The sequence below is a fragment of the Harpia harpyja genome, chromosome 20 (genome assembly GCF_026419915.1).
Source record: "Harpia harpyja isolate bHarHar1 chromosome 20, bHarHar1 primary haplotype, whole genome shotgun sequence".
In the NCBI taxonomy this organism is placed as follows: domain Eukaryota; kingdom Metazoa; phylum Chordata; class Aves; order Accipitriformes; family Accipitridae; genus Harpia; species Harpia harpyja.
In genome coordinates this window covers 11808976-11950242 of record NC_068959.1, presented here as the reverse complement: position 1 = coordinate 11950242, position 141267 = coordinate 11808976, and the positions used below count along the sequence as shown (strand labels likewise).

Below are 141267 nucleotides of genomic sequence, written 5' to 3'. Positions count from 1 at the left end.
CACGCATGCACACACCCCCTCATACACACCTATCCACCCCAACACACGTCCCCACCCCTGCGCCCACCACTCCCAGCACAGGTGCCGTGGGGCTGGGCCACCTCGTTGCCGGCTGTCCCCCGTCCCTTAGGCTGGGGAAGCCTTTGTCTGTCCCCCCTCCAGCACTGGACGCTCCCCCGTTTCCCACAGAAACCAGAGCATTGCTGGGGAAGGAAGCTGCTGGAGCAGCAGTGCGGGGGGATGTGGAGCCTTGGGTGCGGGCATGCTTATTCTCCTCAAATATACGTATAAAGAGACAAGCATACGCATACATATATTTGTATTCATGCATAGACATATATACATGTACAGACATACCTACACATAAGTATTAATGTGTATACATGTATATGTATATATATTTATAATGTAAACATATTTGAGAGCCGTTCCCATCATGTTTTATGTGTAAGGAAAAAAATGTAGTAGTTCTGCAGCCCATGCAAAGTTCATTTTCCCAACAGAGAACACCCCCAGAAGCTGGGGCTGCCCAGCAACTGGCAGTGGAGTAGTGGGAGCTCTCTTTTTTTCCCCCTTGGTAGTGCATCAGCACTTCCCAAAAGTTTTCTTTTCCCTGTGGGCGACCGCCTTCCATCAAGACACTCGGGTGTTTCTTACTCAGGGCTTCCAGTCAGCGTTGATTCCACTTCCCCTGCCTCCCCGTGATGCATCTCTGGCTCCACCAGCTCCCAGCCACTCGCTGCCCCCAGCCACTGCTGCCCCCCCAGCACCTCCTCCCGCTTCGGCCCTTTTCCCCCAGCCCTTTCCCAGCAATTCCTCTTCCCCCCCCACGCTGTCGGCCCCAGCTGCACTGCTCCTTCCTCACCCCTTTCATCAGCTTTGTGTTTTCACTTCACTTCTTCAGCTGCTCCTTTCGGAGGACACCTCTCCATCCACCCCCTCACACCAGGGCTCCTCTCCACCATCCTGCCCCATCAGCCTCGTGGACTGCCTGCCTACCATCACTCCTTCTTAAATTTTCCATCTTCTCCCCCACCAGTGTCCCCCAGTCTTTTACCAGCTCAGACCTTCTTCTAAACCCATCTGGCCGAGAGCTCTAGGGCTTTCCAGGCACCCAGGGGTGGCAGGGAGGAGGGGACGTGGGGAAGGGTACGGGCGGGTGAGTGCCAGCTCCAGCTCACCCACTTATCACAGGATTGTCTCTGCTCTGCTGAGCAGTGGGGTTTTTGCCAGAACTGCAGCCTCAAAGCGAATCTGTTTTTTCAACACATTCCTTAAAAATAAACATGGGATTGCACTTTTCATTCCATTTATTTATTGTTGTTCTTTCAACAGTGGGTTGGAAACAGATTGTGAGAGAAACACTCATACACTTCAGTGCTGGGAAATGACTCCGCTCAACCACACCATCACCCACTCTGTTACTGGGACTCCGCAGCCATCCACAGCGGATCGCTGGGTGTGAATCACGGGGCCCACCGGTCAGGCGGGTGACACACGACCCTCCGCACCTCGAGCGCCTGGGAGGTGAGCAGGGAGCACAGGCCACACCGCAGGCAGCAGCGGACCTGCCTGTCCTCCTCTGATGTGCTCCGAGCCAGCTCCTCACGAGACGTGATATCACTGCGACACCATGCCATGGCCAAGCTCTGGTGACCTTGCACATCATCTGTCAAACACCAAACTATACAGATTTTTCTAAGGAGCCAAACGGCAGGAATTATCAATGATCAATTGCTCGTCAGCTTTTTGCAGCAGAAACCAGTATAGCAGATGGCCACAAGACAGGACTTGATTCGTCACCTTTTCCTAGAGAAGATTTCATCCTTTGGATATGGACCTCAGACGCTGACCTTTCTGTAAGTCTATGTCCAGGAATCCCTTGACTTTACTCCTTTGGAGTGTGATGCAGAAGTGATTTAAGGCACCACTGGGCAGGAGCACAGAAGAGACAAGGACTCTGCTCAGCCTAAGCGGAGAAGCGCTGCAGGGTTAGGGGCTGGGAACATCCTTCTCCCAGGGGGCTTGATCAGGACATTGAGCTCCTCCAACTAGCCCAAAGCCTTGTGCGTTCCAGGAGCAGGAGCGTGGGTTGAGAGGCTTCACTCGAACGCTTTAATGGAAAGCAGTATTTTTAATGGTGCTGTGCCACCAGTGCCTCGTTAGTGGGAACAGCCAGCCTTGGCTCACAGACACAGGTATCCCTGTGCCACTGACAGTCTTTTCTCTTGTTGTCCCAAACTCTTCTCAGTGTCCCACATGGAAAACAAAGCTAAAAGACTGAGATTTTTTTCCTCCAGTTTGGCAACCTCAATTTTTGCCAAGTTTAAAGAAATTGCCATGTCTGACATCTGCATCGCTAAGTGAGAATGTGCTCTCAATGACAACCACCTTCCCAGTTGTGATGTTCACCAGCATCATACGAACATTAAATATGGGCCAGACACTGTGGACCTTGGCTGCTCTGAGACAGTGCAGGGAAGACATCCAGCTGAGGCCTTTGCGCAAAGGGAATTTGCCTCCGCAACAATGATAATTGCTCTTCGATGGACTTATGTAATTATGAGACTTTTGAATCTGGTCTTGTTTACACCCAGTGCAAATCAGGAAGAAAAAAATTCATCACATGTGGCAGTGTGTACTTAACCACTTATAATCCTGGACTAGCTATTTCCTTGCTTTACTCTATTTTTGTTTTCTTTTCTTAAATAAACCTGCCATAAGAATGAAAGAAAGGAAAATACAAAACAGGGCTGAAATGGCTTTTAGGAGCTCACTCTGACCTGAATGACTTTCTTAAGGGTTAGATTTCCTGTCTTAACAAAAGCCAGGAAATACAAAATTAACCCCTTCCTCCAAAACAATCTGCGTTTGCACTTGGGCCACAATGTCATTGTAAGGGTAATAATAGAAACAAGAGCATGAAGTGTGGGGGTGGGAGGTGATGCTTTGATTTGAGCAGATGGGACCCACTGCCGGCATTTGGCCCCCTTTTCGCCCTGGGCTTTAACAGTTCCCACGTTGCTCTGCCAAAATATGTACAAGTTCATAACAACATGAGAGCCCCATGAGTGTGAGCCCTCACTCATGTCATTAGGGACTTCTTGGGAAAATTACTTCATGGCAATTTCATCATGTCGCAGCTGAGCGTCTTGTCTTTGTCTCAGCGGGACCGGAGACCTGGCTGGCTTTCTCCAGAGGCTGCGGGTCTCCCAGTGCAACCTGGTTGATGTTTATCTCAGAGGGTAATAGAGGGCCGCAGACAGCTTCTGCCTTGAGTGACACTGATGCCAATTTGTTAGCAACTTGGTGACAAGTGTAGATAACCACTGGCCTGGAACTGGCCCATTGCACAAACCGGTTACCCAGTCATACTGGTTATTCAGGCATTTTAATTAGTCATTCATGGCCAAAATCTGTCCTGAACCGTTCCAGCGAAGCTAGAATTACAGCACCATTGGACCTGACCTAAGCCTGGGTCTCACTGCCCTCACTGCAAGTTTTGTCTGAATAAAGATATGAAGGATCAAGCCTCAACGCTTGAGACACAGAACAAAAATGCATGTGGGAACATCTGGAAATGGTGCTGGATGCATTTCTTCAGCATGTGTAACATTTTCTCCGAATTCAGTTTCACAACCCAGCGTTTCCTTTTGTAAATATTTGGACAGGTTTTACAGAGACACAGATTCACAAGAAACAGGAAGAAAAAGAAAGGAAAGATGGGGGGGGAGAGAGAGAGAGAAAGAAAAAGAAAGAAAGAAGGAGGGAAGGAAGGAAAGAAGGAAAAAAGAAAAAGAAAATAAAGAAAAGAAAGTAGACAAAGAAAAGGATTCAGCGATGAAACGTTACAATAAACAGAACATAAACAATATAGAATTACTGATGACGCATACTACAATGAAAACATTACTTTTTATGCATTTAAATCCTGAGATTTAACCCTTTTGCCAGGGTTTAGCTGAGCTCAGACTGCCTCAGATTCTTCAAGTTGGAGTTGATGAGGTGGGGTAATGGGGAGGCAGAAGGTTTAGTCCCAACAGCATGAAAACCAGCTCTGGGCTGGGGTCTCACTCCCAGAGGGACAGGCTGGAAAACCTGGTACAGCCTTATTTCTGTGTGCCACATCCAATGTGTAACTATTTCTTGCTGAGTGGAAAATAGTTGGCGGAGCAGCTCGGGTATTTCGACTGAGGACACATCCTGGATACAGAGGTACACTGAGGAATAAGGAAAGCCCCTTTCTCCCAGCCCTGCCTAAGGAATTCTCAGCTCACCGTTCGCCTGCCCGCCCCGGACTGCTCGCTGCCTCCGGCTCCCAGGGCTCTGGGCAGAGGTGGGGGGACAGCAGGCGCTGGCAGCAGTGGGTGCCTTTCCTGCACACGTGTGGACCGTAATGGTCACTCCCTGGACTCCAGGCTCCTCACCACAAGCCTTTCTCTGCTGTATTTTAAATGCAGGGCCATGAGCTCCCCATCGCTTCGTGATGCCGCGGGCAGCATGCCACGCTCTGCCAGCTCCAAGAAGCGACAGCCCCCGGAGCCAGCCCCGCGCTGCAGCTGGGGGCTTGCCTTCAACTCTGCATCTGCTGCTCGGTTACACGACCCAAGGCGCCCAGACAGCACGCCTGGCACCATATGACCCCATACATGTGTGTGTGCCTGTCACAGGGCCCGACACACGGCATCTCATGGCCTGAAACGCAAGACACTTGCGAAGTCTGCAGCGTGGACAGTCCCCTGTCATAATTTTGCAAGTGGCTCCATGTCTGCTTGAGCAGCTAATGCAAGTCAGGAGTTCTGCTTTCTCTTCCAGTGACTCACCGAGCTGCCTCGGGCAAGTTGCTTAGTGCTGCGTTTTAACATGATTATAGGCATTAGACAGCCAGTCTGGGATACCATGGATTTGATATTCAAAATCATTAAATACCTGCCTCCAATGGAAAATCTCTGGGAATTAGTGGCACTGATACAGTTCACAGCACTGGGATCAGCTTAGTAGGGCAAATGGTTTAGGCAATTTAATCTTACATTTAATTGCCTCTATTAATCTGCTATGAATCATGCCATGCACTAGGCATAAGGGTATTTATTCAATAAAATCACTGTATTTGTAAAGTTCTCATATTTCAAGATGAAAGGTATTAGATATATAATAAAATATACTTATGGGAAATTATTCTTCCTACTGCTCGAATGTGTATTTTCTCAATAACATCCTCTAATGGCTAGTATGGTAAGGCAAGGCTTCCGTGGGAGGAGGGTGAACTTGAATAGAAAACAAATGACGTACCTTGCACCAAGAAGGAGGGAGAGGCGTGCTCTCCTATCCAGAAACATGAGAGCTGGGTTTATTGCTAGTCATGTGATGTCAGTGTTTTGTGGGCGCAGTGACTATGTATGAGCTTCATATTCCCAGAACCATCCGCTCTCATAAAGATTGAGATAAGAGCTGCTGAGGCACTGCCATTTGTATGTTGTTCTTCTGTTCTCCTTATCTTTAAAGGGAGATGAAGGCTTCATAAACGTACATGGCATACAGTAACCAACAGAAGGGCAGAGGGGCTGATTTTGAGCCTGGAATTACTCTGGCTTGTGCCTATTAGGATGGAGCAGAGCTGGAAGGGATACAGCTGGAATCTGACATCTTTTTACCTGTCCCGGAGGCAGCACAAACCTGTTCTCCATTAGCTATAGCGACATCTCTTCCCACCAGCTTGTAGGTGCAAGGGACTGTAAAGCCAGTGCAACCAGCTACAGTGGGAAAGAATTTTGTGCTCAGAGTCCCCGCACATACTAACTCCTCCCAACTCAAGAATAACTTTGGGTGGATGTAGGCAGCTTGGACTTCTCTAGGACTGTCAGGGCTGAAAGCTGCAGAGACGATAGAGAGGTACTTCTGCGTCCTCCTGAAGTCCCGTGCTAAGTGCAGGAATTAAGGACCCAGAAGGCAGGCTCTCCCGGTGTACTCACGCTGCTCATCTGCACCATTCTTACCATCCTCCAGGTCTAAATGAGTCTCACCGTCTAATGGCATTGAAAGGGGTTATTTGCTGAGGGGACAGAAGGGGAGGATGTAACAGCAAAAGCAATTGTAAACTGTCTGACATAATGTGAGGTTTCTGTTATCAAAAGCCACGATTCCCACATTCTTGGCCTATGGAGTAACTCAGTGTGGAGACCCAAGAGTGACACTTCATAAGAGGATGTACTAAAATAAAGAAACTTGTAAGGGAAACAAAGCACAAAGAAATTCCAGTGGATATTGCATTGCACATGCTCCATCTGAGTCCCTTTGTTATTCATGCATCTTTTTCTGTGCTTTCTTAGTATAAGCTTCCAAGGCATTTATAGCCAATCTTTGTATTTCATTTGTAACTGTTAAAAAATACCCCCATATTAGTAAATACAGAACTGCTTATTCATTTTCTGCTATGCAGTTTGTTAAAATATTTGCAATATGACATGATTCTCTCATGTGATAGAGTGAGGTGATGTTTGTGTGCAATAGCGGTTAGTGAAAACACAGTATTAGTCATAGGAGAGAATAACACTTGACTGTTTTGAATATGAAAACCTTTAGGCTGTGGAAAAAGCCAAACTTTGGCCCACTGTGTTGTTTTCAGAAGTATATGAGACCATACGGGGCAGAGTGACTCACGGTGTAGTGTCCTCTGAACGTCACCTTGAGTGGGACAGGGCACAATATCCAGGAGAGGGATCTAACGACCCACTTCTTTGTCCATGAAATGCCTTGTCATGGCCACCCGTGACTTGCTCGCGTTGCTCATGCCCCATTTGACTCAATAAAATTCAGTGTTGAGCTGATCTCATTGCCTTGCTGTGAAACCTTCAGGTGAGTCTAGCAAGCGTTTGTGCTGTCCTCCGAAGTGTTGGACAAACTGTTTCTTGATGGGGATGAATGCGGAGTGAAGTCATACAGCAGCATTGGCTCAAACGAATTTGCCCAAACATGGGATGTTTCTCCCGGGGGTGGCCACACGTGTGGCCAGACGCCCTGTGGCTCTTGGAGCCCATCACAAGCTGTGATTTCACCTCGGCTGCCACACAAAATGCTGAGCTCTGTTTAGATAGAGGCCCAGCCAAAGGGACGCTCGCATGAATACACTTCTTAGAGAGTTTTTTTTTACAGCTGCTGTAGTGTAAAAAACTCCCTTCCCAATAAAGGGAGAAGGCATCCCATTAAAGCAGCAGGCTGAGGGGAGCCCTAAAATGGAAGGGGTCGAAAACTGGGGGAGACTTTCCTTAGAACGTGGCAGCTCCTGGATGGCACGAGCAGCCAGACAGCCCCACGATGGTCACAGTTTCGCGTGGACGGGGACCCTGCTGAGCCCTGACTCGGGGCAGCAGGCGGGAGCCCCCGGGTCTGGTGAGGGGCTGCACTGGCAGCGATAGGGGGAAGACAGAGATGCTCTCTGATTTTAAAACTGATCTGATTACCACAAGGTTATGCTGAGAAGCACAGTGTTTCAGACAGAAAGTGGGGACAAGAGTCCAGGTGTTTTCCCAAGGCCTGCCATGAAGATTTCTTTATGTTCTTATATATCTTATGGCCATCTCTGAGAACAGACAGCTCTCGCGTGTAATCAGGTAAATCAATAATTAACCCCACCCCCCAGTTAATTGATTGAGCCAGTCACAACCATAATCAGGCTTCTGAGAAAACAAATTAGAATTTAATAACTAAATAAAAGAAGGGACTTCTTTTAAACAAGCAAAAATAAGATCATTATACTTGAACACAGCCCCTCACTTGAACACCCAGAATTTCGAAAACATAAAATGTGAGCCAAGGGCTGAATTTCGCAGTTTGGGCTCTGATCAATTTAATAATTCAAGGTATTTTTTCCTCTCTTTTTCATCGCTGTCTGGTTCAGGTTTAGTTCACATGCCAGGTCCACCGGTGGGATATGTCACATCAATCAGCAATCACTTTGCTTTCCTTACTGCTTTTTTTTTTTCTCGAAAAAGAGGAACAAGAAGTGAAATTAGCTAAAGGAATCGGGCACATTCTCAAATGGTAAATACAAGAGGAGCATGAATCATCCTCTTATAGAAATGACGAGAAAGAATGGAAAAGGTAGCGGTTTGGGAGAAGCAAGTTATGTTCTACATGGCTGATTCAGCTCTCTGGACTCAAAATGAATCATCAGAATATTTAAATCATATTACCAGTATTAACACACACAAAACCCCCAAGCTCAGGAAGCCTTTGTTATGAAACAAATTTGATAATGGGTGACAAAAGAACAAAGAGACAGCTTCTAAAAACCCTGTACCTGCTCAGCTCTGCTGCATGTCCCAGCCTGCAGAACCCTCAGAGAATTGGAGTTTGCTGCAATTGCAATTGCAATGCCCTAGCCACAGCAGAGCACTGCAGAGCCTCACAACCCCAAATCCTTCAGAAACCAAAAGGCAGACTCTCCTTTACCTTCTAGAGCTTTTACACTTCAGCAGTGACATGAAGTTTTTAAAGCAAAGGAATTACCCACTGAAGAGTACACGTCAAAGCGCTCATTACTCCTGAGTAGCATACCCTTAGCTGGTGATACAGACATCGTGCTGGAGACCTGAGTAGGAGGTTTGACACTGGAAGCACGACTTCTCTTATCTAATTGTACCTGAGCCCAAGTTACAGCGTTAATGAAGCTGTAACACATCAGATTTCAGGCAGACTCTAGGTGGAGATAACAGAAAGGTTAAAGGATGGATTTTAAGTCCCCTTATTTTCCTTCCACCATTCTGTCTCAGCTTAGCTCAGCTGGGACAAAAAAGTGACCCATGTATCCAGGGATGTTTTCCTTCATATAGGAAAGGCAGTCAGCTCTAGGATATAGCACAGCAGAGACAGCAAAGCAAACCACAAAACTCTTTTACATAATGAGTTGCAAAGGTTTTGTAGTGAAGTATCTTGTTCCTATAAAGTACATCTGTATATTCCATACAAGCTTTGTCACATTAAGAACTCTCAATACCAAAAGAAATGTGTCTGTTCAATAGCTGGAATCCTCACAGGGATCAAAATGAGGTAGAAATCCATCTCCAACTAATTTTTTGGTGTGTTTTTTAGTCTAAATATTTTAGCTTCCTTCTCAAGTCTCCAATTTAGTCTTTCAGCCCTAAGGAATGAAAGCTTTCATTCTCCACTAGCAAGCAAGAATCATAATGAAGATTAGCCAAAATCCTGACAAGCTATTTTTAACAAAAGCTTTTTAATGAAAGAATGTATATTCCTGAAGTAAACATGGACAGGAAAGGCAGAAAGGGAGAGTGACAGGCAGGGAGACAAACGCTTCTTTGCAAAGAAGCCTTTGAAACATCTGGAACGTTGCAGCGAAAGGTTATTTACCAGGAACGTCAGCCAGTCCCAGCACAGATGGTTCCCATTAGTGTAAGATCAAGAGACCAGCAAGGCTAAAAATACGTGTTTGCTTTTTTAGAAACTGGACTTTGTTTTCTGTACTTTAAAAATAATAATCATTCTTACGCAATTTCTGTAACTTAGAAATATTTTCTTGGAATATTGTTTGGCATGCTGGTTGGGTTGCAGGCTCTGTGCCATTGCTATTACTCACAACCTTTCCCCCTGAGGACTTCGTGATGTATCTTTTACTTAGAAATAGAAGGATGGCACGTTATGCTGAAACCGATGACTTTTGTTTATAAAGTGTCAGTGACAAAATATCTGAATTACTGCTGTGGGTCAGTCTCTTGCCCAGGGTAAATGTGTGCAGCTCCCCTGGACTCCATCAGAGTACTGTACAAAGCCATCAGGGGACTGCGGGGACCACAGAGCCATTTCCCCAGCACCAGACCAGCAGCATGTACCATGCCAAGCAGTGCACCTGGGGAAGGTTGGGAGTGGAGTGCTTGTAGTCTTCCCAATAAATCTATTTGGAAATAGTGGATTACCATCAATGGAAAAACATTGATTTACACCAGGCAGGAGTCTGGCTCAGGGAGAAGGAGAGCAGGCAACTATGTGAACAGATCGTCGCCTCTGTAACTCTAAGTGGAGAAGAGAGGTTCTGATTTCTACTGGCATTGCTTACGAGGCACATGGTCATCTACCCAGAAATACACCAGCCTTGGAGGCATTTGGGACTTAAGAAAAGCAGATCTAGCATTACCCATCATAACACATTTTATGTTGAAAGCCCTGATGGTCAGCCAGCAGTCTCCAGCTTTGTCCAGAGCACAGGGAGAGAAAAATGTCATTCCATAGGGAAAGGTTCAAAGGTTCTCATTGACACCTAGGGTTTTGCAGCTTCAGTTCAGACTTTGAAACCAAGTCTGTCTTCTCCTTGTTAGGGTAAAGGTGGCACCTGTCATCTCTGAACCTAATGCATGGTATGGCGAGAAGTGTGGCTCAGGGGTGGGTGGTAGAGGTACCGTGAGCCACAATAATAATGTGAGAAGTACAAGCGGAGAAATGTTGCCTCAACTGCACCTATTTGAAGGTCCTATGCACGTTCCTCACTGCTGACTTAGCTCTGCTATTGAGGGCATGCAGCTTACTGAAGAAATGTGTTCATGGTCTGCAAAGCAAGTGGAGGTGGACTCCGGGTGGCCTCCAGGTCCACTCCTCGCCCTCCTCTCTCCCCCTCATACCTCTGTGCTGAATGACCCACTAGTATGTGGAATTGAGGTGCCTGAATCTATAGGCAATGGAGATGGAAAAGCCCAAGCAACACTGCAGTCCCCTAAGCTATGAACAGCAGTAATGCATGATTTTGGGTTTGATCACAATCCTTTCTCTCTGTAGAAGCTCAAAGTGGGCACATCTGGGACAACAATAGCTGCTATGAGTTTCCTAACTGCTGACTTCCCCCTGGGGTGGAAATGGAACGAAAATCATTCCAGCCAACCATGTTACTTCTTAAAGAAAACTTCAGTATTTACTGTCACAGAGGGAAACCTCACTGAATAGATGGGTTTGATTTCCTTCTACACACTTTTCTTTTCTTGTCAATGTATTGCCCTTCCAATGGTAAAATACGTTTCTGCTTTGCTTTCTCAGCATGGGTTTAGCCATGGGAAGGGAAGGGAAGGGAAGGGGAAATGTGATTGTGATCTAATGAACAAGTCTTAACTAAAAGATTTGAGCTCTCAGTGGAAATACTGAAGAAAATTGTTCACATCTTTCCTATGGACCCCAACTGAAAAACAGATTTTGGAAGAATGCATTTGATAAAATGGTTCCCGCTGTCATTGGTCTTCCAGTGGTAACCAATCCTAAACAGAAAAAAGCAACAGGAGTGAGTTCAGCTTACTGGAACTGGCTACTAAAGCCAGCATTTTTGGTTGGGAAAGAGAATTTGGGAGGGTGCCTAGGCATGCAGCACCAGCAGAGCTTGACTACCAGCCCTGGCTTGCCAGCGGTACTGTGTCCTGTCCACGACTGGCAGCAGACCCCGGACACCTCGACTGTGACCTGATGGCTCAGAAACTTTCTCCAATAAGCCAGCAACTTTCAGAGTCTGCACACTGTGGGCAGCTCACAAAGCATCACCTGCCAATGGCATTTTTGTCTGAGTTAGAGTATCGTCAGGGTCCCGGACAAACACATGAGCCAATAAAACAGTCATTGCCCCAAAGACCTTGACATTTAAGCCAGGGTATTTAAGCAAGGTAGTGTGACAATCAGCAAGAAAGCTAATCAGATGATTAGATGAGTGCACTCTGTCAGTTAGTTTTGAATAATTTCCTTTTTTTCGTTTGTTTTTTACAGTCAGTACTGACAGAAGAAATAATGTTTCAAAGGGGAAATACGTGATCAGTATTTCTCTCATTGAAACTTTAATATGTGGAAGATGATTTGTCAGAGAGGCTAGCTGCTAGGGGAAATGCTGTTCAGATCTATGTGCTCCTCCTGGACAGGTGATCTACAAAAATGAGTTTGTGGGTCTTTATTAGTCTTTTTTTCTGAGCAGGATAGTAGAAAAAGCACCTGCCAGTGTCCTTCTGTCAGTGAAGAAACCTAGTTCCAGTAGGCTGCAATGAAAGCAGGGAACTCTCTTGTCGCCCTAAGAAAAACCAGAGGCAGCCTTAGCAGGCAGAGCAGGGGAAATCTGCCACTGCCCACGCTGAACCTCCTGCACAGAGAAAGCATTTGAGCGTGTAGGGATGATTTACGGCACCTCTCAACAGCATCAAATTCACCACAGGAGAAAAACAGAAGCAGATGCAAAAAACCTGAAAGTCAGAGCTAGCAGCAGAGTGGTGCAGAATGAGTAAATAACACCCCCCCAAAGTATTCAGTGACAATTCCAAGTCCTCTCATACACAGAGCTACTTCTTTTTGAATGCAACACTAACCATTTCTTGAAATAACATCAGCCCTCCTCCCTCAGCCCCCATCCAGGGCTATGCACCGTTCAGCAGGACTGTCAGCTTGGCAAGTGGGTGACCTTCTGTGTAATGTATAATTCAAGTATCCAATACACAAATGATGGCAGCAGAGTCAGAGAACATGCAAATTATGTCCCACATCCTGCTGTTAGTCATCCTCTTGGGGGAACTCACCCCTACAAAGCCAGTATCCCAGAACACACTGTATGTTTGCTAATCCTCACTTTCTAAATGTTTCAACAGCAGCAGAAATCTCACAGCTCTTCTCTTGAAAATCACTGTAACCTAAAACTGTGGAGTAAAATACTTGGTTCTTTCCCTAAAAATAGCAAATGAATTATCTGTATTTCATTTTACTGCTGCATAACAATTAGAGGTATTACTTTAAAATACATTACACAGAATCTTTCATCAAAGGGGATCAAAACACTTTGCATATTAATTAAATCTCAAAATAAGACTCTGCGCTAAGCTTTATTATATGAGATAGTGAGTTTTAGGGATTCGTATGGGTGAGAGGAAATGAGGACACCTTGTGATTTACTGCCTGTGACTTGCTACATAACCTTGTAGAAGACCTTCAGATTCTCTGTGCCTTGGTTTCTCTGTCTGTAGGAGAAAGATATATTTAACTTTGTTTTCAAAGGCTGAAAAAAAATCCTCTGGCAAAAGTGATGCCTGATAGTTTATGTAGCAATTACAGTGCCAGGGTGTTATACGTAGGTAGAGAGAGAGATGAGCTGACAGACGTATCCAGTGGAGTCCTAAAGCTGCTCTGTCTGCCAGGCAATTTCCCACTGCGGGAAAGGGCTACCTTAGAGGTGCCACCAGCACTCCTTCCCCCTTCCTCTTTCAAATGCTCCTGAAAGCAGAAGAGGGCTCTGCCCCAGGCCACCTAAGCAGCACTCATTATCACAGCCCGGAGCATCTCACAGGCTTGGGAACCTGCCACTTTCACTGTGACTTTCTAAGATATCATCCACTGTTTCTATTTAACAGTTCAGTGCAGTCTAAGGATGAGATCGTCAAGGTTTTCAGGGGCTATCAACAGGAATTAGGTAACAAAGCTCCTTTAAAATTTCACTTGAGAGTGATCTACTAATCCAGGCTTCTACCAGCACTGCCCTGCTAGTGCTCTATCCACTCGAGAAATGTTCTTCCCTTCCAGGAGAGACTGGAGGGGCAAGTCCTGCTTGTTCCTTAGTGTAGCTAGGACAAAGCAATTCATGGGGAATGGATCTAGAATCAATCTCTGTCATTAATGTCATGAAAAGTCATCCCATTTTACAACACTGATTAACAGTGGCTTATGAAAAAAAGAATGTCTTGAACAAAGGTTATTTTCATTTGTACATTATTTAAACAAGTGAAGTAGAATGATAAATGCGCTTATGACTAAACCTGAACAGCTCGATGTCACGAGACCAATGATAAAATTATGAAAATCAGCAACAGAAAATCAGCCCGAGAGTGAGAGAGGATGGGCCAAGCAGCATTTGTTGCTTTGTTATCAACTATGTGAAGAATAAACCAAAACAAACATTCAGTCCAACCTCAGGTGAGTACATGATTAGACTGGAGTGCACAGAAGTATATTCTCATCCCAAATTAGGGCAAATACCAACTTCTGTTTGCTTTTTAGCACATGAAGAAATATTTTTGATACCTGAGTGCACTGAGATGTGTTGAATTTTGTTTGCTCTCACACACCAGGGTTATAGGTCCATGTGTTGGGGGGAGGTCTGTCCTGCTACTGCCTAAAGCCTATTTATCTTGTTTAATGACTTACTGGAATTAAACTTGGTGTCCCCTGCAACAGCAAAGAAGGTATTCCTGTAGGCATGCCAGTGCACTGAGGTGCTTTTTGTTCTTCTCTTAGAAACCAGAATGGCCCATATAGCACCTGGGAGGAAAGGGAATGCAGCTAGTCCCATTTTACTGGGGAGAAACGGAGCCAGTGGAAGCTGAATGACTGTGGAGGAGAGCAGCGGTCTGGGGTGAGACCAGGCTTTTTGCAACCAAACCAGTGCTCCCCCACAGGGCTGCCCTTCCTCTTTTCTACCTGAAGCAGCATGGCATTGCCAGCAACAAGGCCAACAGAAAAGCCACAAATGTCGCTGTGGCCTTGCTTCAGTTACGTTTGACAATTGGCAGAAAGCCACTTCCCCAGACAACGGTTGTGCACAGTTTGGGGCAGGCGCTTTCTGCAGTCTTCATGAAGAATCCCTTGGTAACGTGCTCTTGCAGAATCCCAGTCCCTACTGGAAACAAAGGAGATATATTCAGTGACCCCATCTATTACTAGCATGATGTGACAGGGACCTCTCCCCTCTTGTCTCATCCTCATGCAAACAAGGCACAACATGACGGGCAAAACTAAAAGCCTTCAGGCTTCTGGGTTGCCACTGCCACCACTGTCAGCACTTGACAGAGCTGTTCTGAGATTTGGCTTGCTAATGTCTGAGGAGTTGAGATGAGAACGATTATGGAAATCAGAGACAAAAGTCTGGGACAAATGCTCCTGGATTGCTTCTTATGGTGCATGTTCTCATCTACAGTCCTTTGTAATTGCAAAAAATGGTGCCTTGCAGATACCTTGAAGAGACTGGAGACAGACATATGCACCTCATCATCAGGAAGTCTGTCTTGATAGTCAGCCAAGATCCAAGGGGAGCATGCATTATTTATTATTATCATCATCGCCGCCACTAACCTAATTTCCCTAGAGATTTGACTCCAGTATAAATGCATGAAGCCATATCCTGGGGTTGTTATGCCATTTTTGTTAACCATACTGCCATACAAACCCCCCTCAGTCTTCTCTGGGAACTTTCTGCATAAGGAATGGGTTACACATTAACTAAAGTCCTCTGGACACTGCTCTGTCTTTCTTATTGTAAGCTGCACTTGAAAGCCATATGATAGGAAAGCAAGAAACTGAACGTACTGTGAAATGTCTGTGGAGACTGACTGACTACCTGGCTCCCCGCAGACATCAACTTTACTGGAGAAAAACAGAACAGCAGAAAATCAATAGCAACAAGCAAAAATTGTTTATTGTGCCAACACTGAATTACGAACCCTGAGCTTTTTGCATATTGCATGTGCAGGAACACGATGTCAACACCACTGTGCTGCAACAGGAAGCAAAAGATAAGACTTGGTGAACCATCAGCTCTTCCTGAGCACTGGCCCGTCACTATGTTTTTGTTTATGTTATGCTTTATGAAGTAGAGGTTACCAATACAAACAATCTTTTTGGCAACTTCAGCCTTTTCACAAACTGTTTTAAACTATTGCCAATACATCTTTTATTTCTAAATACTTGCCTAATTTTTAGCAAGAGGCATGTATATAAATGCTACACCATCTGCGGTTTGTAGTGTACAGTCACAATGTAGAAGTTCTGTCCCTTGACTAGATGACAAAGAGAAATAGATCAGAAAATGAAAAATGATGTGCTAGTCATAACGAGTAGGCATTTCAGAATATATTTGGGGAGAAGTTATTTGTCCTAAAGATTTGTACGCCTTCTTTATAATTGTCAGATGACTATGCAAATATTAGCAGTGACACGACAACAAACGACATTAGCCCACATATGGAAATGGAGCAAAATCTAAATTTATGAACTCTTCATTTTCATTATTCATCTAAGCCTAATCACAAACACTGGGAAATATCATTGTAAAATCCAGTGAGTTCTTGTTTTTTCTTTTTTTCTGAACCGAAAATCAGGGGGCTGTTTCCTTATTCTGACAGCATACTGAATTTAGCACACACCGCTCATGGTATTCTCTCATCCATGGCAGCTGAACTGAAACGTCTGAGTTTCTGGGGCACTGATGCTTGACAGCACAGAGAGCGATGCCCCATTAGGAGCATGGCGAGATCCTCTGCACTGCTCACTGAAAGGAAAAGAAGCCGGCACAATGGAGCCACTGATTAAGGAGAACAATCATGGAGGATTTCCTATTATGCCAAGCTTCAGAGGGAAACAGTAAGCAACGTAAAGGAAATGAGTGCATTTGCTCAAAATGAAAAGGTCAGCCAGCCACAAATTTTTGGCTTTGATATACACGTAACATTTTAACTCCCTTTTTAATCACAAATTATAGCTTCCCAAGGTCTTCAGGAAGTTGACAGAGAGATTGTAAGGTTATTGGGTGGTGTGAGAACGGAACTAACTATGATTTACAAACTTGTCATTGCAGCACATCCACTTTTGTGTAATGAAGAACAAAGCAACCACCCTAACACCATCCCTTTTGCATCTTCATCATACAGTTTTAAATAACAGCTCCTGTCAGTATCAGAAAGATTCAGACACCCCACGACCCCCCCCCAAATACCCTGCAAAGCTAGCTTAACAGAATACAACATGGATGGGCAAAAGCTGGTACTCTCCTGTGAATTGCAGACTATGTTGCAACTCTACACAGATTCTGCCGGATGCTCATTCACACTGACATCACTCGAAGTTAAATAGCAGTGACTGTAAATACAGCAATATCTTTGATACAAAATATTGTTGCATTGGAAAAAAAAAAATGTACAGGACTCCTGGGCTCCATTCACAATACCTCTATTGCTTCCCTATCACAACTTAATCTCCCCCAACCTTAATTCCATTGTTTATAAAATAGAAATAATAGCATTTAGCTTTCTGTCACGGGCCATCGTGAGAACTGGTGAATCTTCACTGAGTGTCTGAAAGATCACCAAATTAGTGTTGCCCGAACAAAAGGACTATTTCTACTAATGCAGTAGTACCACTGGGATTCATATTTTAGTTATGTCTCAGCCTCCTCAGTTTTCACACAGATCTGAAAAACAACTGTAAACTATTTGTGTTGGGTGAAAACAGATGCTGAACATGTTACAATGCAGGTGTAAAGGCAGTTTTGTGTTGTTTTAGCTAGGGAAGCACACAGCACACAAAGAGTGAAACCATGGCACTACTGAAGTTAATGGGAATACTCATCGCATGTAATACAAAACAGCTCCTTGTACAGCACCTATTGTATCTCACAGAACCTCACTGAGACATAACTAAAATACAAAATCAAAAAGAATTCCAAATACTACCTCAGGAGTAGACTGGTAGGACAAAATTTCAGTCTGTGGTACTTGAATATATAATGAAAAATCCATTAGTGACTCACTTTTTCTAAGGATAGAAGGCAGCATACCTTATGAGTCAGCTTTCTGCTGAGAAAAAAGTCCTACCTTCAATGGACCGGGAGATATACCATTGAAAAGCGTGTAATTATCAGCCATTACAATGTGGGACAGAGTAGAGAACAGGCGATGAAAAGAGCAAAAATATATGAAGGACTTAGCTCATGGAGGAACTCTCAGCATCATAAGGCTGACCTTTAAACTCAGTGAGAAATTAGAGTTGAATCAATTCATCACCTGTCTGGGAAGTTTACTGCAGACTTCTCTGGAAGTCAAAGCACACATTAACTCTGTAGCTGCAATACTAACAAGAGTTGGGTTAAAATAGGTAGGACTATTCATGTCAGTGACATGGAGAGTGGGACTGAGTGCACCCTCAGCAAGTTTGCCGACGACACCAAGCTGTGTGGTGCAGTTGACATGCTGGAGGGACGGGATGCCATCCAGAGGGACCTTGTCAGGCTTGAGAGGTGGGCCCCTGTGAACCTCATGAAGTTCAACAAGGCCAAGTGCAAGGTCCCACACACGGGTCAGTGCAATCCTAAGCACAGGCTGGGCAACGAGTGGATTGAGAGCAGCCCTGCGGAGAAGGACTTGGGGTGGTTGACAAGAAGCTCAATATGGCCCTGCAATGTGCGCTTGCAGCCCAGAAAGCCAACCGTATCCTGGGCTGCAACAAAAGAAGTGTAACCAGCAGGTCAAGGGGGGGCGATTCTCCCCCTCTGCTCTGCTCTTGTGAGACCCCACCTGGAGTACTGCATTCAGCTCTGTGGCCCCCAACATAAGAAGGACAGGGACCTGTTGGAGTGAGTCCAGAGGCGGGCCACAAAGATAATCGGGGGCTGGAGCACCTCTCCTATGAAGACAGGCTAAGAGAGTTGGGATTGTTTAGCCTGGAGGAGAGAAGGCTTTGGGGAGACCTTATAGCAGCCTTCCAGTACCTGAAGGGGGCCTAGGAAAGATGGGGAGTGACTCTTTACCAGGGAGTGTAGTGACAGGATGAGGGGTAATGGTTTTAAACTGAAAGAGGGTAGATTTAGATTAGATGTAAGGACGAAATTCTTTACTGTGAAGGTGATGAGGCACTGGAACAGGTTGCCCAGGGAAGCTGTGGATGCCCCATCCCTGGCAGTGTTGCAGGCCAGGTTGGATGGGGCTTTGAGCAACCTGCTCTAGTGGAAGGTGTCCCTGCCCACGGCAGGGGGGTTGGAACTAGATGAGCTTTAAGGTCCCTTCCAACCCAAACCATTCTATGATTCTATGACTGGTTGCCACAGATAGATGTCTGAAACAATTGGAAAAGGAAAAAATGAGACAAAGGTAAATAAACTAAATGTACTGAGAATTATAAAATTAGGATGACTGTAATGGATGAGAAAAATTTTGTATAGTGCTTCAGTCAGATAATATCTACAGATAAATGAAAACAATCATATATAAGAAGAAACATGCTGAATACTGAGAAAAAGTGATACGGGCTCTGAAACGATTTGAGGAAAGTTACTTGCATCTGTCTGAACAGAATTACATAGAGTAAATAAAGGGTGTCTCTCTTCTGTGAGCTCTGGGCTAGCAAGGTAGATTTTTCTTTTCATCTCTCATTTCAGCTCCTAAGTCTTTAGTCTAGCAAAACTCCCACTGGAGTCAATTATATCTTCCTTCTGACTTTAAACAACATATCTAATGCAAGACAAATCTTTTCTAGTTTGTAGACTTCATACCTTTTGGATCTCTGCAGTCATCTGCAGTAGTCACGCTATGCTATATCTGCTAGCAATATACACACACATGAGTCACAGCACCCTAGAAATAAGACAGCTAAGGAGGTCAACACTTTGGAGGTTGGCATTCTTCTCTCTCATATTAGTTTTACACTAGATTAATTAATTCCATTGTCTTCAGTAAACTTTAGCATGATTTTTGTGGGGGTGAGTCAGAGAATTTGGCCCTCTACCTGGAATAATATTATCTGTGGCTTTGGATAGACACAATTCAGCTGCACTGCTTTTTCACGCTTCCACTCCTCCTCATTGCTCTTGCCTAGGATATGCTGCCTACACGAGGCCATTAGGAGAGGGCATGCAGAGTTAGGCCACTTAGCAGCAGGACTTTTTCTCATGCTTTGGATAAGCTAAATGAGTTTATTAGCTACGTCACTGATGACCCATAAATCTTACTAAAACTGATTGACTCCCAGGGAGAGAACACTGAAATTCACTACTTCCCCCTTATCTGGCTCCCCCTCAGAATTTACTGTCAGTGGCAAGAGGCTCAATCACTTTCGCAATTGACAGCAAAAGGCAACAGCAAACTTTCTCCAGGCATTGCTGCTGGGAAGAAATCTTCAGTTCCAGGGGTTTCACATTCAGATTTACTACCTGTTTTGACTTATTGCCCTCTCTGGGGGAACAACATCTATCTTACCCCATTTCCTTGCCCTGCCTCAAAGACAGAGGGGACATGGGAACGCAACATCACTTACGTGAACTTTACATGGCCTCATTGGTACAACAGGACGCAACAGAAGAGGTTCCTCATTTACATAAAGCTCCAATCATGAGTCATCTCTATCTTCTACAGCTCCAACTTGTCACTCTGACGAGTCTCCGGACGGCAAGTGAACGTACTGTACCATTCGTCAGTCATATGCTCACAAACGTCGGCCTGGCATTTCAGTGCCTGCAGTGGGGAAATAGAAAAATGTAAAATGTGCACATAAAATTTCCCTGCAGTGTGGGAAAGTCATGTGTCTAGCTTTTTGTGCGGTGGAAGGGATCTATTCATTAATTGTTAACCCACATTATCACAAGCCAACATCTCAACTTTAAGCCTTTGCTAGCTATAGTTGATGTCCATCAGTCGTCCATCAAATCTCTGTCTTCCTGGAGAAAAGTCTTATATATTAATTAACATAATGACTGACACCATTTCCCATGCAGAAAACTAGGGCCAGAGGGTTTCCTGCTCAGAACTGCTTAGAAAATTGGCTGCAGAGCTGAGAAGAGAATTGAGTGATGTTGTCCTGTACAATAAATCAGTGGTTACCCAATCGAGAACATCTTTCTCCATGTCAGCACAAAAGGCCAACACATCTACAACAGCGGGACTAGCTATATGTCTGCTGTAACTCCCCTGAAGATAAGAATGGCTTTCAATCTTTTTAAGCTTTTAAGTTTTAGGCTTAAGGAGTTAATCTCTCTGGATACCCTATGTTCTCTGTGGAATGAGGTTACTGCTCTGAATTGCCTCTGGAGGAAACCTTTCTCTGCACTTAGGCTTGAGAGGGAATCTAGGAAAATTAGTTTCATTAGGCTAATGTTAGCCTTTGCGAATGCCCTTGTAATGAAGTTTTCATCTTCCTGACGCTATTCACACTACTGTCACTAGCAAAAAACATCCACTGATATGGAAAAAGGGCAGCAGGGAAATTCCATTGAAATAAGTAGAATCGGAAACTTCTCTCTTTTTTTGCATAGGGTTGTTCCCATGATGATTTCAGGGAAGAGAGTGCATGAGTAAGAAGATGAGGAAGGAGCAGGGAAACACCAAATACTTTGAGTGTACACCCTCAAAGACTGGATAAAATTTGAAAATAGTTACCGTAGAATGGAAACATTTAGGAGAGAGAATGGAAGAAAGTGAAACACAAATGATGAGAGACTCATGTTTCAGTGCTGGAAAAATCATGATGAACAGGACAGTCATCTTTGTTTATGTGTTTGTTATACCCATACTATGAAGCCAAGCAAAAAGGAAGAGGCTAAATACTGTACTGCTGAACCCAACCTAATATGCCAAGGGTTATTACCTTGGGCTCAATGCTGTGACAACCAAAACCTGTATATAGATTTCAGAGTCAGCACAGGCCAAAGAATTGCCCTCAACAATATCATATTGGCAACCAATATTGCAGAATGATAAAATATGAATTTCATGAGAACAGAATATGGATGTTTTCTAGGTCTTCTTACTCATAGAATCTCATCAAATGCCTGTAGATTGCACGTCAGGCAATCACAATCTGCCCATGTTTCTGACATATTCCCTTTAGTAGCCTCTGACACCAGAGATGAAAGGGTACAGACATCTTACTTTACACCATAGGATGCAGCAGAGCCAAACTACATTAACATATGGCAGCTAAGATTAATGTTTGGAAGTAGCCCAGTCTCTGAGTCAGACTGATCCTTTCCGTTCATAAACTTTAAAGTGCCAGGAAAAAAGTAAAAAGGTCCAATTAAAATAAACCTCGGCAAACTGCACTGCAGGCTTATCATCACAGCATGAGGAGGGCACTATTTTGCTCTTTCTTCTGTGAGAAGCTTGAGCAAGAAACCATGAAGTGGCCTCGTAGGAGACAGGATGAAAAGAGTCTTCTTTGGCAAGGCTGAAGTCTGGAGACTGCTAGGCCTGGATTCCTCTGAAGGCAGGGGGAGTTTTCTGTAAGTGTTTACCTGTTGCTTTGTTCAAGTCACTTTGGTTTAGTGATTTCTGATTATGCACACTGTCATTTGAAAGGGAACTTTCACTTGAGCTTTGTTTCTGATGAATCAGCTCCCCAGATACATCTCCTCTTAGCTTCTGCCATAGGCTGAAGCTTCTTATGCTCACCAATAAGTTCCTGCACAAGTCTGCCTACATATCTGCTCTCATTTCTTCCCAGTTCCCTTAAGCTGGGCATTCACTTCTCAAGCAGTTTTTCTCTTCATTCTTCCATATCTTTCCATGCTCCTTTGCGTGCTCTGTGTATTTACAGCATTCTCTCTCTCCATCTCCATCTCATATATGCTAGAGCCAGCACTTTGAGATAATCACTGGTTTGGAGTCTCTGGCCAAATGGCAGATTGCTGAAGTCAGCAACAAGGACAGATGCTAGATCGGATCGCAAGTCATGTGAAGTTGACCACCCAAAACTAATCCCACTCCAAATCAGAGGCCAGATACTGAAAAATCATACCCTAACAATGACACTTCAGAAATGCTGAGTCCACGGGCTCCAGGTGAAACCAACACAAAGCCAGAGATAACGACCTCTGGCTTCATTCGTTAGAGGGTTAATAAAACCTCTTTATAAAAGATTTTCTCTAGCCACGCCCTGACTTCTGCAACAGATTCTTTAGCACTGAGAAAGCCTCCCCAATCCACTGACCACCATAGGACTGCCAAGCAACCAAAAGAGAATAATGAAAACAAAAGTGTCATTTGCAGAAGAGGCAGCCTGCTAGCAAATCACAGAAGCAGCAATTAAAAATCCATATCCTCACTATGAAAAAGATGAAAAAAGAGTATGTAACTCTTGTCTGAAATGTCCCACTGGGCTTACTCAGCTCCCTGAATACTACACAGTATCTAGAGGAAACCACTGAGAAAGCTGATAAGGCAGCACAGATGAGCATGCCAAAAGTAAGTCGGTGAAGTGCTATTCACCATCTCACGCACACGGCCGGTTCCAATGGGTCAAACGATGGGTGAGAACCTTCTAAGCTGCAGTAGCATGACTGGCTGCCCACAGAGTGCTGCAGTAGGATTTGGCAAGTCTTCCAACAAAGCTTCCAGCGCCTTCTTTGAAACATTCCTCCTTGTCAAGGTTTTGGTTTGATCAACTTGTTTACTGCCTGAGGGTTTTTGTGATGGCCCACTGCTATTGAATCCTCACATAGTCATTCTCTTGAAAAATGCTGGTTTCCATGTATTGCTGGCCACGGGATAGCATGCCCTCCTGCTAGACAGAGACCTGAGCACAGCCTGACCTTGCATTTGGATGGCTGAGCTGACTTCCACAGCTCATACCTAGGAAGAAGCCACCCATTCTGAGAAGGTCATTCTTGACGCAGCAAACCAGGCACTTAGCATCCCCAGTCCCTGCTGAGCTTTCGCACTGATTCCCCACTGAGAGCATGCCAGTGCAAGGTCTCTGGGAGAGATCCAAAATAGCACTCAGGCACCGAAGTGCAACTTATGCAGACTGCTGGCGCCTGTGCTCCTGAGAGCAACCCAGGAAAGCTCTGCCTCCCCTCCTCAGCTACGTCAGATGCTGTAAGTGCCTACAGTTTCTGGTGAAAGCTTCTTTAGGCGCCAAAAGGTCTGGTGCCTTTTTGTGCCCAGCAGCCCTGCTACTCTGGGTGAGCCGAATTCTGTCAGCTACTTCTTCTCTAAGTCCATCCAGAAATCAGGTGGGGCATTTTGGCCAGTAAGGTCTTAAGGACCTAATTTCCTAGGCACGCTGTGACTGAGTAGGACTCAAAGTACACAGCAGAAGGGAACTCTCAGGAGTGCTTATGTGCCTACAGGTATGTAACATTAGTAAGTCACAAACCCCTTCACCAGTATCCCAGTCCCAGTATCGCCACTGTTTCCCAGCTAAGAGCCCAAACCAGGCACCCTATTCCAACAGAAGAAATTTTACACTCCTGGTTACAGCATGGCTCAGCTTTCAGAAGCTGGGCAGAGCACATTTTCCTCTCTTCCCCTGAACACCCTAAAGTTTCTCACAGCACTCCCTGTTTAAAGGTCCAGAACTGGCTTCCAGGACAGTGCTTTTCAGTGCTTGGTGAGTATTTAAAGTAGAGGGGGTAGCTCATCTCCCAGGCGTATTTTCACTGAGACTAATTCAGGTGTCCATGCCAAATGTGTTACTTAAACCCATAAGCAAACACTTTTTGGTCCCGTATCAGAGTTTCACAATGAGATATTCAGACGTTCCCTTCTCTTAAGTATTTCCTACCGGCTGATGTAGGCATCTCGCCACTCAGTGTACTAGCGAAGTGCACTTCAAGTCCTTAGGTTCATAACTATTCTTCTCCAGTGTACAGGGAATTTAGGCATTTAACTCACTACAGAGCATTCCCCCTTTGAGAATCAGGTGCTAATACTCAACTCTTCTTTGCTGCTAATCCCAAATCTCTTTGAGATTTGGCCCTCTGTTTTAGTGTTCAAAGTCCTCTATTACAGGACTTTGCTCTAGTTAACTGTTAACTTGCATCTCCCTTTGGCCATGACCTGTCATGTGTTTGCAGTCTCCTGAACTACACTAAACGCTAATCAGACACTAGGGATGCTGTGAAAGCATAAGGTAAGCCTGTGACAGGAGCTGAAACTTCTTTGTGGAGTTCATTTCCACAGTGGAAAAAGAAACCAAGTACAAAAATGTTCTGCTCACTATGACTTTCCCATAGTAAATTCCTGGCATCCAAAAGTAAAGCAAACAAGCAAACAAAGAGAAATCGTATTAAAAACAGGGTAAATTTTCTAGGGACTTTAAGAGCGGTAGATTCCCCTTAGCATTGCCCAACAACGTGCTTGCCCACTGTCACGGGACAAAGAAGAGGCCACACAGCTACACAGACCCCCTTCTCCATACTCAAATATATACACAGCAGCTGTAGCCAGCCCTGTGATCTATCAAATAAACAGATTATTTCTTCTGCATATTGAGCAGGAGGAAGCAAGGTGGTTGTTAGGTCTTCTTAAGAAAAAAGCTCAGATACTCAATAAAGAAGGACTTTACATAGTAAGTTGAGCAGATACTAATTTATTCTACTGTCCGTTTAAAGTCCAGTCTTACAGTAATAGATGGACAGCATAACATATGTGATAATGATAAACACATACTACACTGCAACCAGACTTAAAGCTTGCTTTTTTGTTCCCTGCTACTTGGAAAGTCCTGTCAACATGTAGCTTACTAAAATCCTAAGAGGAAGGGCTGAGCTTTCATTACTGATTATACTTAGCACAGCACTTGCATTTGAATTCTTCACCTACAGGCGCATCCTGTTCCTTCAGAAAGATTTCCTCACATGCTGTTATTTATATTTTTAAATGCTTTATAACATTTTCTCTTCATTCTCTAAAATGTTTTTTTCCTTTTCCTGAACGGCAGTGGCGTTTAATGCTTCATGCAGTCAGCGACACACCCTGCAGAATACAACACATAATCAAGTAAACACACCCTGCAAAGCAATGCACTCACTTCAATCCCCAACCCACCCTGACACAAGTGCTACAAGGGTATCCTGTGAATAAATGCACAAGGGTAGAACGTCCTGGTGAGTACCCTGCCACACAACATCCCAAACAAAAAGCTATAGTTCAGCTGGGAGCAAACTCACTTCAGCAGCAGAAGGGCCGTACGTGAATAAGCACTGCACCTTCCTTAACAGTCACTGCACATTCCCAATCGATGAACGAAACCTAATTGACCTAAACGATGACTGTATGTACCCAGCTTTACCTTTAGCAAACAATGCTGCTCATGACCCAGTCACAGCCCTTACAATACATTCCCAGTGCAAGAGCTGTAGCACAAGCCAGAGGCTAACATAAAACCCAGCCGTGTGTAAGGAATCACAAACAAAATAAAAGAGGAATCATACCTGAGTGTTACAGGATGTTATACTATCCAAAACCATGCTGAACAGGTAGGGATCAAGGTTACACTTTTCTTGGAAAGAGGAAATTTTGAGATTACAAAACAGAGATAATCAAAATTATGAAGGATTAATATAAACTCTATCAGTGTGAAGTTAAAACTAAAAGAAAAGCATATCATCTAGAAATTAAGAATATTCAGAAAACCTGGAGACAAAACATTTTACCTGCATGAACAAATTTATGGAATAAACATCCAGGAGGATCATTCAAATAAAGCACTTTTTGGCCACTTTTTTTAATAGGAAGGAGGTACCGGTTTTATTGCTGTGAGGCATTAGTTAGGAATGCAGATAGAGTCATCCATGATCTGATTTATCTCTAAGAAAGTGAACTGGAATGAGGAAAATACTCTTTTTTTGCAAGAAGAATTATGAACACAGCATTAGGAATGAAGGGATTTGTTTGCTAATTTTAGAGCTGAAGCTGATCTTATTCTGTAGTCTTAGGTGAGTCAAAATTATCCCTCTGCTTCAGTTTCTTCATTGATACTGAAAAAATTTACTTACTGATTTCAGAGTAGCAGTTTGGCTCAATTAATGTTCCTAATGTAATTTGAAGATAAACAATAGATAGTTTTAGAGCTACTGTTGTCAGGAAAATGTTAGTTTATTTCTCATGTGAAACAGTTAACTTTTAAATCAGTTGTCACTATCAGTTTACTCATTCCAGTTCTAATGATGTGACAACCACCTCGAATAAACCCGTGCTTTTAGTTCCCATTCTAATACACAACATGATCTAAGCAGCCAGCAGCCGCACCCAGCTGGACTGCAGACAAATTCCTGTTCTTATCTCAGGCTCACTAGAAGCCTTATGTAATTAAACAATATTGTGACGAGGGTCTTATCTCAGGGCATTAACTTCTTCTTCCCTTGGCAAGGTTGTAAGTGAGCTGGACCCAACTGGAAAGCTGTCCTGGCACTGCTCTGAGCCCATTACTTTCTTCAGTTTGACCTTTTAGTTGCAAATAAAATCTTCGCAATGTGAGCTCTCACTGTGTTGTGTTCTTGGGCCTCGAGCCTGCAAAAGGAACGACTCTTCAAGGCCACCTCAAGATTTGTCTACTGTACAAGTGAAGTGCTTTTGTAACCACTTCGGTGCTCTCTTGGCTCCTGAGAGAGTTGATGCCTTTGCACAAGGCAGTTAATAATAGCTAATGATATCGGGGCCTTGCCAGGAGCCTAGACGAGCACTTGGTTGTGTAACTCTAACTTGATAGGCACTGTTTTGTTTTGTTTTGTTTTTTTCCGCTACAGATAGTACCCGCTGGCTATGCCTATGTAATTGGTTTGACCTCATGAGAGATGAGAATTGTCTCATTAATTTCAGTGGGTTGTTCAGTTTTGGAGCACAATGCAAAGTGCAGCAGGATTTCGTGGCTGATCAGTTAGCAATCTGCTGAATATGCTTGCACAATGCGGTTGGATAATTTAGATGTCTGAGATAAAAAAAAACAATTAGGTATTTTTATCTATTCCCTGGGGGCTTCTGAGGGTTTCTGCCTTGGTATCTCATCCTCAGGATTCCTCCAGTTTAGTTTTGAATATTCCCAGCATGAATTATTATCTCTTCCTTTGAAAGGCTATGGCATTGATTAACAGCTCTGACTCTTTGGTAGTTTTTCTCTGCTTGTTTCAATCTGAATTTCTTTTTTTATTCAGGTATGGGCCTAGTTTCTGGGTGAAAGGAACAAATGGAAATATCTGGATCTCTTAAACACAGAGATTATGACAGCAGGAGGAAGAGGAAGAAATCTGCAGAATCAATTAGAAAAGCAGTATATTGCACACAGCATACTTGGATTGCTGTCATTTCCCTTTTTCTCTTGCCCTGCTTTAAGGCTTAAAAGGCAAGAGTAGCGGTATTTTGTTCCTGCACTGGAACCTAACATGCACCGTATGTGAGTGACAGCACTTCTGAATGTAGCAGTGGTCACGCTACCTGCAGCAGAAAGTCCCTGACTGATGCTATTAGCTGGTGACATAATTCAGGGAAGGACCCAGGGTGGTGTATGGAGCAGTGCAGGATTAGCCATGTGCATTGCATTAAACCTGGCAGGGATGCAGTCAGACAAATGCATTCAGGCAAAATGGCAAGAATGGGGAAACGTCTTGCCTAAAGAACGGGGAGTTTTTTCTTATTTTAATTCCTTGGCCTCCAATAAAGCTGCAGAAAGATTTTCAAGAGCAAGTGAAAGAGCCATGCTGTCACCAAAGGATTTCATCCTCTACCAGGGAGGGCTGCGTGGGGGTGCACATCTCAACGGTGCAGGGGTGCTCCTCCTTCCTTTACGGTCACGTTGAAGCGTGAGACTTTTCCCAGTCTGTCACCGTGGCTTGACTCTGTCTCCAGGCAGAGAAAGGACTACGCTGCACTCACAAACATAAGCTGTTACTATTGCGATGCTGAGAACGCAAGAGATGCCCGACAAAACCTAAAACACGGCACCTGCGCGAGCCGCCACGCTCCGGCCCGCAGGCCTGGGCAGTCCCGCTGGATCGGCTGACGCTGCCCGTGTCTGCGGGCAGCTCACGAGTGCGGTGGAGGAGCCGGGAGACTCCCAACGCACCTTGCTAAGGTGGGCAGCGACCGCAGCCAGCCAGCCGCACAGGGCTGAGCCCGCTCTGCCGGGCAGGATGACCTCTGGGCAGCCCCCGAGGCCAGCAGCTCTGTGGCTGTGGGGCAGCAGCTGCTGCCAGGGCCTGGACAGGTGCCGAGAAGGCCCGCGGGGCACCGACAGGGCCCTTGGGGTGCTGCGGGCACCGAGAGGGTCCGCTGAGGGGGCCGCCGGGGCACGGGAGTGCTGGCGGGGGCCGTGGGGGGCTGAGGAGACCACCACGGGGTGCTGGCAGGGCACGCCGGCGGGCATCGGGGAGGGGGGGGCCTGCAGAGCTGGGGGGGTGGGCCCTCACGGCTGCGGGGTGCCGAGGGGACCCCGGAGGCCACGGGGGTGCCGTGGGGAGTTCAGCGGGCCCCGGGGTGCTGCCGAGGCGGCGGGCTGGGCCGCGGCAGGGCAGGCGAGGCTCGCGGGGTGCGGCGGAGCGGGGTGGGGGGGTAGCCGCAGCCCTCGGCCCCGCCGGCCCGGAGGCCGCCGGTCCCGCCGCTGCCCGTAACCCGGCGGCGGAAGCGGCGGCCGGCTCCAGCCGCCCAATGGGCTGGTGCTGCGCGGCGGCGGGGCCCGTCACTTCCTGGCCCTGCAGCCGGCGGCAGCGAGGCGAGAGCCGGGGCCGGGGCCGGGGGCGGCGGGGCCCGCAGCCTGCCCGGCGCCCGCCACCAACATGCCCTTTGACTTCAGGAGGTGAGTGCGGCCGGGCGAAGCGCCCGCCCCCGCCCGCGGGGCCCGGCCTCGCCCGCCCCCTCGGCGGGGCCGCCCGCTCCCCGCCCGGCTTCCCCCGGCCTGGCCGCCCCCGGCCGGGGCAGTGCAGCGCTGGGCGGCGGTGGGCGCCCTCCCGCCCGGCAGCCCCCGCTTGCCTGAGGCCGCCCCGTAACAGCGAGGCGAGGGCCGGGCCTGTGACCGGCTGCGGGCGAGGTGAAGCCCGAGGGAGGAGGGATGGATGGATTGGGATGGATGGATTGGATGGAAGAAGTAGGTCTGAGCAGGCAAGGGACGTGGGAAACTGGGAGGCTCTGCCCAGCGAGCGGGTGTTGTTCTATAACGCTGTTGTGCAAAGCGAAAAGGAGGTGTGTGGAGTTTCGAGCTCCCCGGGCAGGAGAGCCCCCCGGCGGGGCCCCGGGGGCTGAGGCTGCGGGTGTTGCGCAGGCCCCCGCAGCCGGTGTCGGGGTGAAGGCGCTGGGCCCCTTCACCTCCCACAGGTCCCAGAGCAGCTTTAGGAGGTCACTCGTAACGGTGAGGCTGCGTGTGAGTAAGGGCGCACGCCATGGCTCTGATGGCTGGGGAACAATGTCGGTGCCTCCACCTTTGGTTTTGGCGTTTTGAGCAGGTGTGGGCTGTGGGATTTGGCCTTGCTGCGGGGCTACTGCATCCTGTGGGCCATAGCAGTCAGTTTCAGATACCAAAGCAGAAGCGAGAAAGACCTCTTTGACTCAAACGGAGCTGAAATAGCAACTGTGGATTCATTTTCTTTTTAAGCCCTTCCGGAACCAAAGATTTGTAACTTTCCAAACTCATAGATGCCATGGGGAAGACGCACAGATGAGTTTTCTCATGTAGGTTTTACTAGAGCATTAATATTACAATAAAAAGGAATATGTGTTTGGGAATTGAGAGATACAGTTGTTGCTTGATGCTTCTCATCATGAGAAGCCATCATGAACCATACATTTGCACCCCTTTGGGATGACAGGGGGAAGTGGTGATATTGCAGTTTTTTAGTTCTCCCAAGCAAAAGTTGTGTATTGTATTTTTGCTGTAATTCTAAATCAGGCCTCTCATTTATACAGGCTAACAGGATCTTGTATGTGATCCATGGGGCACTATTGAACATGGAGGCAGTTGCTTCTGAATGAAAACTTGCTGAAGCTGGAAACAGCATCTGCTGGATCATGTGGGATCCGGGGCCCAGAGCCTCGTTTCTGCTTTTGCGTAAAATTTGATAGAAAAATTCTTCTCAGCTTTGGAGACATTCTGCCAGCTGCAAATCCCATTGCCGTCTATTTTCAGACTTGTACAATACCTGAACAATAAGGGATCCTGGGTTGTGGCTGTCACTTTGTAGTAGCAGATAAAGAAAATGTTATTTCAGATGTCTTTGAAAATGTAATTTTTGTTGGGTCTCAGAATGTGCATGTGGAAACACTGGCTCACCAGGAGTAATCATCTTAAGAAGAAGCACTAGTGCTTCACTTTGGAATGGAACAAAGACATTAAGTAAAGGCTGAGTTGCGGAGTTTGTGTTCATGAGTTACAAAAACATAGAGGCATCAGTTCAGATCTGCGTTTTAAAGATTCACAATTGCAAATAACTTCTTTGTCATTCAGATTGGAGGATTAGAAATAGACACTTCTAAGCACCTGAAATAATGTAAGCTTACTGAAGTTCAGCTTTTCTGCAAAGATGAATTTTTAACAGACTGCCATTGATAGCAAGAAATTTATATTTAAAGGTACAGAGAAACTATTGTCACGCGCAACAAACCACTTTCCTGTTTTAGAAGCATGAACAGATTTCAGGACCAAAATTTTTGCAAAGGTTAGAGACTATCTTTTAGCTGTTGTGGTTTTTGTTCATTGTGCAGTCAGTGGAACAAAATCTGCTGAGGTTGGAAAATTTTACTGTCGTAGGTAAAGCATGATGCATACGTTAAAAAAAATGTACAGTTACTTCCTGACAGCTATAGAACATACAATACAATGCTCTTAGAGAAATAAGGTTACCACCTGTAGCAAGTTTCTGAATGAAGAGGTGACATTTTTCATCATGTAAAATGCAAGGTTTTTTCTTTCAGAGTTTTCAACTGGATGTTCTCTTTGGCAGGTACAGTTTGGCACCCTGTCTTTAGCACACACTTTAAAGTGGTTGTTATGCCTATGTATGATTAGAGGGTTGGATTGTTAAGAAGCTTTTAAAGTTGCCCCTACATATCTTCTAGAGTCCAAAATTCAGAGGTTCCAAGTGGAAAGGCCTTGTGTTCTTCTGGAGGCCACAGATTTCACTGGTCTGTGCTGCTAATGCATCTGAATCTGCTAGGGCATTTGGGAAAGCAAGTTCTTTTTTTGTTGTATCCTCCCCTCACTTAGAGCTTTTATTTTTTATATTCTAGAGTGGTAGGACATTGACAGCTAACATCAGTTGTAGAGAGGGCCATAGTAGACCAGCTAGAAGTTTGGGACTCGATCTCTGTTTCCACACAAAATAGGTTCTTCTAGGAGGAATAGGTTGCCACAGTCTCATCTGGAGAAGACAGAGACACAAATGACAAGTAATGAAACAGCCCATGACCAAAAAAGGTCCCTTTTCTTCAACAACTAGAAGTCAAAGAAAGCATTCCTGTCCATGTGTTCCTATCTCCTAGACTTATGGGTTCATATTTGGCCAGACTGAAGAACCCAAAGTGCTTGAACATGTTTCTTGGAAGTTGTCTCCATGGGTGAGAGTCTGAGGCACATTGGTTGGTATCAGATATAGCAGTAGCTTGTTTTGTTACTTGTACTTTTTTGTACTGTACTTATTTTTTCTTTTTCTGTAGGACTTCTGTTATCTTGGCTTATTAATAGTTCCCTTTGTTAATATAAAATGCATTTAATTTATAAATAAAATAATATTTTCACAGTAAAGTAATTTCAAGTGAATAATAATTATTCTGTCCCAAGTATCTCTAGGGTTTTAATAATACTTAGTGCTTGCCTAATGCTTTTCATTTTTCAAAGCATTTCATTCGCACTAATCTCTACAGTCCTGCTGTGATATTGGTAAGGAACCAAGTTTTCAGCTTCCAGATTGGAGCCTTCAGTACAGGTCTGTTCAGTGCATGTCACAAGACACCAGCCCTCCTACAGAACTACTAAATCAGTTTGTATTTCCGGAAGGCCTGGTTCTTTCTTATTTTTTAAAACCTATTTAGCTGCAAGAGAGAGAGAGATATTTTTCCTTGTTGCCTCTACTCCTGGTTTGTTAGAACTTGTGTCAGCAACACAGCTTCATACCTATTTGATTGGGGATTTTGAGTTATATTGCTGGAGCTGAAAGGGTATTTCCCCCTTAGGCCTTTAAGACCCAGTGTCACCTGTGTACTTACAGCATCTGTGGATGGTTGAAATCATAATTAGATTAAACTGTAAGCCTGGGTCATCTTGAATGGTGATTGTGGGCCAGAAGGTTTCTCACATGTTGTGTGATCCAGTTAGCAGGGAGGCTTAGCTTCAGCAGTGAACATCAGTGCTGGACTTCAGACTGCTCTGGTGTTGAGAATTACAGAAGTAAAAATGAAGTGACTCCTGTGCACTGGGCATGGACATGGTAGAGAGAAACATTGCTGCAAGTTTTCTTGAATCTGTTGGCTTTTCTTGGCATCTCCCTATTTGCATGAAAGAGCTGCTGATGGGTTTGTAGCAGATACTGAAACTTCTGAACTATTTTGGTAGCTTTAACCGATTAGATAGAAAACCTAAAATAGACCACTCGGAAATCAAGTTTTTGTTCTAATTGTGGGCAATTCTCAGTTGTGCCCTGGCCACATTTTTTGCATAGAATGGCAAATATCTGTGAATCCTTATTTTTATATTTAACTGAGAAATTCAGAATTTATTTCCCACAATTAATCATGGTGATGTTTTCATTAGGGTTTGGGGGGGGTGTTGTGTTTGATTTTTTTGTTGGTTTTTTTACAGCTTGATAACCTGAATGAAGTAACAGTGTGTTATACCTGGATTTTGGAGGTCATGGGAAAGGAACCAGGCTTAGAAGGGATTTAGATTTAAATGCTGATTTAGAGTTGAAGTTCTTTGCGGCAAAGGCTGTTATTCCATCTGCACAGTACAACGGGCCCCCACAGTCAGCTGTTCTTTGGCACATCTGTGATAAGTGATACTTTTTATGTGGGTATTCTGGTTCAGATATAAACAACATTTTTGCTGTTTTGGGACACAGACAGGTCTTTGCTTCGGTTCCCATATGTCTTTTTTAAATGAAATTGTCCAGTCTTAACCAAAGCTGACATACTTCCAACCTTATTGCCTTTAGGAGAGGCAGTATGTTTGGTTTTAATTTAGACCTGAGACTTGCGATGGCTAATAGGCAAACTGATGCTTAAGACATCTGACCTGGTGCAGTTGCAAAACCGGTGATACAGACTGCTTCAGCAACATCAGGGAGGTCTGTTTGTTGGCCTTTGATTCCCAACCAGATTAGCAAGGGCAAACCAGTAGATTGTAGGCGATTTGGAGGCTAAGGAGAAAAATCTTTTCTGAACTAAGCAACCCCTTGGACAACGATTTCTCATTCACTTTTGAGCCTAAAGAAAATAGCTTTATTTTAGTCTTCAGGCTTAAGAAGAGAAGGAACAAAGCTGTCTCTTGTAATCCTACCTACCTTTTTTCTTTCAATAGGTTTGTGAGGGTCATGACTTAGATTTTTTTTCTGTAACTCCTCAAATCTCACTTAAACTTGCATGGGACTTGTTCGGCCTGTGTTTGAACATTTGCCAATTGTTAAGGAGAAATGGTGACTACATGATGTTTTGGCACTGCCTAGTAAATATCAAATGTTAGTGGAAATGTACATGTTTGCTTAGGAGTTTTAATTTGGAGTCTCAACTAGCTCTGCATTTCTTATTGGTCGTGGTGCTCTGTACTCCATCCACCTGCTTGTTCCCTCCCAGCATGTTGTTTAACTGCATTAACACACTTTAGTTCATTTGGCAAAATTACTTGCTGAACTTACTTTAACAAATGAGCTCACGGTGCCTCTCCTATAGAAAGTACATGGTGGTGATAGCAGCAGGTAGGTGTGTTCTTGGCTGAAACAGTGCAGGGAGGACAAGAGAGAAGAATAAACAGCTAAGGCTGGCTCACACGGCTACTCCTGATGAGATGAGTTTTGCCTACTAGTTTGTGCGTAGCAATGGCATATCAAAAAGGTTTGCGTGTGCCCTGTACTAAGCTGTGCATGGTGACGCTCACTTCCACAGCCATTGACATTGCCACTTGTACAATAATGCTGCTCAAAATCTTAAATTCCGTATGTGATTGAGCTGGTAGCCATCCCTTCCTAAATTAATGTCTACATTTATAACTAGTGGCTGTAACATTGTTCTGTGTTGGTTAGATAGTTGCCTCTCTACTCTTGGCAGGGACCTGCACTTTTTCTCTCTAGCTACTGAAGCGATAGCTGACCACTTCATAGCACCTGGTAACTCTGCAAGCGTATTTTCATCTTGAACTGCAGCCATGTCTGGCAAGCATGTTGCACTTCACATTGTGCAATGTCGCTGGTAAACAAGCCTTCCAAGTGGTATTGCTGCCACCTTACGTAATCACCAAAGTTGATTTTGGTGCCAGGCAGTGCCATGACTAACTTTGTTTCAACAATAGCCCTTTGAGGGCACCTGAGAAATTATTCTGCAGTCAGAGCAGTCAGATGGGCAAGCAGAGTTGTATAGACAGAGTCTATTGATGTTTATGCCACAAATAACTGATTATACATAGCATGCATGTGTGTAAATATTCCTTCCTAAGTCTCCTTAATGCGTTATTTCTCTTAAAATATAGTTGGAGTAGAAAACTTTTCCTGAGTAAGTACAGAAGTATTAAGGTCTGGCTTTGTAGGAGAGTTTTGTATTGTTCCTTCTGAACTTTAACTGTCCTCCTTTGTTCCCTTGTTGATGACACAGATGCTTTCTTCATGCCATCATAGTTCATTGCTGTGAAAATGACTGAATCACACTGTAAACAGAGTTGAAGCAATACCACCAGCATGGACTGAGAAGCTGTGGAGGTTGTTGAGCTTGTATTTTGAAGTGTGCATGTGTATTTTTTAGGCATGTAATTCGAATGGTGGAGGTGGTGAGAAAAGAACAGTCTTGCAATGAACAAAGACATAGTGGAATCATCTGGGTTTTTGTCTTCTATCCAAGCACAAGCCCTGAAGTGTTGTCTGGGTATTCCTGTATGGAGCCAGCTGCCCCCAAAATGGAAAACTTGTTCTGCCAAAAAATTAACCACAATCTTGCCACGATCTACAAAACCTTCCTTATACTGAAATGTTTGAGTATTTTAGTAGTAATCACAGCAGATACACACAAGTAAAGACTGCAGTAAGTCAGACAGTGCGATTTGCTGCATTTGAATTGTGCGTGTTTGGATGTTTGCTTTTTTGTTTGGTTGGTTTTTAAGGATGTTTCCAAATGAGATGTATCTAGTTTAATCCAGAGAAGCCAGAAAGATTGGCATTTAATAGAAGAGCCTTCAAAACTCTATGCTAATATGGGCAGGCATGTAACACTGCTAACAGGATTTCGGGCAGTCATGGTTGCTTAGTATTTATTTAACAGTCATATCCTAAGGAGGATCACTTGGCTTCCTTATTGCTGTCCATCTCTGTAGGCCACTGGGTGCTGTGAATAAAGCGAGGTTGGAGAGCCCACTAAAACACCAGTGCAGCCAGTAATGTAAATATGACTTTGTGTTTTCTGGTAAAGGTGAAGTCTCAGAGCCTCAGTCAGATTCCACGTCACTCTAAATCAAATGTGACCCTACTGAACTGAAATCTGAATCTGGCTGCTGCATTATAACAAGTTATATCTGGACTAACAAACACGGGTAAACCTGGTCCCCAGCTACAAGTTGCAGCTCTATCCTGGGTCTGTATCAGTCACGTTTTTCTAGTGGGGTAGCATCAATATGGATGTTTCTTAGAAACGGAGTCAAAACCAGGAACTTCACTTGGAAGCCAGATGATGCATATGAGTTGTACTTGCTTGTAGGTAATACAGTTATATGCAACTAAAAAATAGGACTGAGTTGTAGAAGCATAGACAGAAATTCTTATCTCTTTAAACTGGTATATAAATAGGAGAACCTGCGCTGGTCACTGCAGGTTTATTGATATTCTTAGGTTAGATACTGAAAAAGTACAATATATTTGAATCCCTGCTGGATGCTGTGGGAAAGGGTATGTTTTTTTGCCACTAAATCTTGTGTATTAAGAACGGCTTTTGTCCTATAGAAATTGCTCTGGAGGAGAAGGCAGACTTGGTGTTGTATGTGTATACAGCAATGAATGCTATTGTCTACTCTCTCAAGTCAGGGTTCTGCTATTCTTAACTCTTGTCAGCTTCAGGCAAGTAGCAATCCCATTCTGAGTCTCAGTTACTGATTGTTTCAAGGGGACCTTACTTTGCTCACTCACTTGACAGAGCAGTGCCTGAACAATTTTTCCTTGGAGTGGTTTTCTTGGCCTGGTCCAGCGTGAGATGGTGAGCCTAGCAGACATCTAGGAGTTTCCCTTATTGATATGGAGAAATCTGTCGTGCAGTAAGGTATGGATTGGCCTGTGTGCTTTTGAGGGAAGCTTTATGAAGATGGAGCAATTTTCTTCACACATTCCCCCCCCATTTTTTTTTCTTCCCCAGATGTTACATTTGTTCATGCTGTTTTGTACAAATCTGATGTGTGCTGTCCTAGTGCAGCTGTACTTAAACCTTTCAGAAAGCAGCTTCCACAAACAAAATTTGCACAGTTCTGATACTAAATGAATCTTACCAGATCTTGTTTCAAGGTGTTCAGCAGTACAAGGCAGCAATGGAGTCTTAATATTTTGTGATTCCTAGAAGCTATGGGAAAGACTATGGTACAACTCTTTTTTTCCATAGCAGTGACCTGGTTATGCTCTGAGTTTTATGTAGGTAATTTCTTGGAAATCACAGTACAACTTTGAATTTTGTTCAGTGTCTGCTAGAGATTAGGACTTTGTGTCTGTGGGGAGGGCTGATGAGCTGGTTACTGCGGCCAGTAGCACTGGCAATACTGGGAACCAGCAGCTGTGGGCAGTGAGATGGAGCTGGAGGAACATGGCAGGAGGTAGAGGAATCTGAGCTGGCAGGTCTCGAGTTGGGAAAGAGAGAGGTGTTCAGGACTGGGTGCCTCACAAAAGAGGGAACAGGTGAGGGATGGCAGTGAAGGAAGTGTCTGGGGGATGTGATGGTGGGAGGCGGTGGGATGTGCTGGAGAGCTGCAGGAGCAAGAATCTCTGAGCTTAAGGGGGATGAAGCCTCCAGGACAGGAAGGGTTACAGTCTACTTATGACGTTCAACTATCTGAACAATTTACTTAGTTTGGGGAGCAGCCATATATGTTTAATCCTGTTCCCCAATCTCTCTGCCTCCATTCTCTCTGTTCTCCAGAATACAGAGAAGGGCTGGATCCCTTTAAATACCAGTCCCCTTACTTGAACATTTTTTCTTCATGACACTTTTCTCCTGTTTTGATGAAGCAGAGTATAGTTTTCTCACTTTATTAAAAATACATTTCTCTTCCATCCTTCATTTTGACACCTGCTTTCACTGCCTAAAAGGAAATAAAATGCTTGCTGGCAAGACTCCACCATTGAGTATTTGAGATTATAAATACCTTCCTCCTCCTAATTACCTTTGAAATATGTTTGAGCCTAACATTTATTTTGAAAAAAATGTGATGTACCGCTTCCTCTCTTCCATTCTTTAGTGCCACCTAAAATAGTTTGCACTTTTGGCGTATTTCAGCAATAGCAATTGCTCTGCATTCCTGGGCAATAGAGAATGAGCTTCTTATGCACTGAAACAATAAGAGCACAAAATTTAGAACATAGTTGACAAAAAGGTGTTATGCGAGACAGCACAATGGAGTCGGGGAGGCTGGCAGAAGGGAGAAAACAGAACTAGCTCCTTGGAAAGAAACCAATTGAAACAGGAGCAGAATGTATTCATTTTTTGTGCCCTCTTTCTGCAAGTGTTGTGGGGATTCATAGTCTTTTGTCCTAGAAATAAATGGGTTTGGGTTTTTTTTTCCTGTACAAAGTCTGTACCTGCTAAGTAACTAGCAGACCAGATGACATAATGCTGCAGAGGCTGATGCCTCCAACGTTCTCTCAGCCCCTTTCCCTAAATGTCCAGTTACCCAAAGGCTGGATTATGTAATTAATGACAGTCCTCCTGGCTAACCTTGTTTTCTTGTTCTCAGTACTCCTCCTTGTTTCAGAAACTTCCTCTGTTAGTTTCATTATGTTCTTGGAACTAGAATTAAGAGGGAGGAGCTGGCTGGCAAGGAAGCCTATTCCTACATTTCACTCCTGGGCTTAAAAGTGTGGAGAGTCAGCAGGTCAAAAAAAAATACTATGTGGAGGATCATGCTTTCAAAACTGGTGTGATGTTGTGAGTGAAAAGTCACTCATACAGAATTTGAAAATTGCAGTCTTCACCTGCTTGCAGTATAGATAAACTAGTTTAAAACTACATTAGCCCTTCTACCTCCTTGTCCAATCCTTCACATATCAGAGCTTGCTTAAAGTAGTTCAGGATTAAACAGTTCCCAATGCAATTTTGAAGCCTTGAGAGTTTGTCCATTAAAGCTCAGCTTCTGCAGTATGTGTGTTAATATCCTATTGTGTGTAAATGAGGACTAGCTGATTACTTAATGATGTTTGTATATTATCTGCTGTTACGCAGGTGTTAATCTTATAAAATGTGTTAATAACTGCTTGGTATTTACAAGTATCGGCTTATTAGTCCTGCTTTGAATCTGTATTTGCATCTTGAACTGACATTCAGGGCCAAGCTTTGGTATTTGTATATTCAGTGTTTACTTTCTGTGTGAAACTGAGATTAACAGGATCACTAATTTTACTTTTCACATGCTTCCAAGTTTGTGTCCCAATTCACGAAACCATTCCTGATCAAGATTGTTCGTAAATATGCACTCTAGGCACAACCCTGTTACTGAACCAAGGCTTAGCTCTTGCAGTGCACATCCAGTTTGTTTTCATAAGCCCATCTTCTGCAGCTTTCATTGTACAGATCTTCAAAAAAGTTGGAACTTTGATCAGTAATACTTCATATATTTGCAGAGTTTTTCATCTGTAGATTTCAACGTGCTTGCTGAAAGGTGAGCAAATGTTACCAGGTGCTGCTCTGCAAAATGAAGAAGATGAAGAAGAAAGATTTAATTGACTGGAACAGAAATTAGGCAGTGAGTCAGTGTTGGAAGCGGAACAGAATTCAGGTCTGCTGGCTCCCACTGCTGCATCCCATCCACGGGATCGCAGCATGGCTGTCCCAGAAGCTGGCCTGAGCTGCTCTCTGCACATTATGTTCTCATCTGCCAGCAGACAGGAAACATAGAAATTTAATTTAAACAAAGAATTAACAATCGCAAAATGAAGTGCTCAGAGTCAGTAGTTCCTGTTTTCTTCCACTGCTGATGACTTCCTGCTATTGGTTTTCCACTCTGTAAAACAGGGCAATAGATTCCACCTACTTTGTTGGAAGAAGAGTTATTACTTGTTATCTGTGCTAGATTGTGTAGGAGCTGAGTGTTCTTGCAGAGTTGTCGAGTACATGCTTGCCTTTGGATGGGAAGAAAAGAGCATGATCTAAAGAAAGGATATCAGAATGAAATCTCGAACTAATATTTCTCCATAAAAATAGAAAAATCAGTGCTTCCTATACATGTATAAAGGAAGGCATTAGAATAAGGCACTTCTACTTGCTTTGGACTGTTTCAGAGTGAATTTACTGGTGTGTAGAAATTCTTCTTTCTTTGATAGATCTGTGAAACAAAATTCTGGATTTTTGTCCAGCACAGGTACAGTGAGGACCATAAGGAATTGAAAATGCATAGGGAGTTGGAAGTCACTGCTGTTGTAAAGTAAGAGAGGTTTTACTTAAAAAGACATGCTGTTCTTGATGTTTCCCCAATTAAAAACAAAACAAAATAATGCAAGAGAATTTATTCTGACAGAATTTCTACGCTGTAAATGTTGTCATTTGATTTTAATGCTCTTTCTAGTGTCCCTGAGAGAAAGAGACCCGCCTGTGTTCTGACATTACCTTGGAGGCAACATGGCCGTTCAGATAGCTTCCCTCTCTCTGTAATTCAGAGGTCTCTAGCCCTCTTACTTAGGGGTTGCATCTTCTCTCAAGCCCATGCTTTCCTAGTTTAGGGACTTGCTCCAAACTGCTAGTCAGACCCGATCTGACTTTTTTTGGTAGCAGCTTTCAAGCACATGGGGTACATAATCCAGCCCACAAAATTGCTGAGTAGTCTCCTGTGTCACCTGCCCAGCCGTCTGCTCATTCCTCTCCTCTCTCCCAGTGGAGTCTGATGATGTCCAACCCCCCCCAGGGTCACTAGGCAGAGGGGAGTGTTGCCCCACTTGTTACTTTATCACCATTGTCCCAGATACTACCTGTTCTCCAGGGCCATCTTCTTTTCTGTTTTGATTATTTCAAATATTCTGTCGTTAGGCACATGGAATGGGGTAACTGGTCTTTCAGGCCATCTCTGCATTCCCTAGGAGTCAGCCTGCTGTTACATGGTTGAATAAAATCAATTTAACAAAAAAAGAGGTTTATCTTTTTCTCTCTGGTCCTGACCACAGTAGTTCTAGGTATGGTTTTAACAACTGTGAACAATAAAAGTCCCCCCCCCAACAACTTCAAACAGGTGCCTGGGATTTTATTTTTATTTTTTAAGTAGATGATCTTTTGTTAATCAAAAGAGCACTATGTGGGCAAACCTGACTCAGCTGTACTGTTTGTTCTACCTTTATGTTTCCCTCAGCTTGAAGAGTCACATTGAAAACTAAATTGGTGTTTTTAGATTTATCCATTATACAAAAGTAACAGCTTTGCTTTTAAAGATCTTACTGCAAGTGTCTGATGTGCTTTGTAGGAAGGAACAAAGCCAGAAAGGTACACTCTGTGTTAGAGGTACCTGTCTGTGTTTGGTGGAGTGAGGATGTGTGTATAAGCCTGCTTGTTTTTATTTAGAGTTAAATGGCCCCTGAAGAGGTTAAAAGCTACCTACAGCTGAGTGCCTGATGGCTTGTGCTGTTCAGTTGGTGTGGTTGACCTGCTCCTGCTGCCCAGCATTCAAAGGCTGTTAAGGCAGCTTTGTTGACAAAGCAGGGATGAATTGTCCCAAAGTCATTATTTGAGAGCAGTGACCCAAGGAAACAGAGGAACAGTTGCGGCCTGTTAAACAACTTTTTTTTTTTTAAGCTCTTAGGTAAGGGATTTGATTTTTTGGTTTAAAATCTTTTGTTCTTCTAGTAGCATTGGAGTATTCTATATGCCTTCCTAGTTTCTCTTAGTTGTTCTAGCACCTTGTAATATTTTTTTTTTTTAAATGTCTGTTTCAATTGAAGAAGCAGTGAGAGATAAAGTCCTGGGGCAGCAATTTCTTCCCTTCTTAGTCTAGTAGCTACAGCCTGAGAATCTGTTTTACCTCATATTTGTGTTGTGGAGTATGGGGAGGCGGATGGGGAGTGCCAGTTACTGGGTGTTTCAGTGGGTGCTCGCTATAAGCCAGCTCTTTTGCTGAGTTGCTTCATGAAACCTCTAAAACAACTCAGTGAACACAGACCCCACGCTATCTTGAGCTGTTGGGGAGGCAGGTTTTCTCTTATGCACTTTGTACTTCTGATTCTTAAGCTTTGGTTAGATGATGGACATCTCTTTGCCTGAGCAGTCAGCAGATCACAAAGATATAAATGCTCCTTGACATAAACCAGCATGCCTTTGGTGGGAAGGTATCTCTAGAAATACCACTGGGTACTAAAGGAAGGGCGTTTCCCTTTTGCCATTAGTCTCCAGCCTGAATGATCTTGCTCTGTGACAACAGTCTCTCCATAGCTTCCTTTTGATTCCATGAATTCACATAAAAAAAGGCCACAATGGATATCTTCTTTTTTTTCTTTCCCCTTCTGCCTCCAACCTATGCCGATTTTGGAGGGCAGAAGGAAGCTTCTGAGACAGACATGGTGATTAAATTCTGATCTTCCCTTTGTAACACCAACCTCCACTAAAGTTTTCCTGGAGAGAGAAAGTGGAGTCTATTTGTGCCCAGTGATCTTTGAATGTCAGATGGACTTAATCCAACTTGTATTTATCGTGACTGAGTTTCTTCCTGCTTCCAGTGTCCTCCTTATAAATGATAAAGCGTTTTATGCTAAGTGAATTGCTGGATTCTCAACTATTAAGTGGTATCTCTGCTAAGAGCTTTAATAGCAGCAGGTATTGAATGAATCATAGTCTGTAAATGTAAACTCTTTTGCTGTCTCTAGGGACGCTTCTTCCAGAGGTGGTAGCAGCAGTAATACGAGGAGAGAAAGTTGTGCGGTAGCCCATACTGCGGACTGGCTGAAAACTCTTCAGAGCCATCGTTCCAGGTCATTTCATGTGCACTTAAACATGTTTCCTGAAGTGGGGTTGAGGTTGCTCATTCTCCTCTCCCCACTTCACACCCACCTTGGTTTCCTGAACTGCTAATGCACCTCTTCTGTCGTGAAATGACAAACTTAAAAATAGATGCAGTTATACAAATCTTGTGGGAAGAGCTGGTTGCCTGTCTCTGCATCAGATCTATAGCTCCTCTGGGGAACCAAATAAAGGTGACTGAACCAACCATCTCTGCTCTCTGAATCATATGTCTGTAATACAACAATATAACAGAAATGTTCGAGGAGGCAGATAGGAAATGGTAAGAGGAAGAACAGAAGTGTGTAGAGTGACAGATCCCAAGGTTATGTCCTTGTCTCCAGGGAAAATTAATCCTTCTCAAAGTTAAGGATGATTCCTCTCTTTAATGGCAGCTGAATAGAAATTCTTAGTTGGCTGGATTCACTGATGTCTACATGAAGTAATTAGAGTCTGGTGTTACTCGGAGGGATGTGGCCTAAAAATGAGTTTATTTAGAATGTCTAAATGGTAGATGGTTTCAAAGAAGAGAAGACACTAGATGTTTTCTAACCTGTTATCAGGCAGAGCTGCCTCAAGATGACTCTTATTGAAGATTAAATGGATGCTGGCGTAGGCTTGACTGTCCAAGGTTGTGTTTGGCAGCTGCCTTGCTCTTTGTGTACCTTCCACAGTACGTGTAGTTTTCATCAAAAGCAGTCTGGGATTGTTGTTTTGAATGAATGTACAGTCCTACAAATGCACCGTGCAGCAGTTTTTCTATCCACCTGAAAAAGAAACCCAGTAAAATTAACGAATAGAGTGCTTTATATTCTTTCGACAAAAAGCACCTTTTTTTTTTTTTTTTAAGAGTGAGTTTCTTAAAACTTAATGTGTCTACTCTGCATGGGATACCTCTGTGTCATTATATTTCTTGAATGCAGCAAGTACAGTGTGTAACGGTAGAAATTCTTTCTTCCACGTTGTAAGTCCATTTACTGGTGGGTACGTAATGAACGGACTTTGTAAGGAACAGGCAAGCTCTTTGTTATGTTAGTCAGGAATTGGTGGATATGGAGAAATACTGACATCATGCCTTCTCAGATTCTTAATGTTTGAGGCCTGCAGCCGTACTCTGATCTACTTTTCATTGGTTTGCAAGAAGGACTTGACAAATGGGAAAAACCAGCAGCAATATTGCACTGGAATGTATACTCCAGTTTGCTACTTGCTGTTAAACTGAGTAGGGGCATTACCAGCACATGAGCAGAAGCAGAAGGGGAAACAAGCTTTGAAAACTGCTTTAACCGGCTTGTATTGCCCTGTGCAGTGGCAAGGAAACATTTCTTGCATGAAATAGTTCTTAAAAGGCCAGCCTAATCTTGTTTCACTTTGTGGAGCAGAGAGATTTGCCTACAAATTCAGTGTTAGCTGGCATGCCAGGTTTTAGAGCTTGCTTTCTTGGTGTATAAAAGGGTCAGTGGTTTTAGTGTGACTCAGTCGTGTTTTTGAAAAGGTTCTAAAAAGAGATTTATTCCTGCTTTCTGACTTACGCAGCTATCTTGGGAGTGAATTAACCTGTACTGCAGATACGTAAATATTGTGTGAGAAGAGGGAATCTCAATGGAAATCTGAGTGTTACAGGCCATATCAATGCCCCACAGCCTCCCACTGAAGTGCCAGCTGCCACTGAAGACAGGGTTTATTATTTCTGTGCTCCTTCGTGCTGCTATTTAAACTTGAGCCCTTGACCAAGGGCTTTTGTTGATCTAGGAAGCCATCTCAGCTTGGGAAGGTGTATTACTCTTCATTTCTTCAGATAACCAACCTGTCCCTCTGTCTATGTCATAGGTGCCTTGCCTTTCTCTTTTGCAATCTGCAGACCCTCTGTTTCTTAGAGCAGTCGTGTTTCTTATCAAGAAGGAAGCAGTCAGGGATGGAGTTTTTGCTGACCCTAAAAGCCCTTTGGGACAATTCAGGGTGTGGGGCTTCACCAGTTGGCTTTTTCTTATCTGGGTTTTCCCCGGCATCTTGGAAACCCTAGGGACATCTCTCCCACACCCTTTTTCTTCTCTTTGAGAGACGTTATGGTATCTGATAGATTATGATGGATATGTTGCTCCCTACTCAAAATGAATGAGCACTTGTCCAGCACTGGGTCTCCAACATGCAGTGTGTTGGAGTACAAACACTTGCTCCACAGTTCTTCAAATTTCTTATTGCAGTAACAACATAATCTTTATAGTATTTTCAAAGTTAACTTTTTGTATCTGTACTCAATAATTCCCCCTTTGTCTAGTTTAGTTAAATCTGCTATAGAATTGTCATTTGTTTGGTTAACTTAATAGTGACGTTATGTTTCTGCTGTTAAATGTGTTGTTCTTGCAAGTCACTTCAAGTTATTTGTTAATGAAGCAAATTGGTTCAGCAGCACCAGACCATCTCTTTTTTCAGAGAGATCTCAAAGCTACTGATGTGTAATAAAATTAAGGTAGTTCGCTGTGCACTGGACTCATTATTGAGACTGAGTAATGTCACCAGGAATTGGTGATCTCAACTTCAATTGTGGTATCTGCTGAAAAATAGATGCCACTTCTAAAACATGGTTAATATGGGAGGTGGAGAATCAAGCGTTGTTTCAACACCCACATTCTTCTGTGTGAATCACAGCCATGGACCCTTGCTGCTAAGACAAGATGACATGATGTATTTACGCCACCATTGACCTGCTAAAGGTGGAATGTCAGCCATTATACTGATTTTTTATTTTCTTTTTTAATCTTTGACATCAGAAGTGTCATTTGCTGTAATGAATGATCATGTCCTCTAAACACCATCCCCTTTCAGTACGTGCTACAGAAGTACCTATGATAGAGCCAGCGCGCTTCAAAAAGAAGACTAATGTTTAAATATTCAGTTCTTCTGGGGAAAAACATAATCTGCCTGAAGAACAAAAATGTTTTTCCTCTGTCTGTGAGCATTAAAGCTAAATTTCTGAATCATCTGAGGAGTGGAAAGGGATGAAAATTAATCTGTTCACTGCTGACTTAAGGTGCCTGAATTCTGTTCTGTGACCAAGCACCACATGTGAATGTGTTGCACTTTTGCTTGGCTACTTGATTAACTGGAATCCAAAATACAGTCCGAGAGCTGCAAAACAATCTTTCCCTTGCCCCTTAGTTAAATCAGTAAAAACAGACCTTGCAGAAGGGTACATGAAAACATCCCACTGCTGCTCACTCCAGAATTGTGTTTCAGTGCTCCACAGACAGTGCTTAAAGCATCTGCTGTCTCTTTGCAGTGACTCCACGCAGTGAGTCAGTAGTATAGGGAGATTTATAAGCTGTGCTCTGAATGTCTGCCCTAGGTGACACAGCCAGTGCATTGCTCCTTTGTTTGTGCCAGGGAGGGCTGGCCACTCGAGGACTGCAACAAATGCTGTAAACTGAAGGAGGAATTAGTGTTTTTCCTTTTCTGGTATGAACTCCTTTAGGTATCAGAGTTTCCCTTTGCTACGATACATTCAAATTTAACCACCATCTAGTTAGTTCTACTTACAAGTAGTATTTTTTTTTATTGCCTCAAGTTCATTGCTTCTTGCTCATTAAAAGTTAACAGCATCTTACGGAGATGCTACTATAGTATTTTATTGAGGCTCTTTTCAGACTCCAAAGATGTCAGAGAGGATTTTTCTGTTTGGAGGGGTGGTAATCTTCAGTGAAATAATGTATTTATTACTTCATTTCCTGAAATATTTCAGATCCAGACTTGAAACAGTTCAGGTGTATATAAAGCACACCCTGGCAGGAAGCCCTGCTCATAGCAGCTCCTGCTGAGGGGGTGAGCTCATCCCTGTTCTCAGGGCAGGCACTTGAAGTATCTCCTCTAGAAAAAACCAGTGTATAGGTAGACATCTTCTGCCCTCCCTGTCACCCATCTTGTGCTGTCAATCAAATAGATTTGAAAGGAAAGTCAGGGATCACCCCAGGGCTGACAACGTCAGCTTGCTTCTTTCTTTTGGGTTTGACCTACCATTGGCTCTGCATAGCCAGCCTTGGACATGATTTTTTTTTTGTGGCTGTCCCACTCAGATGAGCACTAATGCATCTGGCTCTGGCTTTTTAAACATTTTGATGCTTTCTGTGGTTCTAGGAGGTCCTGAAAAGTGAACGTGAAGAGCATATACTTCTGTCTGAAGAAAAAAATTTTGAATAACAACAGCCCATATCAGTCTAGATATAGCTTTTGAAGTCCTTCTAATACTTACTGGCACTTGAAATCTGTCATCCTTTTGTTTGGCTCCATTGAGGTGCACCCATCTGCAATTTTACCTCACCGTCCACTTGTGCAACTGCAATGAGATGAGACACGTAATTTCTGTATTTCTGAGAGGACTGTTGCACACCTGTCCATCAGACAGCTGGAGTTCTGCCTCAGACCTGTCTTAATCATGCTAAGGTTTGCGAATTCTCTGTTTTAACCTATTTAGGAATGATCCTTGTGCTGCTCTTCTTTACAGTGCTGTTTTACCAGTTTGTTGACATTCCCGTCAGGAAGCTGAGAAAGTTTTTTGTGAAGTCCTTTCAGTATTGGATAGAGAAGAAAGTATTGTAGCATTCCCTCATGTTAGTTATGAATGTTGGTTCCTGCGAAATTCTGACATTGCCAAACAGCCTTTTTTTTATTTCTTTGTTTGCATCTATGCTTTCCATTGAAAGAAGAGACAATAGATACACTAGATGTGTCAGGAAATTCCTTTGTTATACTGATGACAGCCTAGTTCTATCTTTAGCCTTGTGTTCTGGTATTGCAAGGTCCAGCCTTCCCTTTATGAGGATACATACGACCTGGAGGAAGAACTTTCCTAGCAGAAAGTTTGTTGTTTCCACTCTGCAACTATGTCAGCTGATTAACTCAAAGATATTACTTCACCTTACAAGTCTCGCCTTTCTGAGCAAAGGAAGAAAGCTGCCAAAAGCTATATATAAACAATGTGCTGGCTGTCCTGTGGAAACTGTACGTATGTATACTTTGTAAGTGTCAAGTAATGTATCCCTGCATGAAAGCGGGGTAAAGTGCTGCACAGTACTGCAGGTTAAGAGAGTTCACTTAGAAGTTACTCTGAGGCGGTCAACATGCTGTAAATCTACACCCTGGTTTCTCATGGTTGTTTAGGATATGACTACAAGACTATCAAAGTGGATATTCACAGTGTAGTACAGTGTGTCTCGCTGCATTATAAGCTGGCTGGTATAACCTTTCTGAACATCCAGTCTTCCTCCAGTGTTAGTAATGTCTTCCACTGCTTTGAATGTGCCAGTATCAGAAATCTGTAAGGCAGCTTTTGCAATATACGAGCACGAGGTTCTTCTCTGTTCCCAGGGTACAAATACTCTTCCAAGTGACCAATGCCTCAGGAACCTGGAGGCTTATTGGAATTTTTACTGCAGGTGCTTGCAGGAACATCTGACCTGAAGGCAAGTAAAACCTGTTCCCCTTTACCATGCATACAACTCCATGGCCTCCTCCCTCATACATTACAAATCATCTGTGGTGTCTAATCCTCGTTCTTTTCTCTTCCCAGGACAGTGTAAGGGATCCCCTGAAATGGCTTTAAGCTCTGTGACACAGGCAAGAAGCCGGTGGCAAAAGGAGAAGAGTTTGCCTAATGGAGTCTAGAAGTGAATCAGATTTTTAACCCTTAGGTCTGATAGGAGCTATGGCTTTCACAAATCTCTGATTTCTTGGGGCTTAGGCTCTCCTGTTACAGTAACTCTTGTCAACTTCATGGATTTGTTTGAGAAGTTTGCTTGATTTACTTATTTATTATAATTATATGTAATTATTAAGGCCTTCTTTGGGGTTCCATCCCCTACTCACTGCTGGAATTTCATCTCTCTGGTGTCTCACAAACATACTTTTCAAGCTGTCGTTGAATCCTATGCATTTTGTATCTTCTTCTAACTTGGAGTTTAAATCGGAGTTAACAAGATAGCTCTGTTCCCTGGCCATGCCAGCATCTCCATAATTCTCTTCAAAATTCAATGTCTTGCTCTCCTTTTGGGCTTCCCACTTGCCCTTCTCTGAATGCATAAACCCAACTGCTGTTTTCACCATCCGGGATCAGACTAAATAAATTGTACTTTCTCAAGCTGTGGCCAGTATCAGATGCTTTATGGGAAGATGCCTCATACCCTGAAGAGTATTGTTCCTTTGTCAAAGTATAAACCTTCCTAATCCAGAGCCTGTCTTTTCCAAGCAAATGAATGTTTTGCCAGGATACTTGCACATAACCAGTCCTTTCTGTTTTGGTCTGGCAGTCTCTTGGACTTACTGGTATCACGTGTCAGTAAGGAAAGTCTATGCAGCAGTGTTTGTCTCTTATACCAAACTTGTCCTTTTCCATTCCCTTGCTGTTAATGTTAATTGTTGTGATCATTTCAGCATCCTCCTGCAACCTTAAATACACCTTCCTTGCTTGCCTTGCTTCCTTTCTGCTGCTTGAGTCAGGTGCTGGATATAACCCTTGAAGCTTCTGCGTTCATCCATAAGATCTCTAGCTGAGCTTTCCTCCTTCCTTCCTTACCATCCAGTCTGCTCTCGCTGCCTCTTTTGCATACATTGTCCACTCTTGATTCTGTGTTATTCCGTAGTGTCTGTCCTTATCTAAAAATGTGTTAATTCTACAAAACAAAGCCATTCAGTTCTCCTGGTTTGTACTGTACTCTTCTTGTATGTGCCTGTAGACTGTAAGTTCAAGGGTGGGACACTGTTTGCCTAATGTTCTTTGCCTAGCAAGCTGTGTACGCTCACTCTGCTCATACATTAAGTGATCCTTGAAGTGCGTTAAGGGCCTCATGTGACAACTGTTGCAAATGTGCCGTACTGTGCTTGCAGGGAGGCTTGAGCCTGTAAGTATAGACCCAAGAGTTCTCAAAACTCCAGGTAAATCAGATCCAGAGACTTGCTTAAAGCCCTTTTTAGATGTGTGTCATGGTAGTAGAAGACAGAGGGAATGGAACATTGTGGTAGCAGAGATGGGAAGCAGAATAGCACAGAGGGGGTGGACTGCCTTTTAAGCACTTAAAGCCAGGCAATTAATGTGGCTGGGAGCCATTGATTGCTTTCTGTAGTGTCTTTGCCTAATCCTAGCTTACTTATGTCATGTAAAACTTAATTTGTGGGGTTTGGGTGTTACTTATGTGATTAAAATGGCAGTCTGAGAGGAGAGAACCCTGCCATGACATCAACTTTCCACTGAGTTATTTAAAAAGCTAGATTTTTTTTTTTAACCCTGTGATGGGTCATCATTTTAAGACTAGTAAATATTTCTCATTGTAAGAACAAACTTCCTTTTATAGTATCCACATGCTGCTGGTTTTACTGAATCCGGCATAGAGCTATTTCCTATTTCTAATTGTTTACTCACACTCAGCAGCTCTTGCATGTTCATGTGCACGTGCTCTTCCCCCCCCCCAGCTTTTTTAGCCTTGTTGATCTATTATTGTGACTTTGGCGAGACGACGCCAGCTTTCAGCGTTTAATGGGCTGTGAGCAGGAATGATCAGCTACTTCCTCTGGCTGTGAGACCATGATGTCATCAGCTACTCCGCGTTGCTTTACCATCCACTGCTGCTGTTGCTTTGGTGTATGTGGAAAGAATGTAAACAGCACTTTCCAGATGTTCTCAGGGCAGCTGGAGAGCCATAAATGGACTGTTTGGTTCAGGAATATTACTAATCTATTTAGGAGATTGCAGTGAAGAGGGTCATAAAAACATACAGCTCCATGTGTATCCTGTGCAGCATGCTCTGTCAAGTGATTGCAGTGGGTTGTTGGAATGTTTAAGTGATTACATACCTTGTTCAGGACTTGAGCTGGGCAGGTGAACTGTCTTTATACCTGCTTTCCTTCCCTCTCTTACCCTTCCTTCCTCCAGCTTTAACTCCTGAATGAAACACAGCAGCACCAATGTCCTCCTAATCTCGTGCAAGGCAAATGCTGTTTTGTTCACCCAGAGTGCCTGCAAGTTGTAAGTGATCTCAACAGATGAAGAGTGAAGAAAGATGATCTAGTTTTTAAACTCTCAGTGTAATATTTGCTGTATTAGGACCTACTGAATAAACATAGGGGTGTTTCATCTCGGTGCAGTATAGAATAGGAATTTGGAAGCCGGTGTCTCTCATGCCTCTCCAGGGCTGGAAAAAGCATCAAATCTCACCCACTTGTGCTATATCCAAAAAAAGTCTATTTTGGGGGAGAACCAGTCACTTCCTTCTTTAGGGTGTGTGTGTGTTTTTAACGCATTAATTAATTTTTATTGAGTGGTGGAGAAACTGATGTCAGAGCTGCATTGCGACTGGATGTGCAGTAACACAAGGTTGTAGGAAATAATACGGCTAACATCATAAGCACAGTGAAAGTTTAACCATGGAGAGTTTAAAATAGCAAAGCTGAGCCATATAGATATTAAAAGATATGACTGAATCAAAACAACAGTCTAATATTAAACTGGATTTTGCTGGGGGAGTGGCAAACTTCTTGGGTTAATTTCTGTTATGTATCCAGTGTCCAAGGATAGGTTTCTTGCCTCAACACCTTGATTTCTGACTTTGGTATTGTCAATTTCTTGGCTGTTGCAGGATATCAACTACAAGGAGCAATATAGGTTGTGTCTCGCTGTTTTTTTGCCAGGCCTCTTTATTCAGGAGTCTGTAGAGTATCCTTTTCCTTTTACGGTGGTCTATAAACTTGTCCAGAATGACTTCTTCCCTGGCACCTCTCACAGTTCAGATTGCACAGATCCATGACAGCAAGGCAAGAGGGAGGTGGAGAGAACTGCTTTGGAAATTGGAGCCAGGGAGGAGCTCAGTTACATAATTGTACAAAAGAAAAAGGATTTTTTGTTTTGTTTTGTTTTTCCTTCTCATATCCTCCTGCAAACTGAAAAAATGTTGTTGGAAAGCTGGATGGAAAAACTTTCACATCATTCATCCCTGTGGGGACGTGAAATGTATTGAAATGTTCCACCTGTTTTATGGCTGATGCTTTTCCTCTTTCAGGTTTGACATCTACAGGAAGGTGCCAAAAGACCTTACACAGCCAACCTACACAGGGGCTATTAGTAAGTAACACTTCTTTTTGATGTCCTTGCATACCCCTGGTCTAAAATTAAAGATAGTTTGGCTTTTCTGTCTCCGGGGTATTTTTTTAAAGGGATATTAAACACTGGAAAGGGTATCCTTTGTTGCTGAGACAGCTCATTTTGCCCAATCTGCAGTCATACTAAACAGTGGAGTAGTTTGCATGGATTCAGAATCTCAACAACAAAAAGTAGTAAAGATATATTGTCATGAAAGGGAGCTTCTAAAAGCTAGCACTGAAATACCCACTCTGCTAGCTACTGAGGTAGCTAGAGAGCTTTTTGCTAGTGTCTTCCCATGAAGAGAAGCTGTAAGTCTGCTCCAAACACTGGTGGGGAGGATGACTGCAGATTATTTTACCTCTCTCTGGTAGGCATCCCCTCAGTCAGTGTGAAAAACAACTGGTAACAGTTGGATTCACAGTTAGCGTACCCAGACGTGTGTTTGCTGAAGAGACTTGAGGAACCAAACTAGTGCAAACAGGGAATCCAGGTTCTGCATCAGTAAGGAGCAGTGTGGGTGGCAATATGCAGTGGCCAGTGGTGGAGATGATTTGGGAAACATGTATTTCTCTCACAACGCACTCAGGGGATTCATCTGATGTTGTAGGTGGGACTAGTGAGCAGAGATCTTATTTTGTTGTTATTTGTCATGCTTTTAAAGAAGAAAATTTGCTTGGTCAGAAACCACCGATAGTGGTCCACTCTCACTCCTGTGTATCAATACATAGACTTTGGCTGATATAAATCTCTTGCCTTGGGCCCCTTTTCCTTCCTTCCTCTTCCTGAGGGAGGCTGTAGGCTGAGTAATGCAATTTCACACAATTACATGCAGTGAGCGCACTGTGCAGAGTGGTAAACATTGATCAGGTTGATCCTGCCAGGCCTGTAATTAGGTGCCTAACACAGCTTTCCTGTTCCATTGAACAGTGACTTCCTTTGATCATGTAGCTGTGCTCCATTCATCCATTCTTGTAGATGGGTCAGTAGCCTTGAATGTCATTGCTGACGTGAGTGATGTCATATCCCTTGGTGACAGCAGGCATCAAATAAAACTGAGTCAGTAGCAGTGAATCAATGGACACAAAGGAAAGCCCTTTGTGAGCTAAAGAAACTCCTCACTCCTTACTGTGAGGATGGTCGAAGACTGGAACAGGTTGCCCAGGGTGGTGTGGAGTCTCCATCCTTGGAGATACTTAAACCAACTAGACCTGGCCCTGAGCAACCTGCTTTAGCTGACTCTGCTTTGGGCAGGGGAGTTGGACAGGATGATCTCCAGAGAGGTCCCTGCCAGCCTCAACTATCCTGTGCTTCTGTGAAAGATAGCACATTACTCTAAATATTTACTTTCAGAGAGTCCTTGTCCTCTGTGTTCTCCTGACCACTGAATTAGTTGTATGTTGACTCCCTTTTAGGTTTGCTGAAACTGTGAACAAAGGGCTTGAATAAAACTGTTTGCTAATTTAGAGGCGTATGAGATTTAGTGTTTTGAAAGAACACTTTGAACTTGTTAGTGATCCTGCCTTCTCTCCTGTTTTGGAAACTAAGAGTTCCCACACTATAACTGGGCTCCCTTTGAGAATTTGTCTTGTTATGAATCACCTGCAAAAGAGTATGTTTTAGAAACAAAAAAAACCATCAAAGGCCATCCAGTGTTAGGCTTTCTGATCTGCAGTAAACAGCTCAAGTGATAAGTCTGTTGTGGGAAGGCTTGAAGGCTGTGACTCTTACTTAAAATTATTAGCTGACTTATTTCTCTCTATTGTTATTTCAGCTTCTCAGGCTTTGATTTTCTTCTCTAACTGGTTCTCCTTCTTTTTGTCAGAGTGTTTTTAGACAGGCTGATATAAGCTTTTGAACCACACAGGCAGCCAGCAAACTGTGGTGGCTTTGCATGTGAGGATCTTGTGTGCAGCTTTCCTAATGGGCTTTCTGTTTGACCAAGCCTGTGACTTGTAATTTGAAAGCCAGTAATCTTGTGTGTTGTGGGAGGCCATGAATGAGACCAGCCCATTGCCATGCCAGTTTGAAGCCTGGGAAGGTTGCATGATTTCGTGATAAATGCTTTAGGGAAGTCAGCTTGTAATAACATTGGGGGCTTGAGGGTAGGGGAAGGTTCTGCCTCTCAAAAAATCTTTTAGGGTCTAGTAAATATGTGAAACGACTGTGGCTGCAACTGTATTTTGGCTTTCTTTAAGTCCTCCAGGTTTTACAGAGCAGATATAAGATAGCCCATAGTAGCCAACTATTAATTTAGGCCCTTCCCACATGATTTCTGCTGAAACTTTAGCTTAGTATCACTTCTAGTGCTGAAGGCTTTCTGGAATATGAATGGAGTTACTGCAGGTTTTGTATGTTTGCTTTTGGTTTGTCAAAAGGCCTTTTTTTGAAAAGTTTGAGGTTTATTAGGGAAGAAGGCATAGATCAGATTACAGAAGAAAAGAGGTGGAAAATACCAGCTCTGCTTCTGACCACCAGGGCTGAAGTGGCCAACTCTTCTAGGGAAGAAGCAGCTCAGGGAGAGTAAGTGTTAGGGTATTTTGGTGGAGAAGAGCAGGTGATCTTGAATGCAAGCAACTTCAGAAGCCAACTGGAGGGTTATTAAGGCTTTCTATTGTGTATGGTTTTGTCATTTCAAAAGTTGCAGTGAACACAGCATACAAGATATTTCAGATCCATGTAGCAATCCTTCCAGCTACTAAAAATTAGTAGGAATGAAGGAACCAAGAGCAGTCCACTGCAGTTTACTGGAGTGAGGTTTGTATAGAACAATGCACTCACTACTGTGGGATTCTCTGAAAAGTATGCAGAAGTTTCTCGTTCCTTTTTCTCAATAAAAATCTCTTCTTTCAGGCAGCATTGTGATCCCTGTGCCACTCAGCCAGTCACGCCATTGTTGTCCCTCTTCCACCAGATGCTTGTGCCAGTCTTTGCAGGCCTTCCCATCCCTGTGTAGCGTGTCTGTGATGCCAGCACACGGCCATTCTAACAGACCTGACTAACGTGGTGACAACTTGGCCATGTTTGGGTATGTAAGCAGCAGCAGCACATGCCCTGGCTGGCTGACAGTTGGCATCTGGCTGGACAGGAGCAGCCTGACTTCTTGAAAGAGGGGCCTGCAACTCGGACAGCTGCTGTAGCAATCCTGCTATTTAACAGTCAATGTGGATGCATAGTTTGCATGCACATGTTGTATGCACACATGGTAATGTTATCCAGAAATACTCTATGCTGTTTGGAGGCTGGAGTTTTAAATACACATCAGGAAATATCAAAGTTATGATTCACATGGCATTTGTAACAAGACCCGTTCCTTGCACTTCATAGCAGTTTGCTCCATTGAATAATAAATGCTATTAATTTTATGCCTTAATATAGACATGGACCCACGTTCTCAGTCTGCATGATGTGTTATACACTTTGCGTTTCTTTCATTTCTTGTGGGGTGGAGAGGAAGAGTCAGGAATGTACATAGATGGGGTATGTATCAGAAGGGATATGTACAAAAACGTTAGGTTGTCAAAGCTAGTGTAGGGAAAAAAAAACTTGGCAGAATTTCCCATCCTTTTGGGATTACCAATTAGCCAACAGCAGTGTGTTTCAGTATGTCTAACACCAGCAACCTTTGATATATTGATTGTGTTAATCATATGAGAGTTTTAAGAAACTTGTCTTAGATGGTCCTTCGAGCTCTGTGGGAACATCACAGTGCATGAATTGTCTGATCCTAGCCTTTAATCTACTTTTCCAAATGTAATAAAGTTGTCAAATGTGGGTGGCAGGAACTGCACATTTGCATGGAAGCAAGTAAAGGCCTTCACTATGAAATAAGTAGCTGAAGCACTGTGTGCGTAAATTCTTACACTGGGAACATCGTATATGCCTGCAGCTCTACGCTAAGGAGAGGAGCTCACGTTCTGCGTCTGAAAAAACATTGGCTCTAGAGACAGTTTAACACATAAGACTTTCACATAAGTCTCATGCCAAAGACACTCTCCTGCCCTGAAAATGTCTGTGTCCAAGAAGAGTTTAACACAAGAGTGGCCATACTAGCTAGGTCAGTGCAAATGTCTGTGTAGCCTAGCATCCTCTTGCCAGGAGTGGTCAGCAGCAGATACCTGAGAAAGAGCACGAGGACAGGTTAAACGCTTTGCCAGGCTTTGGTCAGTTGGCAGTTCTGGACTTCCTGAGCTAGAGGTGGTTCCTTTGTGCTTAGTAGTCCTCAATGGATTTCTTCTTCAGGGCATGGATGATTCCTTTTTGAAATCTTACAGGCTTTTTTAAAATATCCTCAACATCCGTAGTCAAGAATTTTCAGAATTTTGTTAGGTGTTACGTAAAGAAAAACCTTGTCTTGTTTTTAACCTCCCCCTTCCCTCCCATTCCTGTACTGGAAAAGACAGTGAGTGGTTGTTCCCCATTCATTTCTTTAAAGCTGCTCATGTTTTTATATACCCCTCTCATGTCCACCTTCAGTAATCTCTTTTACACATTGAAAACTGACTGTGGAGTTTGAATACTGGCAAAAGCATTGAGGAGCTTTGAAAGTCAGTCCCTGCCAGGTGTTTCAGGGCATTCTTGCAGGACTCTTTAGATACAGGTTACTGGAATTTTACTGTACTGTATTTGGTGAGTATTGTCACAAGCCTTCACTGCAAGAGCTGAATTGGAAGATGGACTTGAGAGAGTGAATACTTTGTATACTGGAAAAGGAGAAGATAATTTGATGATGTAAATGGCAGAGAAGAAAGTTAAAAAATTGGAAGAGAGAGAAAGCTCTGGAAGAGAATTTACAGTTAGTAGTACCAGGCTTGCATAGACGTACTGGAGAGCAGAGAGGTCTAGCTGATGCTGTGGAAAGCCTTTACAGGACGATAACAAGCAGAGAGGAATATGGGAAGCAATTAAAGAAGAAAGGGTTGTGTCTGTCAAAGGCTCTCCCCTGCATACTGCCAAAGATCAGAGATCTTGTGTCCCTGCTGTTTGGTGATTAAGAAACACTGGATCAACTAGTCTTGTGCTTAGGTTACTTTTTTGTGCTTTTACGTAGGTGTATGTGTTCTTATAAGAATTTGCTGCTGTGCTTTAAGTAGACCATTCTCCTCCTCTTCACTGCATGGTGCACCATGCCAATGGCTTAGCTGAGTTACAGTAGTGTTTTCTTCTGTGTCTTGACAGCGAAGACTTGGAAGCAACCATGTAACCATCTGAGCTTTCTCTTTAGAAATGAATACCCCCTCTTGCTTCCCATTTTCCTACTGGTTTTTGACTTTGTTTTTCCCTTTTCTCTCTTTCTTCATCCCAGCTAATGGATTTTTTGGCATCTCTTTTAGTCCCTTGTACTTTTCAGAGGGTCAATAAATTAATCCACCCTTGAAAAGACGCTGATGAGGAAGGGGAAGCAACGCATTTCTCTTTCCTCAGAACTATAAACTGACTAACCTGAAGAATGAGGCACAAGGGTGTTTAGGTCACTCAAGGGTCTGTCTTGGTATTTGCCTTAAGTACCTCCTCTTTCCTTCCCTGGCCTCTCACATTCTCTACCAAGGGAGTTTGGACAGGCGCAATTGTATGATAAAATTGATCCCCAGCCAGTTGTTGCTTGAGCTTCCCAAAGGAATGGGTATTCAGGCTGTATAGGTCATGTGGAATAAAGTTGAGGAGCAGGGTTTTTCTTACGGATTTCTTAATCCTAATTAGTGGCTATGGTAAAGTGGTCATTTCCAAAGAGTGCTTCGTCACTGCAACTGCTGGGATTGAGGGGTGAGCCAGATTGTACTCCTGTTGTCACAGCCCTGGAACAGTATGCCATTTCCTGGTTTACTCTTTTGTATAGTGATTCATGGTGAACTTGGGTATTTTATTTAATACAAATAGACATTGCAGCCCTGTCTCCTTGAGTTGCCACATCCTTGTCTACTCCAATCATCCCTGCTCAATAAGATTTACAGCTGTCCTTCCTTCCAGCCCCTCCTGTGTGGGTCAATGACTCTGTCACTGCTGCATGAATGTCACTGTACAATCTTTGAATAGTTTCCTGATGAAGAGTAACCAGTAATATACCAGTTACTTTGGGTTCCCTCGTTTTAACTCTAGGTTGGTATTCTTAGAAAAGATATAGGACTTGTTGTCCAGGTACTTCGCAATTCCCTTCAATGGGAATTTTCCCTCTCCGAAGAGTCAATATATCGGCAAATGGCAAAATTAGAGAAGTATCAGGCATTGGCTAGACTAGTCCATTATTGCCACATCTCTGCTGTACCAGCTCTGTCTAGTGGATAGTGCATGCTGTGAGATGACTTACACATAGCCTTAGAACTTGACAAAGAACCAAAATGTCTCCTAATCCACAGAACACTGTGTAGCTGACTGTATGCTTTTGAAGCAAGGAGATGCTGGTTCTTTTTCCTTTCAGGAGGTTTTAGTAGTAATAAAATGACATTTGGAGCAAGGGCTCCAAAGAAGTCATATTGTCAAGCAGCTTTGTCAAGAAGGAGGGAGAGCTGGCAGACCAACATTGTGTGCTGAAGATGGAGAATGCAGGAGCCATGGGGAGATGGAAATCATGATAGGAAAGGTGGCCCAAGAATTACAATACCCAGCAAGATGTTGGGCATTGGTGTGCCATTGAAGTCTGTGCTCTGATGGCCTCGGCTGGGTCACTGTCTCTAAAGAGTGTTAGTTCTCAGGTGTGTCTGGGTGGCATATCCATGGTGGGAATAATATGCCTGCGTGAAAACAGTTTTTGTCTTTGTTAGAGATATGAAACTAACCTTTTCCCTTCCTTGCCTCTTTTCCAGTCTCTGTCTGCTGCTGTCTCTTCATACTGTTTCTCTTCCTGTCTGAGCTCACCGGATTCATAGCCACTGAAATGTAAGTAAAAATTGTGTTTTCCTTTGTTTGAATGTATGCGCATATGTGATTCTTTACAGCTTTACTCTGTTACCTTGGAAAAATGTGCCTGTAATTTCACTAGATCAATGTGATTCTTTACAGCTTTACTCTGTTACCTTGGAAAAATGTGCCTGTAATTTCACTAGATCACTTAGTTGTCTAATGGTTTTTGGATTCCTTTTGGTTGAGCCCAAATTCTCAGATTCATTCAGCTTTTTAATTTACTAAAGTATGCTAGGCAAACTTGGTTCTAAAATATTTCTGATAGAGAAAACTGTTCCAGACCTGCTTGATCTTTTATTAGCTGAATACTGGATTACTCTGTTGAGCACAGTGAATATTTTTCATATGACCACAGATCACATCAAAAGCTTCTGACCCTTTTCAGTTCTCTGGTGATCAGGTGTAAGGTAGCATGAATGCTATGATGATCAATGCCATTGAGTTGCAGTGTCCCTCTTCCTCCTTAGGCTGTTGATTTCTTGCCCTCATCTGAGATTTGTTTCCCTTCTCCTCCTGAATAAGCACTTTCCTCTGTACTTGTTTGATTCAAAGTGATTCTCAAAAACTAGTATATTTTTCATCAGTGATGCCGTATGTTTAAATGTGTGGTGCCTACTGGTTGCATTCATGTGGTCTGTGCTCTGAGACTGTGGGGACCCATTGCAGATATGGTGGGCTCTGACAAGACATTTTCTTTTCCCCTCGCTTCCCTGTGGATAAAACGGGTATCACATTCTGCCAGTCTTCACTAGATGTTTTTAGAGATGCTTTTTGGAAAAATGAATTGCATAAAATTCAAATTATTATTAGCTTAATGTTAGTAATACCCTTTTTTTTTTAATGTCAGAGCTAAATCTCTGATACAGGCAGATAGCTTTACTCATGCACGAGTTTTATCTTCTTTCTTTTTGCCTGTTGAGCCTTACTTGGAAACTTAGTTGACAGGTTTTGTGCCTGAAGACAAGTTGTCCCAGGTAACCTCTTTGGGACCTTGCTTTGAGCAAAATGGAAATAATTTCCGCTTTAAAAATTTGCTCACAGAACAAGTATTTTAGTTAATCAGATTTTTTTTTTTCCCCCCTCTTTCCATGCTCCTCCTGCCTTGAAGTAAACTTTTCTTAGTAACTCTTAACACGGGTACCTTTGTTTTGGGTTCTAGGAAACATTCTCCATCATCCTGCTGATGCGGCAGTGAGCTCACTGGACTGTGATGCACAGTTCCTGGATAGTTAGGAAGGGTGGAACTTCTGTCAGACTTACATGATGGTCCAGATAGCAACAGATGTCACTGCTGAGCAAAAAAAGCTCTGAAACGCGTTGGACTTGTGTGCCGTATTTAGATTGACCATGCTTTACGTGGCTTCTGATAACCATGTTTTTCATTGTTTTTGTGCAGCTCTGACTTGGGTCAAGAATATAATTTCAAGAATAATTTTAACCTTGAGTAATGTTTAACCTTAAGACAGTAGTATAATCTAGCTCTAGCTAATTTTTTATGCCCATTGCACATTTACTTCAGAGATGGTATCTTATGTTTCTTACTCACTGTTTCTTTGAATTCAGTTCCAGGCATTTGCTTTTAAAATACTAGGGTCACCTCATCAACCTGCTTCTCGCAGGAGCTGAGTTTTCTTGGTTTTATTGTTTTAAAAAATAGAGAAAAGCTAGACAAATCACTTCAAGTAAAATAGTACTTTTTCTTGCTCTCCTCTTAGATCTCGTTCTCTCCTCTGGTTTGTTTTTTTTTTAGTTGATGCTTTACCAGAGAAATTACTAATATTTACGTAATTTTGATCCAATTATTTGAGTGCACATGCCTTTATGTAGTGGTAGTTTCCTGACTAGAGATTTCTTTTTGAACAGCAAAATTGTTTGATTCTCTGAGGCCTCTTCATGCTTTTTTCTTAACAAGACGATGCATTTTCCGCAAAGATATTAGAGGTGCTACAAGTTCCTGCATGCTCAGCTGGCACGTTTCTCATTAAAATGTCAGAGAGATGGTAAACTGCCTTTCCCAGCAGGAACTGCGTGGGGCGGAGGTGTTTGTAAGCAATAAAGCAGTAAAATTTTAGAGAGGATGTCATGGAAGAGACTGAGACACGTGAATGCAGGAAACTGATTCGTCATGGACCGTCCAACACAATAGCTCGCAGAATATGAAAAACTCCTTCTGATGCGTTATAGGTCATCAGAATCTCTCTTGCTGGGAACAGATCACCCACAGCATTTGTGAATAGGCTCCCCCTGTAACAGCGGAAATGCTTCAGAAAGTCACATAACAAAGTGCTTCCCAGTTCAGCAACTTCTAAAGTAGAAGTAAACTCTTCTTTTTCCATTTCTTACTCATTGCTTTCTCTTCTGGGAAACCAGTTCCTTAAAGGTGTTCAAAGATGTTGCGAACCTCTTGTGCTTCCCTTTCAAGCGTGTATTACTGGCAGTGGGTTGGAGGCAGAATAGTCTCATCGTTTGGAATAAAGGTGCAGAAGTGTCGAGCTCTACATGGTCTGGAACAAACGGTGTGAGAACTCTGTGCCACCATTTAAACCGGGTGGTAGCAAATAACTGCTGAGATAGTATCTCACAAAGATATTTTGAGCTTTGTTTGCCCATGAATCAAACACTTTTGAAGATAAGGAAGATTCCTTATGTGCAAACTGTTTAATTCCCATCAGCTTCTATTGCAAGTTTCGAGTTTCTTTTGTATTAAGAGTCTCCTACAACAGATATCTCTCCCAGCTTGAAGTTTCCTGGTGTTAGCCAGGATCTGAATGATTAACTAGTGTGTGCGCTTATGTGGGGTGAGCTTTCCTGCTTTGTCAGTGCCAGCTATACTATGAGACTGCATCAGTCTTTCTCCTCATGTCATATTTCCCTTAAAGCAGTCATGCTTGACAAAGCTGGATTGCATGGGGATAGCTGCACATTTTTGGTGGCAAGGTGAAATCAAGAGCACTTGGCCTGGTGCCTTACATCAGAGACATACCAGGTTCGCTGATGTGGACTCATGCTTAACTCATAGCCCTATTATGCCAAGTAATTGTACATGGTGTGTGTGCATTGACAGCCTGCTTCAGGGCAAGTCAGCAGCAACGTCAACAGCAGTGGTACCCACAGGATTAACTGTCTAACTCTCACCAGTGGGAGGTTTCTTTGGTATCTGCATCTAAAGTGAGAGGTTGGTGTGGTTGGTTGAACTCAGGCTGCAGCATGAGAAAATAAGGTCTGCTCCACGCCATGCTAACCCCTAATACTTGCTAGCTTCTACCCACTGTTGGACTTTCTTCTACATTCATATGGCTGTAGCAACTTAAAATTCCTGGTATTACTAGAAATCTCAGTTTGGTCACTCTTGCCCAACGTCAAAGCTGTTTTTCCTTGACCAGCCCATTGTCTTAGCATTTATAATCTCAACTGCTAAAGACTTGTCTGGGTGGCAGAAAGCCAAGAAATTACACCCTCATCTTGAGGATAACAGTCATAACACTAAAACCAAAGAGATTACCGATGTGGGGAAGACAGCATGCATCACAGTAGCTATGTCATAACTCGTGTGGGTATTTCTAATGAGCACTAAGATTGCATCTGTGCACAGGAGCTTACTTCAGTTAGGAAGCCGAACTAAGACACTGTGCGCATTACGGCGGACATGCAGGAAGTTCATGTGGCATAGGTAACGCACTATAAATGCACATCCTATTTTGCTGCTGACTAGCTTCCTGTGTAGATGAGCCCTGAGTAGGGTAGAAAACTCTTAGTTTCTCATCTTCTAGATTTATTGCGTGACCCTAACAGGCAGAGTGCCCCTGAGCAGCCATGAAAGAAGTCAAAGCTTGGTTCTTAGGTGGGGCTACATCCTTTTCAGGAAAAGCACTGTGAAGGGCTGGTGAGGGAAGAAGTTTTTCTTTCTTTGCTTAGCCACAAGCCATCATTGCAGTTAAAGGGAGAGTGAGTTTAACTCTGGAAATCAAGGATCTTCATGTTTTTGGTTTTGTTTTTTTTTTTGTCTGTCCAGACTGAGAGTGACTGAAGACTTAGTCCAAAACAAGAACCTAGATTAACCTCCTCAATTCTGTAAAAGACAGATAAAGAAAAGGAGGTCCCTGCTCCACATTTGAACCTCTGCAAAATTGACAGTATCAAACATGGCTGTCCCACTGAGCAAATGACTCAAACGGCTGAAGAAATGAAGCTAAAGTGTTAAACGTGCCTGGTATTTCCTGGGCAGGATCAGTAGTAGGTTGAGAGTTGAGAGTAGATTGAGGGCTAGAAATTGCTTGGCATACCTTCAGCAGCCTTCCTCATTCATTGTGCTGTTATGTTGCAAGTCAAGAACGTAGAAATCACCTATCTCTTTTCTAATTAACTCAGATCAGCACTAGAAGTTAATAGCTGGCAAGGTGATAATCTTGCAGTTTTATCACCATAATTAGGTCATGAATTATGTTCTGTAGGATCAATAAGAGTTTTCCAAGTATTCCATCATTAAGGAGGAAAGGTGTAATTAACTAATCTAGTCTGTCTTGCATTGGCAGCCAGGGGAAGGGGTAGGAGAGTATGAATGTGATAGCTGCAGTGTGAATGTAGCTGCTCAACAATAATTCATCTGCCACAGCACATTGTAGAAAGCAACAGACGATTCCTGGCAGTGTTTTCTTTTTCTTTCCTTTTTTTTTTTTTTTTTTTTTAATGTAGTAACAGGGAAAGAACAGGCTGAAGTAACAAGTTTGCCACTTGGAAGGCTGTGCACCCCTGCAAGGCAATTAATCACTTAAAATATCTGTAATAAAAATATTGCCTTTGCCTAAAAGCATAAATCATGAGCAATGTCCAAATCATTTGTTCATTTAAGGTGATTGGATCATTCACTGGGGACACCTGCTTGCTTTAATCTGTATGAAAAATACCTTGTCCAGTCTATGAATATCACACAGCCCAACTCCTATGCCAGGGCTACATCACATGCAGAACAACTTAACTGTTCATGTAGGCTGTCAGGTACCCCGAATGTGGAAGGAAGCAAAACACCAGGAGCTTCTGAGGCCAACATTGCTTGTTTGCACTGGATTCATTTTCATGCTCAAGACTGATCCTGCAGTGAAGCAGAATTGCTATCATACCTGCCTTCAGAGGTTTTTTTGTCCCTTAGCTGTCCAAGGTATGTGGAATGTGTCTTGTGGCTCTTGGCCCATGAAAATTTCTCATAACAACCTGCAGGGTCAAGCTGCACCTGCTGTAAGCAGCAGAGTGTGATCCTGGTGCAACAACAGTTCCTTCTGCTGGAAACTGTAACCTCAGAGCATAAGCCATCTGCACCAGGAGCACAGTGCTACAATTCGTAAGTTCTGACACTAACCTGGAGATGCAACTCCAACTCCACCAGCTCATCCAGTTGACGCAGATGAAATGCTGGAGCAAACTAGACCAGCATAGGGAATATAGCCTAGGGGTCAGAGGGGAATGGGAGTTGTAAGCCTGCTCTTGCCATGGACTGACATTGAGACAAGACACTTTTCTGCAGAAGGATGTAATACTTAGCTGCCTACCTCTCAGGGGTGCTAAGAAGCTTAATTAATGTTTGCGTAGTAACTTGGAGATTACCTAATAAAAGGTGTTATATATTTGTGAAGTGTTGTTATGCCGTTTGTCCTAACGTACGTGTGTGGGTTAGCAGGAAGCGGAAGGTCGTGTCATGATGTCATTTGCAATTTCTGACTCAAATCTACGTTGACGTCTTTTGAACCCTTCTCCTTCTTCCTGCCTCCTGGAGAACTGTAATTCCTTCCTTTGTAGGACAGTGTGTTTTCTGTGCTTCACAGCTGAGCCAAGACCTAATCTGGGACAAAGACCTTCTCAACGAAGAACTGATTGAGATTCAGGGCATAGAAGGAAGATTACAAATGGCAGAGCAATAGACATATGCACAATTTATTACACAGTGGAGAATTTGCTGACCTGCTTGTTGTTTCTTCGCACAAATTGAGAAGATGATGGGTTGTTTGTCCTGTGTTGGGTCTTCTCTGGTCTGGCACAACTGAAAAGATGGTAGTGCAGGTATCTTGGCTTCAGATGGTTGTTTTTCTAGAAGGTGGTTGATTAGAGCTGAAATGGCAAGCAGAGCCAAGAGAGCTCTCCTGAGAAAGTCTTTTGAGAAGCTTTGGGTGCCCTCAAGAAAGAATAATTACTTTCCCTTTTAGGCTTAGGGTCCTGGAGACCAGAAAGTGAGTGCTTCCTGGGAGTTGGAGGACAAGGTAAAATGCAGCTTGCTGGAGTAAGTGGTTGTATTTTCTGTATGGCTGATGTCTGGGGAGGAGGGTGCCTGGTTGTTCGCTGTGAAAAAGGGAGAAAAAAAGCTAAAACTTGAAGCAGAGACTAGGACAAGAAGGACAGAGGACAAGGAAGATGTGTTTAGAGAGCACCCAGGCAGTGCGTGAAGCTGTGAAAGGTCGATGCAGTGTGTCTCATCTTGTATTCAAAGGGCCGCAGGCTCTTCAGCTGTTGAAGTGCTGAAGAGTCTAATGTTAGTGGCCAGGGCTGCTGGGTGGAAATAAGTTACTGGGGAAGTTTTGTTTCTGAGGAAACAAAGCTGTTGTGTCATAAATCTAAGTCCTAAAGCATGGGGAACGGGTCTGGCTTTCTTTGGGTAAAATCTTAAAGAAATGCTGAGCCCTCTTGCTGCTGTTTCCTGCTTTCATTCTCTCTCGCGTGCCATTTGCATGATCTGCAATCTTAGCCAAAGTCCCTCCAATTTTTTTCTGTGTAATGCTGCAAGTTTTGTAAGCAAATGGGATAAGCAACTGAGAAGCCCAGCAGCACCACTCAGGAATGTGAAGCATTTCGAAGTGGCTCTTTCTAGAAGTGAAGCAGATTCTTTCTGTGTGGATCATGGCTCCTGCTGCATGGAGAAACTTTCCTCCCTTTCCTTGAATCAGTAGTGGGAGGCCCCATGGGGGGAGAGGTCCACCTCTCACCTGTCCTATTGCCCTCATTGTACTTTCATAGCTCTGCACCTCACCCCTGCTTTATTGTGCCACTTTTATTCTAATAGTCTTTAACAGTAACCAGTAAAATACCAACTCCTATGTGCTTAGGGTCGTCAGAGGAGGTACGTGCCATTTTTGGAGTCCCAATACGACCCTATACACTGCCTCTCTAAACAGCTATAGAAGCAGCTGCATTTATAGTGTCCTTCTACCTGACCTCAGGTTTTATTTCCCTTGTGACCATCCCAGATTCACTGTTTAGCACTGTTACTCCTGGGACACTTTATGTTCCAGGAGAGACAGCTATAAATTAGAGCCAACTTCATTTCTTCCACTGGAGATGTTATCCCTTCAGGGAGAGTTGCTAGAGGTGGTAAATAGTGCTTTTCCCAACATCCCAGGATTGTCCGATTAAATAGTAGGAAAGCTGGGTGCAATTTGGCTTCTTGGCCCTGGGGGGGGAGGATAGCAAGGGAGGCGTGAGTGCCAGTTCTCTGCCAGCTCCATCCAGATGTAGGTGGTGGTGGTGGTTCACGGGGAGATCCTGGATGGAATAGCCTTGACCCTGGAAGTTTGCTTTACCTGTGAGGTTTCCAGAATGTATTTTGGGATTGAAATTCCTAGTTTGTTGAAAACGATGGCGTTGCTTCTCAGGTTTACCCCAACAAGCGTAGGCTGTGGTGTGTTGTCATTGTGCCCTTGGTTCCCCATAGTGAGAGGGAACCTCAGTAACAGAGCAGGTCAACACAAAGGGTGCGCTTTGGAGCCTCTGATAAGAAACCTTGCTGGGTTTGTTAGCTTGGGCCCTCTGCAAGAGCTGATGCTGCCAGGAGGAGGCAGTGGCCGGAGCTGGGAGGGAGAAGCAGGGTTCAGCAGGCAGGGTGCTCCATGAAAGGCGGCACTGCAGGTCCAAGGGAGGGGAAGGAAGGACAGACTGTCACAAGCTGTCAGATGTCTAAGGAGTGATAGATAGGGTTATGAAATTGGGAACATGAGTAGGAGAGGGGCAGGGGGCTACTAGGTAAAGAGGAGGAGGAGGAAGTGGCCGTGAGCCTTGCCCAAGGGACAGGTTGGGAACTGTTGGTCTAGTGACCAGAGTGCAGGACAGGAAACCAGTTTCCTTTATCTGTGACTAATAGCCTATGTGACATGGACAAACTGGCCTGCTTCTCTTTGCCTCAGTGATCCAGTCTGCAACTGAGTGACCTCACCACTTGCCTTCCTATGTAAGAGCTTCCATAGGGTCCCTCTGCACAGTTTATCCTTTGACTTCTGCCAGCAACCACTTCTCACTCGCTTATCACTGAAAGGCTTATGCGCCTTTGCTTACAGACCTCAACTGATGGCACGTTTTCTGACAGGTTTGGAATTGGAAATCAGCAAATACAAATATTGACCTTCCTAGAGCTTTCTTCCAAAGAGCTGGGATGTTCAGCTGCGCTGCTGAACTTGACGCTCTTCTTTCCCAGCCCTGGCGCGAATGCTCCTTTTTGCCAGTAACATCAAGTTGCCCGTGGCACTGGCTGGGCATGGCCCACATCTCAGATGGCAGAGAGCTGTGAAGAAGCCAGGGGCTGTTATGAAACAGGAGAATCTTGATGGGAGGACTTAGGGAGCACAAAAAGGTGCATTGCTTTGGGGGATTAATGCCTGTCCTGGCTGGAGCTGCTCCTCAAAACCTTATTTGGACATATGACTTAATCCCGATCACTACCCAATCTGCCAGTAATAAACACGTAGAAGATTTAATGCATTCCACCCGGGAGAAGAGGGCTCAGCCAAGAAGCTTTTAACTAGGTCACTGATGAGCAATCTTTCCCCTCCCTCTGTGTCATTTTTATTAATCACTTGAAAAATACGTTGAGTAATGATTGCAAGCAACTTGTCAAGCCAATTAAAGACAGAGAAAGGTAGGGCTGTGAAGCTGAAGACAAATGCTCTCCTGGTTTTAAATGAGTGTCTGTAAACCCCACTGACCTGTGAGTAATTACGTCCAAAAAAATTGGCAGCTGTGTGTTTCTCAGGTTGAAGGCTTGTTTCTTCTGAATCCACAGGGCAAACAGTTCATTATGGTCCAGAGATGTATCACCAGAGCAAAATCACTTTGAATCTGTCTTGTAGCTGCCCTTAGTCTGGTTTGTCTATTAGCATATAGAGTCTTCAGCAAGGGATTGTCAAAGGGTTTCACGTACTTTGAGCATTAAATAAAAATAATACAGAGCACTTACTAGGGAAGGTAGTTTATTTTATGTAGCTTGAGCATAAGTTCCCATACCTTTATAATCTGTCAAACTGGAAGACAAATTGTCGAATTTTCTTATTTGATGAGGCTGACTAGTGTTGGGCTTTGAGGGAGAAAGAGCTGCTAGGTAATCTTGCCATCTTCTCAGTTCAGTGTCGTGGGTTTCCTTGGAGTGGATTCTCTAGGACCATTCAGCTAATTCGGCTGTGCTTGTTTTGGGTTTTTTTGGTTTATATTTTACATGTCAGATGGATTGTATGTGCCAACAACAAATATTTATACTCTTGTATTCCTTTTACTCTATATCTGTATTTTGTCTTTGTGAAATATGTGCCAGCACTGTGAGTGCTATGAAACAACATCACTCTTCGGGAGACTGTTGCATAGTGTGTTAGATCCTGCTGTCCAGGATGTTTCTTCCCATCTGTTCCTGGCTCAAATCCTCTTCTGAATTTCAGTTGTTGCTTTTGGTTACCATTCATAGATTGAAATGAGATACTAAGGAGGGAGATACAAGTATGCCATGCTGCCTTCTCTTGCCACTGCTCTGTCAACTGGGTGGCAGTGACAAATGGCAATTAGTTACACAAATAAGCTTTCCTGTGGGATAGTTGAGAGCGGCCTTTCGCTAAAACTATGAAACAGATCAGAAAGCACATGCTTCCCTCTTTCCCAAAAGGAGTAACAGCCCAGGTATGCGGAGGGCTAGCACACTAGCCTGCCACCTCTTCAACATTACGCTCTTGTTTTGTATCACCTCTGGAAACTCAGGTTAGGGAAGGGGGCAGGAAGCATAAATCAGAGCAGGAGTTTTGTTTTCTGCTGGTGCAAGGGGCTTGTTTAAAGCCTCCTGCCCTTGCCAAGCAAGAAGTAAAATTAAATTGTGATTTGTCCCCATGCAGTTGTGGAGGGCTTTTCCTGCTCTCTGTCTTGTAACTCTGTTGCAGCTGTCACACAGTCAACTCCCTGCTTCAAAGTCTCCTTTTTTTCCCTTCCCATGCAAGCTGTTGGTTTTTTTCCTGTGGAAAGTAGCTGTGTGCCTGAACCCACCTGTGTTTTCTGTCCTCCAGAGTTAATGAGCTCTACGTGGATGACCCAGACAAAGATAGTGGAGGTAAAATAGAAGTGAATCTGAACATCAGTTTGCCAAACCTGCATTGTGAACGTGAGTACCCCTTTTCACTTAGCAGTTTTAGTTTGTGTTTTAACTAATACTTGAAACTGGCCCAAACTGGTACAGTGGCCCTTCTTCTGTAATAGGGTGGATGGAGATCAAGTAGCTGCAGCCTTTGCCAATACCCCATTGCTTTCTGTTCCAGACCAGGATACCTGTTTTCTTGGACCCTGTGCTCACTCTGCAGCCCGTGTTAGTGGCTGACCTCCCTTGCTGACGTCTTTCTAAATCTTGTTTCCTTTTTTCATAGCGACCTTTTTGTCTCTGGGAGCAAGAAGCCTCCCAGGTTTCATTTGTAACTCTGAATGCACCAGCTAGTTGTTGGCTTTTTACAAATCATCTGCCTTGTCCACCTGAAGTTTTTCTATTTATGTAATTGTGATTCCAGTCAGCTGGCAGGGTATGGGAGGTATATTTGTGTCAAACAGGCAGTCTGAAAAGTTTGGTTACAAAGTTCTTTCTGAAGAGCTGGTATAACAATTAATATTTGACAAATGACGTTACTAGCACAGTTTAGTCAAATGTCAGGAAAAAGACGTGGATTTTTTTCCCAGTAAAAGCAGTGCATGCTTTTCCTATGCAACCTTCCTGTTATTTCTTTTGATTTTTTTGTCTCCTCCCCTCCCACCCATGCAGTAGTTGGACTAGACATCCAAGATGAAATGGGAAGGCACGAAGTGGGTCATATTGACAACTCGATGAAGATACCTCTCAATAATGGGGATGGCTGCAGGTTTGAGGGCCATTTCAGCATCAACAAGGTGAGTAAGAATGACAGTGGGTGAGTGTGTGCTAGCTGGGGAAATGCTAGCAAGATCCATTTGTAAAATGCTCATAAAAATCTGTGTGTCGGTGTCTCTCCTGTAGAGTGTACGTTCATGTCCCTAATCAGTGGTGAGGTTAAGTCTTTCAGTGATGCAGAATGGTATGGGGAGAGGAGGCTGCGTAGTTAGACCCACAGAGAATGATCAGAGTTTTTCTTCATTCTCCAAAACAGGTAATTGAGATAACATTGCTTAACAGCAGAGAGTTGCTCCGTGTTGCGGCCAGTGCTGTCTCTTTCAGTGCAGCAGCCTAATGTTTAGGGGATGTATGAACTCCCTGCAAATGGCAAATGGCTTCTATGTTTACTCCTCACAACTTTTGCACCTCCAAAACGTGACTCACTGTGCAGAGGTCTTTGGCAATGTCTCTGTCCAAGTGCTCTTTTGTTCCGAGAGCTGCAGAATGACAGGAATGTTCTCTAGTAGAGGGTGCCAGTGTAACAGAGAAGCGGCTCCATGCTGAGATGTTTGGAATACATGCATGCAGCCTCTGTGTGTGCTTTGTCGGGATGCTCCACTTCTGTCTCAAAGAATGAAAATCCAGGCCTGGAGGAGGCTCCTCTCTGGGATGGGTGTGTTCAGAATTGAATAATCTTGCTATGTAATGCTGGAGATGACTAGCTGGGGTGGGGGAGGCAGTGGTGGGGCCCACTGATGTCCTAAGAAAGGCACACCCTTTATTCACGCCTCCTCATGTACCACAGGCTACAAAATCCTACTTCCTTCTTTTCCTCCCAGGTCATGTTAAATCGCATCTAAAAATAACAGGCAGAACCTCTTACTGATTCTACGGCATAGAAAGGATTAGGGACTTAAAAAGAGGACGTTTCTTTCCTCGCCTCTAAGCCACCAAGATTACTGGCAGCTGAAAGTCCACAAAACTGGGAAAGGGCTTCTTGAAAGATAGTTCTTGTTCTGTTAATTCCCAAAGCAGAGAGCTGAAATACTTGAGGTTTTGTCTGCTAGATGCAGTGTGTTCTCACCAAAGCAACTCAAAAGGGGGTTGCTGTATGTGGCGGTGAGGAGCTCCTTTCACAGCCTAATCTGTGAAAGGCCACTAATTGCATTGTCTCATATAGCGGTTGGGACTGCTGTCAGACGTAGGGGACCTGACCCAGGACTTCTTGCTCTGAAAGCCTGAACCTCTCTTGTATGAGCTGAAAGTCTTCAGTCCCTTGGCAGAAATTGTACAGGCTTCTGTATGAGCTGGTATCTGGAGTGGGACATGGCCAGGCTTTGAAACTTGACCAAGGGTTGCACTTGGGTGTTATTCTCAAACCCGAAGAGGGAGGACAAGGTAACAGTGAGATGATTGTGTGTACTACTTACTGCAGAGTTATGACACAGCTTGTGTCCACACCTGAAAGTGTTCCCAGGAGTGCACCGCTGTTCCTCAAGTCATTTAAATTAGCTTTCCTGAAAGCACATGGAACCGACATGTGGCCTCCCGTGGCCCTGCTGGTGAGGTGTCTCTGCAGAGAGCACAATGGGCACCAGTTGTATAACCATCCTCCCACTCTTGTCTTAGGCTGTGTCAGATTGCTCCTCAGTGTTGCTTAATTTCCCAACCTTTTCTGGATAGGAAAAAATTCTTGCACCCTCCATAACAGTGATTGAGCTGAATCTGCTGAAAGACTTCATGGAGTAGGGCTAGTGACCTGAAAACTGTGTGCATGCTAGAGTGATCCTGTCAGAAGGACACCAGTGCTCGTTTTCTGTCTTGGAACTGAATCCTTAGGTGAAATCTGTATTTTTCAGAACTTTGTATTTCCCTCTGTTTAAAAAATTAAACCCAGAAAATCCTGTACTTGGAAGGGCTATTGCCAGGGCTAGAAGCTGAAGATCTAGCTTAGTTTGTATGGGAAGCCCCATTGGTTTTGGTGGTCTTTTTTCTCTTTTTTATAAAACTTATTCTTACGCACAATCTTCTCAAACGCTCGTGACCAGTACTACAATAAGAGTATATCCACAGCTTTCTCGGGTTGTTCTGCAGCAGTGGGCCCATTTACAAATGCGAGATGTGGGAGTAAAACATTAAGCAACTGTTTGTTGACTGTCAGAGACATGAATCTTATTTTAATAGGGATGAAAGACATAGCCTTAAGTGTTAGGAATCCCTGAAGTTGGGAATGATCCACTCATCACCTTCTAGTCAGCAGCAGTAGCAATGTGAGGGTGCCAGACTCTTGGGCTGTGGAATGTAACCGATCTCTGCTCTGTATGCGGTATGGTGGTGTTGGTCAAGTGCAGGAAGGTATTTCAGAGCCTTTCTCTGACATGCCAGAGGTTGTCCACTGCTAAGTAGATACAGCCTGCCAGGCTGGATGGATCCAGGCATTTCTGCTTCATATCACAGAGCCTAGCAATGCCTTGAGGGATAAAATGTGAAATCCTGTCTTCCTTGTCTTGACTAATTTTAGGTCCCTGGTAACTTTCACGTGTCAACACACAGTGCCACTGCGCAGCCTCAGAATCCTGACATGACTCATGTCATCCACAAGCTCTCATTTGGGGACAAGTTACAGGTGAGTTCTCTTCCCTGAAAATTCCCTGGCTCTAGGGGAATGAATGCAATTAGAGTGACTTTAATATTAGACACTTTGGTTTTATGGAAGGGCCATGTGCAGTCTGGGGAGGACGTAAGAAAGGACTGCCTGGGTAAGCAAGCCCATCCCTTGCATTCATGTAATGTACACTCAGTTCGGAAGAGTTCGCAAACTCTTTACATGCCACCACTTCAGGAAGGAGCAGTGTTTGGTCATAGAGTAACTTTGCTGTTTTCATCTGAAATTGAAAGTGCTTTTGGAAAACTACATGGCTATCTTCCTGCAGGGAGTAGAAATGAGAATTCATGGCTTTGCAAAATCCTATGCAGTACTGTTTTTGGTATTAATAGAGCAAAGAAATCTTGACTGTCTTTGCAGAGGAGCAGTGAGTATACTAAGGGAAGATGTGTGCTCACTACTGTCTTTACCATGGCACCAGTCAAGTTCTTTTTAATTCACTTCACTGTACTTGTATAGCAGACACCTATTAGTCAAATTTGTTCTATGAAACACAAGTTAGAACTGCCGGTTCCCTGCTGGGAAGAAGCAGAATGTGTGCACTTGCCCAGTGGATAGAGTTTCACCAGGTGTTGCAAGTTATGTAATAATTCCTGATTTCTCAATAAGGACAGATTACAGCACTTCTCTAGCCTACTTCCAAGGAGCTAGCATCATAGGTGGGAGTTATATATGTGCACACCCAGTTTGCGACTCACCCTAAACGTTGCTTACCCATAGTCTCTCTGTAATCTTCCTTCCTCAGCACAGACGTCTCATTAGTCTGCTTCTTGTACACCCACTTCCAAAACCCTTTTTCATGCTAACAAGTCTAAGCGTTGCTTTGTAGTCTTCTGATTCTGCTCCCGGCTTCTTTTAGGAAATATCTTGTGTGGGAACGCTGAAATATTAGCATATAAATAAGCTTGGCTTAATGTCTGTAAAGCACACTGAGATTATGAAAAATATTAGGTAAGTGCTAGTGGGGAGTTCTGCAGTTTGCGTGGGAAATCAGTGCTCTAAGGTAGCGTTCCCATTGTTTTATCATGGAGTCTTTGAGTAATGGAGCTGAAGTGCGAATCAGCATGAATGAGATGAGAAGCCTGGACAGTTGGGGGCAAAGGAGCAAGCGTCTTCAGTTCTGGTGGTAAGAAACCTGTCTAGCAAACATGTAGTTGGCTCCTGATTTGGACAAGTTCTGATTAGTATTTTCAAAGTTCAAAATAATTACTCATCATCTCCATACACAAGAGTGGAGCATGTAGGTGCTGCTGATCCTGTAGGCAAACACGAGTTCAGCAGCACAAATTAAAGAAGGATATGTTCACTAAACAGGTGCTACCAAGACTCAGCAAGCAGTGTAGAGAGCCAGCCAAGTATGGAGAGCTTTAAATCTATCTAGAAATACCTTTGAATATTTTGGGTTGTCTCTACCTGCTTTGATGTAATATATACTCATATTTCTTAAAGAGGGTGAGGAGCTTCTCATTCATGTCATGTGTTGGGAGTAAGTTTTTTGTAGATTGTTACCACCTCTGCCAGAATGGTCCACTAAGGTACATGCTGTGTTCTCCAGAAAAAACAGTCTGTTTGAAATAGAGATTTAAATCTCATCTGATATTGAATGACCTTCAGTTCCGCAACAGTAGTTCACGCACAATAGTGGCAGACTTTTTGTAGTTTTTTCCCTCATGTAGATGAGACCAAAATTCAAACCAGTGAGGTTCTTGCATGTCAGGTAACCCAGTAAAGAAAGAGATGTGGAAAGTAGGAGATTATACATTTTTAATCATTGAACTCTCCTGAGTGCTAGATCATTATGTTGAATAATCCTAGTTTTAACCTTGTGAGAGGTTTTGTCTTTCCTTGATAGTTGCCAGGTTGGAAGTTATTTTAGCCTGCTGTTGGACTCTGCCTGAGTTATATGTCCAGTTATATGTCTTTGCACTTGTTTGTAGAGGTTAAAGCCTAGGGTGTTCAAAGCCCTGGCAAACATCTTTTTGAGGTCCATGTTGCAGGAGAATAAAGCATTGCCACTGTTAAACCACTGACTAGACTCCTGTGCCACTACTCCAAGCACTAGATTTGGTTGTGGTAGTAGTACAGGGCAGTCCTGAGAACATCTGGCTGAACAGGCTTGCTTAAGTTTTCTGTTGCAAAGCAATTTTGTTACTGTGGCCAAAAGCTTACTCCTTGTTGAAGTCTCTCCAGGTACTTAACAAGGTACAAACAAGTATGTTCCCCCAAGGAACACACCTGTGCACTTTGTAGAGCAGAGATTAATTAGCAGTCTACGGACAGCAAGTATTGTAATGGGAGTCCAGAATATTCCACAATGAAAATCATAGTAAAATATCAGACTGGGAGTTACAAACGCCATCCGTGTTGCAAAGACAAGAGAGGCAGATGCACCAAAGGACCTGATGGCACAGAAACAGGCAGTTGTGGAGATATCTGGTGGCTTTGTCTGAGTGGAAGCTCTGTAACTCGCAGCTTTGCAAACTCACTGTGTAGAGAGATGCAGAGCAGACTACTTTTACATATAAACAGAAGTGTGGATGCTGGGGAGCCAAGGACAAGAATGTAAGTCCAAATATACAGGTACCTCACAGGATAGATACAGTTGTTTGCTGAGTAACCGCTCAAATATTTACTAGTAGAGTGTTTGAAGTGGACCTTAAAGTCTGTGGCCCAGATATGCTACAAGAGACTGACTTCTCAGCTGTATCAAGAATGGAACATAATACCATAGCCCAGTCCGGGGGCTTCTCTTTCTTCGTACGCTTTTTACAATGAGTAAAGAATATGTACAGTCTGTAGTTTGGAAATGGTGGGTGTTATGTAAAATATTTGAAATGCTAGCAGACTGAAAGGCACTGTAGAAGGCTCAGCTGTTGCTTTTGCTCTGTGCTTGTTACCAGCACCTTGCCAGTTGAACTTGCTGATGATTTTGTCTCTCTAGAATTTCCTTTCTCAGGAGAGAAACAGGCTCCATTGCTGCTTCCTCGAAACAATCATCCACTCTGTAGCATTCAGAATAGGTAAACAGCCATTAGGATGAGAAAAAATACATCCACATGCTATCAGTTGTTGAGAGGGTCTGGGAAGAAGATTGCATTGCCCTGTTAATGAGGTGAAACTCTCACACCCATGACCAAATACTTCTTCCAAACTCTTCTTCCCTGTTGTCTGGCTTAAGGTCAGGAATTCTAGGTTGTGGACTTATTTGTCCTTTCTGTATGGCTTACTGTAAATTATGTGAATGATGCAACCTCTAATCTACAGCTGTTGCTGTGGGGTTTTCCCTGTCTAGAGAGTTCACAAATCAATTATTCTGTTGGTGAACATCAGACTCCAGATCATAGTATGTGGAAGGCATGGGATGGAAATCCTGTTATTCTGGGCAAACAGATACTTGCATGCCTGGGACCAGCTGCAGGAAAAGCTGTATGGATGGCAGTGCTGGCATGTGTCCTTTCCATCTCCGAGGGTATAATGTGCATGGTGTGAAAGCTGGGCTAATGAGTTAAAGCTGTGCAAGCCCAACTGTTCTGACATGAGCTACCTTTACAGGAGTAAACCTGTAGTTTTATCCTGTCGTTGAGTTTTAACCTATATATGACTCCCATTTATTTCCCTTTCAGCCTGATAAATGAATTTCACAGTTAACTATGCAAAGCTCTTGTGAAATTTCATTGTGAGATATTTCCTAACTGGCCTCTTCCAACTGCAACTCCTTTAGCTTTGGAGTGGTTTTGGAGTTTAATTTTGTAAGATGTTGTGAAATCAACTTTTTTACTTGGAACCAACCTCTCTGGTGATGGTCACTGAAAGATATTTCAAGTCATCTTTTACTGGGTTGAGGCTTTGTTTTCGGAAAGGTTGAATCAGGCTGATCTCCTTGTTACGGGATAGGATAGGGAAGCAAAGATCAAGAGTACCAAGTCAGAGCATAGTTTCTTCATAAGCCTTTTTGCTTTCCAGGTCCATAATGTTCACGGAGCATTCAATGCCTTGGAGGGAGCAGACAAACTCAGCTCAAATCGTATGTATTCTTGGTGATTACAGGTCTTAGCTGCTCTCTGCAGGAGGGAAAACGGGGCCATTCATGCAACACTGGTGTATCCAGAAGTCTTTAATTTGCCTCTTTAACCAAAATGATCCAGACATTGCTGACTGAAATCTCCATTTTCTCCAGTACCATAGAGAAGGCTTAGCCCAAAAAGTCCTTTGCAGCCCTTCTGCAACCTGGACATTGTCTCCAGCTCTGTTATGACCAACTCAGAATTATTGAGTTTTTTATCCATATCCTATTGCTATAGCTTCCTTTTGCTGCTGTCACCACCACCAGAACTTTTCTTTGTTCTTGTGTTGCAAGTTAGGTCTTACCTTAAGTTCTACTCTGTGGCTAGAAGGATAGACATTTTCATTGCCCTTCTTCATGACCAGCAACACAAAAAGAAATTTCCAGTGCATGCTACAATTCAGCATAGTTTTTCTCCTTCAAGTGTTCAGGCTCCCACAGGATATCAGTCTAGTCCAGTTCTTGGAACAAAATTTCTATGGCTGTTCCTGAAGCTAAACAGTTATGTTTTGTTTTCTTTTTCTCCAGGAGCCAAATGTCAGTGTGTTACACTTGGCTAAAGGATCCTGCAGAGAAATCATTTAGAATTCTGTTTTAGAACTGTTTCAGCAGACATGAAAAATGGCACAAGCCATTTAAATCATGAAAAAAACTAATTAATAATTGTTAAGCAGCTCTAGGATAAGGAAGAAGAGAAAGAAAGAAAGATGGGTACACAAGAAATGGTACTACACAGGTTGTGATGCCTCAGCTTTTTCTGTCAAAAGAAGCTCAGTGAGCTGCAGCTCTAACCTTAGCTGGTTCTTGATTTAACCAGGACAGCTTTTTATGGTGCTGATAAGTCTTATCACTTATAGTTGCAAGGAGTTAGGAAGGTTCAAGTGACCCAAACTCATGTCAGTAGGTTGTGGTACTACAGAAGTCTTAGAATGGTGGGCAGGTTCTGGCATCATCCAACTACCTTACAAAGTTTTGTACAAAGGACATAAATGTAGGATGTGAAATTGTCACTTTGTCACAGAACCTGAGATAAGGAGGAGGGAGACTTTTCTGTGACTTACTTGTTTTAGTTGAGTTTGCACATTTACTTTAAAATGTTGTGTAGGCTATGATTCCTTTCTCTGAATGCTAATGTATACTTTCCTTTCCTTTCTTGATCACAGCTCTTGCATCTCATGATTACATACTGAAGATAGTCCCAACGGTGTATGAAGACATGAGTGGCAAGCAGCGATACTCATACCAGTATACTGTAGCAAATAAGGTAAAGAAGCAGGTAGTTCTCAGAGAAGCTCCTCATTGCAGCCCAGTGGATGCATGGAGGATCTTCAGTCATCATTCCTCCTCCCTTTTGCTCCTCTGCTCTGCAGCCATGTACATTTGTTTGTAGGTGAGCAGTAGCCTCTGCTGGGGGAAGGAGGAACTGAAGCTCTTCAGAGTGGGGCTTCCTGTTGCTCCTGGTGCTGGTGTTTACCAGGGTTGGGATTGTGAGGGCTTGTCAGAGCAGGTGGTGGTATTGTTTTAATTCTAGAGATAGGTATTCTTACTCTGAACTTTATCATATGTCAGTTTAACTGATCTAAATTTCTATAAATTGTGTGGAAGTTTTTTACATGCTGCAGGAGCTCTTGTGATTTGTGTCAAGATGCATCTGGATGGAAACTGCAATCCAACTGAACATACAAAATGGCGCTTACCTGTGGTTTTATTAATAAAACAGTCTCAATTGCGATGGATGTATCAGACAAATAAGTTAGCAGAGTTTTTAGCTTTTTACAAGTGTTGATTTCAGATATTAAGCCATTGAACCTGCAGCAGCAAATATGTACTAGTTGACTATTTCACAATGCCTACTTTATGATATATTTATAATTCTTAAATTAATTTACATTAAGTGTGAAGATATTTGTATTTTAATAATACAATGTATTGAACTTTTTTTTAAAAAAAAAAAAAGACCCTATTTACTTTTTAAGGTAAAAAGCCTCTTTCAATTTAAAATGATTTGCCAGTCAGGTGCTAAAGGAAAGTCCAGAATCTCTTTATAATATCTAATTACTGCTAGTTTGCTATAACTGAGAATCAAGCACGCGCTCTCATGGACTAGTTCTTAGATTAACATTCCTGTCTAGTGACTTTTGGGCTTGCTTGTACAGTGTGTCCCAATGATTTGGATGTCTCCCTCTATTCAGATTACAATGTATTTGTTCTGCTTAATGTCACAACTGTTGTTCTGATAAGAGTCTTGCGATGCAAGTTCTGAAAGTAATTTGGCAAATAGACAGCAGGAGCTTTTGACACTTCTGTGAGCATGGTTGCAAATTGGGGCGCTCAGCCAAGACTGACTCATTAGGGCAGGATTGCTGGTGGGGAAAAGGGGAGAGGAAAGAAAAAATGAGGTCAGTTCTATCAAAACTGAAGTCCAGAGAAACAGTGCTGCCTTTGCGTTTTCTTCTCATTAAAAATAAAAATTCTCTTATCGGTGCTTTAGTCCTTGACTGCCATACTGATTGGTGGGAAACAGAAATTGGAAGCCATTGGAATCGTCTGGCACAGATTGACTAGTATGAAGAGGTGAATAGAGTCTTAAATGTGGACTGTCTGTCTCCTCTCCCCTTTTATCTTCCAGACCCTACGTTTCCTCACTTCCCCAGATAGCCACTGTCCCAAGATACGCTGCAGAAGTTTGGCAATAAGAGCCCTGAAAATATTATGACTAGGGGCTTCAGCCGCATTCTGCTTCTCTTGTCATCCATGGATAAACAACTACATAGAAGGAAATTTGGGATTTATATGAGATTAATGAAGGAAATAGATGCTGTTTCACTAGCTCCCTCTGAGCTCACAGAGAGTAAAATAATCTTTTTTGTATCATGCTCATGGGTGTCCTATTGCTTTTCCTTTCTTCAACTTTCTGAAGTATTTGAGGTTGTCTTTGCCTCTGCTCTGAAGAATTAAAACAGAAGAGGTCATCTGAGTTGGCAGGGATGTCATAGGGCTAAAGAAGGGAAGAGCAGCTGGGTAAAGAGGTAGTGTGTGCCATGCCGGTGCTGATGGCTCTCGCTGGATTGCTGAGTCCTCAGCCTGCTTTTCTTTGATTTTTCTTCAGTCTGTCAAGATAAATGTCCTGATCATTGAAAATAGATATATATTTCTACTGAAAGCACAGAGAAAATATTAGCTCAAAAAGATGTGACTTTTGATACTAAGTTGATGTTAGTATCTGTTCTACATCGGCATTGTGCAGTATGTCTTGTTGGGGTGTTGTCCTGTGCCTGATTGATTGCACTGTACCTGTTAGTAAAGAAATGGATTAAGGGAGATTATCACTGGCAATCTGAAGATGTCTCTCCCGAACCAGCCTGGAATATTTTTTGAACCTTTGCCAATATTTTTCTGGATACAGTTTCCTTTTGGCTTTCAGCATGATTTTTAAACATGGTTTAAACATGGCTTTATGTGATTCATACTGAGTGGGCAAAGCATTCACATTGTTGGTCCCAATGCGAAGGGCGCCTTACAGACGGGAGCTGCTGCTTGCTATTCTGAGTGTGTGGACAAGAAGGCATTTTCAGGTTCTTGCAAACTAAATTCTGTTTGATGAATATCCCAGTATACGATTTACGTACTGACAGTACAGAAACTTCACCTGCAACCACCTAGAGACTGCTTGTATTTCAGTAGAGCAGATCTAAGCTAGAGAAATCAATGACACCCTTTCTATTTACTTCTGTAATTTTGAATGAAGGTGAGAGTAAGCACCATTACTCTCTGTTCCCAGCTATATCATTATCAGACTGTAAAGAACTTATTTTCCTATTTGATAAGGATGGGGGCTGGGCAGTCACACAGGAATTAACTGTTTGCTTCTTTCAGTCTGATCATTAGTACAAAACAGTGGAGTAAGGGCCAGATCCACAGAAGCAGTTTTGTTGGAGACACTCTTACCTGGAATGAGATTGCTTACATTTTCTGCCATTTTCCCCCCACTTTCTTTTCTAGGAGTATGTAGCCTACAGTCACACTGGCCGCATTATCCCAGCTATCTGGTTTCGCTACGATTTGAGCCCCATCACAGTGAAATACACAGAGAGGCGACAGCCTTTGTACAGGTTTATCACATCGGTGAGTTACACTAAACCTCTAATTCTCCCTTTTTCTGCCTGCCTTTCGTTTCTGTTCTGAGCCTTTCTTGTCAAGAAGAATTGAATTTCTGCTTCAGAGCATTGTGACGTGATTGAAATAAAGCGGTACATCATCACAATTGTACTGAAGTATAAGTGAGGTAACTGGTAAGCCCTATGCTCTGACAATTTTATTTAATAGCTAGGCACAAGAAGAAAGAAAATTATCCTATTCCAGAAGTGCCAGGCTCTGTCTAGGCAGGATGGGCACTATTGCAACATGTCAGAAACTTGGAAGTAAAGCTAATGTGGTATGCAGTAATGCATGCTGCAATAAACCGTCTCTCTAAGGGTGAGCTCTAACTTGCAGAGAATGCAGGGCAGTTGTTTTACTCAGTACTGCTGCTTGGCTTAATACAAGTATGCCAGTTCCAGATATTTACTCCTCGGTAGAAGTGGAGAAGAGCTGCATTATCAGATTCCAGAGGTGTTTTCCTGACGTGTTATGTTTTGATCTATCCAAATAACATGCTGCAGTACTGATCTCAGCATCTGTAACAAAGCTGTACTGTCCAAACTGCTAGTTAGGCAAAGAGCTATTTAAAGATCTTCCAGAACTTTAAAAAATGTGTCCTGAGGGAGTTGGCTTAAAATTTAAGCTGCAGTCTGCTGTGCCAGTGAGGCATGGTAGAATGTGAAGTAGTTGATAAATTGGCTGGAATTAAGACCTTGGATTTTGATTTTTAAACTGTTTGAATATTTTAATTGGAAGTAACCTAAACAGTGTGGCTGTTTTGCACTTAAAGATTTTGATTTTGCAGCTTCTGATAAACACCAAGTTCCCTTCACTTAACTTTGGAAATTCATGTGATCTCTAGGATACACAAATACCAAGAGAAAGTGACTTCAAGCAAAATCCAAATGTCATGGTTTAAGACCTTCTCTTCTTAGCATGTCTGTTTGGTTTCAAAACGTAATCCTAAAAAAGGTCAAACATCAGCATTTTATGACTTGGCGTCTCATACTGCCTCTGCTTCTTTCCCTAACAATATGCTCTCATAGGTTTCTTACACATCTTGTTGGGGGTGAGGCTGTGGAAGTGTTTTTAACAGGAAACAGTGTTTGGAAATTATTGATAGCTGGCATTATTCTTTGTCATGTCCATTGGTAGCATTTACTGCTGATATGCCATTGTATGCATATAAATGGTATCTTTGTTGAATTTGATACCTTGCTTCAGAGTTTACATGAGGAGTGTACAGGAAAGGCTTTCCTCACTGGTTGCCACAATGACCTTTTGGATTTGAGATGGCCCCAGCTAGAATTTTGTCCCATCCTGTCTGTAAAGTTAGCCAGGCATGTGCTGGCTGCTAGACTGCTGAAGAGTTTTACAGTTGATTTTTGTCTACTTTTGTTTGGTCTGTTAAATGGCTATAGTCTCAAGCAGCTCACTTGGGGCCACTCCAATTGAATGTCCTTCCTATGGAGATGTGTGGATGACACTGATATCTGCAGTAGCTGTTAAGCAGTATGTCAGACAGGTGTGCCAGACCCTTGTCAGACATGGCTGACTTAGAGGCAGATCCTTATTACAGATGCTGTGACAATCAGTCTGGACCATCTGGCCCTGGTACAGATGACCTGCTCTTGCTGTCATTTAGGCTAGGAGTGTTTTACAATAGGGCAGCCTTGGCTGTGTATGTGCTACACTTAAAGCTTTACAGTGCTTAAGGTGGCATTGAAAAGGTTGGAGTGGGGGAGCAGTGCTGCAGAGGATCGAAACACCTTTTGTCCTAGGTTTCCTTGCCCTGTTTTGATGACATGATCTGTTCCATTGTCCTTTCCACTGCTTTAGCCCCTTCCTGTATCTCCAACGTGGCCTTTTGCATCACAGTTGCTCTGGAGACCAGTTAGTGGTGATCAGCACTGGGCTGAGGTCCAGACAGAGATTGTGCTGGGGCATCTGGAGTCATTGCCGAATGGGGCTGGCCATGGAAAGCATGAGCTTTTTCTGGGTGGCAGCTGCTTAATTTAAAAACTACAAGAGGGGCTCTGGGGTAGGGCGGGATCACCTGTGACTTCTTTTAATGAGCAGATTGTTTACTAGGGCACCTGTGCGGCTTTCAGTAAATTTAAATGTGTCCCAGGGAATCGGGAGGATCCTGTGGACTTGAAAGAGACTTTAGGGGAGAAACTGTGTCGATGTTGGAGGGAAGAATACACTGTGGAGGAACGATCCCATGTGGAGAGATCAGATGAGAGAGGGGTGTTGCCTGTTCAGCAGAGAGCCAAAGGAATCTCATTCTGCTGCTGGGAAGGTTAACTGATGCTCTTTGTTAGTAATGAGTTTGCCCCCAAAAAACTTCAGTGCCGCCAAGAGCAGCATTATAGCACCATAGCAGTGTTCCCAGGTCTTCTGTGTTCCAAACAGACCCACTCTAACTCATGCCTGCTCCTTGGGTTTTTGTGGTATACAGAACTATCCTAGTTTTCTGTACCATGGGAGAGGTGCTTCCTGTGCAGGACAAAAGGCATTGGTTTAGCATAGACTTTACTTTACGTGTCATGCTTCAAAAAATTCAGTACTAACTAAGATTTTGTATTGCTTATGGGTCAGTGCTGCCACTGTCACTGTGCTGTGAATTTGCCATGGATCCAGGGGTTAACCACAGACACTTCACATAGCGTTAAACACAGTAGATTTTGCCTGTTAAACTGTACTGCTTAAAATCAAGGCATCTCCCCATAAAGAGAAGCCGTTCATGGCCTCGTGGTTGAGGTTATGGAGCAAGGGGGAAAGTTTCACTGCTGAAAATTTATGAGTTCCTGTGAGTGGCCAAACTGAAAGAAGGTTTTATCATGAGGTCAGCCTAGGGGCTGGGAGGGGAGAGCAGGCAGAAAACAAGCCAAATTTCTGCTGAAGCATTCAATATCCAAAGAAAAAATACAATTTTTTTTCCTGATAGGAGAGGACTCATCTGCCCTCTAGGTGTGAAAAAAGTTAAACTGGAAATAATGGGGGGGAAAGGGTTGCAGGGAGAATTATTTCAGCCATGGGACCTGTTACCCACAGGTATCATAGACTCAGTCCCGTGCCGTTTTTAAAACCAAGACAGTGGTGTTCTACAAGATATGCTGCAGGTCAGCCAGAAATCTCTGGGTGGGATTCTGTAGCTTACCTTACTAGGAATTACCTGGCTGTCCTACTGGTCCCCTCTGTCCTTGAAGGTAATTTTCAGATTTTAAGACATCCCAGAGGTCCACAGTCATGTATCTGACACTTGCCTTTCTGTCATTTTGCTTGCAGCCTTGCCTCCTCCTACATATCCACTTGTGTTTTCCTTTAGGCTTCAGCCTGCATCCCAGCCACTATCCTATAATCATATCCTGTTCAAAACCCTCATGTGTACCCCACATTGCATGGTCTCTCACTGCTGTATTTATTACACTTCTATGTTTCTTTCTCTTCCTCCTTTAATGGTTGGGCCCGAGTCAAACTGTAACCTCAGCAAGCCAAATGCAGATCATTCCCAGTATAAAACTCCATTAAATATAAATAAGTGCATGATGCCTAGCTTCCTTCAGTGCTGCTAAGGAGCAAAGCTCCATACGTATTAGAACTGTGATGATAAAGAAACACAGTGGTGCAGCTTCTGTGCTGGCTTAGAGATCAACCCTGGTGCTGCCTTTTTTTTGTCGCAACGAAACAAGAGGGCTGTGTGCGTGCTGGGAGGCAGGCTCCAAGCGAATGCCAGGTGTGTGTGACTCATAAACTCTCAGCAGTAGAGAGCTGTGCAGATGAATATATATTTTTTTTCTACTCCCCACCCCCTTGCGCTGCTGCACTGAAATCAGATTTTCCTACCATATGATGCAAAATCTTAGTGTTGGATGGTTTTTCTGTTATTTGCGGTACAACATCTCCTGTCAGCTGAGCTGCTGTGTACTGAAATAACCCAACTCCATTGCGGTCATTTTCCCTGAAAAGTCACCCTGCGTCATGCTCCGAGGGATAGCACGGAGGGGGGCAGAGGGGGCAGGAGCTGGACTTGTCCCCTAAAAATACTAACTTTGCCTCAGGCTGGTGCTCTGGTTTTTGAAGCCTTTATCTGCTGGAATGCCAACTGTCCTGCAAAAGCCGTGTTTACTGCAGCTCCTCATTTCACCGAGCTCACTAAACGCATATATCCTGGTTATAAATACGCATGTAAATGAGTGCTTTATTTCTTGCTGCCTTCGCTCAACATTAATGAACTGTTTGTTCTGTTGGCATTCTAACTCCCTGCTAACCTGAATGCTGCTGCTGTTAAGTTACTCTTTTGTCTGTAACTTTGCCCATGGGGTGTAGTGCTCTATGGGAGAAGAGACAGGGCACGGTAGGTCTAGTGTGGCGCTGGTTCCCTTCTGTGGCAGTTGTATTGCATTTCCCTGATACCCTGCTATGTTGGCTTACTGATTTTGGGTTCCTCTCACTCTCTTGGCTTTTAGCTCACAGCAAAATCCCCCTTTTCCTAGGCAAGCCCTTCTCAGGAGATAAGCTCTGTATCTTGTCCCCTTCTCACTGACCTGGTGTCTCTTACTCTCACAGCCACCTAATCCTACGGAACGCAAAAGACCAAATTAAAAGAGCATCACAGTTATGAAGTCAAAAATGTGGGAGTTAAGAAATGCCAGGTCCTGTGTAATTGTAACTTGGCTGTTAAATGTTATTAGGTTACTTTATTGTGTGTCATACTTTCCATGTGAACCCTGCCTTGTGCAGCGTGCAGGGTGGGGTGACACCCTGTGAGCAGCGTTTCTTCCCATCCTACAGTATTTGACTGCTGCCTTGTTACTAGCAGGTGGTTTGTATTAACCTGGTCCTGAGTACAAGTCATACGTATCCACAGGGACTCCGAGATGGCTATTGTCATGGTATTGAACCCTTCAAATGTGTTTTCCTTCACAGTTTCCCTGGGAGGCAAGTTTGGCATTGTCCCCATTTCATAGATAAGGGAATTGAAGCAATGTGTTGCAAAGTCCATAACTGGTGCCCCCTGATTTTGGGTGCTCCGAGCCAAGATTTGACAAGTCAGAATACTTTTGTGTTTTTCTAGCACTTGAGAACTGAAGTAGGCTGTTACGCTAATCAGGAGATTAATTTTTTCCCTAACTCTGTTCTTGAAAATGATCATGTTTTTACTGGTTTTTAAATAATTCAACCTGAGACATCTTGCATGGAAAACTTTGGCCCACAAAGAGTTAAGTTGGCAGTGCTTTTGTAAGCAGCACTTGTAATGGAAAGTGTTAGACAGACTTAGCTGTAGGTGTCACTGGTAGCTAGGTTTCTCTGTTAGTCACTGTCCTTCACATGCTATTTAAGTGTCTTTTGCCTGTTTGCAAATGCTGTATCTTGTGAAATAGGGAAAAGACTGCAAGGCCGTGGTATTTATAATAGAAAACAGTAGTAGGAAGATATGAGCAACAGAGAGCTTCTACAAAACTTTGTTAGGTGGAGTTTAGCCCAGAAAGGAACAGCATTCATGCTGTACGCTCCTAGGAGCTGGGATTTATGATTGGCTCAGGCTATGATGAGTTCAGGATAGCACTAAGTTATTCCACTGTAGGGAATGGTTTTCCTGAATGATTGTCATGTAATTACGTCCCCGGTACTGTTACCCCGTTCTTGGTATGCTTCCAGAAAATGCCCTAACAGTAGGCAATAATATCCTTCCCCCCCAGTTTCAAGCTGTGTAAAAGTTTTCCTCACCACTGACAAACCTGTTTCCTCTCTCTCTACATTTCAGATATGTGCCATCATTGGAGGAACATTTACTGTAGCTGGGATCCTTGACTCCTGCATTTTCACAGCATCAGAGGCCTGGAAGAAGATCCAGCTGGGGAAAATGCAGTAGCAGTGAAACTCTACCCTAGTCTCCAAGGACAGGAGCAAAGATTGAGAAATCTACCACTACCTGTTTTTGTCTTTATTTTCTATTTGATTGAATCAGTAAGTTTTTCTCTAATCAGGCCATTCAGTGAAGACGTGTTCAACAAATGAAAGAAATCTCCATGCATTTCAGAGCTCTGAGAGTGAAAAATCAATGGAATCAGGGCGTGGATTTCGATTCTCTCCCCCCAGAAAGAGAGGTTGAAATGCCATATATGAAACACACCGTCAGATCTAAGTAAGGATGACAGTCTGTTTTCTGGGAGGGTCCTATGGCAGTATACAAACTAGGTAGTAGATTGCAAAGAGTTGAACTGTCTTGTGGCACTTCTTGGAATTCCGTTGGATTTGCATGATTAGACAATCGACTTTTGTATATGGCAAAATTGTACATTAGGAAGAAATTCCACCCGTGGTGCCAAAAAGGTGATGTATCTGTTGGTGAGGAATGGAAAGTGTTAGTCCCCATAGCAAACTTTATAGAGACAGAGGGCAGAAATAACATCAAGAAATGTTTTGTGCTTTTATTGAAAGCTCTTTTGTTCAGGTATGACCTTTCTAATGAAATGAGCAAACGAGAAGAGGAAGCTTTCCCCTAGCTACCTTTTCCTGGGTAATCTGTGATCCACGCAGTGGAGGGCCTTTCTTTTACTCTGGATGTAAGGATGTAAAAGTGGTTTCATTTCTTCCCAGAAACTGAATATCCAGTCTTGTGTTTACAGGTGGCATGAAGTAAAAACCAAACTGAGCAACACAGTTTTATGTGGCCTTTGCTTTGAAAGGGAATAGTTGTCTTTACAGCATTAGCTTTTATTCTTTCTTACATTTTTTTAAACACAGACCACCCAACAGTCTGGATTCTGCACTTCTGCTTTATTATTTTTATTATTGTTGTTATTTTGAAAAGGGGTTGTATATTCTATGTGCAGAAGAATGGTGCAGTCTTCTGGGTGGATAAGCACAGCTTACTGTCTTGCTTTGTGTGTGTATATTGAATACACCTGTCAAACACAGGAAGTCTGTCTTTTCAGGGTTTAAGGTGCCTCCCTTTGACTTTAAAAGTCAATCGGGCATCTTTTCTGAGCCCTAGACTGACACTGTTCACCCACAGGTACACCAGTAGCAGGGCAGGCATTGCCACAAGCTGGCCCCTGCTAGTGGTTGTTTTGTTTTATTACTTAAAATGGTACCTGAGCTTCCATGCCCATTCATTCAAGCCTTGTCTTCTGGGGCCTCCAGTAAATGGAGGTGTGAGGGGAAAACTACTGCCAGGTGTGGCTTGCATGTAATGGTAGACATGAGTTCACTAAAATTAGACTGATAACCACCAGCGCATTTTCCATAGCCTCCTAAATGTTCCTTGAGTAGTAACAGTCTCTGCATGCTTTCTAAATGTCTGAGCTGAGGATACACAAATTTTAAGTGTTCCAGGATGGATAAAAATCATAAAATAAAAATCTTTAACTCAATCAATGCTGTAAATTCTAAGACGGGTGCAGGATTTCTCTTGGATAATATCTACTGCCCACTGCCCTTTCCTGGAGGCAAAAGTATCCAAACATTATGTTGTAATAATATGAATCTTTGAATATTCAGTGTTAATGCTAGAGTCAGATGCATTTCAAAAGTATTCCTAATACATATCTGTTGAAATTGTCTCATTGCTTTGGAAGTAGGGAAGGTAGCCAGTTTTATCCACACACCAAAAAAAAGAAGCCAACCACCCTCGCCCTGCTGTCCTCTGCCCTGTAGTGACTTCGGACAAATTACAGCATTGGAATTTTTCCCTGTTCTTATTACGGACTGATTGTTATTACTTTAGGTGTAAACTGGATTGTGTAACTTCCTGTATCTGTTAATGTATGGATAGATTTTATACATTTTTTTCCATTTACAAAAATCAACTTGAAAATGAGATGCTTGTCTTCATTTCGGTGCGTGCGTCCGTGTGCCTGCGAGGGGTACCTGCTGGATGGTGGCAGCTGCCCGGTGGGAGCCGGGATTTTCCATTGCAATTGTTGGCCGAAGGATTTCCTCTAATCCACTGTGACCAGATGAAGCTTACAGCAAAAAATGTCCTAGTTTTTTCTCTTGAATTGGTTGCATCTTAGCTCACAGCTTGTGAACCCAGTGATTACTGGGATTACAAGGATGTGATTTTCAATATCTTGGCAGTGCATCCTGAGCTGTGCAAGAGATGATCTTTGTAGCGCAGTGGATTGTACTGTTAGTTTTCTGAAGTTTCTTCCCTCGTACAATTTCTTTGACACAAACGAGCAAAGCTGGTTGCAGATTCCTGTTTGTGCCTGGTGTGTTATTTCTGCCTTTCTCCTTCTCCCCGTCCTCTGTCTGAATTAAGTGCTGCCTTCTGTGCAGTCCAGGCCAGTTCTCTAAACCAGACCAGTGAAATTGTTTGGCTTTTTTTGGAAATAACAGATGCATACTTCAGTGTGCCCGCTTTCTCTGCCAAAATGTCCACTGCAATAACCTAATAAATCACATTTTTTTTTGCTAGATGTGGAAACCAAATTGTGCTCAAGTTCTGGCAAAACTGCTGAAGAAACAGTCCGCACCTTAGTTCTCTAAACCAGGTCTAAGCTTTTGAGTACTGCCAAGCCAAGGCTACCTTCTGGGGCTGCTGTAAGTTGTGGCGAGCTTGTCCTTCAGGTGTGGCTGGCTTGGGTCATGTAATGATGCTGCATCATGTGTTTACAGAAGAATCTGCTCTTCATCTCCAAATGTGAAAGCGAGGTAGTTACTGTTATAGCAGTCCTGCCCCGTGCATACATGTCTCATTAGATTTCACTTTTATTTTCAAACACTTTCTAGAAGATAAATAAGCTTAGTTATGCTTTTAAACATCAGTGCAAACAAAAATAATTTCAAGCCATAGTGGAAGAAAAACCATCGATTGTAGGTGTTCATTCGTATTCCTGACTTTGCTCTTTCAAGTCAGTATTTTGACAGAAGTATTTGTGGTTTTCCAAGAAAGACATCCCTGTAGGAAGTAAAATATTTAGAACTTGTATATATTCCAGTTTAAATAAGTCCCTCTAAAGCTACGCTTCATCATACAGTGAGAACTTGTGGCGTAGGATGCTTTGCAATGGTGGAGTTAAAATTTTTAGCTCTAGGGAAAGCTGTGCTTAGGTATATTCTAGGCATTATGTGGACTGCTGAAGATTAATTTAAAAAAAAAAAAATGGAAATGGGATAAGAAATGGAAGACATGCAATTGTGAATGTTTGATTTATCAAATACTTGCATTCAACTACTGCTCTGTAAAAAGTGAAATCTGCAGTGTAGATGGTAATGTCTGTAGTTAATTTCTGAATATTTCTCATTTAAAGTTGTTTTTTATTTGTGTGATACACAAACTGTTCGGGCTGAAAAAGACTGTGATGACTGTCTGCTTTAGAATCATCATTTGAAGTTTCAGATGACATATGTCCATTTCTCAATAGTCCTTGGAAGAAGGGAGAGAGGGGCAGACCAGGGAGGACGTAGTCCTGTAGTATGTTATGGCGATGTTTAAAGCACAAATCTTTTGCATTTTTACAGTGGAGATTATTAAGGAGTTCTGGCATTTCCCTTTTAATTTGCAACCTTATGTTAATAAAATATTAGCCTTTTTAGTTCTATAATTAAAAATAAAACTCTTGTGTGTTTTGATTGGCTTCTTGTTGCACTACTATTGCAAAATCAATCTAAAAGGGCTTTTTTCTTTTGTTTTTAATTATTATTTCAGTGAACTAAGCGTTATCGCACAATGAAATCACTGTAAGCCAGGTCACTGTGTAGAAAGTTAACACGAGGTTCTTTTGTAATCAGCACTGAGTCATGTCTGGACATTCAGTGCTTGGTTTTGAACAGTACCAAGTGTCCTAACCTCCCTTTTTTTAATGAGAGGTGAGTGGACTGTGCTTGGAACTTGCTGGGTTTGGCTTTAGTCACTGTGCCACTTGGTATATAAAATAAGTAATTTTTTGTTCCCCCCCCCTTTAATTTCCTTTTAGCCTTGCTTCACTATGTATTTAGAAATAAGCATCTGAGGCAATTAGTAAAGATTAAATAGGAAGGGGTTACAACACAGTGAATTTGGGCACTATATATCTGCACCATATTAAGAAACCAATGCCTTTTAAGTTCTGGTATTGCTTACTTACATTGGTGTCTGCTGTACAACATCTTCATGAAGGGAGAGATCTGCCTGCTTCCAGTGACCCTCAAGCACAGGTTGGAACTCAGATTTCCAGAAGTGACAGGATGGTAGTGAAGGTTTCTTACTCTGCATAAAAGAAGAGCAAAGGCACGGGGAAAGGTGTTTGTCCGAGCCTCAGCCCGGGAACTTTTCCAACCCATCTTTATAAACCAAAGCCCAGTCAAGTGTCCGTACTGGTGCTCACCTGAGCGCTCGGTTCATTTCTACCAACACCACATTCTGCCATAAATAATTTTCCTTGAGAATAAATTAATCTGTGTCCCTTAAAAATGTACCACCGCCCCATCTACCTCAGATGCAAGCAGTTTGTGCAGGTGCGTGAAGCCTGGGGAGGCGGGTGACGGTACAGGCAGCCCCAGGAGCGGGCTCTGGGCTGAGGAATTTGGGCTCGGCGGGAGCCCCGCGAGAGGGGTCTCCCTTTTGGCTGAGGGACGCGGGCTTGCTGGGCTGGGCCGGAGAGGAGGAAGCCGGCTGGAGGGGTTTACTCTGCGTTCGTACACGTTCGGGGAGGGGCTGGGTTTGGAGAGAAGAGGCTGCCGCTAAACACCTCTGACTTCGGGCACGGTGAGAGGAGGGGGTGCGCCCGCAGGCCCGCCGGCGACGCCCGCCCTGACGGGCACCAGGCGAGCGCCCGCCCCGCTGCGCCTGTGGCCGCCGGCCGCCAGGGGGCGCGGGTCGCCCCAGCTCCTCGCGCAGGATCTCGCGAGAGTCCGGCGACCGCTTGGGGAAGCGGAAGCGCCTCCCGCTCCTCTTTCCGGGCGACCGTCGCGGCGGCAGCAGCGCGGTAAGGGCGGCGCGGCCCGGCCTGTCGCCATCCGTCGCCATCCTGTGTGAGGCGGCTCCGCGCTGTCCCCCGCTGGTCGCGGCGCGGCGGGGCCTGTTCGGGGAAGCGGGAGGGGGCTCGGTCGCCTGGGGCTCTGCTGGCGCCGCCGCGCCCGAGGCTGCGGGGTGCCGCCGGCCAGGCCCTCTCGGCGCGGGAAGGGGTAGCTCGCTGCCTGGAGAGGGGAGCGGGGTTGGCCCGGGCTCGCCGTCTCCGAGACGGGTGTGCCCCGAGGACGCTGCTGGCGTTCGTGTTTCGGGCAGAGGCGGCGGGTGAGCTACCGGCCCGGGAGTCTGGCTGCAGGGGTGTCCGGTGGGGCAGGCCTGCCCCGGAGCTGCCTTCAGGTGTGCTGTTGGGAGCTCGGACTCCGGAGAGAGCTTGTGCTCCTTTGCTCTGTTCTTCCATAGTGGATTATTAGGTTAATGCAGCTCAAGCAGCGTATGATCTTCTGATTCACAGCACGCCCTGGCTTCCGCACAGCCCAGGCTGGCGTGTGCAGGAGGTGCAAGTGCGTAATACTTGAAAGTTGCAGAGTTGAGCAAAAGCGTCATTTAACAGGCGTGCTTTTGTCAGTCTGGATGAATTGTGCTACAACAGTCAATCTTACAGTGCAGTTGTTAAGGTTTAGGGAAGGCCAAAAGTATCTTGGATTTACAAATCTGTTACGTGCACCAGTCTGGTGATGTGCGTTATTGGAGATGCCTAAGCAGTACAAGTTCCTTTTCTCTGTGAGCCCAAAATACACATTCGCTTTATAAATGAAAGTGGTGTATACTACCGTGCAAAATTAAGACTAGTTAATCAGGTGTCCTGACTTCTGAGAACAGCGAGCTTTGGATTAGAAAGAATGGTCTGATGTGCATGTGTGTAGCACACCTGTCAGTCACAGGGCCATTGTCAATCAGGGAAGAGGCTTGAACCTTATTTGAAGTCCACTTTGTAAGGGTATGTTCACTGGAGATAAGATTAAAAATAGTTAAAATTGCTTTTTTTATGTCCTAGCATACTTTCTGTGGGTAGATGATGGTGTGTATGAGTTACAAGTGTCTCTCAAACTATTGTTTTCTTTACACAGCCAAAATGAAGTTCAATCCATTTGTGACCTCAGACCGCAGCAAGAACCGTAAACGACACTTCAATGCGCCTTCTCACATTCGAAGAAAAATAATGTCCTCCCCGCTCTCCAAGGAGCTGCGGCAGAAATACAATGTCCGCTCTATGCCCATCCGAAAGGATGATGAAGTCCAGGTAGCTGTGCTGTCAGTCTTCTAAGTTGTACTGTCACACATGAGCTTCCATCTGTGTTTTAGTTTTCATGTATAGCCTGTGCAAAAGGGAAGGACTAGACAAATTTACATTTATGCTGGAGCTCTGCCATGAGTCTTGCAGAAATAATGCAAGTTAATGTAGTCATAGACTTGGCCTGTTGAGTGTTTCTTGAGATCACATAAGTGACAAGGAAAATAAAAGGAACGCAAGCGTGCTGGCAGCCTTACTGCACTTTAGTTACATGTATTGAGTATCACGCTGGATTAAAGGCTTTTAACAATAAAGCACAAAACAAAGAAGTGTTTCTTTTCTTTTTTTATAGACTATTTGCTACTTGTGATACTTGAAAGATCAGTTTAGAAATGAATCCAAGTTAAGTGGCTTTTTTTAATATAAAATGCAATGATGGGTGAAAAAGGTGAAAAACTGTTTAAGTTGACTATTAGCCTTCTGGTTGAAAACATATGGAGTTCCTCCATTAGGGTTTATTGCAGGGAAAATGCGGGAGAATTATGGTTCCGATCCATTATATTTTCAATTTTAGTGATTGCTGAAATTGTCCGGTAATTGATACCTTTGTGGCATGTGTATACAAAGAGCAGAGTTGGGATTTCAACCTGTGCAGTTGTGGTTTTCTGTTGGGATAATTAGCGTTTCTTAAGATCCGGTAATTGTTTAAGGGGTGGTTTTGAAGTATGGGACAGTGTACTACTTATATTTGTGTTTAGGTTGTCCGGGGACACTACAAAGGACAGCAGATCGGCAAGGTGGTCCAGGTGTACAGAAAAAAATATGTCATCTACATTGAACGTGTTCAGCGTGAGAAGGCTAATGGCACAACTGTCCATGTGGGGATCCATCCCAGCAAGGTACGGTGCATGAAGTGAGGTCTGAAATGCATGAGAAGACCTTGTTGGCAAATGAAGATACTGCTACTGGCATGAGTAAAGCCTTGTTATGGCACATGGATTGAGATACTACAGCGTTGGGGGGAGGGAGGGTGGAGCGTAATAAACAAGGAAATGTTATGGTGTCATGAGAGTAGAGAAGAACTCAATGTTTCTAGGGCTTATTTGGTGGAGAAGCTGCTGGAGACTTTAGAATCTTGCTAAAATACTTTTTTGAAGAGATTGGTGTTTTTAAAGCACAAACCAGATGGTTCAGAACAATCTTTCACCTTTGCTGTGTGGCATTTGCACTGGTTAAGGAGGTGTTAGAAATGTTCAGACAGATGCTCAGATTTGTGATTTGTTCTTCTGGGCTATTGTGAACTAAGTTCTTCTGAATCTGGTTTTAACCTGAAGTGATATGCAATGTTTAGAGTTTGTGAAAACCAGGCAAAGCCTGTTTAGGTCATAACAGGAAAACATTTCAAGCAAAACAGAACAACTAGCCAAAACCTGGTTTGAAGCAGATGAAATTAATCTGCTTCAGCCTTGCCATGTGGGCAAGCATACTGAAACGTTGGTGGAAGAAATCCAGTTGTAACAGGTTTTCTGGTCTAAATGGTTGGTATGTTCAGCAGAGGGAGAGCAGAACTATTCCAAAACATAATGACTTGTGTGCAGTAATAACATTTGACAGACAAGGTGACATTGCGATGGAGCCAGTGCACATACTACTTGTGTGGTAAATAGCAGTGAAAGAAATTTAATTTTTGCTGGTCCTGTACTTCTCTGGAATTTTTCTCTAGTTGGGAATCGGAGCTTAATAAAGCTGTGCATAAAGATCCTGGTTATTAATGCAAAAGGAACAGAAGAACGTTTTGTTTTGCAAACTTGCAGTGGGGTGGATGAACAGTTTCTGCCTTTCCTAGGTAAAGAGGTAGGAATTAATTACAATTAAGAGAGACCTAAATGGACAATGGAACTGAGGAGGAGTGTGCAGCCCTGCTGCAGCCTGTATGTTTTTTCTAGGATTTGATTGTCAGTTGTATTTTTAAAGTACTCCCTTCCGTAATATCAACACAGGTATTTCTTTGCCAGTTTGAGGGGGCACAAAAAGCGCTGAAGGCTGCTTATGGGCTGAAAAATCAGTGCTGCAGTTTGCTGTTGCTTTGTTAGAAATATCGTTAGGGTTGTGGCAGCAAATGGTCTGTGCAATTTACCTTTCATGTGTCCTTGTTAGTAATACTTGATAATTGCCTGGCCACTTTGCAACTGTTCAATAGCAGATGTGTTCTTTCAAGTGTCTTTGTATGAGTCACCATGGTACATGAACTTTTACTGTTGCCTGTAGTTTAGCCAGATGTATTGGCTAGTCCAGATGGTACAGCAATGATATGATAATGGCCAGTGGCAGCAGCATGGTTCTCTAGTGTTCTGAAATTTAGGTAGCATTGCTTAAAACATGGAGATATTAAAATAATGATCCATTACTTGCCTTTGTAGTGATGGGAAGAAGTCTCGTCTGTATGCTGTGTTTTAAGTGGATGTAGTATCCATCATGTTTGAGCAGCGTAATGGAAATTAGATTTACTTCAAAGTAATTATTTTATTACGTAGTTGGGTAGAAATTTGGCTGCTCTTCAGTTTGTCCAAATGTTGTGGCTGTGCATTGAAAAAACTGTCTGTATGTTCTGATCCCTGAATGTACCCGGAAAAATTAATATAGCTCAGTGTTTTGAAATACTGAAAGCTATTCAGTACCTCTGTTCTACTCAAACCAAATTAGATCGTCTGTGGAAATAAAACTTGGGTGATTTGGTGCAGTCTGTCAGCAGTGGTCTTCCTGGGCTGTGCTATGTTACCACAGTTCTGTCAGGTGGTTGTACTTTAACGCTGAAGAGACACTAAATTCTTTGTCCTTTCTCTAGGTGGTGATCACTAGGCTAAAACTGGACAAAGATCGCAAAAAGATCTTGGAGCGTAAAGCAAAATCTCGCCAGGTTGGCAAGGAGAAGGGCAAATACAAGGAAGAAACAATCGAAAAGATGCAAGAATAGATGTTTTCCTATTTGACACCATTAAAGAACTGCTAAAATTAAACCCATTGTTGTGTCTTCTCCTTTAGAAAGTCTTGATAAGGTGTGTCTGGTTAGCGATTAAATACTCATTCTTGCGTATTGATGTTGACTATGTAAAAAATACTTCCACTAAATTAAAAAGCTTTTTATACCTTTTTTTACTTTTAAGAAAACTAAAGACTTTTTCCCCATAAAGGAATGTTTCAGCCAACATTAGAAAGATGAAAACATGCATCTAATGATCATTGTACTTCTGTCTCTTCCACTGATCGTTAACACTTACTTAGATGTGTTCATGGTTTTAAATGAACATGTTAATTCTGTGCACTATGTATTTAGTATTTTATCAGGCTTTTGAAGTAAGTTATTTCTGGCCATGAGTCTCTTTCTGTAATCCTCTTAAATTATGTTTTTTCAACTGTCTTACGAACTTGACAGTAGAGGATGACATTTTAGAGGTTCACCGGGCATGATGCGGCCAAACACAGGACTGAATTTGCTGTGTGGTGTCTCGGGGTCTTACATTAATGCTAGAGCTTGAGGACAGGGGACTTACCTCGCCAGTGCTTGTGAGGCAGAACTGGCTGGTTTGAAAAGGGTAGGAGTGAGGGCAGTCTCGCTGCTGTTGCTGACGCTATTTTGGACAAACTTTTCTGTAAGAGGAAATGAGGCTTTTAGCACTTTATACATATATAACTGAGAGCTGCTGCAGTGTTGAAAACAGCCCTGCAATTAAGTGAATTTACTGTCTCGGTGCATGGCCCTCTAATTGCCGCTGGCGAGGGAAGGAAATCCAGGGCCTGCCCGAGCAGCGCTGCGAGCTGACAAAGGGGGTGCTGGGAATCGGGGAAAATGACATTTGCACTTTTGAAGTCATTCATAGGCATTGATATGAAGGCGAGCTTTGAACGTCGCTTCTTGTGTGTAGGTTCCGCGGTTTTACCCCTCGCGGTTCGCTGACTACGATTTTTTCTTCGGTTTTTCTTGGCCTTGCGTCGCAGTTTCAGGGAACGTCTTGGGGCTCGCTGCCGCTGGTGCGCGGGGGCCTTTCGGCCCGGCAGGCTCTCCTGCCGGAGCCCCCTCCCCCTTCCCAGCTTTTCGAGGAGCTCGGACGCAGCCCTGACCCCCAAGGCCTGTCCCTTCGCCCCGCCGTTCCCCGCTGGCGCCGGGCTCAGTCAGGAGCCGGCCCCGCAGCGCGGGCTCCGGCCGCCGGCAGCGCCGAGCGCGGGGGGGGCGGGACCGAGGACTGGCGCCCGTTGCGCCGCCGCCCGCCGGGCTCCGGTGACGTAGCGGGCGCTGATTGGCGGAGGCGGTGGGGCGGGGCGCCGCGGCCGGCCGTGAGGAAGGGGAGGGGAGGGGAGGCGCCGCGCCGGGTCGGACCGAGCAGCTTCCCTCCGCCGCCGCCCCCGCCAGCCCGGCCATGGCGTACGGTGGCCTCACGGTGCCCATCATCGTCATGAGCGTTTTCTGGGGGGTGGTCGGCGGCGTCCTGCCGTGGCTCGTACCCAAGGGGCCTAACCGCGGGTGAGTGACCGGGGGGCGGCGCGGCGGGAGGCCGGGGCCGCTCTGAGGCGGGCGGTGGGCCCGTTCGCTTCCCTTCCCATCCCCCTCGGGCATGGCGGGGAGGTGTGAGGAGGCCCCCGGCGGAGGCGGGCCCGGCGCCCCGAGGCGGCGGCGGCCTGGCGGAGGCGGGCCGTGCCCTTGCGGGCCTGCCGGGCGGCAGCGGCCTTGCGGCTCTGGCTCTCTCGAGTTCCCCTTTACCCCCGCCGTCAAGGCCCGGCGGCCGCCGCGGCGCCCGGCAGCGCCGTATCTGCTGTGCTCGCCGCCCCGCCGGGCCCGGAGCCGCCGCCTCCTGCCGCAGTAGTCCTGCGGGTTCCTCGTCGCCGTACTGGCGCAGCGCGGAGGGCGGGCGGGCCCGGGCCCAGGCGCCTGTGCCAGCCGAGATGCAGCTAGCGGCAGAAGGCCGGAGCTACGGCCTGCGAGGCTTCCCGAGCGTGGGGCCGGAGGCCAGAGGCGGTGTCTCCGTGCCTTAATAGTCCGTCACGGATTTGAGTTTTCCCCTCCAGCCCTGTAAACGCCTGCATACGGTGTGTCCTGTGGCAAGGAGGTCTATTGTTCAGTTCGAGGGTGTTTGAGCAATAACTCCCTCTTTCTTTTCTCACTTGACCTCTTCTAGCTTATTCCACTGTCCTCTAGTCTCACGCTGGATGAGACTGAAAAAGTCGCTGTAGTAGATCTCCGTTCTGTGCTTGGTGGCCTTGTAGCTGTGGTGGCCTGAGGACAAAAGCAGGGCGTCTAAGCAGAGACATTTTTCCTGCAGCGATCCTAGCTGCTCTGATTGAAAAGTAGACAAGTGTTTGTCTTTTTCTTTTCCCTAGGAGATAATGACTTCTTAATCTCTCTTCCTCTCTCTGACATCCTCTCTACTCCACAGGTACCAACTGTCTTTTCTCTTAGTTGTTTATCTGAACTTGGAGGAATTTTCCTCAAGTTGCATTTAGCTCTGCTATTTACTGCCTCAATTTCAAACCTGAAGTGTGCGTTGTGCCTGAAAACTTGTCCTCAGAAATACCTTGGAAATATGTCTTCTGGGCGTGTCCTTAAAGTATGTGGGAAGTATGTGGGTCACCAACAGATGTTCTGTCGTTATTCAAAAATATGATTAACAAATATGAGTAGAGCACTGCTGTGTTCTGATTCTATAGCATGTCTGTAGTAACACTGCGTAGTCTGTTAACTTCTCATCTTCTTAAATAAAATAATAATTAAAAAAAAACCAAAAAAACTCTACCCAAAGCCTGTTTCTGAATAGGGTGGTTCTTTTTCTAATAAAAGAAGTCAATGAAAACTTTAACTGACCTAAGAATTCACATTTCCTAGGTTAAAACTCCCAAACAATGACTCTGGGACTCCTTGGAAAGGAGGGGTTCCTGAAGCTTAATTCAGGCTATGTTAGCTTTATAGCATTCGTTTGAAAGTTGACAAGGTGGATGTGTATAAATAGATGAAAAATACTGAATGTTATCCATGTCACAAAACGGTTGGAAGTTAATGAGCTAACACGAGGTTTTTGTTACTTGGTTGGGGGGGGGGGCGGAATACATAGAGGGCATTTCCCTTTTTATAAAGCAAAAAGGAAAGAAAACCCTCCACTTTGCTGCTGAGTTCCATGAGCTGCATAGATCACTCACTGTTACAAAATCTCATTTCTTTTCCTCCCACTTCAAAACCATATGTGTGTATAGCTGTGGTTTTACCATTTTCAATTTCAAGAGCTGCTTGGTTCTTGCTTCTTTTCAGCTTAACTGTGGTTTCTGACACAGTTTTCTTTCAGCAAGAAAGGAAAATCTTATCCTAAAGATAATTTCATGTGGCTTTGAGATTTTATTTTGTAGTCAGTTTGCAAAACCCTCATTCATGATATGAAATTAAAATACATATTTTGATACTTAATTTTTCTGTAAGCAGAATTTTGCAAATGGAGAAAATGTTTATTGTTTACTGTTAGCATTACAATATCCAACTTCAGTAGTTTACTAACTTGCTGGTAGACGTGACTGTGAAATGGAGCAAGGACACTGACTGCATAAGATTTTGCTCCTCTTTGGAGTGATTTTTATTTTATTTTAAATACAGCTGTATAGTTCTGTTTGCCAGAGCTGTGTCAGTTCTTTTGCAGAGTCTTAGCTGTGCCTCTGCAAGTTACTCAGCTGGAAGAAGTTAGAACACTCATGTTGAGTCACCTTCCATATGATCAAAGTTGAACTTGTTCTTGTTTGCTGGTTGTTTTTTTTTTCCCGATGTATCTTGTGGTCAGTCATAACATGACAACTAATCAGCTTCTTCTCTCCTTCCTTTTTGCAGTGTTATCAACACAATGCTGGTGACATGTGCTGTTTGCTGCTACCTGTTGTAAGTATAAATAATGTCTTGCCTCTTAATCAAGGCACAGTTCTGATGTAATCAAAAGTTCCTTTTTTATATCCTCAAAACATTTAGGAAGAAGCTTTTCAAATGTGTTACAGAGATTTAGACAAGGTGTTCTTTGACAGCTCTTAGAATTCTTAGTTCTAAAGACCTTCAACATGCTGAAGAAAACATTTTCCCATTGGAAGATACTGAATTAAACCTGAATTCCTCTTGTTGTCCTCTGACATGTTAACTGTTGAACAGCGCTCTGTGTTGACTTGATATTACTTCTTTCCAGTTCATTTGCTTATTCGCTCACAAGTATATTGGCAGTTTGTCAATTCTAGAATTTTTCTGATTCACAGTAGAGCAATGACTTTCTGCCTTTTTCATTCTTTATACTTTATTTTTAAGGTGATACTAATTTAAACCTACTGATGAGTTTTGCTTTACTTAGTTTGGTTGAATATATTCCTGAAATCTGGCAGGGCAGTGGGTGGAAAAACTTACACATGGGGGTTTTTATATGTATGACAAATAATTTTTCTGACAGACTTGTGATGCTTTAATATGTAAAGACTGTTTCTGTTTAGATGCACATGATATTTGAGGCTGCCTCTCTTCTGTAAGAGAACTGGTAAAAATAACAACTTGTTGAGGAATTCCTCATATCTGTTCTTTTGTCAAGAGGTAAGCCAGCTGTAGCTGGAGTCTGCAAGAGAAAGCATTTATCTTTTAAGACATTAGAGACTGATCTTAGTCAAAAAAATGCTATGCAGAAATAACTTTGAAAGAATTTGTTACGGAGAGTAAATGGTAAAAGGCTAGTTAGATCTTTCACGTTAACTAGTAATAAAATCATTATTCAGAGTTCCACTTGAACCTGAGTAGTATTTGTACTTTCCTGAAGTATTTAGGCATTATTTATGCTACTCTAAGGAGCTTAACATGAATATTTAGAGAAATGCATCTCTAATCTCAAGACTCATTCTGAAGTACTGGCAGCCAAAAGCCATATTATCAGTGTCGGCATGTTCCAGGAGAGGCCTCTTTGGTTCCATGTTGGGTTGGCCTGTGGTGCAGGCTTATGCAGGTTTGATTTAGTTTAATAATGCGATATTCAGGTTTTATACAGGTGAGGCCTTTTTTTTTTTTTTTTTTTTTTAAATTTGGAGTATTTGACATATGAAGTCTTAAGAAATAACTCTTCTGAATAATTGTAAAAGTACAGCAAACTTGGTTCTGTGACAGTTTCTTAAATTAAAGTTTTGCTGAGCAGATGTAGAAACTTGAGCTTTGTAGTGCCAGCAACTTGAATTTGGGATTGAAATTTGGGAATCTCAGTGCTATGAAGGCCTCCTTGCCTGCACATAAAGTATGTAGCAGCCCAGTCTCGTGGTAGGTCCCAAATGCTTGGCTAAAAAAGGGCAACTGGATGCTCATTTTCACTAGGTTACTGTGTTCAGGTTACAGTAATTTGTGCATTTGTTTGGGGTTTGTTGGGTTTTTTTGGGGGACGGGCAGCAGTGTTTTGTTTTTGTTTAAGTTTAAAGTTCTCACTTAAGTTCTTCCTACTCTGTATTTTAACAGAAATAATGTCCTACTCTTCTAAAATCCTTGAAGTTTAGGGTTTGTTTTCTTTGTTGTTTGAAGAAGGACAGTTTCCTTTAAGTTGAAGCCATGTGGCATCTGCAGAAACCCCTGGATTATGATGTGGAATGTATTTGTTGTAGAATTTCTTACCTTTGAATGCTGTGAACTCTTCAAATGTACACTGGTATTTCACTTTTAAGTTTAGTGATTTTTGTACTGAAACAGACCTGTTATAAATCTAGTGTCATTAACATGATTTATAATCTGTTCTTGCATGTCCAATGAGGGGGTTCTTTTGTAATCTTGTGGGCTCTAACTTGTTTTCTGTATTCCATTTGGCTTTCTCCAATTATACCTTGAAAAAAGAGAAGCAGCAAAACATTACTATGTTTTAAACCATCACTAGTTATACCCAACCACATAAACTACATATATAGTCTCTGCTTGCCAGAATATGATAAAAAGCAAATTTTTCTCCTCATGTTCCAAGATAGAACTTGCCTCATCACACAGTCTTTCCCCACCACCCCCCATGAATTCTGTATAAAATCATAGAACAGCCCTGGTTGGAAAGGACCTTGAAAGATCATCTAGTCCATATGTAAGTTTGTTCTTCCCATATCCTTTTTCTTTTTTGGGGGGAGGCATTCAAAAAATTTCAGACCTTGGTTTCGGTGACTAAAGAAAGAGACTAATTTTTCATCGCAGTCTTGAAGGAAGTCTGAAAGGACGGTTTCTGAGGATTCTTCATTGTATGTGTTAACCTTAAAATAACTTGCGTTGTCCCAGGTATGGTCTTCTGTATTTGTGTGTCCTTAGTAGGTGGCTGGTGCTGTTATCTACTTCTTTGTGGAGTTGTTTAGAACTCTGCTAGACCTACTTTCTTTGAGTTACCTTTCCAGTTGAAAATAGGGGAAAAAACTATTTCCTGTCTTCATTAAACATCACTTGATGGACAAATTAATTTGCATCAAACTCTATTTGTGCTAACAAAATTTGAAGTCGATCACATTTCAACTTAAAGCTGTTTCTTCTGTGTTTAGATTTAACAGTAATCATTTTGAATAACCATATTGATCACATGGTGTTAATTTGGTTGTTCTATAGAAAACTTGCATGGGTAAGTGCATAATTTGTGTACAGATATTGTACCCAGCAGCCTTTTGAAGGAGAATACATGAGCTTCAGGAACCTGGGAAAATATAAGGCAAAGCATAAGGAGTTACTGCTGCAGAAATTATAGGTTACACCATGTTGTAAGGAACTGTCAAAGTCTAAATCTATTTTGCTATTTACAAAGCAGTTCCTGAAACAGTACCATGATACTCTACTAACAGAGGACAGGGTGCTTGAAAAATGGTATTATTTGCTACTGATTTTAAAAGGATTAAAATATGGTTGCCCAAATTGACATTTAAACAGAGATAGCAGGACCTTAATTTGTAATACGCAGCATAGACAGATGGCAGTTATGGTAGAAAGACCTTTTAAAAATCTTTCTGGTAGAACATAAGGGACTTCAATTTCCTTGTCTGGGCTGGGTAATTAACACTAACTGTTTTAAGTGGTATCTTGTAGAATTTAAGGACCTGTGGGTGGCTCGAATGCCATACCTGATTTTAGCAACCCTAGAACATTACACATTGGGTACAGAGGCCTGCTTTGTTTAACTTTGAATGCCGTGTTTTGTTTTGCATTGTCATGATAGGTTATTGTATAAAGCAGCATCGCTTAAGCAAAACATGGGAAAAGCTTTTTTATGACTTACCTTGAATGCAAGAGAGTCGTAGAGTTCAGTGCCTAACGACTACTTTAAATTATTGGGCCCTAGCAGAGCAGGGAGGAGGAATATACTATTGACCTGTAATGCCACTATGGCTCGGAGCTTGGGTATCCAGCATGGTCCCAACAAATAGCTTTTGAAAACTGCACAGTGCTTGCCTAAAGCATGGTTATACAGCTGGGACATGTCAATATTTTGAATGTGCTTCCAGCTCATTTAATTCACAGCCATGCTGGGTCTGAACTTAGGAAGCATAGAGAGGTGAGATATTTGTGCATGGAGTTCCTTCCTTCTGTACAGTGAGAAAGAGAATAACGTGCTTTAACAGGCTTTTAGTGTTCCTACCCTCCTCCCACTTCTGTTAGTTCAGGATGCTAAAGGCAGATGGTACAGTGCTCTGGCATCCCTTCTATCTGTCTTTTGTATCTGAAAATTAACCCTTGCAAAATAAATTCTGTGGTATTTTTAAGAGCTAATTTGCTTTTCCCTTAAGTAAATTTAACATAATGATTAACATGATTTCAAAATACGTTATCATCCCTTTGGATAGCAAAGTAGAAACATGTCAACCTAAAGGTTGTTGGCTCTTCTCTTGGTGGTGTCTTGCTGATGTTTTAATTGTTTTGTAGAGCCTGCTATGTATTTCAAGGCTTGCATGACTGATAGACTGCTGCAGGCTCAGCATGCCGTTTTAACTAGAGTCCCACTTTGTGCAAAATTGAAAGTGGCATTGAAAATAAATATTTGTAAATTTTAAGAGGATTGATGTGTTTTCTTTAAGTCTGGCCCATGTCTTTTGCCCCTGGCTCTTCTAGCCATTTTACAGCAGACCTGCACTTCGTTTGTTGGTCAAAGCATCAAGGTTTGTGTGGAATTTTCCATGACTGCCTAAGCACTCTGATACATTTGTGGCAGCTCCCATTACAAAGCTGCTCTGCTTTTTCTCCTCCTTACAAAGCATTCTAGAAATAGCAGACAGATGAGCCAGTGTGTTCACTAAATGTGTTTAAATAGTTAGTATTTAACATAGATTTAAATCCATGGAAGCATCCATTGCTTTTTCTGACTCTTGTAATATTTACAAAACAAATACATCTTTTAACAGTGGAATATTTATTTCTGTTTAGCTTTCCTGGATATTTTCCACAAACTACATTCCTCTTGTTCTCGGTTCTGGCTATGGCTTCTGCAGTGTTAGTTTATGAACTGCTCTGATGACAAGGCTGCTGTTGCTGATGGTCTGGGGTTTGTCGTCGTATTGGTTTTGTTGTTGTGGGTTTTTTAATTTTGTGTGTGTGTGTGTGTGTTCCTGTAGCATTGTACCCTTTTGCTTCAGGTCCCTGTTTCTTGACCTCTGTGCCAGGTTTAAATTCATTTTGTTCAGTCTCTGATGAAAAATATACCATGTCTGCAGGGGTAGGTTGTCATACACTGAAAATAAGAGCAAATGAGAGAAAGTATGTTTCTCAGAGTTTTTTGTTTGAAGGATGCTTCAAAGTCACTGAGAAAAGGTCGGTCTCTCTTATGTTTCTATCTTCAGAGCCCACAAATACCCGAGTTCCATATGTCTCAAAACACTTTTCCTGTCAAAGGAAAAGTACGAGAGAAATGCTGTCAGGTGGTTTTGTGTTGCTTTAATTTGAACAGGACAATTTATTGTTTCAGTTGCAGAACGATTTGGTACCAGATCTTCATTGCTGGTATCTGGTCTTTGTGTATGAGCTTGAGTAAAATTTTGATTTGATATTGGACCTTCCTGAAAACTGTCTGTTTTGTTTTGGTTTGGTTTTTTTCTGATAGTACTTGTGCTTTGGAGAAGCCTTTCCATTATCATAAGCTTAGTAATTTGGCTGATGTTCTCTCTTTTGGGTTGGGGGGTTCTCTTGCAGTTGGCTGATTGCGATTCTGGCTCAACTCAACCCTCTCTTTGGGCCACAGTTAAGCAATGAAACAATCTGGTATCTTAAATCTCACTGGCCTTAAGGATGTCTGTCCTCTGCTGCAATTTATTGACTAGGTGAGTATGATCAGATTTATTAATATATTTGGCATGTTAAAGCTTCAGGAGAAATTGAACAGTTCTTTCTGTAGGCTGCAACAAAACTTATTTTGGATGTTAATCTTGACTGGATACTGTGAAAAGCTTGGACTTAATTCTTGTACAGTTATTTTCCTCTGCTATCGTGTCATGGTGCCGTGTTCAGTAAGCAGGGGTTTGTACGGAGAACAGTACATTTCTTCTTCCTACAAAAAAAAATAATTGGGCTGGGGTATCTTTTAATAGCTAGTATAAGTGGATTTCCTAACCTTTAACAATTGTTGAACCTCTCTTCAAGCCTACTACTACCATTTCATCCAAGATCTGTCCTGATTTCCAAGGCAATGTACAGTTGCCCTCATTCATCTGGGAACTCGGAGTGAGAACTGCAGTTAGAATGGTTCTTTATCCTGTCAATGTTATAGCACTAATGCCGAGCTTATAGATGAATGTTTTGGGGTTTGTTTTTTTTTTAATGATAGCCTGTGTGCAACTTTAATCATAGATGAGCCTGGTGGTTGCTATCTGGGTAGTGCTATTGGAATGCTGTTGTTGCAGTTCTTGGGCATGCTTTCTGACATGACCAGCAAGAATACAAAGTCTTGTACTAAAAGTACCATGATGACTTCAGGTTTCGGCAGCATTTGGAGTTGAAGGTTCAAATGAAGGATAGGTGTGGAAAGAATTCCCTGTGATTTTAGTTTTTCATGCTGGTAACTGAATAATTAGACACACTTAGTTTTTTATCTGTTTTTTCTGTCCTTGTAGGCTTAACTGCCTACCCCCTTGCTGTTATTACTTTAACTTCTGTTTATGGAAGTCCAATAGCAGCAGACAGATGACAGTTGATGTTATAGCTCAGTTAAATGCTGTCTGTAAAGCATCCTGAACATTCACCCTGAAGCAAAGCTCCACTGCTTCAAAGTAGGCTTCATCTGAACCGTGGTGTTGTCAGACTGTGGCATGTGTATATGTCTGTATCTTCTCTTTTAAGCAGTAAGCAGAAGCTAAAGGTAGACTTGGCCCTGCTTCAAGTAGAGGCCTGTAATTACCTAAGTCAGTCAAGCTGAATTTCCTAGGAGCGTTTTCACTGCTCATGTGTTAACACATAATTAGTTAGCTAAAACAGAGACCAGTGTATTCTGGTAATGGGTATACAGATCCCTGAATCTCAAAGGATAATTCAGTTGCCTAGAATCTGAAACTGAAATGTAGTTATCTGGATAAGTGGATGCCTTGGATATAAAAATTGGGCTTCCTTCTGACTGATAAATGGTCTGTGTGTTGCAACCAGCATTGAAAAAAGTGGAGATACAACTTTTGGACTGTAGGCACCTGTTAAAAGAATCAGGGCTTTCCCCTTCCCTTTCAGTGAAGGATTTTCCAGAGGACTGGAGGTAAATTTGTACCAAGGAAGAGAGGGAACTAATGTATTCTAGGATGGTCAGAAAGTTTATGCAAGGAGCTGTCATTTTTAAACTTATTAATGGAGAATGAGACCTATATAGCACATGCTGTTGTGTTACATGAAGCAGTTTGTTTTAACCTTTGATATATCTGATTTCATTGGCTTAATTTTGGAATAAAATGAAGGTTCTTGTCTTTGTGAAAAAGAATGCTTTAAAAAAGTAGAAGCATATATCACAAATATCATGGTTAAATATTATGTGCTTTCTTGCTAGAAATGTGCTATTAACAGGACATACTATTTTCCACGATCTCGTTTGAATTACTCTTGTAGTGTTGAGTGAGCTGAGCAGCAAGGAGGTGGCTACCTTGATCAAGCTGCAGTGTCCTGTCTTTTGCTGCTGTGTGCCTCTGCACTCAGAGCCCCCTGTTGAGTTTCTCACTAGATAGGAGCTGTGAATTAGATTCCATCTGAAAGAGTTGGGTTATATCTCTGGCACTGCATGGAATTCCATAAATATAGCTACCGTTTCTTGTTTGACCAGTCGTTTTTGGCTTTTAAGATGTGCTTTTCCAGCACTCAAGGTGCATGTACTATACTTTTTTCAGCCTCCCATTTCTCTTTCAGTTGAGTTTTGGATGGATTAGTACGGGCAATGCAAAGAGTTAAAGCAGAGAATGAAATGCTAACTCCCAGAGCGGAGAGATCTTATTTAAAAATGAGGATAGTCTAAGCAAACCCATTTTACTTGAACCAACGGAGCGGGCTGAAAATGCACACAGAAAGCTACTGCATTCTAATGAGGAGCTTCTACAGATGCTGACTTGATTGATCCATGCCAAATTACAGAAGTTTGGTCTTTCTTTTCGGTCAGTATCTCTCCAAGTGATGATGATGTATTAGATGACTTGTCTGTATAATCAAGTTAATGGCTTGGATGGCAGTATGTAAGAGCATGCAAACTTCTGTAGCTGTGGTAAAGAGGCTGTAGCCTGTTTTAAGCAATGTGATCTAACGCCACCTTTTCTCCTTTAATTTGTTGATTTAGTCTTGTGTTCTCAGACCAGGAGCTTTCTTCATGCAAGTGCAAGAAGGGATATCATCCAGATGACTGGATGCTGTTACAGCATTGCAAACTTTCTAGTAAAATAGTTGTTCAACCGACTTAGAATGCAACTAAAAGGACTTGCAGTAGCTTCAGAAATGAAACTGCTAAGAAAGGAAGGAAGTAGAGATTATTCTTGAAGCTCCATATAGATGAATTATCTACAGTTCTTGACCATTTCTCAGTGCATTTGTGAAATGGAAATAGTTGTGGTTAACAGCCAGGTCTTCGATTAGTAAATTGTCTCCATGGGAAGGAATAATTAAGTTGCCTCTTGCTTTGCAGGTAAAGAAGAGATTTCCTGCAGATGAAAAACTCCACTGACCCAAAGATGCCCTTAACATAGTTGGTTGGATACCAAGCCTGCATTAATGCCTTAACCTTTCTATTGTGCTTCAAATGGCTTGTTCAAAGCCTTGTATTTTTTCCTACTATACTGTTTAAGAGTGTGCCTAATGCAATTTATACTCCTCTTCAGTACTGTAAATTTTTGTCTGTTAACTTCAGATCTGATGAAAATTTCTAAAGTTTTTATGGGTCGTAGAGTCAGCTTTCCTGTTCATTTTACTCACTCTGTAGGAACACTATATATCTTACAGGTCTTAGGTTGTCTGTTGCTGTGCTGTTCACCCCTGTTCTGTGTTTGACTGCACTTGAAAAAAATGTGTGCAATGAAACTGTATGAGGAGAGGAGAAACAGTGGTGTCACATGCTGATGGCATTTATTTTTTTAAAGTGAGTTGTATTCTTGGGAAATTTGGTCTTAAATTTCTCATGCCTGGAAATAAAACTAATCCTCTGCTTTATACAAAATGCTCTTGTGCCATGTTTAACGGTTACGATGTGCTTTTCTGTGGTTTTAATCAGACAATAGTTGGCCAGAGTTGAGCTGAGGAAACTTAGATGATGTGGGTAAACTGTGATGAAGTCATACAGTGTGATGAGATGAGCACGCTTGCTGCCTGTATCAAGATCTCTTGGGTAGTTCTAAAATAGGGCTAAGTTTGCAGTCTAAAATTGCTGAAAGGTCTGCAGGAAGAAGTGAATGCCTTGGCTCGAGAGCCTCTTCTCCATGAACTTCCCGTTGTCTGATACTAGGGGGACTCAGCAACAGAGATAACATGACTAGTTTGAACAAAGCATAAATCGTAATTTTGATGGGAGATTGATTTACTCCCTGGCCTTTTGGGGGGCTACGTATAATAACAAGCAATTTGAATTGAACAGAAAATACAGCAGTTGTTTTATACTGACTTGACAGTTGCACATGGAATTGCAGACCTGATAAAGCACGTGACAATGTAGGCCAGAGATGAAAGATTGCTGAGGCTCCTCAATGTCAGCTGAGTCCATGGAGTTGGTAGTGAATCTAGTAAGTCATTTTGTTAAGGAATAGCTTCAAAGGATATAAATACTGCTGCATGCACAGGAGCCTTCATGTATACTTTCTTACCTCCTTACATCATGTCCACATAAATTGCAATTTTTCCTTACTGTGTTTTATTGTTACGCACAAGGACATAATGGAGCGGTTCATTTTTTTCCTTTTGGATAGTACTGTTAACTTCTTCGGTGCAATAGTACTCATTACTCTACAGGAAATCCTGAGATCCTGACAAAATGCTGTAACTTGCGGTGATGGAAAACTGGACAGTATGAATTGCAAAAGAAACAAGAATGCAGCCACTATTACAAATAAGCATAGCGACTGTTGAGACTAGAATAGTGAATTTTTTCAAGTTACCCACTACTGACAGCTGTATTTTAACATGCAAGAAGTTGTACACCATAATGCTGTATAGTCTGTGGCAAATAATTCCTAAGAAAATTGGAAACCAAATGATCTTATAAAAGCTTAGATTGTTGTTTGTTCTGGTTTTTTTACAGTGTGTGTGGAAGATAAGATACGTTGACATAGTATGGGGAGGGGAGGAGAAATGCTTCAAGGCATCGCTGACAATTTTGAATACGTGACAGTTTTTTGAAATATATTGATCTGCCTGTCATTTTACCCTAAAGTGAGACACCAGAAAAGAAAATGTCCAGTGACAAACAGTGGTATTAGTATATTGGTATTATCACTTTCTTTAACAAGCTTTCTATTTTACGTTGTAAGCTGTCACTCATTGTAGAAGATACGGGAGAAGTAAAACAGAGTTCACATGGCGTGTTTCACTGTCAGTGAATTTAATGTAAAGAGCTATTCAAAGCCTGGACAAACAAGCCATAATTCAATTTTTATTTAGCTGCTTTCTGGATAGAGAAATTTCCCTTTATCTGAATGGTTAATATTTTCTCTGAAACAGATAGCAGGTAGTAGCGTGATTGAAGTAGTTGAAAAAATAATGTTTTGTTCCTGTTCTGCTGAATGTTGTGTGACCTACTGTCTGCATCGTGATTATGGAATGGTCTGCTCCATGTGTGCCAGGAATTAACACTGCTTCAGATAATTTCTTTTTTTGCATGACTGCAGGAAATTAGAGCAGACAGATTCAGCCACTGGTGTTTAACAAACAATGCAGGTATCAAAGCCTTTAACAGTTTCCTCTTGCTTCGTGACAACAGAAGAGAATGCAAAATGTCAAAGTATCTAAGAAGGAAGCTTGCTGGCGCTTGAAATAGGTTGAAAGCCTGGGTCTGCACGGAAACGGTCTGATCTCTGGATGTGCATGGATATTTTGGGGGAAGGTAGAAGGCAAGGAAGGTTAAGGAAACTGAGTCCATAGTCAAGTCCTGAAGACTTTAAGTCATAAACATTGGCAGAATGTAGAGCGTTTAGGTCAGGGTCATTTCAAATGCTTTTAACTTTTTTTTTTTTTTGTGGTATTGCTTAGGAAATTCAAATATCTGCATCTGTGCCCCTCACAGGAAATTGTTCTGAAGAGTTTATGGAAGTTTGCTTTTCCTCTACTGGAAAACATGGAAGCATTTCACTCATGTGAAGGGCTTTAAGTTAGTTGTCAGAGGTGGGTGGCTGGTCCCTTGTTTCCAGAATTACCTGTTACAAAGTCTCTGGGGCAAAAAAAAAAAAAAAAAAAATGTGGGTTTTAGGTACACTGGAAAGAAGTTAAAGAAGTTTTGTTAGCACAGTGGGCTGAAATGTAAAAACTCATCTAAACAATAGAAGAAATAGTCTTTACAAATAGTAAGATAAAAATGGCAGGGTTGTTGGGTTTGGGGTTTTTTGGTAGTGATTTCTCCAGTTGTGTCTGAAGTGATGGAGGCCAGCCGCCTGTCACCGCGAAAGGGGGCTGTCTGTCTAGCTGCAGGCAGTAGCAAAAACGCAGAGCTGCCGGCAGAAGATGAGCGGGTGAGCACCGTAAGTACGCCGTCAGGACCGCGGCGCAGCCGAAGCTCCGGGATGGGAGGACGCCGTCACCGCTGCCCGCGGGCGCCCGCCGCTCTGCCTTAAATACTCTCCTCGCGCCTCTCCGGCGTCACGTGACGGGGGAGGCCCCCAGCCGGGCCGGCGCCCCATTGGCCGGCGGGGCGGCGGCCGACGATTGGCTGGCGCGGCTTCTTCCCCCGCCGCCCGCCCTCCCTCCCCACGTGAGGGGGGCGAGTCACGCGATTTCCGGGAACCCGTCAGGAAGGGACATAAACAAAACAAACCCCGAAGCCGCATGGAGGGTCCGGGCCGGAGCGCGCGGGGCGGCGCCCCCTGCTGAGCCCCGGCCGCCCGGTGAGTGCGGGCCGCGGGGGGCGGCGGCGGCGGCAGCCCAGCCTGGCGGCGGCCCCGGCCGGCAGCTGCGCCCGGGGGAGGCGGGAGGGCAGCGCGGGGGGCTGCGGGGCGGCCCCCGGGCCGCGGCTGCCGGTCCCAGGTCCGCTGCCCCGCTGGAGGGGCGGTGGCGGGCGGGCGGGGGGGGAGTCCCGGCGGGGAGGAGGCGGCGTTAGGGTGTGCGCGCCGGGCCGGGGGCTGCGGGGCGCGGGAAGGGGTGTGTCTGCCCGGCTCCCGGGCGCCGAGGAGAAGAGGACGGGGATGGTGCTCGGCGGCCGGGAGGGGAGAGGAGGGGAGCGGAGCGGCGGGAGCCCGCCGCCCCCTCCGCTCCCCTGGCTCCGCCGGGGGGTGTGGCCGCCGGTGCTGCGGGAGAGCGGCTGTGCGCGGGGGGGGGTGTCCGGCTCCCAGGGCTGAGGTTTCGGGCCCGATGGCGGGGTGGGGGGGGGCAGCACCGCTGTGGCCTGAGGGCGCGGTGAGAGGGGTTGCGGAGGGACGCGGCAGGCTGCGCTGGGGACGGAGCGCGGGCATAGCAGCGAGTTGTCCGCGTCCCTGCCAACCTCCGTCCGCCGGGAGCGGCCCGTGCCTTTACAAGGAAAGCGAGTCTGGCAGCGAGCGCCAGGGAAACGAAAGCGCCGTCCTGCCGGGGGAGACCGGTCGCGCTGGTTGTGCGGGTGGAGGGGCTGCCCGGGTAGGCGGCGGCGCGGTCGGCGCTGCCGCGCTCGGGGCCGGTTCCTGGGCTCTGTTGCTTTTCAGGCTCGCACTCGCCTCCTCCGCTTTCGACCTGTTTGAATGCTCCGGACGGCCGGGGGGGTGACCCGTGGGTGTGGGGGGGTTTCTCTGCCTGGGGCGTGCTGGTGCCCAGCGGGGCGGCTCCAGTCCCTGGGGAAGGCTGCGGGGCCAGAGGAGGCGGAGAGGAGTCCCGGGCCGGCGGGCGGTCTGCGAGTGGCGGGGCAGGGACTCTCCCCGCTCCGGCACGGCGTTTTATGTAACTGACTAGGGCGGCGGGGGCGGGGGGTATGGAGGTTCACCGGCGAACGGTGAGCGGCAGCCCCGGCCGCTTGGGAAGGGGCATCCCCGGGCAGGGGCGGGGGGGAGGGGGGGGTGCGCTCCGTGGGAGAGGCCGCGCTGGCCGCCCCCAGCCCTCGCGGGGGGCCGCAGGGCGGGGGCTGCCTCCCGCGGGGCAGGGGAGCTCTTCGCGCCCTTGCCGCCACGCCGGGGCCGGGGGTAGACCGGCGCGGGCTGCCAGTGCCCCGCGGGCGCGGCTTGGCTGCGCCGGGGGGGGCCCGGGGCCGCGGCCGGTCCCCTCCGGAGCGGCGGAAGGGGGTTTGTTTACATGTCACCTCACCCTAGCTTGAAAGGGCCGCTGGGCGGGTGAGCGGCGTGGGCGGCGGCGAATGGCAGCGCGCGTGGCTGAGGAGCGAGCCATTGAGCGGGCGGGGAGGGCGGGGCGGGGAGGCGGTGGCCGGGCTAGGCTGCGCTCCGCGCTGGCTGGCGGGGCGGCCATGTTGGCTGGGAGGTGTGTTAGTGGGTCAGGGGCGGGGGCGCGGTGTGGGCCGTGGGCTGCCCGGGCCGGGCGGGAGCTGCCCTGCCGAGAGCTGCCCGCGGGAGGGACGGCGGCTGGAGCGCTGCCGCCGTCCGCGGAGGGTGTCGGCGGCCCTGTCCCTCCGGAACGCTCTGCCTCAGGGAGTCTGTCGCTTCTGGGGGTCGGGCCACCGGGGTCCGCGGGCGCGGCCGAAACCGTCCGGCAGCCGGTGCGCAGCCCGGGGAGGGGGGGGGGGGTAGGCGGTGCCCGTACGCAGGTGGTCCCGTTCCTCCTCTCCGAGGGCAGGACGGGGCACGTTCCCGCCTCCCGCTGGGAGCCAGTCCTGTAGACTTGAGTTCTAAAATATCGATAACTAACGCAGGCCGCCTCAGGAGCTGCCTCCGGGCCTGTCTGTGGCTTTCGGCGTCTCCCCACACGGGTCTTCAACACCTCTCCGGGTCTGGGTTAAGCTCACGCAGGCTTTGAGGTGGGCGGCAGCTTGCCGAGAGCCCCTCATGTCACCAAGGACCGAAGCCTGAACTATGTTTCCCCTCCATCCTGAAGGTCCGCAGCTTGGACGTTATTTTATGTAACGATGCCCACGGTATTACTGGTATGCCCTAATCTCATCCCTGTGAGTTGGCAGTGGTTTAACGCAACTGTGCAGCATGGCAAGGCCAGCCCACAGTGTTTCTCAGGGTATCGTCTAGTGTAACTGATCAGATATCAAAGATAATTTAATGAACAGAATTCACTGTGTCACGCTCCAGTATAAAACACATGCTCTTTTTCAGGCTTCTCTATGCAACAGGCTGAACAGTTTCAATCATTCAGCTCTGCCAGCTGAAATGTTAACTTCTCGTTTAAAGTAAGCGTAATCTTTATGTTGTTGCTGTTTGAGGGTAACTTGTTGAAATCGTGCAATACATAACCTGCAAAACAGAATCAGATTCTGATATTACCTTTCAAACACTGTAAAACATTTTAAAGATGATGATAAAAGGCCTTTGGCCTAAGGTCGCTTAATCAAGTGCTTTAAGCATCCTTGTGGGGAGGGTTAATTTCCATTATTACACTTATGTTTTCATAGTAAGAATTACAGAGGGGCAGACACAGGTGCTTTAGAAACTTGGTCGATTTTTATTGTTGGCAACTTAAATGAGAAGTCAGAATTTCTGTGGGAAATGTATTGGGTGATTGTTTTAGCAGGAAAGATTTCTTGTAGAAATATCAATGCCCGTGCCTTTTTGGAGCCATGAGTAATAACTCGGAGACCTTATACAGTAGCTTACCTGAGCAAAGAAAGAATTGTTCTGTGTTTGATGAGAGTATTAACCGATAAGAGAAATCTGCAGCAGAGGCATCAAGCCATTGAACATCCTTGCCATGTTTTTGTTTTTAAATAATGAGAGTGGCAAAAGAGTCTTTTGAAGGGCAAAGGTTTGAAGTTTCTTCAGTGTTAGCAGGAACTAATTGGGAATAGAAGCTTCTGTCTGACTAATAGACTGATAGTGTGGTATAAATAAGAAAACGCACTGGTTTAGATTCCCATGACTTGCGTGTCCATGCCTAATTAAATTATGTTTTAAAATAAAAGTTTGATAAGGATATTTGGCACTTCATAAGAAGTGCTTGAAAGTTGGCATTGGCTTGAAAGTCAAGCCAAAAGTTTTCTGAAAATTGTAGATTTCTAAAGTTTAGACCTTGCTGTAGTAATTTCCCTGATTATTTTATTATATTTAAAAAAAAGAAAAATCCCCCTTCTGTTTTTGAACTCCCGTGCTGTTTTTTTTATTCTTTGGACTATTTTGACTGATGCATTTTTCTGATTTGTTGCTGGCTTTGAAGTGTTCTGTACTGATAACACATTTCTAACAAAAGTATTACAAAACATAATTTTACAGTATGAAGAGTAGACTAGATTGTACCATTCCCTTCATCATAAGAGGGTTGTTTTTTATCTGGGAACTATAGAACTAAATTTTTTCTTACCCTGAAAGACTTTGTACTGTTTGAAAAAAAATATGGAAAGAATTATTATGTAGGAATGTAGAATATTGCTGGAGATTGTAAGCTAAATTGTTGTCTAGTTTTGCTTTTGTTTTTTGCCTTTGCTTTGGCCACACTCTGCTTCATGGGAAGTCTCTGGCTCAAACAAAAATTTGAATGTTAGTCTTACTGCTAATTCTCTTGTGCAAACAACTCTCCTAACTCTACAGTGGTATTGTAATAAAGGTTTTTGCAATTCATATTTTAACTATAAAAAGTTTTGTAAATGAATGGAAGTGTGTTAATATAGTTCTAATAAGTTTAGCATGCTGCCCGTCCCACTCTTGGCACTAAAATAATAATAAAATCTCAGTCTTTGTTCCAGAATGTACAGAAAAGCTAGCGTTTCTAGTAGGAATCTATTATTCTGGGTATAATTGTTACAAAATATGTAGGTGCAATACATTGTTAGTCAGTTAAAAAAAAAAAAAAAATCACTTTTTTCCTTCTGCTTCTTGCATGATGATCAGTTATTGGCATCTGCCTATTTACTTAGGCCGTCGTGCTGAAGTGGAATACCCCTCCAAAACTGGGTAGCTGGCATTGACTTGTAGGGGTATTAATTCAAACAACGAATGTAGTGCTGTATTTTTTTTTTTTTTTTGGTAATTCATCAGCTCTTTTACCTGAGGTGTGGCGTGTGTGATTGAAGACCAGAGTTTCTGTTTAGTGGTGTCACTTCCAGATCCTGAAGTCTGTCTGCTGTGGGCAAGTAGGATTAGAAAAAAAATGGGGGGGAGGGAAGGTCAGCAGAGGAAAAGGAACAAAGACAGTGAAGTAGCAGTTTCCCTCTCCTGAAGGGAAGAGTCTTAAAAGAAGTGAAACAGTCTTGGTATCTTTAGTTCTTTTATATGGCAATGCTCCATCAAACTTAGGATCTGGGTGTCTTAAGCAGATGTTGTTTGCTCTCCAGGGTAGAGAAAGCAAAGGGCATAATGCCTTAGATGCTTATGCTGGCTTTTTAATACAAATTCATCACTGAGAAGGTAGAGGGACTTGGCTTCTTTGGATGAGAGGTGAATGAGGCTACGGTGGGTGGAAGCAGAGGAAGACCTTTTACAAGAGTGTCTTTGCTCACCTGCTACGAAAAAAACTCAAAAAAACCCCCCAACCACCATGAAAGAAAACTTGGTGTCTCTGTGGTGGGGGAAAAAAGTAAACAATTTTTTTTAAGTCTGGCTAATAATTGAAGTATCGTGTAGAAAGAAGAAAAAAAAAAACAACACAAGACCATTACACTCATAAACAAAACTAAGAAAAATACGTTCTGTGCTTGAAGACCGCACTGAGCAGAGTATGTTCTGTAATAGGAAACAAATTGGCACAAACTGTGGAAGGAAAAAAAGGTTTAAGAGAAGCGTAGGAGAACTTCTTGCATCTCTAACTCTAGTACTTCATAAAATGTCCAGATACAGTAAACGCTGCATAGTACATAATGGTTCTTTTAAAATACACGGCATAGTTTTTGTACATTCTCTGAAATTCAAAGTTCGGCATTTTGAATGTTTTAGCCTGAGTTTGTAGGTTTAGTATTAACAGGCTCTCATGATGTGCTATTTTTTTATCTGCATCAAAAATGTAACTTCAGCAAACTGTGCTGTATGATGCAGTCACCATCATGAAAAATGTAATTGTTCATGTAATGTATTTATAACAGGCATTTAGCTGCTGTGATAATAAGCACTGTACAATCAACAAAATGGTATAGCAACGCTCTGTGTGCTTTTCAAATTGTACAAAATACATATCTCAATTGAGACAGAAATAGCGATTTTAGTTATAGCTATGGTACAAATGATTCATACAGGTGACTGAGGAAGACTTTCAGAGTTGTCAAGCTGAAAGCTGGCAGTTTATGTTTTTCTCTTATAGGGACTTCTTTGGAGAGAATGTATTGTCGTAGAAGGGCGTTTCACTAGTCTAGGGAAGTGGCACATGCATGGTAACTGTCATGCATCTCCTTAATGCTGCATGTTTTCAGTTCAGGTCCTGCTGTCTGCCAATTTAAATGTAGTGCTGCATCAATAATGTCATGTAATAAGCCTGCCATTAGATTGTTCGAAGTTCAGTCTGCCTGGGCATCTTGGGACCACTATTAAACTATTCTAAATGCACGTTTTCAAAAAGTAAATACAAATGCAGAGGGATTTTTATTGGGATTTGTCATTAGATTAACAAATTATTAACTCTATACAGGTTTTGGTTACTTATTGATGACTGATGAGGATTTTAACCAATGTGTATATATCCATGCCTCCACCAGTACCCCAAATTCTTGAATGAACATAGCAGTTCCTGAGATGTCTTGCCCTTCCTCACGCCCACGGGACAAGGGAGCCTTCTCCCAGGAGCAGGGGTGCAGCTGCGCACTGATGTGACTCAAGACTCTGCAGACACAGAACCAACTCAGGGACTGGCTCCTTAATCACCTTAATCTGATTTAACTGCAGGCTGCTGCCAAAAGGAGTGGCGGCACCCTGCCTGGTGCCTCCGGCTGTGTATTCCACTTGCAGTTCAGTTGCTGTGAAGCAACTACAGGTTTTTACCTCTGTACCTCTGCATTTGGGAAGGGCTAATGCAAGGCATTAATGAAAATTGTCCTGAAGTAGAAATTCCTACTATATTTATCTTCAGTAATTCTTATACTGCTATCCTTGCGCTCTGCCACTTATCTTTCAGTTCATTCAAATCGGTATTCATTATACATAACGTAACAACTGTACTATTCTGTTCTAACTCAGTCTTGGGCTGAGAGTGCCAATAATGATGAGTTCTGTAAAAATGGGACTTCAGCTGCGGTCTACAAAGTTACTTTCCTTCACAGCAAGTTCAGATTTTTACATCTGTGCTTCCATATGTGTCATTGACTTCTACGATACATCTTTATTTACTAGTTCATGAAAAAATACTGGTAGTTAAGTGTGAACGCTGGGAGTCTTTTAATGAAGATCTTGATGATTCTGGGAAATTTAGAAAGCAGTTGGAAGTAGGTCTGCTTTGTTGGGGGCATGAAGCATACCTAGGTTGTGCAGCTCCCTGAGGCAGCGTCTTTCTTTTTATGGCGTCACTGTGTTTCCCCCCTCCATAGAGCTACCAAGAAAAATCTTCTGTTGTAGAATGCTTGAATAGATCCTAATGGGATTCAAATCACATTTAAATATTAATATTATAAAATGTCAAGAATTAAATATAAAGAGAATTACAGGAACGATCAGATTAGCTGGTATACTACTGCTTTGACCTGGGAGGACATACACTGCCATTCTTAAATGGTGCTGTAAGTTTATAGCTAAAAGATCGCTCCAGTCTTTGAGATGCTAAAAGTATTTTGAACGTTTAATGTCTGTTTTGAGGATTTGTAGGTGATCCAAAAGCTCCCTGGTCCTGACACTTGGAAGCGTAGGTCGGTTGTTACTAAAATCAGTGTCAGTACAGATTAAGTTTCACCCCCCCTTCCCTGTGTATGAAACACAGTGGAATGGCTTGAGGTACGCGTTCTAACAAAAACATAACAAAGAATAACCAGTAAAGAAGCAGCAAATGTCTCCATTGTTTCCCCTTTATATCATGCAGTGGCAAAACTCTAACAACCAGTAAAGCAGCAGCAAATGTCTCCGTTGTTTCCCCTTTATATCATGCAGTGGCAGAACTCTTAACAGTCTCCTATGTGAATGCAGGTGGTGGTGGTGTTCTGGTGTTGATGTCAAAGTATTAATCTGATGTTCTGTTGAAAAAGGCATCAATCTCTGCCACTCTGCATGGAAAGAAAGAAAGATACTACTCAGGTGTAGATTGGTATTAAAGATTATATCCTTCTCACCTCTTTCTTTGCATATGAGAATATCATTTATTTGTTTTAAAGAACAGGCCCTTTCTCCTAGATCAGGCCAGGTTGAAAAGTGAATTAGATGTTCATGCCGCATCTAACAGCCTAGGAAGGGCTAGTTCTGCTGCAGTGTGGCCTTTGTGGGATGAAGGAGACGGGGTTGTTGAGGCATGTTGCCCTAGGACACAAACTTAATTTTAAATGTCACTTTAAGATAAGTAAAAAGAGTTCCCTGGAAGTTTTAGACCAGAAAAAATTTTCTCAGAAGGAGCTGGCTCTTGATTGACACAGGGCCCTACAAGGAATGGCTTGCTTTGGCAGTGTTAGCATGGTTTTACTGAGAACTCATGTATAATTGGACCTGTAATTGTTGTTCTTTATGTTCTAGCAACTACTTGAAAAGCAGTATGTTTTGATAAGTAAAGACTTTTTTGCGTAGTGTCTGTTTTTACCACAGTCTGATGGTATATATGCTGAATATAACAAATAGCTGAGATGCTACCTGAAAGTAGGAATAATCATGGGGATGCTGTCACATGCTGGTGGGAGGAGGGTTCTGAGCGTAGCTCCACTGTAGGAGAACACTTTTACTTTACTATTTGTTCTTCAAAACAGGAGAATAAACATAGTCTGAGCAGATTGCACCAAAGTCTGACTTAGGGGCAGTGCTGAGTGAAGAATTCTGCTCAAAGAAACAAATACATTTTAACTGATAATGCTGAAAAACTGTACAAGTATGATGGCTCAGGTTTTTTATTATGTTCCTCTAATGCTGTTTTTTTGTTAGAGACTTAAAAGGGTAGGGATCTTGCAGGCCAGCAAGACAGTAAGAAAGCAGTGTCCTTGAAGACAATGTAGTTACATTAGATACTAAGGTTTGATACCATGGATGATTTTTGTTATTATTGTTTTTGATATAACATTGTTCTTTTTTACTTCCTGTTACGTATTTTATGAGTCTTTTGTCATACTTTTAGGTAGATATAGTTACTGATGTTTGTGCTAAGGCACTTGCTTTTGTACAGTTCAGTTTTTCCTTACGTTGTTAAAAAATGCAGGATTGAGCAGGATACGAAGCTTGGAAAAGTCTTTAGATAAACATCTGAAGTAGCAACGGGTCTATAGAAACTACTAAACTGGTAAAATTACTATTAGATAAATTGGACCAATCTTAACATGTGCCTTACTTGAAATTAATAGAGAAGATATTTTATTAGGCAACTCTGAATTTGGCACAATTTTTAATTTGCTCGGTTGTGGAAGTCTGTTGCTTCCCTTCCTCCGCTGCTGGACGGTGAGCTTGCTCGCTGTAATCGCTCTACCACTAGATGTTGCTATTTGAGTGACTGATACAATCTTATCTGATGCAGGATGGATTAGTCTTTTAGGAAAAGGAGGAGATATCGCTGAAACGGTATTACTACCTATTCTGAAATTAGTATTTTGAGACGTTTGCCTGAGACATTTTTAGGATTTATTGGCTCTATTAGTCATAAAGATTGTTTCTCTCTTGTATACCCAGCAGTATGCTAGTCATTATTTCCAATTAGGCAGGCTTTTCTTTTCAGATGTCTATAGAGCTTGTAGTCTCTGTACTGAGGAAAAAAGGCAACAAAATGTAACTCGGCCAAAAAGGTCTTTGCAGGAGCTCTGTTCTGTAGCATCAATGGCTTTTCATTCAATGAAAGATGGCAGGGGAAGAAAATTGCTATACATTTCAGCATGAAGAATAATCACTTTTCAGGGGAAATTTTTGTCTTTACTTCACTTTGGCTGTGTTTTAAGCACTACCTCTTTGGTGAAGGATTACTTACCTCCTTGGGGGTTTGCTGTGTTTATTCCACACAGAAGTCTACAAAAAGAAGAGCTCAATCAGGGTGTATTGAAGTTATCCTAAGGAAAAATTTCATTGCATGGATTGTGTAAACTCGCTGAGACTGAAATAAAGCTGGAAAGGAATCTACAAGTGAATAAAACAAGAAGTTTGGAATTGGATTTGGGAAATCTGGGCTTGGAAATGCCTCAGGTAAGTCTGTTATTATTTTGTTTGCTTCAGTAAATAGTTTTGCTTCCTTATTAAAAAAAAAAAAGTTTAAGAGCAAATTTGACTGGCACTATCAGGGAGAATTTATAGGAGATTAAATGGTGTATATTTTTTAGGCTCCCATTAGTGTCTATGGTGGAAGCTATGTTACTGCTCTTGGTATTGTATTTGTTCACACAGCAAGATTCAGCAAAGTTGTCGTCTTGATGAGGGTGGATGCCTGGAGAGCAGCCTTTTGTTACTGCAGTGATTCACACATCAGCACACTGAATGACTTTCAGCAGTACAGTGTTTCTCCCTTCCCAACCCTCAGGGCGAGTGTGTCTAGAAGAGAAATAGAAGTCTGGAATTAAATGTAGCAGAAAGCCTTGCTGCCCATTCCCTGCATGCCCAGTCATCCTGCGTAATGTTTTTTTGCAAAGTTCCACTTCATTCTCAAAAGATACAACAGTCTTGATTTAGTTGTAATAAATTTTGCTTTTGTTACAATCTCAGGTGGAAGTTTCCTGAGTTCTAATGGTTTTAAAAGCAGTTGACTCTGCTTTAGTACAAAATGGTTTGTGTTAGGGTGAAGGCCCTGCAAGCGTGTAGTGCCTATTGATACTAAAACATCTTGCCAGTACTCGCTCTCTTCTTCTACAAATGCTAACATATCCCTAAACTTGGCAAATGCATGAGAATTTCAAACCAACAAAAAGGAATGCATGAGCAATGCTCTTGCAGCTATATGATGAATACAAATGTGTCCTTTGATTAAAGAGCTGCATGTTGTTAGCTGCTTTTAAAGCATTCTCTCGCTCTGAGAAATTACATGCTTATCTGTGTAGGTAAAAACCTTCCAGATACAAGTGTAGCACAAGTTCAGAGACTTGGATGAAATGGCAATACTATTTATGTTTTGTTGAAGAAAAGAATATGCCTTTTTATAGCATGCTTCAAATGTCAGTATCAATTTTGTTGTAGCCCAGTGTGAGTGGAATGGACCCTCCTTTTGGGGACGCCTTTCGGAGCCATGTGTTTTCAGAGCAGACTCTGATGAGCACGGATCTCTTGGCAAGCAGTTCAGATCCAGACTTCATGTATGAACTGGTAGGTCATCTTTCTGTGTGTGTACATAACTCCCTCTCCTTGACTAATACCCTGAGTTCGTGTAGTAATAAAGGGATATTTGTTCAAGAATGCTAGAAGGTTATTCATTACTGCTAGCTACTGATTAGGGAGGAGCCTACCTGCTTGTCCAGCAAATGTGATGCTTCCTCAGTAGACGCTTGTTAAAGCTGGCCATCAGGAGAGGCTTGATGTACAAGTCTCAAATAGAGCTGTGTTGACATTACGTAATGGTGCTTGAGACTCTTCTGTACAATCTTTTCTGCAAGAGCAGCTATATGCTACTTCACCCAAGCTGTGAATGCAGGGGAAGCAAAATAAAAGTTGACTCATGAGCTTATACTAGCATTCCTTCCCTCCCCCCCCCCCCCCCCCCCCCCCCCCGCATCAAAGGAGAAAGGTAGCTCATAGTCGTTAATTGATCATGTTAGAATGAGCTTTTCCAGGGACTGGTAAACTTCAGCATATTCTGTAAAGCACACAGCAAAGATTGACCTAGGTTAATAGAGACTAGAACAGCTTGCCTATGATGTCTTTCATAGTTTAAATACATGGATGTTGGTACTAGTCTAGTTCCTGATGACCAGATGAATTTGCAATAGCAGAAAAAGAATCCAGTGGCATTTGACTTGTATCTTTAGCAATCTCTTCAGAAGGATCTGCTGCTAAGCATGGAAGCTGAACTTCATTCTGACCCTCAAAAGAAGCTTTTAGTTAGAAGTCGAGGTATCTTCATATGTTATCATTCTCTTACACTTCACTGAAATTAAGCTCACCATACTAGATTAAGTAGAGGACAGAGATGGTTGATACTTTTTTTGTATTAGTTTTTAACTTGTCTTACTATGCACAGGACAGAGAAATGGACTATCAGCAAAGCTCCAGAGACAACTTACTTTCAATGGAGGACTGCAAAGACCTTGAGAACTTGGAGTCTTTTACGGACATCCTGGACAAAGAAGCTGCTCTCACCTCAAAGTGGGAGCAGTGGGACACCTACTGTGAAGACTTAACTAAGTACACTAAACTAACCAGCTGTGACATCTGGGGAACAAAAGAGGTCGATTACCTGGGCCTTGATGACTTTTCAAGCCCATACCAAGATGAAGAGGTGATAAGCAAAACCCCGACACTGGCTCAGCTTAACAGTGAGGACTCCCAACCTGTTTCTGATTCACTCTATTACCCTGATTTGCTCTTTAGTGTAAAACAAAACCCTTTAAATTCTTTGCTACCTGGCAAAAAAATTGCAACCAGAGCAGCAGCCCCAGTCTGTTCCTCCAAGAACGTTCAGGCTGAGGCACCTTTGTCAGACTGTGTTCAGAAGGCCAGCAAACCTGCAACTCAGCCTGCTTCCAGTACACAAATCATGGTGAAGACCAATGTGTACAATAATGAAAAGGTGAACATTCATGTTGAATGTAAAGACTATGTTAAAAAGGCAAAAGTAAAGATCAATCCTTTACCACAGAGCAGACCAGTGCTGAGCCAGACACATGCTGATGCAGCAAAGGAAAACACCTGCTATTGTGGTGCTGTAGCAAAGAGACAAGAAAGAAAAGGAATAGAGTCCCCGCATAGTCACAGTACGCCTCCTGTCTTGCCTTTTAAAGAGACTCAAGAACTGCTACTCAGTCCACCCCAGGAAACCCCAGGGCTTACTGTGGGGGAGAGCAGTCTTTCTGCCAGCACATCAGTGCCAGATTCTTCACAGAAGAAAGAAGAGCACAACTATTCTCTTTTTGTAACAGACAGTTTGGGTGAACAGTCAGCCAAAGGAGACCCTGAGGAAGATGAGGATGATGAGGATGATATTGAAGATGAGGACCACGATGAAGGATTCGGCAGTGAGCACGAGCTGTCTGAAAACGATGATGAGGAAGAAGATTATGAGGATGATAAAGATGATGACATCAGCGATACTTTCTCAGAACCAGGTACCAGCAATGTTGGGCTTTGTTAACATGGAGATGAATGGATTTGTCTGCCAAGTGGGAAAGAATGCTTTTGAATGCTTTATAATTACAGATGAGCAACACTGATCTTAAATTACGAACTTTAATTACAGATTTTCTAAGTGCTTTGCAAAATGCAATAATGAAAACTATAGAAGGTCTCTATTGCCCTGTTTCGAGAAAAAATGCATAAACTGTGGTCATGCAATAAAAATAATAATAGAATACAGGAAACCTAGCTTGTAGAGCAACTACCTGCAACTGTTGTCTTCTTTTTTCATGGCTTGATGACAGGATATGCAGAGCTTTCTAGTGCTTCAGTAGGTTGCTGCTTTGAATTTATCCAGAATTGTATCTCTTGATAGCTGGTATGAAATCATAGCCTGATTGAAATAATTTCATAATTACTTAAGTCCTACTGTAGGTACAGTTTTCCACAGAATCCAAAGAATACCTACCACTGAAACTAATAGAACTGTTTCTTGGTGGTTTTCAGCAGTAACACTTAGTGGGTCTTCAAAGGATACTGAATTCCTCTCTCCTGCATGTAGAAATGGAGCCTTAACAACAGAAATAAGAACTAACCTTCACCTAGAAGGTAACAAAGCGGTAACGTTCTGTAAAAATAAAATCTGAAGGGAAAGGGACAGGACTGTAACCAAGTATTAGTTTCATTGTAGAAAGTATTATAATATTCACATTTTATAAATGCTTTGTAGTAGAGTATAAGAATTAAGGTATTCAGACATTTGGCAATATGTAACTTTGGGCGGGGGGAAAGCAGCTGAAATTTAGCCTTTTTAAAAACAGCAGCTTCCCTAAAGCTTGTCAGTGTCTGTCATAATGAACTCTCAGATTAAATTATTTTTTAAGTAGATTTCCTGAGTTGGCATTAAACTTGTTAAGCATTATGTGCTTTATGTTACTTTTACATGTACATAACCCATTTTTATCAGCATTTTAAAACCTCTTCCTCCCTTCTTCTGAATTGAACTCCCTGTGCTTTCTGGGGCTTTGAGTAGCTATTACAGCTCTATAATGATGCTGTACTGCACAGTGCTTTGCAGCCCACGGAGGCATGTTGCACAGAAAGCCTGGTAACCTTGAAGAAGAGATGTCATATTAAAATGCTGGGATTTTATTTGGTGGAATTACACTATTTGCCGTTTGTTCAAATTTTACTGATAAGCAATCGCTCTTGCCTTCTAAATACAACTATGTCGTGCAGTACAGTAACTGAGGAACTTGGCTTATTCAAGCTTTCTAGAACTTTTAAGTGAATGAAGCCATTCACCTCGAGTATGGTGATATTGAAAGTTTTACCATATGTTTTGATTATATTAGAAGGTAATGTCTCCAGGTATTTTAATTATATCAGTCTTATACTTCATGTTGCTTTTTTACCTTTAGAGTAAAGGTAAATACTATGGATAAAGTTTCTAAAAATAGGCATGGCACAGGAAGATTTAACCTTCCATAGTACTGAAACCAAAATCAGTTGATAAATTTAGACTGAAGATGTAATTTACTGAAAGGACAAAAACTTATTGCTGACCCTGTGATGTATTTTATACACAGTTTGCTTTTGCTCATTCTTCTTCATGTATGTCTTTGGAGTGCATGAAAAGTTTTCTTAAAGCGTTAGTGTTGTCTGAGGAAATACTTGGATATACTGAACTTTAGGAACATGGAGAAATAACTAAAAATGTGACTGGCTGTCGGGCAAGTTTGGGCAACAATGTTTTTATTATCACCGTGATACAGATTTAGCAATTTTGCTTACCTGCAAAGGTAATTTATTATGGGAATTACCAGCCCAGGCCTTTTCTAGCACTTAAACTTTTTTTGCCATTACTGGTATATTTTACCTATCTCATTTAGTGGAAATATTTGTAAATGACTGCTGCTCCCATCAAGTAGCCAAGAGATTCCAGAAATGGGAGATGTAACAACTGATTCAGTTTTCAGTAGCACTGGAGAAGACATAGCTGAAAGGAAAAAGTGCTTGTAGAGACATGGAGATTGTTTAAAGTTGCATTGCATCTATCCTGAGCACCTGGACCATCAGCTGGAGGAAAAAGACTCATAAATGGTTTGACAGAAGTCAATATGATTAAATGGTAAAGAGAAGGGGGGTTCTGGTTTTGTTTTGGTGGGGCTGTTTGCTTTTAATCTGGTAAGATGCAGAAGTCATGTCTATCCTGTTCTCTGTTTTACTTAACCCTGGTGAATTTAAACCTAAAACTATAGTAAGGGATGTGAACAAAGATTTTTAGGAGGGATTTAGGAAGGGCTTGAAAGGTAAATACAAGAACCTTTTCAAATTTGTTAGCAGCCTGCCAAAGAAAGTGAGACTGCTATATGATCTTTGCTAAGAGGAGAATTCAAGGAAGATGAATACAGTGCAGAAAAGCTGAACAGATTTGTTGCACTTCTGTATGTTACAGACTAGGTTAGGACATTGTGCGCTGGATTATTCTATGTAGCTTGAAAATGATAGCAGGTCAATGTTAGAGTTGCAAGGCAGAATGCATTAAGTCAACATAATTTAAGTTGCTAACTTAATTATAGTTTAAAGAAGCAAACAGGAAGTCTTGATTTTAACCTTGTACATTTGTACATGTCAGGTCTTGAAGAGATTTGTTTTCATCGGTTGACTTAACTCTGTGTTGTCATGAAGATGGGCTAAATTTATATATATCTATATAATGAGTTCATAGCTTGATATAGCTTTTCAAGTGGAAAGTAAGTGGGGGTTTTAAAAGTATTTTGATACTTATGTCAAACAGCATTTGGGTAAAATGGAAGTACACTTAAAATATTTATGGTATTTGAAACTATATTTAATGTAAATTGTCATAATCATTTTGGCTATACAAGAAAAAATGTTTTATAAAGCATGTTGCGTTGTCTGATTTGCCTTTAAAATACTGTCTTTTTAATAAACCAGAGAATCAAAGTAAATGAGTTGATTAAATGATTAGAAACAGAACTTTAGAACTGATTTCATCCCTTTGCGCACCTAACTTTTATTCATACTTTGGGTTATGAGGCGAGAGTCAGACCAAAGCAAGAAAGTTTGTTTTTCAACTGCTTTTTCAAGTGCAGACAGACTAATTGAATGGACTGTTTTAAAAGGAAGAAAGTGTTCTTTGTGCTACTGTTAAAAGATGAAGCAGAGCTCAAGCATATGGGGTCAAGTCTTGTTAAGCTTACAGTCTGTTGAGTGGTTGGCTTTTCTTTAAGCTTCATCAGTGTATGTGATGTTTTGAAATGCATTCTCTTTTAAGTAAATGTAAACTATTATATAGCATTTTAGTACAAAAGGCAATGCAGTGGTTTGGGGTTTTTTAACCTTAGTATAGGTTGTCTTTATTTTCTAAAACATACGTAGGATTTTAAAAACTGTGGTTTGTGTTTACATAATTATGGTATAAATATTTATGCAATGTGGATAGTGGCATTACAGTTTCCATGCACTTCATGAAGAGTTCATCACAGCAAGTGCATCATAAGATACCTCTAAAATATTGCATAGCTTTACTGTGGATCATTTCTCTTCATATCACCAAAGAGGTTAGGAAGAGATTGAACGGCTTGTGTCCAGATCCCTTCAATTTAGATGGTCTTTTCTTATGGGCTTTAGGTCATTGTCCTGATAACAGAGCCCCCTTCCTCTAGTCAAATAGAGATGGGTGGTTTATTTCCCGAAGGTATTCAAACTCAAGGAAGAGCAGGAACTGGACTCAATGATCCTAATGGGTCCCTTCCAACTTAGAATATTCTGTGATTGAATGATTTTGCTTTCTTTACTAGTCTTTTGCTAATCCATCTTTATTACCTGCTTTTCTTTCCATGCTTTTTGATGAGAGATTAATTAAAATGTGGAGGCGAGTTAGGATTATGTTCCTGCAAATTCATGGAGAAAATTGTAAGGATGGAAGAACACTCTCCAACAGCTGTTGTCTGTAGTCTGCAGTGGTTGGATTGTGGGGGAGAAGAGCTAGAGCTTAAGGAGTCAGAGAGCATAAAGGGGCTTTCAGCGTATAAATGATTTGTCTCTTTTCAACTAATGAAGCACCATCACTGGCTCAATGTCTATCCCTGGATTTAAGGCAAGTATTCAGCAGTAGTTGACACTGAAAACCAAGTCTATTAGATAATGTGAAACAGGCCTCGTCTGTGGTTTTGCTCTTAACTTGAATACTCAGTCCACTGTTAAAGGGCTAGAAAGAGTTTTTTCAACGTTATATAAACAATACAATGCATCCTTTTAGGGTACGAAAATGATTCTGTGGAGGATTTAAAAGAAATGACTGCAATATCCTCTCGGAAGAGAGGCAAGCGAAGATACTTCTGGGAGTACAGTGAGCAACTAACACCTTCACAACAAGAAAGAATGCTGAGGCCATCCGAGTGGAATCGAGATACGTTACCAAGTAACATGTATCAGAAGAATGGTCTCCATCATGGTAAGAATAATAAGTCCTAGTTACAAGGGAATGTCTTTCGTTCGACACCTTCAGTAGCCAAACTCCCATACTTGCAAGTGCTGAGAAGTTGTCTTTTGGCCATGAAAATAAATCATTAAAACACTGTAAGTCTGTTGCTCAATTAGCAGAATTCTGCACAGTGTCCAAGGAGGGCACAGTGAACATACAGTAGTAACTTTCAGTGTGGTTTCTTCCAGAGGAAGGTGGATGAATTGAGAATTGTAACTTCCAAGGGCTTTCAGTGGAAACCCCAAGAGTTCGACATTTTCTCAGTGCAATACTGTAAACGTATTGGATTGGTTGCTTGACTGATATTTGCTCCTCATAGCTGTTAGTTTCAGTCTTGGTTGTGTTAGAAGTAAGCTGGAAGTGATCTGAAATGCCAAGTTCACATTAACTGCAGTATGAACTAAAGGACAAGCAATAAGGCGTAACTGTCTCTTTTTGCCCCTCCCTACTTGTTTCTCCCACGTATGTGAATGCAGCACAGTGAAGCAGTTACTGTTCTGTGAATAAACTGTTTCTTTAACATACCCTCTTAGAAACTTAAACCAATTGGTCTAATAACTCTGTTTTATTCCCGTAACTTTTTGATTAGCAATTTGCTGTACCGCACACATGACTAACATCACCCAGAACAAACCATTCTTAGGAGTAATGTTTGTTTTCTTGTCACAGGACCTCCTTGGTAGGCTGCTCCATTTATTTTGGCTTTGAAAGAGAAAATGAAACCAGCTTTCCTGGTTGTAATGTTAATGTTCCCTTACAGTTGAAAATTACTATCTTTAACATGGCAGTTTACCTTCTGTTAAACCAAAAGATTTTTTTGTTGTTGTAACTTGTAGATTTATTCAGGGAAGAAAACTTCTTTTTCTTTTTAATCTCCTTAGTTTTTATATGCTTATTTATCTCATAGTGAAATATCAGTACCTAAAGTCCCTATCACTGCTCCTTCTTATGAAGGCTTATATCTATACGTGTTATTGAACAACAAATAACCAAACATGCCTTGAGGACTCAGTCCTCCCAGACACTTGGAGGAGCAAGTGACCTTTAAGTCAGCTGCATATGCAAGGGATTTGCAGGATCAAACGCTAGTCAACATCCAGAAGCTACACATGCAGGATTTTTTTATTTTCATATAGAGACATGTACCAAGGTCATCTGCTACCTCAGATAAATCATGCTAAATTACGAGCTCTCTAATAAATATTTCTGGAGTAGGTTTTGTTAGTTTTATTAACATTTTCATGCAAGTGTCTGTAACAACTGGCATTTTAATAGAAATCTAGAAAAAGATACATAGCAGTGGCAGAGAATCTTAAGGAAGAAAGATTTTTGTCTTGAATATGTGTATTTCCTCAGGAAAACCAGGCTTAAATAGCTTCAAATACATATAAAAGGGGTTAACTAGCCTTTATGTGGATTATTTAAGCTCAGTATCACTGAAGATCCTTTCAGTACCAGGCCTTGACACTCTTAATACAGAACTTTCTCAATAAGATGATGTAGGAATTTAATCAAACTTGAATGTGCAAGAGGATATATTGGCTGAACACATGAGTTAGCAAGTTACAGTTGGGGCAAAACAACTGGGTTTGAACTTGTGACATACATTTTTCAGCACAGTTGTGTGTATACTGTCTGTCACATCCAGTAGCCTGGCCAGCAGCATTTGCTCTTATCTGATCTGGATATAATATGAATTGTACAAAGCAGTTTGTCTGGAAATGCTCTTTCTGTTGTGAAAGGCTATAGGGATCACATGATTCCAGTCCATTCTCTTGTAATGAACAAAGGAACTTAAACTGCACCCAAAAAAATAAATATTTAAGAATGTTTTTTCACAGGTTTGTGTACGTATTGTGTCACTTCCCAACCCAATTTTCCTAATATTTAAAACAGGAAAATATGCAGCAAAGAAGTCACGGAGGACTGATGTAGAAGACCTAACTCCCAACCCTAGAAAACTTCTACAGATTGGTAATGAACTGAGGAAGCTGAATAAGGTGATCAGTGACCTGACACCAGTCAGTGAACTTCCCTTAACGGCCAGACCAAGGTCAAGAAAAGAAAAGAACAAGCTGGCTTCCAGGTATATATTAGATAACACTACATGGATGAGTATATTTGGATTACTAAAACTGTACAATTAAGATCTAACTAATTTTTGCCTCGAGATCCTGCTTCATCGTGGTAGTTCCTGCAATGGGCTAATTACCAGTTTATCAAAAAGCAGGGCAGCTGGCACTTTGGAGATGTAGTTTGCCTGTTCCCTAGATAACAATGTATTTCCACTGGAAGCTGGCTTATTTAGCTGCAGGGCAAATGATTGATACAGTGATAAAATCCCCAAGTGTGAATTCTAAGCAAAGATAGGTAGCAGGGTGCTTTCAGTGATGGCGAGTGAGTAGATAGGTGATTTTATACATCACAGCTCTGGGAGTATTGGTTGATAAGTTCGTGTGGCAGACAAACAGATGCTCTTAGTATTCTGGAATTTGTGTTAGTGTTCTAATTCTTCCCCTCTTCTTACTATAGGGCTTGTAGACTAAAAAAGAAAGCCCAGTATGAAGCCAATAAAGTAAAACTCTGGGGTCTCAACACGGAATATGGTAAATACAACTCTTCACATCTTAATTTTTCTTTTGTTCAGACAAGTCTGTGTTTTGCACCATCATGTAACCTGGGTCATACCTGGCAGTTTATACGGAAAACAGGGTTGGTACAAACCCAACAATTTTGTTGGTACAAAAACAGTCTTCTCCATAAAGTGTATGTAAATTGGGTTAGCTGCAGTGTTGAGCTACTTTACAGATGTAAAGTATGTAAATGTATGCATGTAATGTAAATATTTTTGAAAATATGTTTACAGATGTAAACTATTACAACTTAATTTTACAGTAAGTGTGATGTGACACCTTTGACACTTACAGATAACAGTGTGTGGACAACTATCGATCTCTTTTGCTCCTGGGGGAATGTGCTGTAAATCTAATCCAGTTTTTTTTTTTCTTTGCAGATAATTTACTATTTGTGATCAACTCCATTAAACAAGAAATAGTTAACCGGGTGCAGGTGCCTAAAGATGATAGAGGAGTCAACATGGAACAGAAGTTAAACATACTTATTAAAGACACTCTTGGTAAGCAGTAGACTTCATGTATTTGCATGTATGTGAAGAAGACATATAATCTATGATATGTTGTAAGCAATTTCTGGAATAGAAAAAAGAAAGAAGTGCTTCCCAGTTTCAGTTGTCTATGCCTTTTTGTTGGTTACCACCCAAAGTGTTCGTTGGCTTTGGGAATGTACAAATACGTGCAATGAATAGTAACCTCACAGCATGTTTTCTTACCCTCCCTTTTTCAGGACTACCTGTAGCTGGACAGACATCAGAATTCGTGAATCAAGTTTTAGAGAAGACTGCAGAAGGAGACCCCACCGGTGGCCTTGTAGGGCTACGAATACCAATGTCAAAAGTTTAAGACATGACTTCAGCTGTTCTCATCGGTCAGATTCTACCTGTGTTGTCGAGTACTTCATTGTAAATTGCATTCTGGTCTGCATGTCAGTTTAGCATTATGTAAACACTTACAATTAGGTTCCATCATTTTTAAATAACAATGTAGTAAAACAAATCAAAGCATGATATAAAATGCGTGATAGCATTTTTGGACCATAAACCAGATAGTTTCAAAGCTGCTTTAAGCTTAAATACAGAGATGAGGATTCTTTTTAAAATTAAGTTATCTAGGACCAGAATATATCACTTTTGTTTTAGAAGCAAAAACATGTTTTTGCTAGTAAAAATTCTTAGCATATGCCAGACATTGTGACAGGTTTATGCTCCAAGTAAAATAAGAGGAAGCGTTTTTTTGGTAAAGCTGTCAATTTAGGGAGTTTTTTGTGTTTGTTGGGTTTTTTTTTTATATAATTGGGTTTTCTTTTGTTCTTAAAAACCAGTAAGCTTTCTTTGCAACCATTAACTTGTACATAGCACACATGGCATTAGAGCTAGTGTGCCATATAAGACTTTAATTTTCTGAGCTTAATATAGTATTTAAATGTCTGTGCAAGCAAGAGAAAAAAGTATATTCTTTGTGCCTTGTATTTTGGGGGGAGAGCTATCAGTATAAGCTGGTAAAGTTTTGTATGAAGAAAACCCTGAGGGGAAAAAACAAGATGTATAGATGGTAAGATTATAGGTTTTAATGTATTTGTTCCAGCTCTTAAAATTTTTGAATGTATATAGGAATATGTTGAAAATGTAGATATATGCCACAGAGTCTATGTATTGTATAAAAGATGGCTCTAGAAAACTCAATTTCGGTACTTTGGCCGGAAGAAAACAAATACTTGCACATTAATGCGATTGTTTATTTTTGTACCAAAGACAAATGCAACTGATATGGCGAACTGCCAGTCTAAGTAAAGTTTTGCACAGCTTATATGATACTGTACTGAATGTAAAAACAAATGAAAAAAAGAAAAAAAATTAAAGGTCAGGGTTAGGGATCTTACTGAACTGTGAATTTTTTTGTTTGGGTCCAATTATCTACAGAAGGAGCATTCATACATAACAATATTATTTTGCTGTTCTTGTAGTTCGCTTCCATGGTAGATAAGTTGGTGGCCGTCTCGGAGTCTTTAAATCTTTTTTCTCTGCACTTACTGTAGGAGATTTTAATATATTTGGATTTTAGTAAGCTATTGGTAAAATAGTTTTCAACTTTGAGAATTTAAAAAAAATATTTAGCTTGTTGTAGTATACTTCCACCAAACAACCAAAATAAAATTATTTTTATTGTAATGTGTATATATGTAAAGAGAAAAAAGAGCTACAAATATCTAATTCCTTAGTTGCCACTTTTCCAGTTGATGTATTATTATGCATGTGATGTTTCCAAGGATCAACACAGGCTTCAAACAAAACAAAAAAAAAAATTTATAGACTTTTATATTTTTGTACAGGTATTTCAAAACTAGCTTCTTCAAACTTATATGTGACTTATTCTTGTTAATTCAGTAGTTTCTATGATTGAGGAATATTAACACACAGTTCTTATTTGCTCTTCTGCTAATAAGAGTTGGCTTTGTAGTCAGTGTTAACGTACAGATTAAAAGCTTTAGCCTTTGATGAGAAAGTACTTTATCTCAAGGCAAGATCATTCTCTGGTTTCATGGACCCCCACACACACACCTTTTTCCTCCCTGTTCTTTCTCTCCCTATTTAAAGATGACAAAACACTGTTTACTGAAAATAGAAATACCAAATATTTTCAAATGTAGCTGCTGAAAAAAAAATGCAAAAGTCCATGAAGGCTTTCTCCCCACTCCCTTTGGGGAATTTCTCCACTTCATTTCTAGTGTGTCTAAGTTTGTTTGTACTGTGATTCCTTTTTGTTTATAAGTAGATTATTTTTATATCCAAGCTTGTACTATTAAAAAAAAAGTCTGAATCGGTAATAGTGCAGTATGAGTGGCCGATGAAGGTGGCAGTCCTGCCACACTTGTGAGTGTGCCCACAGCTTACTTTGTATCTAAATATTTTGGAAACTCAGAAGGGAGGAGGAGGCCAAAATACCACTACTGAGCTGTACAGAAAGTCTTTCCTACAAGAGACTGAACAAATACCCAGGGCAATTTAGGCAAAACTTTGTAAATCCACTTAAGACTTGCAAAATCTGAGTGGAATGTGGGTGTTTGTGTTTCAGGTGTTTTTGTTTTTAGGGTGAGGTGAGTTGGCTGCTGCTTTACACAGTGGGTCAGATGTATTCCAGTTGTAATTATTGCCAATGTTGCAGTTATTCCGGAGATGCATACGGCCCATAAAACCCCGACAAAGAATGTCTCCTGTGAAGTTAAGGCCATGTCTGTACCAAGATTTGAATACTGTTGTTCCTTTCTGATGAATGGTGTTAACGCACTGCTCAGATACGAGAGGTCTATATGCTATATCCAAACTGTGTAGACAAGGCAGCATTTCTAAACATTAAGAGAGCAGTTTTGCAATCAGGTAAAAACTTCTGTGACAAATTAAACTGACAAGGTATTAAAAAGCCCCTTTTCACTGCTCAGAACTACTGGGCAAATATAACTTCATAGCTTTTTATTTTTGTCTGAAAACCAGAATATGATTTTGGTCTAGCATTTCAAAGTAGACTTTGAATCTTTAGTGAATTCCATACCCTTGCATTTCAGTGTTTTCTATGTATTATTTTAAGTTAAAGCTTTTAAATAGTTGAGCTTTTTAATGTTGACACTTTATTTTGTACCTATTTATATGTATGTATATCTTAGAAAAGCACTTTGTTAAAAAAAAAAAAAAAAAAAAAAAAAAGAAACTGCATTTTATATGATTCCTGCCACTTGCTGCTAACTCTGGGCTGGTCAGAATGCTGCAGCGATACTTGATATAAATAAAACCTGGCAGTAAAATGTAGAGTAAAGATAAGACCTTTTGCTGGTTTAACTTTATCATAAAGGTGACATAGGCAAGCTGTGCAGCTTTACATTTTAACCAGGGGACTCTGTGGCATTTAAACCGTCTAGAAATGGTTGTACTTTAATGCCAGTAACAATCTGCTTCCTCTAGTGTCATTAAAATATATACATTTAGTGTATACTTATCACAAACAAAAATCTTATAAGGTTATAAAAACCAACAAATGTACATGTTCTGTTTTTTGGCAATTGTGGCATGCATTTTTGGATGATCTTTAGAGAAGACCATTTTCTAAAGATTTTCAGTGTTCATACATGGTATGTGGATCTTAATGAAGTCCTGGATTTTTTGTTTGTTTTTGAGTGTAGGCATTGTGAATATTCACTTTTAATCCTATATCCAAAAACAATTACACATTTTTTGATTTAATACAAACAAAAGTTCTTCCTTTTTCTGATACACTGGATTCTCTAGAATTTGTTTCCATATTAAAAGCATGCTGTCATAACTGCTCTTGTTGAGATCTCGTCAGTCTGAACTTAGGTGCCACACTTTGAATTGATGGACTGTTTGTTCTACTGTACCATGTATGATTCTTGTCCTTTCCTACTTCCTTCATGACAGATGATGATGTGGCTTTATATTGTGCCTTACTTGTACATCTAGAACTAAATGTTTTTCATTCCCTCTGAACTCTTCAAACCTAACCCTCCTGAAATTGAATCAGAACTGATAAAAGCATCCTGAAGAAAGTCTGGATAGATCTGATTTCAGTTTCTCTCAATAGTAGTCCTTTTGTATTTATATGGAAGACCAGTTTCTGAATGGCCTTGCAAAATGTGGGGGTGCTCATGAAGGGTGGTTTTTAGCCCTAAACCCCTTTTGCTAACGCTTCCTTTTATGGTTTATTGAACACACTTACTGATACTTGGTGAGTACTTGTTTTTTGGATGAGAGAGACTTACTACTAAAGCTATGTTTACGTGTGGATGGGCTGGATTTTCTTATCATACCAGTTGAAATCATTGTGATTTAATGAAGTTGCATTGCTGTAAAGCTGATGTGAGAGTCAGGCTCAGCTGTGTTCAGTTCCTAATTCTTTTATAGATAGACGTTTTCCGTACTAAGGGCCAGGAAAAAATGTTAGTTTTTTTAAAAAAAAACAACCAAACAAAAACCTAAAATGGATGATGAAGGGTCTTTTAACTAACCTAAAAGCAGCCAGACACTTCTGAAATACAGGGGTGTCAGTTTTGACTTTTATTTTAAAAAGATCCCCCCCTAATATTTATCTGATACTTGCCTTCATTAATAAAACAGTTAGCTTATTCACAAAATATAAAGACTGGATGTGCTTTTCTTTTTCCATAAATCATTTAAACATAGCTATTCTTTTAAAGCTCTAAAAGGCTTTATCAGGAGAATTTCAAAGGGTTGTATACAAGTTGCCTTCAGCAGAAATAGCAAATGCAATTCTGTTCCTCAAACGTGCTTGCTAGTCTTCCTGAAATTCTGTTGAGGCATAACCCAATTATGTACCGTCAATGTTAGGATCTGTATTTGGCCTCGAGACCTGAATTTCAAGAATGCATCTAATCATGATTTTATTTTCTTTTTAAGTTGGAGGCTTCAGTTGGAATCACCTAGTTAAGTGTGCTGCTAGATGTGGTCTTGGCTTATTGACACAGCCTTGCACACAGCTGAGGTTTATTTTGTTTACCCCAGGGATCGTGTGAAGTACATTTCAAACAGTTACTGCTTCAGTGACTGATTCTTCTTGTAACTGTATTAAGGGCATTAGTATGTTGAGAAAACACCACTCTTGAATATCTCCCAATATAAATTGGGATTCTTAAATGTCATTAACAAAAGATGGCACTTTCAGGTTATATCTTCTTTGCAGCATACAAAAATGTCTCTATCTTTGTACAATTTACATTTCACAATATGCCATGTTTTTCCCCCAATGCTTCTAGCATGATAAGAAGGTGTGTGTGCGCACTGAATTATAATCCTCAGCCTCTTAGACATTCATGAACTTCCACAAGAGCAAATACTGACTATGCATTTATTGTCTTTCTAATGAGCTGTGGAGCCAGAGCTATGTTAAGCCACACTTTTTTTTTTTTCCATAAAAAAATAAAACTCCAAACTTTTTAGATAACTGTTTAGTGTTTTTCTTAAGAATATTTTTTAGTTGGGTATCTATGTAAGTCAAATTTGGGTGAGTTAACTAGCTACGGTAAGGAAAACTTCTGGATTGGATTTAGTATTGGCAAAAGCACACTCCGCCCTATCAAAATCTTCTGATTAAGAAACAGAATCTAGTTGTAGCACTTAATTTTATTGATCTTTCTTATAATGATGGATATTCATACATTCTGATTTGAATTGTCTATCCTTGCAGAATATTATGTCCAAGTAAAACTTATTGCTCAGTATTTGTGGTTGGGTGAACTCTTAAGGCTGATGGCACATGCGGACGTAGGTGGTTGACAGGCAAAAAAAGCATTTTAAACAAAACATGGCATCCTGTTCTGCCTATGCTTGGGGTCATGATTGTAATGCTGTCCTTGATATTCTATAATCGACTTCCAACTGGAGCTCAGAAAAACTTACTGAAAGTCTTGTCTCTGTTAGAAAATAAATTTACCTTGTTAAAAGCATGGTTGTTAAGAGTTGCAATGTTTAATGTTGGTTAATAGTTGTGCAGTTTTTATTTTTCTTGAAAAGAGGCACAATGAAACTATTGACTTTGTTTACTCTGTCACCCTTGATTCCTAGCACTTCTATTCAGATACAAATTCATCAATGTATGCAACATCCTTTGTAATTTAAAATAAAAATTGTGGAGGAAATACCGTCTCGAATCATTGCATGTGTGGAGTGATAGTGAACGGCGTGTGCTCCCTTGAAGTAAATGCCCTCGGTCTCCTGGTATTGTTAGCAACTTTCCTTTGGAAGGGATCATAGCTAGGTAAGGAAGTAACTTGTTTCCCCCCTGCCCCGGTCAGCCAGCGCTCATACCAGGAGCTGCTGGGTCAGCATGGTGGGACCATCAGGAGAACCTGGACTGCAACCCACCGGGTCCTTTGACTGGTTTTCTGTAATGGCCGTGAAAACGGTCTCCGTCTTCAGCACCTACTAGCCTTGTCCAAACCTGGTTTGTCAGACAGCGCCGTCTGAGGGCAGGAGGGGGAAGACACGGCGCCAGGGGAGGAGTTTGTGGAAAAAGCAAAAGGGCCATTGCATTGCCTCCCCTCTCCTCCTTTCAGGGGTACGGAAGGCACCTCATGTTCACCCAGCCTCCTCGCACTGACACCAGCCATCGGCCCTGCTGCTGAGGTTCAAAGACCTTGGTGGCCTGGGCCTGTCCACCCCGAGACCTGGGGAGCTCTGCTGGGGGTAGAGCTGTGCAGCCTCGGAGGCCCGTGCAGCCCTGATGTTATCGTTGCTTCTCCTGGGTGTCACGGTGGGTGCTGCTTTGGGCCCTTTCTTTAGCCCATGAAGGCTGAGGGACCCACCTTAGCCCTCGTCAGCTAACACACCCCCTTTTCACGCCTTTACGCAGTGCGCGAAGGAACGTTTCGCTGCCCGAAGAACTGTAAAACCCGTAACGCTGGCTGCACCGAGGGAAGGCGGTCCGCCGCCTTCAGCCCGGGACCGCCACCGCTGACCGGAACGGCCGCTTGCCGTTCGCCGCCCGCGGGTCCCTCCGCCGAGGCCCCCGCGGTCGCTCTCCGGCGCGGGCGGCGGGAGGGCTGGGCCGGCGCCTCCCGCCTCCCTCCCGCGGGGGGCGCCCGCGGGCCGGGCGGCGGCGCCTCGGCCCTCCCCTCCCCTCCCAAGATGGCGGCGGCCGCCTGCGTGCCGGTGCGGGTCTGCCACCAAGAGATCGTCAGGTTCGACCTGGAGATCAAGGCGGCCGTGCAGGTACCGCCGCCCGCGGCGGGACCCCCCTGACAGGGCTGCGGGGCGGCCGCCGACTCGCGCGGGGAGCCCCCGGGCGGGCGGGCCGGCGATGCCCGCCGCGGGCCGCGCTGACCGGGCCGTTGTCTTCCAGGACATCCGGGACTGCCCGGGGCCGCTCAGCGCCCTCACGGAGCTCAACGCCGCCGTGAAGGAGAAGTTCCGCCACCTCCGCGGCCGCATCCAGGTGAGGCTCCCCGGCGGGGGCCGCTCCGGTGACCGGCCTTCGCGCCAGGCCGCAGGGGGCAGCTGGCGTGGGGTGGGGGCGGTGGGGAGTCCGGGCCGTGGGGTGTTAGTTTATGGGGTCGATCTGCTGTTAATTCACTGCCGGGGTTGGGGCCCGCGAGTCGCAGGTGGCAGCAGTTGTTGATCAGCTTTTTCGTGTTTGTGCTTTCTGCCGAAGGAGCTCGAACAGATGGCGAAGGAGCAAGATAAAGAGTCGGAGAAGCAAGCCTTGCTGCGAGAGGTGGAAAACCATAAGAAACAAATGCTCAGGTGGGTTGGGCAGCCGGTGCTGTTTACAGGTCCCCCGTAACCAGAGATAATCTGACTTCCGTACAGCATCTTTCGGATCCCGTTTTGCAAACGCGGTCGCTGACATGATGCTGTTTCACCCGAGACAAAGAGAGGATCAGGGATGGAAAGGGCAGGACTCCCTTCTCCTTGCCTCCTTCCTGGCCTGACTCCTTAACCACGGCCTGTCCCTTTGAGCAGTTGAGCATGTAAGTAGGTGGCTTGAGAGTCTGCCATTTGACAGCTGGCACGGTTCTCTTCTTCCCTTGCTCCATAAACAATACATTTAGGAGAAGAAATGAAAGGACAGTATATTGTTATTCTGTGGTGTAATATAAAGAAAGTCCATGCATGTATTTGGGGTGCTCAGTTACAGTGGTGATTGCTTTGTGAAAATTGTTTTTGCTTGCAAGGTGTTACCGTCACGTTACAACATTGTACTCTTGTGATTTCAGCAATCAGGCAGCTTGGAGAAAGGCAAATCTAGCTTGCAAAATTGCTATCGACAACTCTGAGAAAGATCAACTGCTGCAGGGAAGAGACTCCTTAAGACAAAGGTATTACACCGTCCCACTGTATGATCTGAGATTTAAACAGTATGCTATATTCACTAGTTTTAAATGGAAGTGATGTAATGTTTTGAAGTTACTTAATTGTATGTGGAACATAGCTTTTCTTTTATGAGTGCATTTACCTTTTGTGGTGATATAAACTGTTAAGGACTGCGATAATTTCAGGTTTTCTTGGCGTTGGCATATCTGGGCGGAAAAGGGGCTAAGTTAGCCTTCATACTTTTTCTGACTGTCTTTTACATTGATTGCAATCAGGCTTATAAACAAGTAATGGATCATTATGCAAGCTGTTTTCATATGCAAAACTGGATGTAATCTTATGTAATTTCTGTATTGAAAAGTTGGTGTATTTAGTGTCATGAAGCAACAAATGGGATACTCAGGATAATAAAGTGGTAGTTTGTATCAGTACTTCCATGTCAGCTCATGAAGTTGTACAGTCATGGATGAATAAGTGGTGAAATATGGGCCCCTGTGATATTCTGAGCCACTAGCAGTTGTTTAGGCTCATTACTTTAATATTTTGTGATTTTTTGTTTTGTTTTGTTTAGTGAAGATAATCTGAATTTCTCATGCAGTAGAAACTAGTTGTGTCTTTCATACATCGGCAGAGATGTTTGGTGCCAAGCTCTATACTAAGGTCCCTGGCAGCAGCATGTTCCCCACAGTACCCAAAGACATAATTTTATCCCTTCCTGCTTTACTTTTTCCCTTTCTTTTTCAGGAAGACTACAAAGGAAAGTCTGGCAGAGAGTGCAAGTAACATCACAGAGAGTCTGATGGGCATTAGCAGGATGATGTCGCAGCAAGTACAGCAGAGTGAGGAGACCGTGCAAACCCTAGGTACAGATGTTATTTGGGGGTTTGGGTATGGATTGGATGATGGAAGCACCTTTCGCCAGTTCTGTTAGGATGGGGAGAGGCAAATTGACATGGTGTGGAGCATAGTGGAAACCTGCTTTGCTGTAGGAGAACATACTATGATGCTAATTAAAGGACCGTCCAGCAGAACTCCTCTAACGGTTGGACATAAACAGAAAATAATAAGGTACATTGTGTGGAGCTGTTCGTTGGAGTTTCTGTTTCATGATTATGAAAACAAAAAGGGGGCAGGATGAGGAGCTTTTCTTTTAGTTTCACATAAAAGCAATTGTAAAAGCAATGTGAGCTCACACGGTGCTAAGAGTGTGT

General features: G+C 42.9%; 5 protein-coding genes and 2 long non-coding RNA genes across 11 annotated transcripts in view; 6 read left to right on the top strand and 1 right to left on the bottom strand.

The window, feature by feature from the left end:
- Positions 1–25067: 25067 nt before the first annotated feature.
- On the bottom strand, positions 25068–27956 carry LOC128134446 (uncharacterized). The gene is made up of 3 exons (XR_008232759.1): positions 26150–27956; positions 25928–25995; positions 25068–25469 (listed from the first exon to the last, which is right to left on the bottom strand). It is a non-coding gene; the product is annotated as an uncharacterized LOC128134446 (long non-coding RNA).
- A 1185-nt stretch (positions 27957–29141) lies between these two features.
- Positions 29142–88666, top strand: ERGIC1 (endoplasmic reticulum-golgi intermediate compartment 1). The gene is made up of 10 exons (XM_052816053.1): positions 29142–29283; positions 51875–51936; positions 58755–58827; positions 69144–69238; positions 69884–70008; positions 72492–72596; positions 76599–76659; positions 77862–77962; positions 80701–80823; positions 86609–88666. Exons 1-10 carry the CDS (start codon positions 29264–29266, stop codon positions 86714–86716), a joined length of 873 nt encoding a protein of 290 aa, XP_052672013.1. The 5' UTR covers positions 29142–29263; the 3' UTR covers positions 86717–88666.
- LOC128154880 (uncharacterized) lies at positions 29411–32224 on the top strand. 2 transcript variants are annotated; one of them, XR_008239461.1, is made up of 2 exons: positions 29411–29514; positions 30387–32224. It is a non-coding gene; the product is annotated as an uncharacterized LOC128154880 (long non-coding RNA). The 2 variants fall into 2 exon arrangements; XR_008239460.1 differs by lacking the exon at positions 29411–29514 and adding an exon at positions 29522–30152.
- A 2982-nt stretch (positions 88667–91648) lies between the features above and the next one.
- On the top strand, positions 91649–96049 carry RPL26L1 (ribosomal protein L26 like 1). Its single transcript, XM_052816055.1, has 4 exons — positions 91649–91757; positions 92869–93041; positions 93791–93931; positions 95878–96049. The coding sequence occupies exons 2-4, from the start codon at positions 92874–92876 to the stop codon at positions 96004–96006; spliced, it is 438 nt and encodes a 145-aa protein (XP_052672015.1). The 5' UTR covers positions 91649–91757; positions 92869–92873; the 3' UTR covers positions 96007–96049.
- Positions 96050–97356: 1307 nt separating this feature from the next.
- On the top strand, positions 97357–109728 carry ATP6V0E1 (ATPase H+ transporting V0 subunit e1). Its single transcript, XM_052816569.1, has 4 exons — positions 97357–97551; positions 99892–99939; positions 105202–105329; positions 108149–109728. The coding sequence occupies exons 1-3, from the start codon at positions 97448–97450 to the stop codon at positions 105293–105295; spliced, it is 246 nt and encodes an 81-aa protein (XP_052672529.1). The 5' UTR covers positions 97357–97447; the 3' UTR covers positions 105296–105329; positions 108149–109728.
- Positions 109729–111409: 1681 nt separating this feature from the next.
- On the top strand, positions 111410–137883 carry CREBRF (CREB3 regulatory factor). 4 transcript variants are annotated; one of them, XM_052816208.1, is made up of 11 exons: positions 111452–111545; positions 113898–113971; positions 120827–121004; positions 121986–122111; positions 122983–124066; positions 124581–124682; positions 128362–128556; positions 130483–130672; positions 131119–131192; positions 131600–131722; positions 131950–137883. In XM_052816208.1, exons 3-11 carry the CDS (start codon positions 120996–120998, stop codon positions 132063–132065), a joined length of 2019 nt encoding a protein of 672 aa, XP_052672168.1. In that variant the 5' UTR covers positions 111452–111545; positions 113898–113971; positions 120827–120995; the 3' UTR covers positions 132066–137883. The 4 variants fall into 4 exon arrangements, 3 of the variants coding, with proteins under 3 accessions (XP_052672169.1, XP_052672168.1, XP_052672170.1); XM_052816209.1 differs by lacking the exon at positions 113898–113971 and having other exon boundaries at positions 111410–111545; XR_008239483.1 differs by lacking the exon at positions 131119–131192 and having other exon boundaries at positions 111450–111545; positions 131950–131990.
- Positions 137884–138836: 953 nt separating this feature from the next.
- The window catches only part of BNIP1 (BCL2 interacting protein 1), a 4835-nt gene continuing 2404 nt past the window's right edge, over positions 138837–141267 (top strand). Inside the window, exons 1-5 of the mRNA XM_052771990.1 lie at positions 138837–138955; positions 139086–139178; positions 139395–139486; positions 139960–140061; positions 140801–140919. Coding sequence (XP_052627950.1) covers positions 138872–138955; positions 139086–139178; positions 139395–139486; positions 139960–140061; positions 140801–140919 — 490 coding nt within the window. The 5' untranslated portion in view covers positions 138837–138871. The remainder of the gene's footprint in view (positions 138956–139085; positions 139179–139394; positions 139487–139959; positions 140062–140800; positions 140920–141267) is intronic.

What these genes read in the sequence shown, in the direction of transcription:
- ERGIC1 (XM_052816053.1), top strand. Translation starts at nt 29,264, where the DNA reads ATGCCCTTTGACTTCAGGAG. An exon ending in GGATTCATAGCCACTGAAAT is followed by an intron (nt 58,828 to 69,143) that starts GTAAGTAAAAAT and finishes TCTGTCCTCCAG; the next exon opens with AGTTAATGAGCTCTACGTGG. An exon ending in TGTACAGGTTTATCACATCG is followed by an intron (nt 80,824 to 86,608) that starts GTGAGTTACACT and finishes TCTACATTTCAG; the next exon opens with ATATGTGCCATCATTGGAGG.
- CREBRF (XM_052816209.1), top strand. An exon ending in CAGACTTCATGTATGAACTG is followed by an intron (nt 122,112 to 122,982) that starts GTAGGTCATCTT and finishes TACTATGCACAG; the next exon opens with GACAGAGAAATGGACTATCA. An exon ending in GGGTCTCAACACGGAATATG is followed by an intron (nt 131,193 to 131,599) that starts GTAAATACAACT and finishes TTTTCTTTGCAG; the next exon opens with ATAATTTACTATTTGTGATC.
- ATP6V0E1 (XM_052816569.1), top strand. Translation starts at nt 97,448, where the DNA reads ATGGCGTACGGTGGCCTCACGGTGCCCATCATCGTCATGAGCGTTTTC. An exon ending in CCCAAGGGGCCTAACCGCGG is followed by an intron (nt 97,552 to 99,891) that starts GTGAGTGACCGG and finishes TCCTTTTTGCAG; the next exon opens with TGTTATCAACACAATGCTGG. An exon ending in GCTGTTTGCTGCTACCTGTT is followed by an intron (nt 99,940 to 105,201) that starts GTAAGTATAAAT and finishes GTTCTCTTGCAG; the next exon opens with TTGGCTGATTGCGATTCTGG.
- RPL26L1 (XM_052816055.1), top strand. Translation starts at nt 92,874, where the DNA reads ATGAAGTTCAATCCATTTGTGACCTCAGACCGCAGCAAGAACCGTAAA. An exon ending in GAAAGGATGATGAAGTCCAG is followed by an intron (nt 93,042 to 93,790) that starts GTAGCTGTGCTG and finishes ATTTGTGTTTAG; the next exon opens with GTTGTCCGGGGACACTACAA. An exon ending in TGGGGATCCATCCCAGCAAG is followed by an intron (nt 93,932 to 95,877) that starts GTACGGTGCATG and finishes TCCTTTCTCTAG; the next exon opens with GTGGTGATCACTAGGCTAAA.